The 132,868-nt window shown below is 46.8% G+C and overlaps 4 protein-coding genes across 16 annotated transcripts in view; 1 reads left to right on the top strand and 3 right to left on the bottom strand.

The window, feature by feature from the left end:
• The window catches only part of ARPP19 (cAMP regulated phosphoprotein 19), a 12,246-nt gene extending 5,140 nt beyond the window's left edge, over window positions 1-7,106 (bottom strand). Inside the window, exons 1-3 of one of the 4 annotated variants that reach the window (XM_041123638.1) lie at window positions 6,851-7,087; window positions 1,653-1,775; window positions 816-905 (exon numbers count right to left, since the gene is read on the bottom strand). In XM_041123638.1, the coding sequence (XP_040979572.1) occupies window positions 816-905; window positions 1,653-1,775; window positions 6,851-6,895 (258 nt within the window). In that variant the 5' untranslated portion in view covers window positions 6,896-7,087. Of the gene's footprint in view, window positions 1-815; window positions 906-1,652; window positions 1,776-6,161; window positions 6,321-6,850 lie in introns of those variants that run through there. The other 3 variants (XM_041123637.1, XM_030014397.2, XM_041123639.1) reach the window with 3 other exon arrangements.
• Window positions 7,107-11,527: 4,421 nt separating this feature from the next.
• On the bottom strand, window positions 11,528-61,086 carry FAM214A (family with sequence similarity 214 member A). 10 transcript variants are annotated; one of them, XM_030013024.2, is made up of 14 exons: window positions 60,669-61,086; window positions 53,294-53,453; window positions 52,249-52,488; window positions 28,454-28,638; window positions 27,400-27,602; window positions 26,818-26,943; window positions 24,692-26,543; window positions 24,094-24,210; window positions 23,067-23,146; window positions 22,172-22,280; window positions 21,158-21,316; window positions 19,199-19,267; window positions 18,140-18,339; window positions 11,528-12,773 (listed from the first exon to the last, which is right to left on the bottom strand). In XM_030013024.2, exons 3-14 carry the CDS (start codon window positions 52,307-52,309, stop codon window positions 12,620-12,622), a joined length of 3,315 nt encoding a protein of 1,104 aa, XP_029868884.1. In that variant the 5' UTR covers window positions 52,310-52,488; window positions 53,294-53,453; window positions 60,669-61,086; the 3' UTR covers window positions 11,528-12,619. The 10 variants fall into 10 exon arrangements, with proteins under 10 accessions (XP_029868884.1, XP_029868880.2, XP_029868885.1 ...); XM_030013020.2 differs by lacking the exons at window positions 52,249-52,488; window positions 53,294-53,453; window positions 60,669-61,086 and adding exons at window positions 36,778-36,865; window positions 39,937-40,037; window positions 41,409-41,532; XM_030013025.2 differs by lacking the exons at window positions 52,249-52,488; window positions 53,294-53,453 and adding an exon at window positions 36,778-36,865.
• Window positions 61,087-84,508: 23,422 nt separating this feature from the next.
• Window positions 84,509-109,053, bottom strand: ONECUT1 (one cut homeobox 1). The gene is made up of 2 exons (XM_030015490.1): window positions 107,563-109,053; window positions 84,509-92,451 (listed from the first exon to the last, which is right to left on the bottom strand). Exons 1-2 carry the CDS (start codon window positions 108,641-108,643, stop codon window positions 92,159-92,161), a joined length of 1,374 nt encoding a protein of 457 aa, XP_029871350.1. The 5' UTR covers window positions 108,644-109,053; the 3' UTR covers window positions 84,509-92,158.
• Window positions 109,054-114,121: 5,068 nt separating this feature from the next.
• On the top strand, window positions 114,122-117,042 carry LOC115341292 (collagen alpha-1(I) chain-like). The gene is made up of 2 exons (XM_030014011.1): window positions 114,122-114,719; window positions 116,849-117,042. The coding sequence occupies exons 1-2, from the start codon at window positions 114,122-114,124 to the stop codon at window positions 117,040-117,042; spliced, it is 792 nt and encodes a 263-aa protein (XP_029869871.1).
• Window positions 117,043-132,868: the final 15,826 nt, after the last annotated feature.

The following is a 132,868-nucleotide window of genomic DNA, read 5'->3' as shown; positions in this document are numbered from 1 at the left end:
CTGTATTTTCCTCTGATTTACTCTAGCTTCTCATAGATGGCCTGTATTTGATCATCCCTTTCAAACTGACTGTGTCTATCCAGGTGTCTTCATGTCACAAATACTATCTGAAAACATACTCACTATCCTCACTCTATTTTAAACTTCAGCAATCCAGGCAGCCCGAAGTACACCAGGCATCTTTATCAAGTAAAGATGCTTCCTCATTTAAGACACCGAGCACACTAAACAAAAATAATAAAAAAATGAAATTGAAGAAAGTTATTACCACCACATCAGGGGTGGAGAACTGAAGAAGGCAGATTAAGAATTGGAATCCACAACCTTACGTCATCTTCCATCAAAGGAGCAAAATCCCAAACACTTAGTCAATTAAGATGCCCACTGGTCTACCTCTGCCCGACTTTGAAAACATAGGCTGCAACAACTTTTGCATTAAGTAGTGCTATAATCAAGATGAAGATACTGTACAGATTCTTACTGTTGGTGGTGAGTTTTCCTCACATTTGCACTGAGTGCAAGCAGTCATAATTCCTTTATGGCCATCAATCCTTAGGGAGTGGATGCTGGTCTGTTTTCCTGAATTATCACAACAACACATACTTACCTTCTCCCTTCTCTGTCTACACATACGCTGAACCCACTGAAGTCTCATTTAGGCTGCCTTTGACCACATAACAGCCTAACTCACAGGAGTCACCTAATCTACCACCTGCCCATTCCCAGCAGCCTTTAACTATGCTGCATATACTCCAACTTAAGAGAAAGCTTATCCAAAAAACCTGCGAACAGTAACAATTCCCAGGGGATGTTACCAGATAGCACAGAATTAGATCAGCACTGAACTCCAACAGCTGGTTTGCGAAGGATTTATACCTGGAATCATTGCGTGCACTCAAAAGGGCCTAGACAATAGTAAAAAAACAACAAACAGACAGACAGTGTGACAGCAATGAAAGCACCATCAGAAGTAGTGATATGCTAGGATTATTCCAAGAAGAGAGATCTCGCATGCCTGAAAGGCATTACATAATCACTTTATGAATAATTAAACTAAAAAAATAAACAGCTGAGTAACTAAGAAAATAACAGACGCTGGTTAAATGTGGAACAATACTGAAATACTAACTCACTCTTCGTTCTTCTATCATTATTTTCTGGTTAGTGTGTATATTCAGAATTACACTGCCATTCTCAAGCCACTGATGTCAGATGGTGCCTGGCATAACACAGCAGACACTAAGCTTTCATGTGCTAAAAACATGGATAGTTAAGAGTGGAAATACATTAGGAGGACATAAGAATGGGCAAGATAAGATCAGTACAAAACAGGGATGAGGTTCTGACCCTTCATGTTTACTATAATGTTTTTTATGAAGTCTATCACAGCAGCACTCAGCCAGCTTCTAAGTTTAATTTTTTCTAAAAAGTGCAGTTGAGCCATTGATGCTGTAAACAGCTATCCTGCCAATTTGGCATTTGTTTTGTAGAAACAAATTTCTCTTCCTTGTGCTTTCACAGACAAAGTTTAAATTTCTTAACACTCTTTTATTCACACAAAGGCCTGTGGAGTGGGAAGAAAAAAAAAAAAAATCCAGATACAGGAATTTTGGAATTTCTTGTCCATACCCTGTGGACAATAAAGAACTCACTCCTTTTTGAAGCCTCTTCCTCAAGAAGTCTGAGCCTCCTGGCTTCTGGCCCAGATGAGGATATCTTGCTTTCAATTTTGCTTCTTCAACTTTTTCTGGGCTGATCACCTTATCCTCCATTTCCTGAAAGACAATTAGCAATACTATAAATGAAATCTACAATAATGAACTATTTATGCAGAATACGTTTGCAGGTAATTCACCAACATGCTGACTGCTGCTACCAAGTGAATGTACCAATTATTTTAATAGACATTTTCATACATTCTCTCTTGAATACCAACAGCAACTATAGGAGTTCAGCCTCCCATCTTAGATACCTTTCCTGGAGATGTGTTTGAATCTAATCAATGCATTTCTCTTTCACATAAAAGCAGTCTATACTAAAATTAAATTATTCAGTTTTGAAAAAAAAAAAAATCCCCCAAACAAAAAACATTTTTTGGTCAAAACAAGGGTTCCACTACAAACAAACTAATGTTCAAAGCTGGGCAAGAGCCACAGGACTTTTTTTTCCAACTGCCCCTGTTTGATCATGAAGTTGCACAGCCAGACTAGCACTTGCATTGCCACAATCTAGTTTGTATGACTGCTCTAACTGTAATGTGTTGATATTCACTCCGAAACAGTGTTAAAGTAGCTCAGTCTCAAAAACATGCCTGCTATCATATTAATAGCAACAATACTGTAATTCTCTATACATGTTTATAATTATCATAAAATTATGAGGATGAAGACAGTTGGATAGTGCATTTGTGTAAAATAAAATGCCTGGTCTATGAGTGTACTGTAAAATACGGATGCTCAAAGTAATCATTTGAATATACTCATTTGGCAAAAACTGCGATTTGTACATCCAGTCTTTCAACGCTGACCTCTACTTTACACTCATCTATTCCGGTCCATGTAGCAATTTGATGTACGAAGTACAATTTCTTCCATTAGATAATTTCTAAAGTATCTTCCATTCAAAATTCTTGGTTTGCTACTTTCTAGCATTTGGCCAAGGCTTTTTTTTTTTTTTGCATGCAAACCATTGCTAGTTCAGGGAGAATACACTGATTTGCACTGACTGCTGTAGTTCTTGAATTACTATGATTTGAAGTCACACAAAGACTTTTAGGCAGGAAAGAATTGCCATTGAAATCAGGAGGGCCTCACATTAATCTGTGACTAAGGTTTCCTATCAACTTAGAGCTGCTTAGGCAGCCCCTTCACACTCTTTTCTATCTGCGTCATCACCCTTTGCATTGCATCAGTCAGCATGACTACATATACTGCACACGAATGGGTTACAGAAATTAATTCAACAGAAAAATAACTTTTTTTTTTTTTAAGTTTCCCCCCCTTCTTGGGATCAGTTTCCACATTCTGGATAACCAAGCAGCTGCACAAACAGGTATGTTAGCACAGCAGCAGGGAGGAGAGAGAAACACAAGCAGCTGGGAGCTACTTAAGCCAGAACTGCCAACGAACTACAGCCACCACACTAGCCTACCCCAGTGCTTTGCTATCTCTCTTATAAAAGCTCAAAGTTCTATAATATTCAACACCTTTCTGGTAAAAAAAACCTCAGAAGCAAAGGTTGTAACAACAGATTTAGAATATAACATTGTCTAGTTGCTCCATTAGGCCAAGACACCTCAAGACAGCTGTGTACAATACAGTGGGAATCTGAATTAACAGTTCTACCAAGAAAAGATAGAAATTCTCATAACAGTTTAAGAGAAACTTCTATGAGGACAGGAACCAATGCTTTTTATTAGATGAAAACACAGCTATGCAATACAATGCAAAATACAAATAAAGGGCAAAGTCTCCCTGACACTACTGAACATAGAACTATACTATTGCTCACTATTTAATACCATACTAGCCAAGACCACAGTTTTCACGTGTTACAAAGATCATTCTTCAGCTGCTGTTCTTCCTATTGTGCTTTTATTATCATGCCGACACTGACTGGATTTTCTCAAAAGCAATCCTTTGAGCTGAACACTTTCAACAGCTAATGCTGAATCACTGGGTACTCACTGTTGAGCCAACAGACAAAGCATTTGAGGGGGCATGTTTTGCCAATACTAACCAAAAGGAGGTATTTTTTAAGAACGGAGGGCCAACAATAAATAGCTTACATAAATATGTATTCATGATGCATCAAAGGAGACATTTATGCAAACTCACAGGGCTAACAAATCGTCGCACAGCAGGCAATCAAAACACAAAATACTGTGGTATGCATCAATGCAGCTGAAAAGGATACAGACTATGGTCACTTACCCTTGATGACCAAGAACAATTAAGACTCAAAAAACTACGTAAGAGAAATTAATAGAATTTAATACAAAGACTTGGGGTGTCAAACAAAACCAGCTGATGGCAGGCTCAAAAAATACTTAAGACAACAGTTCTTCCTATAAAATACAGTTAAGCTGCAGAACTCCTTGCCAAAGGATACAGCGGGTGCCAAGAATTTAGATGGATTCAGAAAGCAACTCGATGTGTTCATTTGCAGCTCAGAAGGCTTTTAAACCACAGATTGTTGACACCTGGGATAGTTTTCTGGGGAAGATTACTGCATGCATGCCCTGACCTCCCATTCTTCTGTGGACTAGATGGTATTGAGCACTCTTGGAGATGTGTTGTTGAGCCACAAAGGCTTTAACCCAAGCCAGCAAGGCCATTCAGACATTTACAACATTCTCCCTTGAGTTACAGAAGCAACAATCAAGTGACTAACAAATGATTGGGGGGGTAGGCGGAAATCAAGACATACCACGCTCTTCTTCCTTGTGACAACCACACAAAAGAAATTATTTTAGTTCTCTATAGGAATTTGACGCAGCTAGTGAAGTCTGCTTACTTCATTAAAAGGATCTATCAGGAAGGCAGTAGTTACCTAACTCATTTAAAGATAGCATTAGCTTTTAATCTTTACGGAGGTACTAGCAGTGTAAAGTTGCGTATCTGCTGGGACAAGTGAACTGCATGGCTAAAAAAAGAGCCATCAGCCTTTCCAAACTCTGGTATGAAGAGCTCATCCTCTTTAGCAAAAGACATCGGACAAAACGTAAAGGAGAAAAATGGGAAAAACATGACAACAGCAGAACTGTACACCAAACTAATGCAGCAAAAGCCAGTCCAGGAACAAAATGCACCACCTCTAACAGCTTCCCGAAAAATACAGACTTTTAAGGCAAAAAGAGAGTCAGTCAACCAAGCTTATGTTCTCCAATGTCTAAAGCTGCTTTGTTGCTGAACTTCCCCCTGCCACTATCCTGAGTTTTCACACCACGAACAGGAAATGCTGGTCTTTGGCAAGTTTTCAATTTATATCACTCTCTTGTTTAACACCTTTCTCGCCTAACACATGCACAAGCTTCTTACAGCATGTTAGAAATGTTTAAAAAAGAGGTCTGATCATGAAAACACTGCCTCGAAGTTCATTTAGGGGCTTCCTCTTTTTTAAGCACACATAAGTACTGCAAAATGGGTTGTTTACGTAAGTATTTCAGAGCTAAGCATTAACTGAGTCAATGTTCAATTTTGCCTACCCAGACAGAGTTTTAGTGAAGGTTAATATTGCAATGCCATAACAACACCGATACCACAGTATCCTAACAGGATATAAACTCACAGAAAACAAAGCTTTATTTTATTGACATTATTAATTTGTCTTGAACACCTAGATTAAAACTAAATTAGCAGATCAGTAAGGGATTCCTGTCTTTCAAATAAAGGGTAATTTTTCAAAACAGTGCATAAGCACTGCATTTCAAGACTTCAGTCTGAAACTCAGCAAAATCAGCCCCAGTCACCTGACTTTATCAGAACACACTAGAAGGCATCACAATAAACTTGCTACCGCGTGTTTTACTATGCTCTTATTACAGAGCTATTCTAGGAGTGCTGCATAGGCCAGGGATTTATTTTTATAGGCTCTGAACGGGAACGGTATCCCTTCAGTAGTCTACCTAACATGAACATTAAGTTGAGCTGCACAACATACGCATTTAAGAATAGATTACAGACCTGCCATAGAAGCTGGTTCTGATTACTACATCTATTGAGAAGGTATCATTCCATATTAACCCCCAAAGTTTGCCTACTTGTATGACTAACTCATATTACAAATTGTAAATTATTAAACAAAAACTTGACAGCTAAGGTAGATTAAGCTTTTTCTTTTAGAGTCTTTCCAAGAGTACTTGCGTTTCATAACTGCTCCCTATCAGAAATAGCTGTGGAGATTGCAACTGATTCCACATAGCAATGACAAGACTGAAAAACAAACGGCTTCTTAAAGTCACAGCCAACAGAAGGAAACTGCTAACAGCATACAGTCATCTGTGAAGCCAAATCCCACTTAAGAAACTGTAAAATTATTAGTTACAGAGATGACATCATAACGCCATCACAAGATAACCCAGCCAGTTATTCTCTAAAAGTCTTAACTAGAACAGGCCGCAGCCGTCGTGTTTTGGATATTTCGCCTCCTAAATGGCTTACATTAATAGCTGAAAATTTTCTAACAGCGAAATGAAAGTTTAGCCACCGGATCATCGCCGGTCTCCAGCCGCTGCGACTGCGAGCTGAAATTCTCTGCCCCGGGACGCCCTGGCAGGCAGAGCAGCCGGCCGAGAGCGGGGCCGAGGCCGAGGCCGGTCTAGGGAGCGAGGAAGCGCCATCAGCCCCGCCAGGCCAGAGCACGCCAACGATTTACCAGCGAACAAAAATCTCCCAAGTGCAAAAGCCAACATGGTGGTGCCGCTCCCCCGCCTCCCGCCTCCGCCAGCCGCGGGCGGCGAGGCCCGCGCCCTCCCCGCCGCTCCGGCCCACGGCAGGCCCCGGGCCCCGTCCCGCCCGAGCCGGCGGCAGAGGGCGGCTGGGAGAGCCGAGCCGAGCCGAGCCGCCCGGCTCCTCCTGCCCTGCCGCGCGGCGGCGGAAGGGCCGGGGCTCCTCCCCCGCCAGGGCCGCTGCTCTCAGGGGGCTCCGGGCGCGGCGAGGAGGGCGGCCAGGCCCGGGAGACGCTGCCTTAAGGGCCGCGGTGGCCCGCGAGGCTCCCCCGGGCTGAGGGAGGGAGGGAGAGGCCGGGCCGCGGCGCCCCCGCTCCGCCTCAGCGCGCAGACGGAGGCGGGAGAAGCCCCGCGGGCCTCCTCCCGCTCCTCGGCGGGGCTGCCGGCCGGCCACCCACCCACCTTCTGCTCCTCGGCCGAGGCGGGCTCGGGGCTCTCGGCAGACATGGCGCCGCGGCAGCAGGACGGCGGGGAGAGGGCAGGCGAGGGAGGCGCGACCGCCACTCCTCCGCGCAGCGCAGCGCAGGGCTGCTGCCACCACCTCCCGCACAAGATGGCGGCCGCTCGCACGACGGCGCGCCGGCGGGCCCAGACTTCCTCCGCGCTCTGCCTCCCCCGGCGGCGCAGGCCTCGCTCCGCGCGGGAGCCGCTTCCGTCTCCGCCTCCCCCGCCGGCGTCACGTCCGCTGCCGGGCACGCTGGGAGGCGCAGTCCGGCGGGCGGTGGGCCTGGCCCCACGGAGCCGGTAACCGGAGCCGGAGCCGGAGCCGGAGCCGGCCCCGGCCCGAGGGACCCTGCGGACACGGGCCCAGCCGGCCCCTCCGAAGGGCACAAGGCCTTCGCTCAAAGCACGAAGTCCCAGCCGCTTGTAGAGACCTGCCCGCAGCGGCGGGGCGTGGCCGAGCTCCAGCGGGCAGCCTGGGTGCCGCTCTCAGAGGCCGAGGCTTGGCCCCCCCCACGGCCCCGGCGCCTCGCTGGCACCCCCCGGCACCCCGGGACCCAGCTCGGTACCCACCACCCACGCGCTGCTCCCGAGGGCTGGCCTGCGCGGCCTCCCTGGCCCGCCGTCGGGGTAAAGGGCAAAGAAAGACCTTTGCTGCTTGGCTAAAACTAGTTCTTTTGGCTACTTTCACCGATCAAAACACGAGGAGCTGAGTCCTCAGCAGCTTTAGTTGAGCATCTTTTTTGAATCCCAGACACCAGCTGACAGGAGAGGAGGTCTCGGATAGTCCACTGAACCTTCTTAACAGCGTGGTGTCAAGTTATATAACGTATTTTCTTCCCTCCCCATCTACTTTTCACTGCCTGGTTCTTGGCAGAACAATAACCACCTCCCGTGGACTCTCTTAGACTTCAAATGTAAATGAGAGGTTTAAATAGCTCACCGTTAATAAATCTTTAGGGGTCCCTAAATATCAGCATTATGTGAACAATAAGGTATAGATTTTACTTAATACTCTGTTAAATGAATGTACACTCCCACTTTTCCCATACAAACCCTCTTTTCCTAGCATCTTACACCGCTTTCCTGTGATTTTGACCTCCAGCCCTCCCACCAACAGTGTAGCGCCTGCATTCTGCGGGCCTTCTGGCTGAGAACCAGCACACCCTCTCCACCCTGCATGCAGGTGTGGTGAACCAGCTTGAGCACAGCTCAGGAAGGATGGGCAAGGACAGGCTTTGTGTGGTTAAGGTCCAGAACACAGACTGAGACAGGTCAGAAAAGTCTCTCAATCAAAACAGAAGCTGTAAAGTCCATGATTTTGCCACAGTTGAATTTTACTAAAAGCCCCCCAAACCAGCAGTTAGAAGCGGTTTTTTTGAGCAACTGAGAGATTCATCCAGAGACCAGGATTGCGTAGTAGTAGCAAGGAACTCAGGGAATGTGCATATCCCTTGTTCAGAAAGGGATACAGCAGGGCAGATTGCACAGGAAAATCATAGAAGGCACTACTGAGTATTTCTTTCCTAATGATAGCAAAAGCAATGATAATGGTGGGTGTGCCGCATTTGCTTCTAGCAAAACCAAGGAGAAAAGGTCTGAAGGTGTAAAAAACAGAGCAACACACAGAAGAATGATCATAAAAAGGATGACGTTCATAGATTTTGAAAGTAAGCAAAACAACAAAGCAGCGACAGCAGACAAGAATGCAAACTTCAGGAATTTCTTTCAAATCTCTTAGGAAATTAGTGTGAGGCAAAACACAGTTTTGAAGATTCAGCGGTTCCTTGATGAAATTATTTCTTTAAGGGAACAAGTGTAAACTATACAATGTAGAGGAAGGATGGGAAGTAAATTAAGAACCTCAGGAAAAGCACAAGTTCCTCAATGGCCTCAAATACAAGAAAGCAGCATACAGAAACTAGGTCACTTTTTTACGGATGTGCATCTAAAGCAGATCACGAAGACAAAGGGGCACAGAATCATCACTGATTACTGAACAAACCTTGTGTAGACCAAAGGATTTAATGTTTCTTTTTTTTCAATCTGACATGATCAAGATAGCTAGCGTATCAAATGGAGTATAACCTCAAGCTGGAATAAGGAAAGATCGGTTTATAGGATACTTGAATCAGTTATTTTTTTCCTTATCTGGTACGTATTTTCAACTTGGATGACAAATTATCCTTGAGGGTTTAGAGAACTGACTTGAAGCAATCTCCAATTAATTAGTGGTCACCTATATAGGAACCTGTAGAAAATGAATGGGCTACCAGGAGAACGATAGCTTCGCCATTTTTCTGACTTTAAATAGGAGTAAGGGAGGACAGAATACAAGCTATATAATTAAGCTGTCGAATCAATAATGACCTGAGAAATCATCTAAAATAAGCACTTAAAAGAAACTGAGTAGCTAGACATGAATTCACAATTAAGAACAAGGGTTTCACACAATCGCATTTCCTTGAACAAAAAGGAAAGAGGCAGTGTGAAGAAGTGGGTGAAGGTGGCTCAAGTTCCAGACGCCTTCTGGCATTAATAAGGCTTCTGACACTTCCTCATGCAAATTAGGGAAACTTAACTAGATGAAACTTTAAGTGGTGGATGCAAGTTTTGTTGGAAATGGCTATCAATTGTTCAAACAGCAATACTGTATTTAGTAGGGTTTCACAAAGGGCTTCCCAGGGCCAATATTGCCCAGTTTCATTGGTGACCCAGATAATGCACTATAAACTTTACTAACAGTAGCAGATTACACTGAGTAAGAGAAGCTACAAGAACCCTAGAAAATAATTGCAATTCAGATTCAAACAGAAGATGAGATACAAAATCTTGGTTCAACAAGTTCAACAATGACACATGCAGGAAAGCTACCATATTGGGAACAAGCAGGTAGGACACCTCTGTAACAAGATGAATGCAAGTTGACATCTCCTGATACTGAAAAATCAAGTATTATAACGGGATGTATAAAGAGGACTTTAATCCGTAAGACTTATCAATCAAACATTCCAGTCTAATTGGTACAGAGAGGCCCTGTCTGGGATGCTGTGTCCAGCTTGAGGCACTTCAAGACAGAAAGCGACGAGCCAGAATGATGAGAGGCACAGAAAATAAAATTTATGAGGCACAGCTGACTGAACAGTCTGGGGTTGTCTTAGATATAGAAAACAAGACCGAGAAGGGAGATACAATAACTAAATTGTCTTCTTTGCTTATAGTGAAAAGGCCAAGTAGTATTTGACTTCAACTGCAGCAAGATTTAGTTGGACATTATAAATCGCTTTCTTGTGGTAAGTATCGTTTAACACTGGAAGAGATTACTTGGAGCATCCGTCACTGGAGGCCCTCATAAACCGCTCAGAAAAATTTCTCAAAAATAAGTCTATATGGTTGAGCCTATTGAGGAGTAAAGAGAAGCAGCAAATGACTTCTCAAAAATCAGTCTAATCTCATTTCTTAACCGATGCATAGAAGGTCATGTAAAATTCAGTTTGTATTTTATGAACATTCAGCATTTCTCCAGGTGTGCCCCTAATGGAAAGTGTTAACTCAGATCAAGGTGTAAATGGAGAATGACTTAGTTAAATCAAAGTTGTGCATGGATAATCTAAGGTCACTTTCATTCTGAATCCACACAGGGACTAAGTGTAGTTTGACTATTTAAGTCAATACAAATTTATTTCCTAAACATGACTTGTAGTGACCACATACTCAAAATCCACACTTCTTTGCTGTTCAGAACAAATTAATGTATTACTCTGAAGGGAGAAAAGGATGGCTTGAAGAAGTCTTTTAAAGTTATCAAGATACAAACATACAAACATTGCATATTGTCAGTGCAAAATAAAGGGTTAATCTACTACAGGTGAATTGTGACTTTTCATTAAAAGTGTGGCCTTTTCTCACACTTTTTTAATCAAGTACGCAAGCAGATGTGCACCATGACATAAATAAGTATTTTGAGGATACATGCTGTTTGCTTATGACTCAATAGTAGCTACAAAGAAACTAGGACACATTCTCATTATACTAGTCTAGATCCTAGTTCTGTACACAGTACAACTGCAGTTGTATTTGACTCTTCTGCTATGAAAAGAAACCTTTTCTCAGTTTTACAAGGCACACAAATGACTAGAAACTGCAAACAATCTCTCCCTGTACAGGTTTTCCCAAGTCTCTACAAAACAAATGCTTGCTAACCTTTGAAAACCTAGTGTAACAGAGGGGAAAATACTGCTGAAGTGGGAAACGGACTCAGTAATATCTGAGCTTTGCCCTTTTGTAGCAACAGCCATTTGAATATACAAGAGAGTTGATAAGTATCATCTGGAACGTCTGGTCTCCCTTACTTTCCCTGGCAGACTTCCTGGAGATTTCACGATACACTGACTTCTCCTCTCACCTAAGGGCAGTGCTGAATATACAAGATGTACATTCACTCTTTCTCCAGAGTCTTCATCAGCTAAGCATGTTATACTCCCAAATATGAACGTCACCTTTCATATTACTGACACTCTGAAAACCTACAGCGATGTAAAAAACCCCATATAAACCAAGGTAAGACAGTTGAGAAACACTGAGATCCTCGGCAAACATTGTAAAGCTTCATTTTCATTATTAAATATATACCTCAAATATAATCAAATGCTTCTAACTTTATTTCTCTCAGTTACACAGTTTAACACTTAGCATAAACTGTTTATCTGACTGTGTTTTGTTTTAGGAATACACATACATAGTGGAAAATATTTATATGCCCAATGTAGCATTTCTAGTAAAATTTCCTGTGGCCACCTAGTGGCCTAAATGGAATTGACCTATTAAAAATATTTAGGATTACATGAAGATCCTCCTTATCTAAAAACAAAACAAAAAGTACAAGTTTCATAGCTTTTGCATATATTTAAGATATAAATACTAATTTGTTTGCAGAGTACATCCTTTAACACAATCTGAGAAATCAAATGGGGGAGGGCGCGAATTTTATGTGAGAAAAACTAGTAACAGAAAGCAAAATTAAAGTGGCCTTTAAGGAAAGCAAGAAATTGAGGGAGCAAAATATGAATCAAACCAATGATCTGAATGCGTAAGTAAATGAACAATCTGCACTATGGTTGCAAGTGTTACTAAATCTGTATGTGAGAAAAAAAGGAAAAGGGTACCATTAAAGAGAAAAAAGAAGAAAGCTAAATGCTTGCATAGTATGAAATGTTACGGAAGTTCACCTGTTGTCCCCATTTTCAATAACTTAAATGAATATCACTTAAAACATCACACAGATTAAAGACATCTGTATATATTTCAGATTTCAATATTAATGCCAAAAATACATAGTATGATTTTACATAGGATTTATGCTACATTAGAACACTAAAGACAAACATCACTTGAGTATTAAATGAAACATTAAATATTAAATAACTGAAAAATAAAATAAAAAGTGTAAACACTAAACTAACTTGGGAATTCGCTATTGCAACACATCCAATGAAGTGGTTTTAAACAGTACAAAAAGATTAGATTTAAGTATGTTTCCAGTCTACTTGGAATACACAAAGCTCATTCCAGAAACCTTTTAAAAACTGGTCCAGGATCACATAAGAACCTTCTCTCTCGAGCGCTATTTTCATTCCTTTACAGACTTAACTTCATACTGTCATCTCTACCAATCTTCGTTTGTAAGGAGTAATCAACAGTAAAACGAATACTTTAGTTTGCCATTGTTTGCTAGCATCTTGGTGAAAACTGAGGATTTGTTGGAGATTCAGTGTAAGATTTCAGTTCATATGCAGCGCCGCTATCAACTTCCATGGATTTCCGAGAGAATAGGAGCCTTACATCTCTGTGGAGGTAGATCTTTCCAGATTTAGAACTCTGGAACCTGAAAAGATACAAGTATCTGTATTATCTAAATCAAAAGATTGATCTTTAAATATTACTGAATTAAATGTGCTCCTTTAAGAGATTAAGGCCAAAAAACATTTGAACATACAAAATTAGTCAGTTAAAATGAAAGGAGAAAGAATAACCTAACAATTTCAATCTACTTTGTTTCCTTCAGCATTTAAAGCTTCTGTTCCTAATCGCCAAGGTAGTGCACAGCTTTGAAAGTGGCATGAAATATTTGAAGTTCGCACTGCAATTATGCACATCGAAGATTAAAGTTCTCAGCAATCTAGAAAGGCAGAAAGTGCTCTTCAGTGAGCACTCCTGAAAATGCCCAAAGGGTGGCCTAAGCACACACAAAAGGGAAGGTTCAAATATCAACAAAGGCATATACAGGTATCAAATACATATTTCAGTGCTAGCTATCATACAGACAGATTTCACTGCTCTCTTTATGAACATACCAGCAAGAAGTTTATTACTGCTTTATACCACACACCAAATTTAAGTCCAACTCGAGAAGCAGTAGGCATGGGGATCTCTGCAGGCAGACAGAAGTTTTTTGCACAGAATACAGAGCTACTTCAAAGAGACTGTAGTTCACTGGCCCAATCACCAAAGTAAACAGCAGCCAATTCCTGTGCCCATTTATCTTTTATGCTGCAGCTGAACAGCCTAATTCAGGTCCTCCAAACCTGCCAGGAATGTGCCAGTTCCACTTCCTCTGAGATTTAACAACTATATATTGAGAGACGAGATCTGCATTTCAGAGAACTGTATTCTATAGTCTTCATCTGGCAGTGCTTCTTAATTTCCTTCCCTCGAGCAGGAAAGGCAGGAGAGCCTAAGGAGCATTTCTTTATGGCAACTGAACTTAACGTCACTATCGCTATGCCATGGTAAGGGAGAAAAGCTATTGCTACTGTAACAGAAATAGAAACAGAAAGCTATTGCTATTGTAATGACAGAATGATACCATTACAAATGCTGAGAGCAGTGCACACTGTTATTATCACATGTATTACAATTTGCACAGATTTTTAATAAGCATTCTCACTGAACCCCCTGAAGTGAAAGTAGTATCTCTAGACTAAACCTAGCCATAATCAGACTGAAATTCTGAGAGGTGAGAGAAAGACAGACAACAGAAGATCCATCAAAGTTTCATCATCTGGGGCAGGCAGGTTGTAGAAAGGGATTCTGTGCCACCATTTCGTTCAGACAGGTGATGCAGAATAGCTTGTAGTCATCCCCACAGCCAGACAAAGGAAAATTCAGCTCTCCTAGATACAGCTGTCAAGGGCATTAAATGTGGCAGGGTCCAGCAGAATGCTCCTACTGGCTCCCACAGAGCCTCCATCCATCACTATTTATTTGCTCAGTGCTGTCAGTGTGAAAGCCCTTTACTGGGTAGGCAAAGGGGAGAAGATTCTATCTTAAGAGAAGACTCTGGAGGAGAGCACAAGAAGGAAGAGCGAAAGAGGCGACAGACAAACTGAACACCACAAACAGTTAATTCAGCAGGTAGCTCATAAGACATTTTAAAATGAAAAATTTTATTGAAAGATCTTTTGCAGCAAAAGTATGATTTAAGTTAATTCATATAGAATAGATAGATCTAGTTATCAAAGCACCATCATAAAGTAGAGCTCAATTCCCATTTTACACAGGGATCTATCAGAAAATAATTAGCAAGGTCTATTTTTAAACTTCTCAAGCTTACTATTTTCTATTAGTGAGAAACCTGCAAGACTCCCTTTGCTCAGTAAATAATGCTTCCCTGTAACATGGCTTTTCTGAGCATATTTCACAAAGATTGAAGGAGGATGAGTGGGATACAGCAACAGCATTCAGGAGATTCTTCTCATCTCAGCTTCCATCACCTAATTTTTTTCTTTGAGAAATGTTTATCGTAGTAATTGGAATTTATAAATGTTGCTTTTCATACATGCAAATGCATTGGAATAATCAAGAGACAACCATTACATACACCTTTGTGGGGTGGTGATGGAAGCAGCCAGCATGGGACTGGCTCCAGAGCTGTGGCAGCTCCAGTAGTTTTGTGTAAAGGAATCAAGAAAAACACAACAGAGGTCTCTGACAGATGGTGTCCTAAGAACAGTAACAATAGACAAATACAGGAAGGCTTAAACACACAAATATCAGATAAGCTAGAAAGTCTGGCAGAGGAAAGAAAGTGATAAACATTACTGAAGAAATTAAAAATACAAGCACAAAACCCCTATATCATGTTTTGCAAGTAGAAAAGACTATACAACACAAGCTATAAAATCTGTAAGTAAAATCATTAGGACAAGGATACAAATTTCTGGATCAGGAAAAATGCTGAGAGATCAGAAAGATCAAAAAGCAACTAGTAAATCAGTAATAGCAGGTATCTTCAGCTTCCACCAATAAACGTATCACATGCCACATTAGGAAAATTAAAAAAAAAAAAAAAAAAAAAAAGTGTCTCAACACCTTGAGGAATCACTACTTTTAACAACCAGTTTCAAACTTACCCTCCACCTAGCCTTCAGTAACAACCCCTGTTTAGCTGTTAAGCAACAACAGTTGTGCTCCATGCAATTAAAAGAGGCAATATGTCAGTAACTAAAGCTGTTGACCAAGCTTTAAAAACTTGAAAAATGCTGAGCTGTGGGCAGGTTAACTCTTTAATTGCCTTTTATAGGGGTGCCAGAATGTGACCTAAAAACCATGGATGGTCGTCACCCTCACAACACTAGGCAGAAACGAGGCGTGAACAGAGCTGGACTCACAGCTCTTTTGCTCATGTAGATTAATTACAATGCAAAAATCATTGCTTCACATGTAACAAAAAATTTATCCCCAAAGCATCTTCAAGAAATTACTTAAACTGCATATGCAACTCTTGATTTTCTTGTAGTGAATAAAGCTCTGCTGTCCGTGCAAGCTACGTTTTCTATCTCAATACTGTAGCTGTGGGTACAAATACAGTCTAATGGCATATTGAACAGTTATCTCAAACATAAAAACTGCATGCAGAAGCTGCATACACAACAAATCTGACACTTTAAAAGAGTGTTGTAGAAAATCTAGCCGCCAATGTTAAGTTCCAGACCTATGCAAGCATTTTTGCTGAATTACCACTTGAAAAGAAGCTGTCATGATGTGAGTGCTGACAACTGTGACTAAGGCCTCGCAAGCAGATGTGACCACAATACATCTTACTGGTGGTGACTTCATTTGGGTTTTTTGAGCAAAATTTCAACACGTAAGTTTAAGATGCTTGTTTTCAACAACTACTGCAATTAAAACTGAAAGGCTGTTCTAAGCCAACTTGAGTAACAACAACCAAAAAATCTTAATAGTTTAAATATTTTAGGTTTGTATATAAGTTTTCAGTAAAACGGGTTTGAGGAAACATTGCTGCATTTAAAAATGAAGTTTTAAAACCAACTTACATATGAATTAACATATTACTAAGACTTTTAAGCTCTCCTAATTAAAAACCATCTTTAGTAAAGGAGGCTACGAGATTGACAAGTCTTTTGTAAAATCTGAAGTACTCTGTATAATAAACCACAAAACAGATCAACATAAACTACTGTAATATTTCAAGGACTTTTGCGGTTCTTCCATTATGAGAAAGGACCCGCTGTTTGGGTTAATGTCTGAAGCAAAAAACTTCTGGCAGCTCTGCAGCTATTCACTTTCCAAAGTAAGCAGATAAGTATCGTAATTATCAGTTTGTTTTTCCAGCCAGAAATGGATGCATTTCCAATCGCACATTATAAATCTGTGAGTTGATCCCTACCAGAGGTCTGAAAGCTGAGCTAAATTGTACAGGTATTTCAAACGAGTAGCATCAGAACTGCTATGTTTCTGTCTCTCAGCAGGTATCAGAAATAGGAAGCTCATGGAAGAAGACTTCTAGCTATAAAAGACGACAGAGAAGAAAGCAGGCTTGCCTTCACATGTAAGTAATTATTGGGTCTGTCTACAACAAATTTACAAACTACATTAAAGCAGAAACTGAAAGGGGACACAAGTCTACTACTCTTCATGCCTGTACACCAGACCCAGCTGGCCACAGATTTTTGCCCACCTCTGCAGCTGACACCTGTCCCCAGCTCCTCTGCATCAGATCAACATTACAAGTGAATAGAGCTTTTTATTTGCGCTACACACTGTTGTTCAGAATTTACCCCGGAAGAAAATTTTTAGAAGGCAGTTAAGTTAGACATGGCAAGTTAGTATGGCGTGAAAGGACGAATTTCAATCTAGGCTAAAATTCAGAATGAAAACACAATTCAACAGCCTCATCGTGATGCTGTTTTCACACTCCAGTAAACGAACACACATTTTTTTTATGACTGTCAACTTTCATTTAACAGGAAAGCTTAACCTGGAATCACTGCCCTAGACAAAGTTGTGTTTCAAAAGTCTGCTGGGTAGAAATCAATGCCGCTAAATAGGGAAAATATGTACCAGAAGGAATTCTACAAGAAGTTAAACAGAAAACTGTTAAGAGATTTCATTTTGTTCTCCTTGCTCACTTCAGAATGTCAGCCGCTGTTGGGTTTCCAAGCGCTGCAATGAAAGCACTGGATCTCGATCTGGTATGTGGTTTATTTACTACAATAATGCAGGCAAAAGTCCGCAAACTGCAGAAGGACAGAGTATATCTATCATTCCTCCTTTGTTTCGAACTGCAGTCTCCAGAACATCCTGAGAGCAGCAGCACAATATCTGGTTTCAGGCAGTGCTTTGTAAATCATTTAAGGAAGATTGTGTGAATATTTCATAAAGTGAAAGGCATTATCAGTGGTATTGCACCATGAAACAGGTATTTACATTTTTAGCACTAAAGACTGTATTTTTAGGAGTAACTCAGAATGCTTTTCACATTATAAGCTATTCTGGTGAAGAGGCACATGTGTAGGACACATGGATCCTTAGTTTTGGCTTTTGCTCATGTAACATCCACACTCACTATTTCCCGTAACCTCAAAAAAAGTACATTGACCCAGCCAGAACTAAATCTCTCTTGCTAAGAAAAGAATTAAGCTTTACAAGGCTATACAAAATACTTGAATGCCAAGAAAGAGCTTTATATTTTAACTTTATTTTTCCCAAGCAGAATCCAAATTATGTATTAGCTCTTCTTCCTCTACTGTCTAGCTTAAAGACCAAGTTAAAAGCATTCTTTTTTTAAAATAAGTCTGCATAGTGCAATGCTGGCTGGGAAAGAAATCAGGAGATAAATTTTGGCAGTTACTTGGTTTTTGTGGTTTTGTTTGTTTGGTTTTGGGTTGGGGTTTTTTTTGTTTGTTTTGCTGTGTTTTGGTTGTTTTTTTTTAACTTTGAGGAGCTTACCTCAGATGTATGAGGTAGCGTAGTAGCCTTTCTTCAGTCTGTTGACTATTTTCTTTATTGAGAGTTCTCTTGATTTCTCGTCTCACAGGAACAGAAAAAGTTCTTTGCCGTAGGAATGTTTGATGATTAGCTGGCATTTCTCTCAAGTCATAGATCACCACAAACATCTTCACCACAGTTTTGTTAGGGTTAAATAAGGTCTGAAAAGACAAACAGTTCAATACAATATTCTTTAGAGATGACAAATTTAAAAAAAAACAACCAAACAAACAAAACCAAAAAACCTCCACCTGTCAAAATAGCCACCATCCTCTATGCACTTGTTTCTGTATGGCACCGGAACATTTTATGTAAAAACATTGTGCAGTTTTTCTGTTTTTCAACACTTCAGCTACCAGCAATTCCCATTTTTAAATATAATACTAAACACAACCTAGTCTGAATGAAACACTACTATATGACTACTGTTACTTTGCTTATCTGCATCCCCATTTTTGCTTATTTTTCCTGTCAGCTTTTTGTCTACACTGTTTTCTAGATACAATATGCTCACAGGAAGCACAGTGGTGGGCTTCGCTTTTAAACCTGAAATTGCCAATGTGTTACCCTGGCCTGGGTTCTTAAAAGAAAGAGGCAGATCATTGGTTCTAAGCAATGACTGTGATTTACTTTCTGATACATTAAAAAAAATAGGTGGTGTTAAAATTTTACAAAATTTAGAAACAACTGAGTATTTAATCTTAGTGCCTTTAGAAGGATTTCAGAATTTGGACTGTAGCCTAATTACCTCTCTGTTACTTCTTCAAAGCCACCATGTCCTCAACTATTCTGAATCTTCAGTAACTGATTTTAAGTCTCTTCACAGCACAGATGTGTTCAAAGGTTGGGAGTCTTTGTTGTCCAACGAATTACACACAAATTTCTACTTTGAACTAGACTACCTACAGAGATGCACATTTCCACCACTAGCTTCATGCTCATCTCCAATAACCTCATCTCCTCTGCATGACTTTCTTGGTATTAGCGGTTTCAAGGCACCCGTATCTGCTGAGTACGTACCACTTGTATTGTTCCTGAAGGCGGTACCCGATAACCCCTTTTACCAAGGGACTCTAAAGTAATTACACCCTAGAAAAAGACAACACACATTTAGTTCACAGGGAGAGATATAAACAAATCAAAATGTTCTATCCATGTAATTGTATTTATTTGAAAAACAATCAGTAACGTATAAAAACTAAAAACAGCGTAGGCAACGCATTTAAGATGCAGTTAAAAATCAACAGTAGGGGCCTTACAGATACTTTGGCAGATCATTAAAAGCTGTGCAATAAGGGGTACGCTCTCCTCTTGAAACAAGATCCAAGTAGTTTCTACATCTTCAAACCAGCAGTCAGGGAGCTATGGCGAAAGAGAGCTTTCTTTTCAAAACAGCTTGTAAGTTAATATGGAAGATTTGTCTCCTCCTTTCCATTTTCGTATCACCTACAGTCACACCAATAATACTCCAAATCTCACAGAACCAATTTCTGCTTTTCAGAGGCAGCAGATGCACTTAATCTTCCATTCTAATCCAAACTTTAGCAACAATGACATCTGCTTTTGTACCAGCTGTGATCTACAGAGCACCAAGTGTCCCACACGGCACTGTAACGCTACTGCGGCCACCCTTAGGGTACTGCCCTAGGGCACGCGTTTGATTAACCTGCAGTGCACAACTGTTGTACCCCACTGCACTGGACTTCACACAAAAAAAAAAAAAAAAAAAAAAACCAAACAGCCAAACAAACAACCAAACAACAACAACAAAAAAGAAGACCTCAGAGCAGAGAAACTAGCTATACAAACAGAAACAATGCTTCTGATGACGGAGGCACTACAGAAATGTTGCATTAATCCTGGGAGACTCAGCCATAATAGCATGTTTAGAGCACGTGGAAAAGCCTGAAACAATGAAACCCAGCTAGGAAAATAAGCAATGCTACTTTAACCATTTGAGGAACATCAGAATCCCTTCACCTCCTGGAAAATCATGTGAAATAATCTACAAAGATGAACGCAAAACAATAGATACTTCTTTGCAGTGGTTAAGAGAAGACATACACAAGTTTAAACTCTATTATTCAAACTTAACTTGCAAAACCATTTCGTTTTCTGAATACTTTTAAAAACAGAAGGTCAGAAATACAGTAAGTGCTATGAATTTAAAATCTAAATATTGGGATAATCAGATGTTCAATGCTTTACTCACATGTTTAAACAGGCTATTTACCATATTTTAGACAGACAGACACAAATGAAAACCTTTAAACATTAGATCTGTCACCCAGGCATTCAGAACATATCTACCTGTCTGATTCAATGCTAGTATACAAGACATCTTTTGCTTTTTACAAGGAAGCACTTTAGAATCCAAACCCCATGCTGTTATTGTAGAAACGTGCAACAGAATTAGCAGACAGATACCGAGAACACAAATACTGTGTCAGTGCGAACATCAGCAAACCATGCAGCTTGAGAGAGTGTCGCGTGTCACGCTAGCTCAGACAATATTTGCTTTAAAAGAAAGGGCTGAATAACTTCTGAGTCTAAGGTTGCCATCAGCAATTGTACGTTGGCCTGCACCTAAGCCACTTGCTGGCAGAGGGGTTAGTTGCCCAGGGCAGCTACTTGTTGGGACAACAAAATGTATCCCATTAAGTCCAGCTATTGCGTCACTGCCTATTTTAAGTTAGATGGATAAAAAGAGATGGGGAGGGGGTTGATCACTCCAGTGTGGAGGGAGACAAATATGTTCAATATCCTAAGATGAGAGCAGTTGGATGGTGGGGCAGAGCAATGGGAGGAAAAGCACTAGTTAGGGAAAGGAGGAAGGGACAGGAGAACTCCATCGTAAGCAGTTGAAAATAACCCAGGTCCCTGCAGATCCCCATTTCCTGAACCCTCTACTCACCAACCTTTTGTTCTTCACCTCCACCTATCAGAATTTATTTAAAATAAATCCAGCCACACACTTACCATGTAAGGAGAGGGTGCATTATCATCTGAAACGCTGTAGAATGACACTTCAACTGGCAGAGTCATGTGCGTGGGACAAAAGACTCCACTTGCTCCCACTTCTGCCGTGAAACCCTCCACGACGCCAAGCGGGTCTAAGCGAAAATTCAGGACAGATTCCTGAAAAACAAAACACATACAGTTTAGGTTGGGAACGCCTCAAATAAAATATAGCAAAACTAAGCAGCAAACAAGGAAACAAGTGTATATAAGAACTTGGGTCTTTCATAAGGTGACCTGCCAAAAATCAACACTGAGGCAAAAATTACAAAGAACAGCGGAATGTTCAGCAAGATGATAGTGGTTTAAGAGAAAACATCATCCAAATCCAGTCTTCATCCTACTGAAACTGGTGCAAAAGCCCACAGAGAATTTTATTGCAGCAGGATCTATGCGTGATTTTCCTTGACATATACTATCTGAAAAAAAATAATAATCTAAAATCTGTAACTTTCCTCAACATATTCATTCTATATTTCACAAATATGGAGTATGATACAACCCATTAACGCACTAGCTGTTAGTTGTTGATAACTGATATGCTACATGAAGTGAAAAGCTGGAGGCTACACTTCAAATACGTTCTGTTTTAACACTGATTTAACACAGCTTTTGTGACATATTAAGTAGACTTTAAGAGTGAAAATGTACATCCCTTTTTCTAGGTATATGCATTATAAACATGAGCAATTACAGATTGTTAAATCTCATTTAAGTCAACAGAGCACCTCCCAACTTGACCATAGTGGGAAATAAAGGTTATAAGCAACTCATTGTATCTGAATCTCTGAGACAGAAGATGTCTGGGGCATAAAATATGTGCCTTTACAGCTGGAAATGAAAACAAAGTTTATTCAATTTCATTATGAACTTTTACATTGTAATCAGGCTGGAATTATTCACAGTAATGCGCTTTTAAAAGCAGTACAGAAGAATACTAAAAATACCACAAGAATTCTAGAGAATATGCAATACCTCAAAGTTTCCCAGAAGGCTAAGACTTGTTACAGGTGGGGCACTAGAACTTAGAAATGGTTTCCCATGGCTCTCTGGATCACTGTCTCTGTTTATACATTGTTGTGGGCTATTGAAAAAAAAGAATAAATATAAAGGATAAACACATTTGCTTTTGTCTTCTGGGTATAAACAGCTCTAGAAAGAATAATTTACTTACTGTATTACAAAATGTTGTCCTAAAGAACTAACAGTTGAACATTGCCTGTTAATACTTTAGCAAAACATTTTCTAGTTAACTGAAAAAATACCTTCACAAGGTTTACATTACAAGGGATAAAGACAATAAAAATTTAGGTTGTTCATTAACTCCGTTAGCAGGAACCAAATTATCAGATTATTTTCTCCTGTATGCAGATATTTTTGCCTCATATCCTGAAGTTTCCAACATCAAACTACCATACTAAAAGCTGTTTATGTTACGCATATTAATGTGTAAAAGGTCATGGTCGATCCCTTTTAAAAGATAAGTTCTCTGAACAAGTTAAGGCAAAATGTTTAACCCATTCAACACTAAAACCAAAACATAACACAAAAATAACACTGATTTGAAGAAGACTTAACAATTACTATCTTTTCTGTCTGAAAATTCAAGTGTATCTTACAGCATACCTACCCCTACACAGGACAGAGCTCGTCGGGGCAGCAGCTCTCGTACCATGGTTATGTCCTACAGCCGTGCTAACCCGGAGATCCCTGGGCTAACTCGGCTGCCAAGCCGTATTTCAAAGTAAGGATTCTTTTGAAAGGCACCCATTTTTTATCTTTGCTAACATGCTTTGTTGTTGCATACAGGTACGTATATACGTTATGTCTCCCCCAAAATTCTTAATTTTGGGGGGTAAATAAAACATACCTTCTTGCAGACAGACATTTCAACTGCAACAGTGATGAATCCAGATCAAAGCACCCAGACTGTGTTTTTCTTTGAGGAACCTCAAGAGGGAAAGAAGATGTGAATTTGAAAACTGCACCTCTAGTAAGGACAATTTTGCCAGGTAAGCACGTTTGCCAAGAATTTTCATGACATTACAAAATTATAAAAACAGAGCAGAAGAGAGTAATTCCTATACATTCTAAACTTAGTGAAGAAAATTCTAAAATTATTAATGACAAGACTGTAAATTCTGATTAACAGGAAGTACTTAAAGACTCATTCAAGAGGCTGATGTCTCTTTGGAATGGTACAGAACATTACTAATAAACAGGCTGTAACAATTCCCATCCAAGTTTTGTGAAAATATGACAGCCTTTACAAGCACTGAAGAATAAAACGTATCATGTGTTGATTACAGAACATCACTACTTCAGTAGTTTTAATTGGGACTGCCTTTTTGTTTATAACTCCCAACAACCTACCAAGAACTGTAACACTTCCCCAATGTCTTTCTGTCTTATCACAGCAGCTCTTTATCACTTAGTCATTCAATGACATCTCTGATTGCTGAAGAATATACGGTACAAACTGTTCACAGAAACAAAAGCTTTGGAATAATAGGCAATCAGGCATTAATAACTCACACAAAAACTCTTAAATGACAAAATATGTGAGCTTACACTTAAAACACTAATCTTCAAAATGCTTTCTTTTGTGCTCTAAAATAGCACCAAAGCATTTTTTTGCTATAGAATTTTCTAATGTCACCTTCTGTTAATCTTGATAGGATCTCAACAACTACCTCTTTAATATTTTCTTTTCCAGAATTATTGTTCAACTTCATTTGAGTGTTAACTCTCAAATTTCCACTTGCAAGAGCATTCACTCTGACACTGAAAGTTCATCTAGGTAATTTGTCAAATTTTCTACCATACACCGATATCAAAAGAACAAAATACTTCCTTTCTCATTTAAAAGATAAGTTATCATTTCAACAATAACTTACGGGACTTGAAAGCAGAGGCAATCCAGTTCTGGGATGAAAAGCTTTGGTTGAAGTTCCATCCAAGGATCGAAAATTATGTTTCCGCCATATATTTGTGTGTTTTAGAGACGGTGCTCTCTGTCAGCAAAACAAATTTACTCAAGGTATGAATGGGATATTTCAATGGCCTATCATGGTAATACTTTGCTAACGGAGAAGACTTCTGAACCAGGTGGATCTGCACCACACTAGGATATTATGAAATATTCAGTATAAATTCCCCTTGACTCCATCTACAATCACACAGACTGCTCACTAAAGATGGTATATTTATAAAAAGACAGGAAGCCTACCTGCCTATGGAAACTGTCATACACAATGCTATCACCATGAGCAGAATAAGAAAATGTTCTTCTCAATGTTAAACTTATAATTAAGAAGGTATAGAGGAGGCACTACCAGCCAAACATTACTTCAGACCAAGACAACAATAGCAACATGCTGCTTCCTACAAAGTCAGACTTAAATCCCTCTGCATGTTGGTCCTTAGCAGATATAGGGTACAAGTTATCTGAGTAAGAGCAGCTATAGGAATTGGTCTTTTTCTCTATGTATTTACCTGTACATCTGGGTTCTTCAGCCGCTCACACTTAACTACACCGTCTTCTGTAGGTTTCTTCTGAGAAGTGCTTTGGAAATCGAGGCCTATTGGGTCTTCATTCTCATCATGCGCAGTTTTCATTTTATCTTGTTTGGTTTTGTTTTTGAAACTGTCATGGTCTTTATTTAAATAATTTTCAATACTAACAAGCTGAGTATTTTGCTCATAAATATTTGGGTTTTTTGAGTCTTTATCTAAACACTTGAGTTCATTTTTGTGCAAAGAGTCAGATACCTGCATCACAGTTGCTTTTTTTGTACCTTCAAGTATTCTGCATTTATCTATCTGTACATTGTTAAAACTGTCCGTGCCATTGTTCTCACTAACAACTGTTCTTTCTTTAAGTTTATTTGTGCAAATCTGTTCATCAATGCTGCTGAAATTTGAACACTGTTTAATTCTATTGGTTATCTGGTCTTTCTGTGCATAACCAGAATGTATTGTTTCCAATTTATCTGGCAATTCACACTTATTTTCTTTAATACCTGATGATGATGTGTGAATGTTAGTAAATGCATGAGAAGTTTTATTTGAAGTCTGATGAAATGCATTTCGGACAGCTTCACTGGGTTTTGCTAAAACCAATTTTCTTCTTGCTTGGAGTTTCAGAGAAGCCTTCAATTCTCCATCAAACCTGCAAGGACTGATAGGAGTATCAGGTGTCTTTGTCCTTGATTTACTGCTGTCTTCTAACAAAGAAAAATCGGATTTAGCAAAAGAAACAGAAGACGGTTCCTTGCCCTTCTTCAGCAAATTTTCATCTTCGTATGTACTTCGGAAAATTTTTGAAGTAACTGGACTAGTCTCATGCACTTTGAATGGACGTCCAGTAACATGAGAAGTAGCTGGATCACAATGAATCAAGTGTTGGGCAATCCTTGCAATCACCTCCTGCCGCTCCTGGAGCAGAGAATCGATCAGGGGATTACTCTCTCCTGCCGACTGACGGCCACAGTGGTTCACTGGAACACGGGCGTCGAGCAGTGTGATCTCTGGTATTGCTCTAGTTTTACCTTCACCACCATCTTCTTGTATTGCATTGTCTAAGTTGGCAATAGAAACAGGGGAGGTTTCCTTGCCTTTCCTTGGCAAGTTTTCATCTTCGTAAGTACTCCGAAAAGCTTTCGGCGTAGCTGAGCTGTTTTCATGTATGTTGAATGGACGTCCAGCAACAACTGGTGAAGTAGCTGGATCACAGTGAATCAAGTGCTGAGCAATCCTTGCGATCACTTCTTGTCGCTCTTGAAGTAAAGAGCCTATCAAAGGATTGGTTTCTCCTGTGGGCTGATGAGAGCAATGACTATTCAAAACACGGGAATCAGCTAGAGAAAAGGATTTAAAAGTTCTGACAGGTGTTTCATGAGATTGTGTCTTATTGTCTGCTGTAGCATGATAGCACGGAACTTTAGACTGCGATGCCCCAAAGTCAGATCCAAGTCCAGTAGATGGATGAAGTTTTAAATTTCTGATAGATGTAGTAAATTCAGGCATCTTTTTTCCATTAAGTAGGCCTTCAGGTGTCATCGTCCACGTCTGTTTCCCACAGAAGCGCTGTGGACTGGAGGTACTGCATTGCTGTGCTGCACTGGAATCACTGTGCTGATGTAACTTACGCTCTTGCATTCGCTTTTCATAAAAGCTAAGGTTGGTGTGAATACTACAGGTCAAAACTGGGTAGTTCGATTGTCTCGGCAAAGACTGGACACTGACTCTCAAGGCCACATTGTGAGAAACATTAGGAACAGGAAAGACATGCTCAGTTGGTGTCTGGGAGAATGTCCATTGCAAGTCCACATCTGCAGCGCTCACCCTGAAACAATACAGAAGGGCATTTACAGAAATATCTAAATGAAGAGTCTTTAATTATCTACTTCACAACACAAATGTCTAAGAAAAAGCACTAGAGACACCAGCAACTGCTGTACTTTGCAAAGTATACAAATCCTATACAACCACCAAAGTACTGGGCCAACAACGTGGCACTTTCTGAAATCAAACAGGGAAACAGGAGGGAAGAATGGTTTTAAGACAAGTTGCAACAACCTGCGAACAGCAAGTGAGTTTTTTTTCCATCCCAGACATACCTGTACAGAATGTTTCGGGGAACAGCACCATGTGAAACACTCAGCCACGCACTTAGCTGAGAGAAGAAAACAAAAGAGCGAACAGCCAATAAAAGGGTCTTCTCTTCAATAAATCGATCTCCACTCCTAAAATGTATTAAGAGAAACACATGGATGTTGGTAAGAATATGCAGAGAACTATCAGAACTAGAACTAGGACATTTTCAGTTCTTCATTCTGAAAATAAAACACAGCTGAATCAAGCAAAACAATGAAATTCCTCAAACATTTTGAAGATTACAGAGCCTGATTTGTTTTTATCTGCATAATAATTTATAGAATTTAACATAACAAATAATGCATAAAAATGACCATTTTCAGCTAGAAGCATTTAATACTCTGCATTGCACAATGTGCACTGCAGAACGTATGAGTACAGGAAGACTAAGATTACAAGATGCTTAGATTTCACTGGTAAATAGTGGTTTTCTTAGATCAGTCCTCATGGCAAAGGGCCAGTTCAAAACCACTAACTGATTACTTCAAGGATTTCAGTATGACAAGATTCTTGCAACTATCATCTAATCCTAATATCCAACTTACTGTCGAGGAACTGGCTCCAAAATCCACCTTTCTAACAGCAACGCATCTTGTTTGATTGCAGGATCATTTAAATCATTCCCCTCGGTGGTGGGCCCTTCATCACTATAGCAACAGTCTGGAAGTAGCATCACTTCTACCATGATTGGAATATTGTTCTTCCACAGTAGCATAACCTCAGATCTGGTTCGCCTGGCCTGACGACACTGAGGGAGAGAAAAAATGTCAACATATGCAAGCCATAAAAATACTAGCCAGATTTAAATCTACTTTAAAAACATGTTCCAAAGTACTGGAAAAGGGTAAGGGTCAAATTCTGTAAACTAGGTTTCGCCAAATCAGAGATAAGATTCCAGAGCTATTAAATGAAAAATAATTAACAAATCCTTTACGGTTGCCGTTTGAGCAACTTCTGTAGAAAATTAAAAGAGCTCATAAAAATACATCTCCCCAACCACTATACTTTGCTACCTTGTACTTCTCTCTCCACAACTCATCCTCTTGGATAGACACACTCAAGCAGTATCTTTATAAGTTCTGTGTCTTCGAGCAGGCTAACTTCTGCATGAATAATAACTTAAATTCACACAGTACTCAGGAACTTTTACTTGAGAGATGGGATGCTCCAACCTCACTCCCAAATAGACTGGCTAGATTTGATGTGCTCATGTTTTTTGTATCACTAACTTTTCAAGAATACCTGGAAAAGCAAAAAGTTAAGGCAAGTCAGCCTACATTTTCTCCAAAAAAACCCCAGACCAAGAATATTAAGTATAGCGCTTGCCATTTGCATAATAAAGACTCAAATAGCTACTGCATTCAGGTAGTTGTGCGGAATTTCATGTTCAAGGATAAAAGGCTTAATGATCTCTCATTTTAAGGACAGATCTATTATTAGTATGATACTGAATTACATACTCATTTAAATGCGGGACTGACAGAAAGCAACTCTTATTCATGCTTAACTGTGAATCTACTGTAAGGTTCTTGGCTGACTTTAATCATGGTAGCAAGGATGCACACAACGACACTTAAAATTAAATAGGTACCATCATACCTGAGCCAGTTTTTCGCTGCATTCATGCTTAGTTGTTGTTGGCTGACTTGATTGTGCCGGTGGGCAATGAAAGCCCTCTGTTCTGCCCTTGATCGAATACTCGGGCGTTCGACCTTCAGTGATCAACAAGGCCAAGGAGACCAGGAACTCCTCAGCTTCATACTCAAAGTACTCATCCAAAGTATCTGCCATTTAAAAAAGACAAAAAATAATGACATCTGCTGTAGAACAAGCTTTCAACTGTTGGCTGACCCCACAGTTTGTTTCAATTTACACTTAAAATGAGAGCTATGGGAAATGGATCTTTGTATCAGACTGGCTGCACTCCCCATAAGGCCCAAGTTACTGTACCACCACAAAACAACTCTCCTCATCTCATAACATCATCACTACAAGCAGACAAAATTAGAAATACCCTAAAGAAAGCTTCACATAGTAACTAGTCAATGTACCAGATTTCAGCAGTGCTGAGAAACAACTGTTTGTGTTGTGAACCACATCTGGATCACAGCTTCTCCAGAAGAAAAAAAGTTTCCTGGGCTCTAGTGGGAGAAGTCTGACGGCAGCATGACTTGGCATTGTTAGTATCATGTGACAGAAAGAGAAGCCACAATACATCATAAAATACATTAAAAATTGAATAAGAAAAAAATAGATTTACTTCTATTAGAAAAAGTGGGACACAATGTTCTTTAAGATTTTTATTGTGAGTCCCTCCTGCTGAGAGCAAGGCTTACTTGAGAGGTCCATTTTTAGTTACGATTAACACATAGGAAAGGTTCCCAAGGAACATACAGAGTATTCATTGGTTTGTACCATGGTCAGTCTAAACTTGTGCAAAGAATTAAAACCCAACAAGTCTCCATAGACAAAGCAGCAGCTGGCATTACTCTTCATGAATTACCTTGGCACACTTGATTCCCACAGAGGCAGGATGCACCAGTCCCCTGATTTAATGGTGTTTTGTAGAGCACCCTTCTCCTCCTCCTCCTCCTCCTCCCTCATAACGAGGATGTCACACATCATTCAAACAGATTCAAGTACAAGCAGATCGTGTCATTCCCCTCTCTGCTTGGAAACACTTAAGCTTCAAAATGATTTAGTTACTGAAGAGGCTGCAGAAAAATCTCTTTTCCAAGACAGCTAAAATACATTCACTTCAAAGTCTATTTTAAGAGCAGCAAAGAAAAGCAGGTGGAGGCAAGGCTGCCAGCAGTTCTTTACCTTTATTTTTATGCTTTAGGGAAACAAAAGCACACGACACCTTCACAATTTTAACTTAAATGTCCCATGTCATCCACCAAAACAAAATTGCCACAGGGACAGAGTTAATTTCTCTTCATGTTTTGATTACCATGCATAAAATACCTTTCCACTTCGGAAAAAAAAAGAATTCAGACGTCTCTTTTGTCTTCATTCCCTAATAGCAGAGCATTTGGCAAACGCGGCAAGACAGACTCGAGAGATCCATACAAGAAGGGACGCATGAAACAAAAGTTCCAATTAAATGTGCAATTACCTGCATACGCAAATTGTAAAGTGTGTAAAACTAGCTTTTGCATGTACATATTTACCTAGCCCAGGCTTGCACTCCACAGACCCCAGGGCTTACAGCCTATTTTGAGGGATATCCGTAAGGTAAATAAGAGAAGTCAGCCCACTGCCAGAGAACTCAGTTCACTGCACAGGAGTCCTCCTCTTCACCAACTTTCCCCCGCCCTTTTTAAAGGAATGCACTTATAGACAGCTGCTTTGGGTGGCAGGGTCGGGCGATAACCAGGACGCTCTTCCCGCCACGCACCCACGTCTGCCCACGGCACACGCAGCCAGCGGTGCGGCGCTCCCGACCCCTGCCGTACATGCCACCCCTGCGGAAAGGTGCCAGGCGCTGGACCGCCACAACCAGCACAAGTCCCGCGGCTCCATCCTCCGGGGGGGAGCGGGGAAGGGGCTCTTCCGAAACAACGGCCCGCGCCGGCTGCCTGCCCCCCGCCCTGGCCGGCACCCCGACCAGGAAGGGACCGAGGGCCCTGGAAGAACAGGGTGCTGCCAGGACAATTCATCCGGCCGCTGCCTGCCCTCAGGCAGAAGAAAAGCCGGAGGACGGATGAATTACCCTGGAGGACCCCATATGGCACGTGAACGATACATTAAGTCATCTGGCATGAGTTAAAATGGTCATTCATCTGACGGATGGCAGAAAATGACTAATAAAGGGCGCACGAAAGATTAAAGGAATGGTAAATAACAGAGAGGACAAGACACTTAGGTAGCGATATGAGTCACCTACAAAATTAGGCACCTGCAATTTTATTATTTTTTTTTCAGCTGACAGTCTGGTGAACAATAGGCAAGTCATACTTAGGGATAGGGAAATGGGATTTGGAAAGACTCTGAAAAGGATTTGGATATTACAGCTGACAAAAAAAGTAATTGCAGCATTATCTTGCTGCCAGCACAAGCATCATGCTCATCTTTTTATGTCCAAAGGTCATGGTAATGTTAAGAAAGCCACAGCAGGAAGGATCACTACTGGAATATTTTTCCTACTCTGACGAGAAGTTCCAAAAATCTAGCAAGCGTTCAGCAGGAGTGATATTAATTTAAACAAGAATTGCCTCATGCTTGGCAGACTAAACAGAAGCGGAATTCATCCTTAAGAAAATGTGTAAGAGGAATTCTGTTTAGTTAAAATATGTAAAAACATCTATGGTTTTAAAGAAAAAAAATAAAGAGCTTGACCAAGACCTGCACGTGCTTATGCAGACAGATCCTATTCTCGAACACCTTCTTACGTAACAGAAACGTGCACAGTAAGATGTGATACCTGAAAATTTACAATAGAGAATTTTAAATGGCAAGTAACAGTAAAATAGATACGCCCTTTAATTAACATTAGTAGCTTACCATGTGAAGCAGTAGACCTTCTATTATTTGGCTCTTTTTAGAAAGAATCCATATTTGATCAAAAGCTTCTGGACTCGACACAAATTAATAGATAAAACCTATGGCCCGAGTGCTTCTGCTGACCTGGTTAGATTCAGGTAAAAACCCCACCCCCTTTTTGCATTAAAAAAAAAATCCAATACCAAAGCTTATATTGTATACTTAACAACGCTCACTGTCTTCACAGAAATATACCACAAATTGACATACAAGCCGTAGACAGTTTAAGCATGTCCAAACGCAAGATCCAGGGAATTTAGTAAATAAGCAAGATCTATTGAATAAAGCAAGGTAATTAAATCTGAAATAATCATTACTCAAGATTCAGAATACATACACAATATTACTTCACGTAAACAGATGAAACTTACTTTTAAGTTCAATTTGCAAACACTGCCTCTGTTCCTGTATCAGACCTATTATTTCAGAAACAACCAGTATCTCGCCTTAAGGATGGAAGAGGAGACCCAACTAGCTAGCGAGACATACTTGTATTGGCTGCAGTTACAAAAACACAATGTTGTTTCAAAATAAAAACTGCATCTCGTTAAAGGATGATAAACAGCAAGTATTGAATTAGGAAATGCTACTGTTCTCATAACAACATTATAAAGACAGGGCCAACACTTTAAAATTATGTCAGCAATGTAACAAACCACGTATTTGGTCTGGACTTTTAAAAAAAATTTTGTAAAGCATGAATAGCAGTGGACATTGAGAAATATGTTTTCCTACAAAGTTCATGTGGCATATCTACTTTTTTTTAGCTCCACTAGATTTCTATATCATCTAGCAACTTTAAGAGTTTTCATAAAGGAAAAAAACCCTTTAAATATTGAGAAGCCTGGTAATTGTTCCTATACAACAGACACAGATGATACAAGTTGATGTAATTGAGGACGAGGGTGGAAAGACATTTATAGAAACAGCAAACTCAGTGTTTAGTTAAAAAAAGTGTTACTGTGTGTGCTGTAACTGTTTGCTTTTGTGTATGAATCAGCCCTGTTTAAGACACACATCGTATATTGTGCATAGAATAACCTCAGTACTATAATCTGACTATACAAATATGACTATTATTCTTCTTCATCTCTAGCAATGGAACGTGCAAGTATATAGCATAAAATACGCATCCCAGCAGTGTCTGGGTTTTATTCCCCTTAAAACAGCAAAAAATCCAGTTAGTTGACACAAGTGCACAGGAATTAAAGTAACAAGGCACTACAGCCCTTTAATCAATACATTGAAACTAAAGTTCATTGAGCAGGTGGTCACAAGAGATAGCAGCAGATGTCAGACTACTCTAGGGGGGGAAAAAAGAAAAATATGAGTTTGGACTGAAGCTACTACACATAAACCAAAACATACGATACTGGAGAACTAAAACCTAGAGGCACACCATTTTGTTTTCCTTTGTCTCCTGCACATACCAACCTCAACAAAAACTGATTTTCTACATCTTCTGGACAAACAGAAAAGCCCATTTAACCAGAGATGTCATAAAGAGAGTCTTCAAATGCTTGTCCTCCCTCGTCCACTACGCACAAGCGCACAATCACTGGAGCACTGGAATAAAAAATAAGAACTCAACCCCCCCCAAAAATTTAAACTGGCTCACATCCTAAACATCTATCAAAGTTAGGTATGTGGTACTAGTGAGTCACAAATCCACTTAACCGTAACCCAAGGACTCTCCCAAAACTTCAGTTAATCCAGTTGTACCTAGCTGATTCCTTTCCCAACTAGGTCACACTTGTGCGGACCAACTCCCTTCCCTGTCCTATCGCAGCATCTTCTGTAGTTAATTACAGAAAATGTTTTCCTGAAACGTGTGTATGAGAACAGCATTTAAACTATTTTCTAGGCTTAGACAGGAAATGAAGACATTCGGTATCATGTAACCTGTTGTGCTCCAGGGGCCACCAGAAGATATATCTGCAAGCCACTGCCCTGTCCTGCCCAGGGACAGCGAGGCAGCGAACGGCTCCACGACCTCCGGCTAACATCACCAGGCGGTGCTGCAACTGTAATCTTGGTCCATGCTTGTTTTACTGTCCTAGAGCACCTTTCATACTGCCCTGGACACCAAAAATATCTACCAAGCTTGTCCTCGTCTTCTCAGGAGGGGAGCTCATTTTTGTAAAAGCCTTTCTTCAAAGAAAGACGAATTTGTTCAGCATGAAGTATCTGTTAGTCCTGACCTCCACTGATCTGGAGGGCTACTTTCTTAGAGCTCATGAAACAACTAATAATTGCTTTCAAATACGCTCTATAACAGTCCAGACTTGCCCTGGAAAATCTTTAGGCCTCCATAATGGATTTTGAAGGCCACTGATTTAAAGTAATCAGATTTCTATTTCACTTCTTAGAAAGCTGAAACCCAGTAAGCAAAACGCTAAACAAAATACAGAGTGCATGGTGGAGGCTATCCGGACTCCCAGCTGACGCAAGCCCTGCTCCTACCCTACCCCAGCCGTCCAGAGGGCACCGTGGCATGATTGCCCACCTCCTCTCTCTGCTTCCTTCGTGTGCTACAATTTTTTTGAAAGACTAAAAATATCGCTTAAGTACTTGGATCTTATTTTTTGTACTTTTAGCACAGGCAGCCCGTAAGGAGACGCTTCAGTCTAAGAGTCCCATGGCAGGAGAGTCAGATACACTGGAGAAAAAGCAGCTGCACTGTCAGCGTTCAGAAGCCATCACCTTCTACCAAAGGCATCGCTGTGCATTTAAAAAATTACACCAAAAGCTCTCTGGCCCTTCCCCCGAACCAGTTAACTCTCAATAAGTTTTATTATCTCGCTACTCTAAGAAGTGGGTTAAAGGTAGTTCCATATTTTAAGAGTAAGGCAGGGATTCAAGAAACTACTGTAAAGGAAATGAAACACAATGTAAACATTTGACTAACAGCTTCTCTTCTGGAATTAGAAACACCTACGGATGCTTTGGTTAACTAATTCCACGTTGTGCTTCACTTCAAAAGAAAGTTGCCCTTGAACCCCCCAAATTCATGATTTTCTGAATGAGCAGTCATGTTGTGTTTGCATATTACAAACCCATAATTATATCTGAAGTCACACACTTCAAAAGCCTTGCAATATTAAGAGTTTAAGTATAATTTAAGCTATCAAGAGTTAAAGTCATGAGATGGTCTACTTGCTTCAAGAAACACGCTATTAGTTAAGTTTACTTAAATTCAAGCAAATGCAATGAACTGGTTACTTACCTTATCTTAGGAATACTCCTATACACGTATTTTTTTCCCCACATTGACTCCTGTCTTAGATTCTTAGGGCTCAAGATCTTTGAGCTCCAGGACAGCCATTATGAAAACAAGAGGAGAGCAGCACAGTACCTCATCTTACTCTTGCTGTCTCCTTACTTCTTCCTGGGTACCAAACTGAACCACTACTTGCTTATCAAAGCAGTTCAGCTGTAGGCAGGAAATAGCAGCATAGGAACTTTACATTAGGACTAATGCATACCTGCTATTCAAAGAAAATAGAGTATGAGCTATAAAAAATTGCTGGATCTACTTAGTTTTGTGTAGGAGAATAGGAAGAAATTCACCTGCTTTTGTGTTGTTATGCCAGTTTATAATTAGAAAAACAAAACAAAACACACCACACCATCTTATACATAAGGGGGGGACTTTTAAAAATCAAGACACAGCTACATGGCAGCAGATGAAGTTACTCTGGAGCTCCAGAGCAATAAAATTCAATCAGCACCAATCAGTGCCATCAGCTCCACTCCAGACTGCAGCGCTGCAGTAAGTCCACTGGTATGTGTGTATCACTGCCTATCTACCGTACACTTCTGCTGGACGCCTCTCACAGCATCCAGAGCTAATCTCGAGGCAGCTTTACCATAAATAAAGTTACCAAAAAGAGACTGGTCTTAAAGTCAGGCTGAAAAAAAATACAAAAAACGTACAATTCACATTTTACTAAAACGTCTTTAGGTTCCAACAGCTTAATAAGTACAGAAATAAAATTCACTTAAATTCATTTGAAGCATAAATTTCCTCCAGTAATCTCAGAAACTACAACTCTCAGAGAGTGTAAAATGCAGACTGCTAAACTGATCTGGGTGTTCCCATCTAGCTTCCTGCGTTTTGGCTGACATCCTATTTTCCCATCACCATACTGCTTACTGAGTCACTTCTCTTCTTCCAACTGTAGCTTTCTATTTTTATCTAAGCAACAACAGTTTAACCTGCTTCTTTTGATTTTTTGGCACTAAACCAAATTCTAGATCCAATATTTGCATTTTGATCAGGGAAACTGGTTTTATTTTCTCTTAACTGGACAAAGAAAAGGCATACTTCAGAACATATGATGTAAGCTGAATTGTTTTTTGCTCCACAAGAAAATCACGAACTGTGAAGTACGTCAATCATTATGATTTCATCGTCTGTATTTAGTAGAAGGAAAGTAATACCTGAAAATGTGAAGTTTGAGGCTCGTTTCAAACCTCAGTTCACCAAAAATTGCAAGAGAACTCGTATATTCTAAAATACAGTTCTCCCACTGTATCCTGACATGGGTAAATTAAGTGCTGAAATGTCAGTGTAAAGCTGTAAGATTTTCAGTGCTGCAATGTTTAGCATTTTAAATATAAGCCAGTTAGAGGAACAGAACATATGCTTTTTGCTGATACCTAAACTTATTAGTCTACAGAACGGGTTACAAAAGATGCTACTTGTACCGACATGCTATAACCGGACAGGTGCTGAAAGCAAAGAGGACTTGTCTCAGCTAATGCCCTCACTTATGCACACATCGGTTTGTGTTGTCCTTTATATTATGGTTTCCTAGATTGTGATTTCATTTAATGTGACTACACAAAAATCTCTGAAGTTATATTATAATGAAACAAACATGCCTATCAGGAGTAGACTAAGTAATTTCTGAGTTTTCCATTCATTCTTCTCTAGCTTTTTACATTTTTCCCTTGATTAGCTGATGCTCTGCCTAAATTAGATTATTTTAGAACAAACTGTGTGACTCGATAAAACTACCTAAACAAAAAAAAACTTTAAAAAACCTGACAAAGCAATAGGATTTCTAATTCTTCAACTCAAAACTATTTTTCAGGTATGTCTGTTAGTTCATAAAAGAAAACAATTAGGAAAAAACATCTCTTTTAGAATAAGTATGCAGCACTAAGTATAGAATAGACACTCAGCTGTACTTGGGAGGGAATAAAGGGTTTATATGTAACCTTGACTCTCACCATCAATACAGTGATTTACTACCCTTTTAAATATGCTGATATAAATTTTGCAGAATTATATTGAAAACAAATTACTGAAATGCTGTTTTAAATCCCACCCTAGTTCACAGGAGGAAGCAAGGGCAATGTGGAGATCTGACCTAGGCTAGCTTCACAGTCACTGCCACCATAATGTGAAACCGCATCCAACATGCTTGGTTTGGGGAGCTGAAGGAGCCGTGTGTCACCCTAGAACAGAAAACAGAGCGCACTTAAGCTTACAGAATATGTGAAAATTTCTTCCTAAGGTGTTTTCTGGAAAAACAATTAAGCACTTTTACATTGAAATACAGATTTTCCAACACGAGATTTCTAGATATATATTCAATCATTTGTTTTTTCACGCTTCCTTCGCTGATGTTGATGATGATGACTGTTTCATCTTTCATCAAGGCTTCCCCAGCCAAGGGAACTTAGTTTGGAGATGAGGATGATGACGGCTGATGACCATCTTCACTATTGTTACTCGCTAATTCAAGAACCAGCTTAGCAGCAACTACATGGCTGAACATACACAGACTGAAGGCTTTCATCAACTTACTCAACCTTATGTTAACTGTAAATATCATACTGCAGTGGCTCCATAGCTGTTGCTTTCTTTTCAAAGGAAGCCCAACATGAATTAACAATGAAAAAGCACATGTATTTGGCTAAACCTCATCTCTTTCTGAAGGCCTATCATCCATACGACAGTTGCAGCAATTGAGTACTGGGAAGTCTAACTGCATTTGGAAGCCAAGACATCCTTCCCATTAAACAGGTTGACGGCAGCTCTGCGTTAAATTCCAGCTGTGATAGAATTTTTATAGTACATAAATAAAAATGCATGCCAGAAATTTTATTTGAGGCCTTAAACACAATACAATTCGAGACGACAGACGTAAGTTTCCTCTTTAATTTGTTTAACAATGTAGCTTGACAAAGATTCAACTATTTGCAGACTTCTGCAGTATTTTATACAGAGACTGGTCTAAAGATGGCAAGCAGTAATTTGTGATAATAAATCACTCAGATATTACTGGAAAACAACACGAGACTATTTAAAAATCCTAGAGTAGGTATTTCAATGCTTATGAGAGCTGCCAGAGAGAGCAGTCCTCTACTTAAAACATGACATGTTTGCATCTTCTGCTGACCGGTTTTTTGCTAAAGTGTTAACTCGGTTTATTCCTCTCTAGCTTATCATCTTCACAATATACATAAGTATCTTTGGGAACAGCATTCACAGTGATGTAGGGTTACACTTGCCAAAAAATGCTGGGTTTTAAAGTTTCCCCACTAACACTAAAAATTAATCTCTTTGGGGTATTCCATGCTTTATCTCATCACCTCAAATATTTATTGTGCATAGAAACTTTGACAATATACTTTCAAGTGTTCTTGTGCTTATTTTCCTGTTAATGATGATAAAACAACACATTTTTTCTGAGGAGGAATGTAAAGTAGCCTTCAGCCCTCAAAGAGATTTTGAGTGAATGATTTGAAAGCATCATTAAGGGCCTGAACAAAACTGTAATGGGAGCACACACAACTCCTGCTGGGGAAGGCCAGCTACGCTCTGTGGGAGCACAGGTTCCACTTTGGTTTATAATCACCAGGCACAAACTGGTATTCTTCCTCCCTGAGATCACTGCAAGAAAAAGAATGGTTACATCATGTGCAATTTGCTTCAGACCATAGTCAGACTTCTTGAAGATAAACCAGAGTGAATTTGAAAAGTGCAATGTGAAAGCACTGACTCATTTTGGGGTGGAATCAGTAGGAATGCCACAGCTGCTGGAGTCAGGGACAGCCGCTGGAGTCAGGGCAAGCCCCTGGAAAAAAGTACCATGTTGACTTATGGGACCACACATTATGGAAACCCTTCACTAAGCACTGAGCCTTCAACACAATATTGTTGTCAAAGCAAGTGAAGTTTTTTAAGTACTAAAGCACTCAGCCTTCCACACAGTCCGAAAACTTTCAAACACCAGTAGCCACTCATCTTCACGCTGCCATCAGGTGCCAACAAGCCCAAACGATGGTTTTTGATAGCCATGATCTTCAGACTCTGAAGTCAGGAACTACTGACTTTAATAAGCTAATTTAAACTTGCACAAATTGGACATCCCTGGTAATTCCTCTCTGCTTTTAATCTCTTGAAAAGTATCTTTTTTCAATGTACAGAAAGATACAAGACAACTGTTTGTAGAGACTGCTGAGGCACCTCTTGTATGTTGAAAATCTCAAAGTTACCTATTAGTATCTATTTTTAATACATACTTTCTCAGTTTTACTGTGATAACAAAAAACCCCAAACCAACAGTAAGCCAGAGAAGGCTGTGGGATGGGGATGGGCAGAAGTCTAGGTGTTTTGGAAAGAAAACCATCTATGACCTAGTCCACTTTTTGGTGAAAGTAGTCTACTCTATTTAAAAGACTACTAAAAAAAAAACCCCCAAACTAACTGAGGCCTCCCACATGCATGATTAGCATGTCACTTCTTCAAGGTCAAGAATTTTGATCATAATCTACGTGTCATATCTTCAAAAAGTTTTGGTTTCATTACTAGCACTACAAATTTGGTAAGAGTGCAAAAGAGCTGCTATCAGCAACTCACCAGTGCAGCGATAAGCCCCGCACCCACCCAAAAAGCAACCCCTCTCCCTCAAGGGCGCACAACACTCAAGTTCAAATATTCTGTTGTCTTAGAGGAACCTATAAAAACTGCAATGTTATGAATGAAAAGAAAGGCCTAAGAATGCCAGCACCGTTACCCAGGTCAGCCGATATCCCAGTATCAGTTAACCCAAGATCCAGATAGATGAAAGTTATTTTGCTTTATTTTTAAATTCTAGAGAAGATGACAGTCTGCAGTTTTCCATGAGGCTGAAAAGACCTCATGGGCCAGGAACTGAAAATCTGCAACTGCCTGGGGAGTAATGAACTTTTAGTTCAATCCAAACCATCAGAATAGTCATTTTGCATGTCTAGACCTATTTCATCTGTGCAAGTACTGAATAGCTTGATGGATGCAGGTTTTGTTCCTCTTTGTTTTCACACAATTTGAAGAATCACCAGGATCTAGCTGAGTGACATTTATCTTGTTACAGTTCAGATTTACTTTAAGATTTAAAAAAATCCAATCAGACTAGTGAAACTCCAGAGCGTTCAGACCTTGTTAGGTTTCCCTCCAGACACACATGCATCTTGCAAAGCACCTTTTTAAAACTGGACCCACTTGAACACTGAAATTTCAAATAACATACTTGTTTACTTATAAAATTTAAGTGTCTGCTTTCCCTCTCCCGTTCATTCAACCACCCTGCCAGGCTTGCATTGCCGCTTTGAAGGCCCCCAGAAACATCCAGCCACTGGGCACCTCGTGGAACAAAACAAGTTTATGACAATCCTAGGCGCAAGACGCTTGCACAAAGTGCCAAAATTAACACTACTAGAGCAAGAATAATAGCGGTGTATTCATAATGTATCTCTTCAAAACAATTCTCCCTTCAAGGGAAAAAGTGAGTTCATGGATGACTGCGCCGCTGCTGGCACAGAGCGAAGACAGGCACGGTGAGGGCCAGCAGGCAAAAGCCTCCCTGCACAGCGCTGACCTCGAGTCACCCATCATCCCTGGCCTCCGCTCCAACTTTATTGGTTGCACGTGTGTTTTGTAACACCCTGTACTGCGTATTCTTAGAACGTGCCTTCCAGAGAACCGAAGGGACAGGGCTCACCCCTCCAAGACCACTTCCAACCCCATCTCACCAGCAGCAGCACCATCCTGCTCCTCAGGATACACTAGCAGTTTATAGACTAGTAAAGGATCCAACCTCTATGTTTGCCTGCTCTAAAATCAGGTGACCCAAGAGTCAAGAGACAGAGCAATAAATTATTAGGAAAAATAAAACACTACACTAAAAATAGTGTACACGAGCAGCGTATGAGGAACAACGGTTTTTATCCAGTCAAAGCTCAAGGCCCTCCACAGCCTCTTTTGTATTCTGTGCAAAAAACAACTGACATGAGCAAAGACAGATAAACAGATAAAACCCAACTTTAGTTTCTCCTTGATAACTTGCAAATACATATTTAATCAAAAGCACAGAGCAGGGGAAAAAAAAAAAAGTTGAAATTGGGGCCAGCAGAAAAGGTATTAATGTCCAAAGTAAATATTCAATGAAACTTACATCAGAAGATGTCAAAATTACTTTCTTTTAGGGAAAATTGCTCCAAGCTGCCTTCAGCTCAGAAATGCCTAAAGTCACGATCTGCTACACATCAGCTACTAGCATAGTTCAGGCAACATTAAGGATTCACCCACTTATCAGGTTTAATAGATTTAATAAATTATTGCGAATGCTCCAAGTTAAGCATCAGAAAAAAAAAAAAAAAGCCCCCACAAACATTACAGAATCCAAATGCCTGACGACCATACTTGTTTTGTCAACCCTCTAAGTTACCAAAAAGATTATACAGAGATTTGCTGTTAGAAATCAGTAAAGAGAACAAATTTCATTACTATCAAGTGAAAACAATGCATAATTTTGTTGGAGGAAGAGGATCTTTTTTTAAGAGATAACAAAGAAGTGTAGAAGAGTATAGTCAAAAAGATTTTAGGTTTACATTTAGGAACATATGACTACATTGGCTGTGACTGTAAACAGCCCATTTTTGCAATCACTTATCTTCAAGAACTAGTAAGAAAACATATCTGAGAGATTTTTAGCACAGAACATTTTATTCTTACCATCTGAATTAGTGGCTGATCTTGAAAGGACCAGAATCTGGCACGGGACTCCAGACAACAAGCAACATGCCCTCTTTATCCCCAGAAAAACATGCAAATTGGGTTCACTACGTCCTTGTTGGTGGGCCGGATCCCTAGGAAATAGCATTTAAAGAATTGCTTTCAGTGTGAGCTGGTTTTACTCTTGACTATGGAAAAACACTGTCTGAAATCCTAAGGTTTTCCTCAGATAAATTCTTCACAGTCCAAGCTTTGATGAAGTTGGAAACATGCCTTGCCAGTGGGGACCTCTGGGCTGGGCACAGCCCACATGAATGCCACCCGCGCTTTGGCTAGCAGATGGCAGTGCCTTATCTGCCTGCTCCGGGAAGTGCCAGCAGTGCCCGCAGGACTTCTCATGGAATTCATCACCGAAAATGAGTGTCAAAAAAGACATAGAAAAGATTATGCCTCACCAGCATCCAGACTTGTGAGGAAGATATGTCTGGTCGGTGTCTAACAGGAAACCATATTTTCCTGTTGTCTTTTTTGCCTCTCAAAACATCGTCTTTCATAACAAGCAAGTGACTTTTTTCCCTTTTTTTTTTTTTTTTTTTTAACTTTCAAGATCTTCCACGGCTTACCGTCATTCCTGTTGTCTCCCACTCACTATTGCAGTAAACTTCCAATTAGCCTCTGATTACTTTAATCACTTGTACTTCCTCTCCCCTGTGTTGTCCTATAGTGGGGAAGAACACACTTGATGCAAAATGAGTCTGCTTTCCAGCTTCTCTGTTACAGTGATAAAGGCTTGTTAGCCTGTAGGCTGGGAGCAGAGTTTATCTGTCTCATCAGTATTATCCCTTTGTTTCCTTACAGCCCTCTGTTGGAAGTCATTGATTTCATGTTTGATACTTGCATAGGGTCTGAGGTGAGGATGGTCTTTTGTTCCATGCTTGTGTAATACCCAGCAAAACATGATACCTGAATGTCCCTCTTAATTTATATCACAGATTAGAAAAAATAATCTTCAGGTAAGAACTCCAGGAATTTGCTTCCCTTCTCTTTAAAAGTAATATTATGACTGAGTTATACACTTGGAGGCTGAAGAATTCCTCAATCCATCTAGACAATCAAACACAGAAATACAGTCTGAGAATATAGTGGCTCGGTACACACCTACGTGAAGGGCTTCATTCTGTAAAGAAGCCACTGTTGTAGTGTAAGACCCACAGGCATAGGTGTACCTCACAAAAACAGCAAGCACTGAAGAAACTATGTGTTCTTAACAGCATTGATAAAACAGACTTACAACAGGTTGTTTATGCTTTGTGAGAAGTGACCTGCATTCAGTAATATACACAGGTCTTGTTCACGGCTTTCCCGGGGGACGAGATCAAAACCTGCCTCAGAAGCACTTCCCTCCAGTAGTTTCAGTGCCATGAAGTTTAGTCTACACCAACACTCCTTCAGGTGTCCTACCTGAGAAAGAGATATTGAACCTTCTATTTTGCATTTCACTATAGTAGGTACAGGAACTGCAAAGTAACTTTGCTATAAAAATAAAAAGATAGCATGCAGGGTCCTTCTAGCATCCTGCTCAGAGCAGCCAAGGGCAAGCACCTTAGCAAAAAGAGCATGGACAAAGGAGGGCTGTAGCGATATTTGTCCAGAACACTCTTCCAGTCTTTAACAATTGAACCAAAGGGGCAGAGAAGGTCCTACAATGTCCAGTGGGCAACAGCTTCAACCCCCTCCGTGGCCCCCGCTACAGACCTCCACTGTCCTACAGTGACATTCCCCTACTCTCACCGAGGAGGACAAACGCCCGGCCGCAAGTCAGATGAAAGGCCACATCCACCCCACGAGCTACAGGTTCTTCCTTGCTCCTCCGTACCAGGCCCAGGCCAAATACATAGAGCTTCCTACCTCCTTCTCCCTTTCCCCTTTGCAATACTACTTGAGTTGCAGTAGGTAATTTTCACATTAAATTAAATGAAAAGGATTCAGATAGATCAGCTTAGATTATAACCTTTTGTATTTAAACTAATGCTTTAACTGCTAGGCATTTTAAAGTGTACCGTACTTCAGACTTCTTTTAGAAAGATCCTATAGGAACTAAAATACACAAGGCCTCTAGGAATTCACATCCACATTCTCTCCTCCTCCTGCTGGTCTGCTTTGCCTCTTAAAATTTTTTTTAAAGTCGTAAAACCAACAAGTTATCTTCAGTTTCATAAACTCAGCTAAAACTGGAGAGGAAAAAAAAGTGTTAGTTGCCATGGCAGCAGTGAGGAGTCGCTGGGTCAGGATGCAGAGAACTTCTCTTGTTCTATCTGATCATTTGCATCAGAAGTTCAGCCATCTGTTATTAACTATTTAACAACAGTCTTGCTTATTAGCACTGGTGCTTGCTACTTAAGTTTGCAGAATCTATCTCCCCACCTTCAGCCCTTCTGTAAATCTTCTAATTAATGTGGAAATTCATCCGAGAGCTCAGTTATCTTTCAGGTAGGATGGCCACCATTACTTAAACTTGGTCAATATTCTCCTTTCTCACCAAGGAAAAAGCATAGACTTATGCAGACACCAACCTCTGGAAGCAGCAGCTTTATTGTCAGAGACATCAGTTTGAAAACAATTTCATCAGACAGTAGATGATGTGACTGAACTGCAAGACAGGCTGTATTCCTCCCATTTAAGCACACTCCACTATATGTTATGTTCCCAAGTTCCACAGCATCCCTCAATCTTCTACATCCCATCTTCTCAGCATTGCAGAAGAAAACAGGTTTGTAATTTTATTTAAGAGTATGAATAGCATAGACTCAACTACGTGTTACTAGCAAGGAAATACTGCCTTTTATCCTCTAAGAGAATCTGAAATCTATTTGTCTACTAGCTGTACACATTAAGAAAACAAAAACATAGTTCTCACATTTCCAAGTTTAAAACTGGAGTTAAAAATCTTTCACCTTATCTTGACTTCACTATCTTCATTCAGATCTGTATGACAGAATAGAGTAAAATACTGACTGTTTCCGAGTCTAGTCCTAGGAAAGCAGGCTAGTCTTGCTGCTCCTCACTCATCATGCTCTCAGAAGAAAGTCGGAGGCTACACAACAACAAAAGGGGAACAACATGACTGCTTCTTTTACTGTTCCTTAAAACTATTTCACAGGAAAAAAAAAACCCAAACCAGTACTATTAGGAGCAAGTAAGGGGCCTTCAGCAGGAAGTTCTTATTTCAGTCATTTAACACCTTAAATGCTGTATCATGTATAAGAGCACTCTGTTCACAGGTACAGCCAATAAAGCTCAGATCCTCCAAACTTATCAGTGGAAGAAAAATTTGAAAAGTATTTATGTGGGAATATGGAAGGAGAGTTGCAGAGCATCAGAACACTAATTCACACATACAGATAACAAGACAGTATTTTCCAGGCCAGTCTTTCATTCAGATGACAAGCAGACCAGCAGCCTGTTATATGCACTAGCAATCTCAGCATGGCAAGACCTGGTGCAGAGACAGCACTGGCTAAGATGCCTTCTCAGATTCTACAAAGATGAGAGATTTGGTAGGTACAACCGCACGCGCATAGGATAGATCTGATATAATGCAATGGTTTAGAGACCCATGTGATACTGTATCAAAACAAGAACCCAGACAGTTTCATTACTTCTGGTTCCAATGAGAATGATGGAACTAAACAGTCTAGAAGTGTCTGAAAAGGTTTTTCTTTCAGCATGTTCAGGAAAAGTCTCCATTACAGATATTCACTTCATATGTGAAGGCTTGGTGAATTACATCCAGGGCAGCTTTCTGACTATCAAGCTGTATCAACTCCAGAGACTTGCTTCAACTCCAAGAAGCTATGTGAACACTGATGGCATACCTAAGCCCAGGATAAATACAGTCACACGGGGGAAGAACTGTTAAGCACATTTTCTACCTACATGTGAGGCACCTACTAATGCCACTGAGCTGCCTTTCCCCCCCCCCCCCCCCCGAATAACTGAAAAAGAAGAAAATGAGAAACAAATCAAACAGTGCAAATGCACTGTTAATAATAAAGCTTTTAAAGAATATTCACAAGGAGAAGAGATAGAAACACTCAAGAATTCAAGAATTTTATTGTAATGGACAACACATTAAACATTAGATATATAATATGCAGGTTCAATAGGAACTGATACTCTTATAACTTTATTACAACATCATATCAGTTAGAAATCACACCTACAACCTGGAAACTTTGCAGCACTGCTGCTAGAACAGAACTAGCTGTCAGGGTACTTAAAAAAGCACACAGGAAAAAAAAGCATAGGACTTGTTAGGAAGTGTCCTCAGGTGAGGAATGTAGATTAAGAATCCCATTACTTTACCTGAAATAAAGAAAAAGACAAAACAAAAAGCCCAGAGCAAACTATTTTCATGACATCTGACCTCTTCTACTGCAGTTTCTTTCTGTATTCATCTTCTCTTTGTGCTTTCCTACTCCATCTCTCAAAACTTTGATGTTACAACCTGTTCACTGTCATCTAAGTGGTGGGTAATTTATCTTGTGGAACTTTGTCAGAACACGTTTGGCCACCCAGAATCCTCCTCCTAGCTAGTGAGGCTACCTCCAGCTTCGGTAGGTCTGTTTCAGTATTTGCAGTCCAGATTATTTAGAGGCTGAGGTGGAGCGAAAGGAATAAGGCTAGCAGACCCAAGGCAGAGACTGTACTTCTTCATCAGAAATGCAAGGAGCTCTGAAAGAACTGAGATGAAATTGATGATGGTGGAGCAGCATGAAGCTCCTCTGGTAATTTTTCCAATGCTATTAACCTTCACCTACAAGGCCTGCCCTTAAGCAGTTAAACAGTAACCTGCAAAAGTAAAAAAGTTACAAAAGAGACAATATATGCTTCTCATTTGAAAAATTTCTGGGAGAATGGCCAGGCCCATAAAACTGTTTTTAAACTTTATTTGGGAGGATAAATGAGGACATTACAACTCTCAAGCTGTGTAAAAGACTGCTCATTTTAAAATGGACACCAGAGCCCACTACGGAATTTTGAATGCATAAAACAAAAGAACATTTTTGATAGTTTTAGAATTGAACTGTGTCACACAGCACAATTCAGCTATTTACAAGTTTCCACACTGTAAGTCATGTTATTAAGCTTTAATAGTCTTCTGGTACTCAAAAGAATAAAATGTTACATAGGGTCAAAATTTAAAGGCTTAACAGAATTTCAGCCAAGAATCTAGTTTGCCTTCCTCTCTCCTAATATGTGGTAATTTTCTACATAGCAAAATGGCAGACATTAAATTAACACATTTAAAATTTAATATATGCAATTATGAAATTTCACTTTGTCCTCTCAAAAATTCCTTACTACTTTATAAAGCAATGCTTCAGTGATTCAAAACTGATATTCCCACACAAACCATGAGAGTACACTAATGGAATTGTTCCTCCTCCTGCATCAGGAGGTGAACATCTAATGTCAGCAGGCTCGCTTAAGCTAGAGCACCGGTACCTTTCAGAGGAATACCAACAAGCTCTAGACCCAGGATGAAAATATATGCAAGCACTTGGTTGGAACAACATTTGCATTTTTAGAGAACAGGTTTGCATAAAAAGGAATGGATAATCCTCAATTCAGCATTGAGTTCAGTATGCTATTTAATTAGCTTTAAACATAGCATATAGTTGAGCAACCAGTAAGCTAATTAAAAATACATATTTTTAGTTACCTCCAAAGCTGACATATTTGCATCAGCTTCATTTGCCCCAAGACAAACAAGTAGTGGCAAAGGGCTGATAATGCTTTCATGCATTGTTTCCAGCAGAAATCAAAATACTGTAATAGTTTCCTCCTGCTGGAGGAAAGGGGGAAAAAAAAAAAAAAAAAAAAGAGAGAGAAACTTGACCTACATAACAAGGCACAGAAGAAACTCAGTTAAGCTGCAGGGTGTTTTTGGGAGGGGGTGAGGTTTTTTTTTTCCCCTCTCCATAACAATGAAGAGTCAAGCAGTTACATATGGCTACACTAACTACAACTGTTAGCAGATTTGGCATTTAACTAGATGTCTCACTTTTAAGGCTTAAAAATATTCCCCTCCTGTTCCAGGCCATTTAATACCCTTGCCCTAACAATGTAATGAATTAACAGAGTTAATTTTTAGGCTGTCCATTACTTTCCTTTAAAGGGAGATTGGGGAAAAAAAAAAACCCCAAACCTCACAAAAATCCAACCTTTCATAGGCTCGATATACAGAACGAAAGGAAGAACATACGGTGAAGCTGTTTGGTTTTTTTAAAGGAACTATTTACCGACTAAAGTACAGCACGCTTCTTCAGCTCAACCGGAGAGGCACGCTTTAGCACGGACGGATTTAAAACCACCTCTCGCAGAAAAACACCAACAAAAATTGCAGATTACTCCTACAGCTACGCTGCTCGAACTTGCTCCGAGCCCGGGAAGACTGTCCGGCCCGGTGCTACCGGCCTCCCAGCCTCCCCGCTGCCGCTCCTCCCCGCACGCCCCTCCCGGAGCCCCCCGACCCGCCCGCCTCAACTGCATCCTCAGCCACAGAATCCAAGGACACCCCGAGTCGGGGAGAGCGGGCGCCGCAGCCAGGGCCCGCACCGGGCCGCCCGCGCAGCCAGCCCCGCCCGGGGGAAGCGGGAGCGGCGGAGGGGGGGCCCGGTTCCCTGCCGGTACACACCTTCTCTGCGCGGCCCTGTGCTCCCGCAGCGAGCCCCGCCGGCGCGGGTGGGTGCCCACGGCACCTTCCACAAAGGAGGCAGAGTAGGGGCGCGCATAGCAACAGGGCCGGGCGCCGATTGGCCCCGCCGGGCGAGCGCCGGCCTCCTCGGCGGCCCGGCCTCCCCCCGCCCCCGGCCGGCTCCGCCGCCCTGCCGGGGCAGGTGAACGGGGAGGGGGGGGGAGGAAAAAAACCACCAAAATTGGCACTGGAGCGCTACCGTTAACAAAAAGGAGCGCTGCTCCCGCGCGTGCCCCCGCCCGGGGAACGGGCTGTCGCGGAACTGCCGACGCGCGTGGGCGGGCGGGCGGTGCCGGGGAGCGCGACCTGCCGGCGGGCCGGGGCACCCACCCGCGGGGCCTCGGGGGCGAACGTCCGCCGAGGCGGCGGAGGACGGGGCCGCCGACACCCCAAGGCGGCCGCTTTGAACCCGTTCCCTCTGGGAGGGGGATTGTGACGCCGCCGAAAGCGCCGAGCCGGCCCCAGCCGCCGCCAGCAGCAGCGGGGCACGGCCGGCGGGGCCTGCCGTGGGGTCAGGCTGCCCGGGGGGCACGCTGGCATTTCGCTACCCGCGCCAGCCAGGAGCTCGGAGTCGGGAACGGCGCCCGGGCATCTCTACGTCGGCGCGACGCATTCGGTGTTCGCGCACGGCACCCGTTCTGAAGAGCCAGCCCCGAGTGGCAGAGCGTGTGAGGTGATGAATATTTACATCTGGAGTGGAAAAAGACGTCAGCCCGTCCTCCCGCCAGCCAGCACGCGCTAACTTCCCACAGCACTTTTTCCACTGCTCGCTTCAGACCCCTCGGAAGCGGCTCAGCTGCCTCGTCCCTCTCACCCTTCCAGCGTACGCAGCGGGGAGGAAAACCCCGTCACTAGCTCTTCCTTGCGTTACTGTAGCTCTTAAACCCACCCCATGAGCAGCCTACTTCAGTATTTTTTACGACCCCCTCCTCAATTTTTTAGCGGGCGCTTTTGGGGACTAATTTATGAAGTTGTTTCAAGCGAGTACTCTCAAAACTGCGCGTATTATTCTAGGTGCAGTCTAAACAACATGTTGTCTGCATTAAACAGTTTCATCCAGTTCTCACCTATTTACAGGAACTAAAGTCAGATGACATTCACCATATTAACATAATCGGCACCAAAAAAAAATTAAAAAAATCTTACTCTCAGCCTAACCACGTCACAAAACAAGACTAAAACTGTTGTTCTGTAATTAGATGCCACGAAACCATGAGAAGTCCAGATCAAACTAGACTTCACAACCACATCCAAAATCCAGTAGCACCCACTCACGCATTCAAGAGCATGGAAAACATGCTACTTACTTCACAGAACAATGGCTTTTCCCCATTCACATTTTACATAGCAGTATCATTTAGCTGTGGTTGCGAGAAAACATAGCCTACACGAGATTTTAAAGCAGACATTTTATCCGAGGAAGGTTGGATACCTTTTAGTAGTTGGTCCATTTAAAGACTGTAGATACAGATAGTGCCTTACAGAAAGTTATATGCAAAACATACCATTTCATTAGTCACTGACATTCAAGCTTCCTGTATATTTTACGTCAGTTTGCTTTCCAAGTATTTTCCTTTCATGGAACATTTACTTCTATAAAAACACCGTAGTTTACACAGTTGTCTGAAAAAGCAATTTCAAGTTTTCTTAATCAAGCAACCACCTAGTCTTTGAAAAAAGTACTCAGATGATTTTCTGTGGAACAGTTGTTCAGTATCTATGGGAGGAACGGGAGGGGTAAGAGGAATATTTATCACATTGGTAAACACAGCATGTTGAAAAGTTTTGCTAACAAGAGGCAGAAGCAACAACCCTGAGTCACTTCCCACGGGGGCCAGCAGAGACAGTATTCAGGAGCCACCAGTTGTTTTTACAGGCCAACTGACGATGTTTTAGTGAGGAGCAGCTGCCCCTAGATGACAGGCATACCTACCCACCATAATGCTCCTGAACAGTCTCTCCATATTGGGCCACTGGAGTGCAATCACAAAGATCCTTTTCACACCTGATATTCTTCAAATACAGTAAAAGTAGGACAGCATGTTGACACTCCAGCTTTTAAGCTTACAGTCCTAAGCCAGCCGCAGGTATGTGGAGCTGAGCTCTGTGTCTGTGGAAGAACACCCCAGCAATGAATGCATCAGGCCTAATAAAATGCTAAGTTTAGAAAGTGCAATATTAGAAATTCCACCAAAAAAACCACAGCTCAAAGCACGCTACTCATTTATCAGTTTGATCTCAAACTCTTCCACAAATTCCAGCAGAGGCACAAGATACATACAATAACAGGACATTGCTAGCGCGACTGAACATAAGAGAATACAGTAGCACAGAGATATACATAGGACTTTATCCTAAGCTGCATATTCCATCATCATCATAAAGTAGCTGCACTTAAAATACTAATACCCTTGCAGTTTTAATACTGTGCAAAATGACGAGTAATAAGCAAGATAAACAGACTGTATTTTAACCCACCTTCTGCCACAAACAGGATAACACTTATTAAAATAAAAAAGATGAGGTCTTGATAAGAATGGATTTTATCCTAACACAAACTTTAGGAATAAGCACTCCTACACATTTCACAAAGCAGGAAATCGCAGCCAAGCGTGATTCATCTCAGTATCAAGTCAACTACGCATCAATTCAGAGGCACTTGCCAGTAGACCTAATTGGCACCATCCCTACATTACAAAAAACGCCCAACTTCAGCCTTTGGAGGGCTGTGCCAAAGCACAGGATGTCTAGTAAGAAGCTAGTTCAGAAAAACACTCTAGTTCAGATTCCAGCCCTGCCTCGTGCGGGAAAAGCAAGGTGTGCACACGACTCCCAAGGAGCAAAGCATAAGTGACTTCATGGCACCTCATGTTTACACAGCCTAGTTGTAGAGACAAGCTAAAAACAAAAGCACACTTCTACCAATGCATCCCTTGCTTGAAACAATCATTTTGCATTGAGTTATTAATTTGCAGAATATAAAAACCACTAAGCACTCTCATGTAGACAACCCTATTCCTCTTCTCCCCGCTCAGATGCTCAATTCCTCAGAACAAAGCTGAGATCAGTTCTTGATGCTTGCAACGCACATTAAAGAGCTGATAAGATATACCATTCACAGTCTCAATAATTTATGTATAGTTTTCCTTCTCTGATGTTTAAACTCAAATTTCTTGAGTGAGAAAGACAACATACGGTCTACGGCACACCTAGAAAAGTCGTAAGCATCAGATGGTAACAGTTCCACTATGATTTTAAACCAAACCAAAACAAAAAATCAGTGCATACCATAAAACTGCTCAAAATTTCATACTAGAAGCTTAACTGAGGATGAATACAGCCAGCTTACAAAAAGTGTCTTAAAACATTTATGAAAGTCCATTATATATTCTCAACATGAAGACGGGATGAAAGAACATACAATGCATATCAAGCATCATCACTTAACCTTTTCTCTCTAGTGGATCCAAAAATACTTTCTCAGAGAAACTCATTAATTCAGCAAGGCTATCAGTAGGAAACATCCAAAGGCAGTACAATAATAGCCGGTTATGCCAATTTTAGTGAACTAAATCACTCCATGTAAGATGAGGTAGATGTGTATTCTAGCAGTTTTGCACTGATGTCCTGTTCTTTACCTTCAAATTTTTCTAGTATTATCAACTATTCCTCCTGTTTCAGTTTCATAAACTGGCTACTTGGTTTTATTCATTCACTGTTTAATGGCATGCACACTGTTAAAGAGGTCCTCCACACCTTGCTTGTGTTAGCGTGGTGTAACCACTTACACTGTGAATACTGCTACTAGTGTAGTTATGGTAGCAATCATTACCCAGCCCTCTCCTCCAATTCTGGTCCTCCAGATACTTTGCTTCTCGTGGCTTCTCCACGGTAAACAAAATTTCTTTGGCCATTCAAATAGCATGTGCTTCAAAAGGAAGAAGCTGATTCCCCCTCAAAATAAAGCAGAACAAAGCCATACTTTTCATTAAAAGGTATCTGAAGTGGGAAACCTTGCACATTAAATATGGCTGAAGACTCGCTTTTAAGGAATTATACAGCAGAGAAAAAAGGATTTACCTTTGAGCAGCATGAGTGTTGAGACCGATCCCTTTGACCTAACCATGCATTCCCGGTCCATATGGATCTTGACAATTTTATCCCCCCTGTTCAGTTCCTACAGGTAGGAAACTCCTCCTCTTTTACTCCACATCACTGGAATAATTACTAAAGCTCCTCTTCTCTTCTTGATGTATTTGTTCTCTTCACCCCTCCCCACAAGTCCAACAACTTTATCAGAATTAAAGGCCCGAGTAAAAGCTGTAACAAAAAAGAGCAAGTAAATAGGATGTCTTACTGGCGCTGTGTTGTAAATATTCACATCTAACATGCAAACAAAACGCACTGATGCTTGTGACTTGAAAGAGAACTGCACAGAAAAAAAGCATCACCCCAACATATCAAAAATTCACTCTCTGCTAAACACAGAAGTTATGCCTTCAGCAAGTAGTCGTCACACACATTTACTCAGATATTACTCTTAACCACCCTCTCTGCCCCTCCAAGCCTACCGACAAAGCCTTGTACCAAACTTGCTGACCTCCCTGAAAGTGTGAGTTTGAGCTGTGGCTTGTTTCACTTACGTTGTTGGGCTAGTGCCCTGGCAGGGAACCAAGGAGAACAATACCTGGCAGGGGAGAATGGCTTCCCATCACTCTGAAAAGAGAGCATGCTGACCACAGCAGCTCCTTCCTGCACTTCTCCTTCTCCTTCCCCTGACCCTCCGTAGAAACCACCACCACCCTACCACCTCCCACCATGGTACGGACTGTACTGAGGATACGGGCTAATACTCGCCATCCTCAACTCCCCTGAAGTTCTCTCTCTGCCCTTCCCTCCTCCATTATACCCAACAACAAGATGATACTTGCACAGCACCCTGAGAAAGAAGCTTAATTTATTGCAGCACAGAGAAGTGTGAAACATGCCCTAGAATCCTGAAGGCTTATCAGTGGGCAAAAGAATCCCTGCGTGCACAGCACCATTAAGAGGTTAAACTAGCATAAGCGGTCACCTGCATGTAGTCTCACTAAAGAAGATCACAGTCCAAAATGGACTTACTTACCAACCCGTTTCCCAGGGATCTTAATGGAAAAAAAAGTCACTAACTTCACAGGATACACAATGTAAAACAGATGACATGGCTCGTGCAACCAGAGATTCTTTATTTCAGATACGTTCTCTTTTTTATTATACCTCAGAAGAAAATCCAACTTGTTTTTTCCCTAGGAACAAAAAAGTCATACTTGGCAATAGGTTTGAGAAATGCATTGATCACTGCTAAGAGAAAAGTGTAAGTGTCCTGTGGTTACTGGCTACTACATGCCTGGACAGAAAGAGATTGGATGCCTTCCCACAAAAATGAAAAGCAGTCAAATCAAAATAAATGTGTATGGGGGGGAGCTGAAGAACTCCCTTTATTGCTCTTTATTGTTATTTATCTATTATTATTACCTTTATTGTTTCTTTAGAAACAACGTTGTCCAGAAGACTTCTCAGTAAGACTATTTTGTTTACCTTTATTCATAATAAGGATTCTTACATTCAGAACAGACATGAAAGTGTCATTAGTATTTCACATTTGTGGCGTGCTTCCTTGCCCATGTGTTCATCTGCCTCCGTTGATACATGGACAGGTCTCCTCTCCAAATTATGCCTGAGAACATCCTCATACTATATCCTATTACATCTTTGCATTTTGCGTCAACACAATGTAGTAATACCATCGCAGATAGCAACTTTAAATAGTTCTGGTCCCAAAGCTAACATTAAAGGGTAATGCAACAATCACTAGCCAAAAGAACTAGTCAGGCCGATTTAACAAGGAAGAAAATGTATTAATACAAGCAAGTTTGATTTGATTCGGTCAGAATAACACTGAATTGTTAAGAACAGCTGAAGAACTTTCATGACTGTCTTACAACTCAATTGTACTGTTTACAAGTAGCCTTTATAAAAAAATATCTCTTCCAATCTTGGTACAGTTATGCATGCAGATCAAGAATAACTGCACATGGCTTTGGCTGTGTGCTTATAGCTATAGTCATCCCACCCTGCACAGGACCAGCAGAAAAAAAAAGATTATGTAATGAATGTGAAGTCTTCCAAAGTCCAACCCAAGTCCAAGAGGTACTCTTCTGTATTTGCATTCACCCAGGTTTACAGACGACCTTAACTGCCTACTTATACATGTAGTTTTTGTACTCAGCAGTACAAAGGTAACCATGCAATTGTACATGCACTTCTAAAACAATTTAAACTTAAAAACTGGCTTCTGTCTAAACATTAAATACAAATGACCTGCAAAGACTGAACAATTTACTACCACCTTGAAAGACAATGATGTGAGACACCTTCAAAAATCTAAAAACCATAGTTTACCAAGTATCACTAAGAATGGAGGAAGTAGTTATTATAGCTATAATAACAGTTGAACTACAAGACCTTATTGACTAAAAGAACAGCTAGTAACTGCCGGACTGTTATCCTAAACTTGTTGCCGATAGGATAAAAGTCTATGGCTATTTCACCACCATTTAACAGTTGCTATTAGTAGACGTTTGCCAAAATAGCAAAGAAACATTTTGTAATCAGTGAAGCAGACAAAGCAAGTTCTTTTAACAAATGTCATATAGCTGGTTTGTTCCCGTCAGTTACTCTGTTTTCACAGAAGATTTCTAATTTTAATAAGCAGAATTTCATTTGGCAAAAAGCTCACATCTCTCATGAGAATCTGTATTTATAAATGTTAGCTTATTTTTAAAAACATTTACAAGCTGGCAGACCTCAGATCCAATAATAGTTTCAACACTGCCCTTAACAACAAAGTCCAACCTAATATGCTTCAGCCCAGGGATCTGATCTGGCATGCCAAAGTTTCTCACTTCAACAAGTAAAGAATACGGTCAGAAGGGTCAGTAATATAGCCCAAGCCTATGGGTTTGGCACATCCACAAGCCCCAAAATATCCACCTAATTGCCACTCCAGCATCATCTGTTTTAGCAACAAGAGCCCCTCTGAAAGCGGCTAGTATGGACAACACCAACTAAACAAAGAGAAAACGGCAAAGTTGTTACTAGTATGGTTTGTTCTCTCTGAGGAACAGGCATGCATGAAGAACTCTCACTGTTGAACACGAATAAAAGCACTCTTCCAACCCAAGAGCTAGTTCTACAACAGGAGGACTTGTCTCACTGTTGACATCTAGGTACGAGTTGCAGAACAGGTAGGAAAACTTTAACATAAGCAGGCATTTCAAACCAAAATTTAAGATTTTCAAATTCTATAAATTAATATCCTTAGATTTATTGGGGGGGGCGGACACACGTTAAGCACCTAAAAGCTAAAAATTCTTCGAAGTTACATTTTTGTAGTAGAAATTTAATAAGACATATATTCTTATATATATATTCTCATATATCAATAAAACATATATTCCCATTTCATGGGTGCAAGGACAGAGCTGTATTGGAAAGCATCTCCACCCTCAATTAAAACAAACCAACCAAAAAAAAGGCTTATATTCCTGTTCACTCATCCTCATCCACTGCATCTATATATTATGTGTGTTCAGGACAAATCTGTTCTCCCCAAAGATTAGAGTTAGATGGCTTCATGCCTTATAAATGGAATGAGTGTAATATCCTGACCACCTGTCAGTTTGGTTGGTTTGGTTGGGGTTTTTCACCCTGAACAGTTTTACGTTTTCTTTCTTTTAAAGAATAAGCCGGTTTTATTTGAAAGGAAAAGCAGACACCCCACCCCCCCCACACCCTTTCCTGCCCGTCAGAGCTAGCGTCCCTCGTCACACGCACCTTCTCGCACGTGTCCCCGCGCAGCAGAGCGTGTTTGCCAGCACGGCTTCCTCTCGGGCTAAGAAGCAGCGTCACCTCCAGCTCATTATCACCCAACCTGCACTTACCTGTGGCAACCAAGCCCGAAGCATTGCCCAAACGCTTTTGGAGTGACAGCTCCACTAAGCAGGAAGCACCTCATTTCCAGTTTATTACTTTGTTTACTGGCTACATCATTCCACCACAGAAAAGTTTAAGTGCTTGGTGACATTTCGCTGAGAAAATACTATAAAATTAAAGCGCCTGTATCACAGTGCAATATAGGACACTAAAATACCACTCATCCTTTTTCAAAAGATATTTTCACTTCCTGATCTGCATATTCTGTAGCACATTGTCTTTGCTAAAAACTTTTCCACAAAATCTTTCACGGAGTTAATACAGGGCATAAAAGCAAGTCTTGTTTTTAAAAATGAGGACCTTATCCAGATCTCCTAACTTAACAACTAACTCCACAACTCCTGAACACATTGGTTCGGCTCACTTCCCCCCCAAACACATGCCTCCTCATCCTTCCTCCTAAGGATCTGAAGAAAAGCATTCAATCAACTGTTCATCTTCATTAATCTCTCCTCCAGCTTTCCTCACAGACACATCCAGAAATCCTTTAGCTACGTTTCCAACAGGAGGTAGCAAACAGACTTTTGTTGAGCCCAAAGAGTTAGCTCTTCCCATACCAAACCACCAAATAAGGTGGAACAAAGTATCTTAACCCAGTTAACTACAAACACACCCAGAGGCACATATCTGAGTTTGACTTGCAAAGAAGGAAGGAGAAGAGAAAAAGCAGTCTTCAGACTGATTGTTTCTCTCTTGTTGACAGAAAGCCATTTCTTTAAATTAGGATAATCTCAAGGAGGGAATTAACGCTTCAGAAAGTAAGAGACAACTGCTTTTTGCTTAATTTGTAAGTGAAAACAGAATAGTCTCTACACAGAGAACACACAGCAGAGGAATAAACAAAGAAAGGTAATAAAAAAGTAAGAAAAGACTAGAATAAGGTGGTAAAAAACAGCCAGCATGCATTTAGAGACAAACAAGCCTGTCTTCCTCCTTTAACTGATCATTCATGCAGTGAGGGGGAGGGGGGAGGAAGGAGCAGTAACGCTGAGCTATTTAGACTATAGTAAGACTTTTGATGTCTTGTAACATTCCCACAGTAAAATATGACTATACTGTAGATTCATCTAAACCACAAGATTTTTTCCAGTTGTGCACCAAGTGTACTCTAAGAGTACATAACAAGCCTTCTGAGTTTGGCAGTAAGCTATCACCCTGACATTATGCAATGTTTTCATTAACTCCGATGGTGAAACAGCGTGTTTATACAGTTTATGAACAAAGCTGAACTGGAAGAGTTTGCAAGCAGTCTGCTACGAAGTCTAGTTCTGTCTTCCAAACTCAATAAACTGGCGAAGCGATCAGAAGTCATTAGAACGAAGTTCAATAGAAGCAAGAGCAAAGCTCTGTACTTGAGGAAGGAAACAGCAGTCCAAACATGCAACACGAAGCAGCTGACTAGGCAGCTGTACTGCAGAAACAAAATCGTGATGATATCGTCCATCAAAGCTAGGTAAGCTGATATGTTGTTACTGCAGAAAGACAAAAAAAAAAAAACCAAACCAAAACTCAAACATCACTCCAAAAACACTGTATGTAAGAAAGGGAGATAAATCATTCTTCTCACTGGCACTGGTGAAGCCTCAGCTGAAGCAACGTGACCACGGTATTTTAAGATGCTTCAACACTTCACTTTAAGAATGGCAGCATAAGAAAGGTAAAGCCAAGCAGCAGCCATCAGTATTTTAGTTACTGCATTCTCTAGACCCAATATAGAGGCAGTTATGTGAATGTGCTTAGAGCAAGCACTGCCCTTCCACACTGACACACCACCTGATGGGTAAGTCCTGAGCGATGCTCATGAGACACGTTCTGTGAATGCGCTGTGCCTTTGCATGGCAAAGGGGTAAGTCCCCATTTTCACCTGCACTTTCAAACCTCTCTTCCTCACTTAAACTGCTCCATGGGTCTGCTACACAACACTCCACATTCCATCTCCTCCATACCGCTCTCATATATTGCATGTTTCTATCTGTAATTTTCAAACTTTCCTTATTATAAAGGAAGGTAAGTACCTTAGGGCTAAATTTCCCTTTTTTCTTCATTTCTGCTCATCCTTCTCACCTCCTCAAATTAAAATATTCTATAATATTTCCCACTGTTAAAAAAAGCGCTTGCGCATTTAGATCTCCCCTTTCTTCTCCTGAACCACCCACTTTTGCTGGTGATAACAAGAATCTTACTGGTAGTATGACAAAGGCTAAACCATACCTTCTCCCAACATGCCTGGGCATTACATCCTTAAGTATAGTTTTAAGCTTAATTCTAACTACAAGAACTACATCTCCCTGTTCCAAATGGACTCTGATACAATTATTTGTAAGAATGAAAAAAAACCCAAAACATTTCAAGTCTTTTTAAGAGTCTGTTTCTTTATGTTTCACTTCATGTGCAGATTTGCAGTCTTCTCAGGATTTTGAGGGTCTGTAGAAAAGTGAAGACTGTGGCAAGCTGAGTGGTCTGCTTCTCTCCTCTCCTTTGCTATTAATTTGCGACAATTGGAAGCAGGTGACTGCACACTTGACTGCCTGTATCTTGTGGTGCAGCTGCTATGCAGAAAGCAGCACATTTAAACATTTGCATGATTCGTGCCTCCTAAGAGTCTCTGTGGGCCGCATGTGGCATTTAGGCAGCACTTTCACAACACCCTTTGTGCATGGTATTGCTCTATTACATTAGCTCAGTTAAGCCAGAGGTATCTACTAAAATGGCTGAAGATACTCTCCAACGTTTGGCAAGATACATGATTTATTTCAAGAGTTTTGTTAACTGTCTTAAAAGAATTTCAAGATATTACTTCTGAAGGGTTTCACCCAGTTTGTGATAGACATTTTACAACAGACAGGAATCTCGATTTATTAACGTCAGCTTAGGAAAAAACAACCCAACACCACAACAACCCAAAAACCTAGTAACTTGCTTTCTTTATAAATTTGGTTTCCTCTGCACCAGATTGGTTAAAAAAAGGCATCTGATCACTTATCATACAGCAACTAAAAATGTTTCTAACATTCTTTTTCTGCCTAAAAATTAAAGAAAAGAATAGACAAAGGTCACATAAAGGTTTTTAACCGCTGCAGCAGAACATTTTAAAGCTGCAAATATTGACTTGGGTTTTACCTGGCTATTTTGAAATTTTATTTCACTTTGACAGTAAATAGTTTTCAAACTTCAGGGTCTGGTATGAAAATCTAAAGCTATTCTAAAAACAACCTGCCTTGCTGCAATCGACCAGGTGAAGGTTTAAGCAATTAAGAAACAAGGAGGAAAGCAAAGAGAAAAGCCCATTTAAAATCCCTAGTACTTAAACCCCATTAATTTATGCATATGTTTATGATCGGTTCCGTACTATCTGTGCTATCATCACACCATATAATCCTTACAGCATACACATACAAGAAATCCACCTAAGAGTGGTCATTTATGCAGTGTCGCTACTAGCAAACATATCATTAACAAACTTAATTAAGACGTGTATGTCATGTAAGTGTTAGCGTTTAATACACAGATATCCAAGCTATCTTAAAAGTGTTTCTCAAAACACCAAAGTGATTATGACACAAAAAGAATGTGTTTTTAAAACTGAAAGCAACCAGGTAAACAATAGAATCATCAAAACTTTAAGAAATCCAAATATCCAAGCAAGATTTTTTTTTTAATTAACACTCAAAATTCTACGATGAGCACTCATGAGATTTGTTTAAAAAAATAATCTTGCTTTAACTAACAGGAATCAATAGTCACTGGTCCTGTGGATCAAAACAGAAGTCATGCCGTATTTTCAACTCTAGGGGCATCAGCAGCTGTTGCTATATTGCAAAAGAGCTGAAGTGTTATAAACATATACGTAGACAGTCGACTTTATTTTTCTGTAAAACCAGATGTTAGTAATCCAGAAAAGATGTAACCGAAGGATTGTGAAAAATTAGTATTTCGGCATGCTTGTTATGATACATCTCCTTTATAACCGCAACAAAACCCACCGTCGGGTTATAAAACAACACAGATGGAAGTTACGGTTATCTTCAGGGTGTTTTTCAGCTACGTTTTGACATCTGTGTACATGTGCCGACATTGTCAGTCGATGCCCGATTTGCCTCGGACCGCCTCTCGCCTCGGCGCTGCAGTTCTGTGCTGACAAGCTGATTGTGTTTGACACACGAACTGCAGCATTCCCAGAGCAAAAGCAGCTCGCTACGGCGTTCGTCTCCCTTCCACCCAACCAAGACAATGGAAAGCCGAAGGGCAGGCAGGACATCGGGCTGTTAACCCCCTTCGCAGGGCACCGTCCAGTATCCCGCTCTCCTCAGCATTTCCCCAGTTGAACCCGAGTACCTGGATTCTCTCCCATCCCCCCAAAATGACCGGGGAGGGGATACGGAAACAGAGCGATAACACCGAATACCGGGCTACCTCTCATCCCGGGAACAAAACCCAGAAGAGAAATACCTTGATAAACGCTTTACCTCGTTCCGGCTTCATTCTCCTCCGTTTCCTCCGCGAGGTCTGAAAGGAGCCGAAGCGCTCTGCCGCTCTCCCCGCGAAGCCCGGCCGTCGCTGCCTCCCGCCAGCGATACGAATTATTTTTCGCGTGTCAAAACAATAAGCCGGAGGCCGGCCGCGCCGCCGGGGGCTCGCCCGACCCCGCCGCTAGGAGCTGGGCCCGCCGGCAGGCAGGCTGGCGGCGGCCGGCCGGGGGAGGCTGAGGGCCGGCGGCCTCTCCCCGCGCCCAGCCAGGGTGTCCTTCCGTGACACGGCGCCGAGCGGGGCTATTTATAACCTGCCGGGGAAAAAATCCCACAACAACAGACCTCGGCTCACCCCCGGCCGCGCCGGCTCTGAGTCACCGCGGCCCCGGGCGATGGCAGCCCCCGCCGGAGTCCCCTCCCTCCCTCCCTCCCGCCTGCCCGAGGAGGGCAGCGAGCTCCCCCCCTTCCCTTCCCTCCCCTCCCCGGCCCGCGGCCCGCGGCCCCCGCCCCGTCACCGGCCGGCGGCTGGCGGCGGGGGGCTGCCCGGCACCTTCATCCCCGGCCCCGCCGCTGCCGCCCGGGCTGCCGGGCCGTGCCCCCCGCGCTTCGCCCCGGTCAGACAGCCCGCCCCTCCCGCCGCCGCGGAGCGCTGCTCTCCATGGCTCTGCCTCCCGCCCTTCCTCCTCCTCGCCGCTGACTAACTCCCCTCCTCTCCGCCGGGCACTCCCCGCCTCCCGCCGAGCGGGGCACACATATCACAGCCCGGCGGGCAGGGCAGCTCGGCCGCGGGGGGCCCGCCACGCTCGGCCGCCGACAGGGGGGGTAGGGCGGCGGCCGCCCACCGGCACCGCGGGACCGGGACCCGGGACCCGGCTCCGCTCCGCGCCCGCCCCGCGCTCATCCCGCCCCCGGGCCGGGCCCAGTCGCCCCGCCCCTCGCCCGCCTCACGTGACCCGCGGCGGCCAATCCCCTGCCCTCACTTCCAGCCTGGCTGCCCGCCCGCCGAGCAACTCGGTTGTCATGGCAACACAGCGCCGGCCCGGCCGGGGCCTGCCGCCCCTGGCGGGCCCGGCCCGGCCCGGCGGCGGGGAGCGCGGCCGCCGCTGCCCTGTCGGCACCGCAAACGGTGCCGCTGCGGTTTATCGGTTTACCCAAACGGCATCCTCCCCTCCTACCTTCCCTCCCGCCCCTCGCCAAGTATTTTGGCAGGCAGCTTCCCGCCCCGTGGAGGAGAGCGGCCCCTCACTCACCCGGCTCCGGCGGAGGCTGGCGCGGCCCTTCAACCCGCTCCCGCGAAGGGCCTTTCCCGCACGGCCGTCCCCCGCTTGCCGGCCGTCAGCCGCTTGCCGGCATTCCCTCTTCACCCTGTACAGCTACGCAGGTGCTCCCACGGTGGCCCCCCGCATTTCCCCACGAGCGCGTGCCCGTCGCTGTAGGGGTTTATCTATCTATCTATCTATCTAGAAACACAGGCGCCTGCTGAGCGGCCACTCGAAGCGTGAACTGCCCGATCCGCGGGAGGTTGTGCCCCCCGCCCGCTCGCAGCGCCCGGCCGGAGGAGCTGCGAAGGCGGGGAGGGGGCCGCGTTTGTGTGCCGGGCCCCGGGGGAGCCCGCAGCCCTGATGCCTTCCCCTCACGCGCCCACCCACTGCCCAGCCTGGCAGCGCCGCGCTTGACGCTCCGCTTGACACCGATAACTATTTTGTGCAGAGAAACAATGGAGTCGGCCGGGCTGTGGTTACACAACCGCCTTAATCCAGCAGAAATTCAAGATTCCCCGAAGGGATGGGCCTGCACCATCCCTCGTTTCGAGGCCTGCGCGGCTGCCTGGCAAAGCAGGTCAGGAACGGGGGCTGCCGAACACGAACCTCCCCGCAACTGCGGCCCTTTCTGTGCCCTGAGCCTGAGTCCGTCGGGTGCGGGCACACTGCTAGTGCCACCACAGACGAGGGGGGAACGAGCTGCTGCGGTGGTAGGGCTCCCTCTTTCACCAGGGGCCCAGATCTATGCAGGCTAAAGTGGCCGTGGTATCATGGCCTCGTGACAGGAGAGGGAACGGGTCCTTCCCCTTTCAGAAGACCCTAGCTCACCTGGAGACTGTAGCAGGACCAGGGAAAGCCCCACAGACAGCTCTGTTACTCTGAGTTGGACTCAGTCAGAAAAGACAGATGAGATGATATGGGCCTCTCTCACTTTAATGTGGTCCTGTATTTCACATACACACAGACACCGCCGCGCCTCCAGTCATTACACTGGCAATTCCCTGCCACCGTGATTATTGTTTACAAACACTTCCATCTTATAGACTGAGCGCTACGGGGAGCACTCGCTCCCTACAACGAGATGATTTATAAATATGCACATCTTCTGCCCTTTCTTTAGAGAAACAATGTGCACGGGTCAGTCAACTAACTCCCCATCCTTTCTGGTGCGCCAGGATCCCTGCAGATGCATATACACCTAGGATCTGCGTAGCCCCCCTCTTCTCACAGCCAGCCGAGCAGCCACTGAAGATATTGCAGAGAACGTAAAAATCCAGAACAACTCAATTCGACACTGTTTGGCTCATATGAACTACACCTATTTCCCTCTTTCATTTATCAGTTGTACATCCTTACACTGGGAGGGTGCTTCACAGAATAAACTGTCCAGTAAACATCTCTCATTTCAGTCATACCCCAAAATACGTAGGCAAGTAGGAGGGTGTCATGCAGTGCTTTGATATTACACTCATAAGTACATGACTGTCACTTCTGTTGCTGTGTGACTGCTGTAGATACGTTTGGTAATTACAGATCTCGCAGCTCTCTGCCGGATGCAATATAATTGCAAATGTGGCAATCCAGAATTATAAAAGGAGGAATTTGACTGAGCAATAAATACTGTAGATGTGTGTATATGTGAAGTTCAACATGACTACGCTGGGCATGATTCAGCCACCTGTCAGATCCTCCTACCAGTGATAGTCATCCTAATGAAAAGTCACATCCTTTAGGCCACTAATTGTTGCTGTAAGACATTGCAAATTAGTTTGTAGCTTGTTCTAATATTGGTTTTACAATCAAAATCAAATCTGCCTTTCTACTGTTTAACTACGACTGTAGCTATTTAACTGTTATGCTTCACATCGTACTTTTTAATAGTTTTAAAAGTCTTAATCTCACTTCGGCACCTTTTTTTTATTAAACAGCTCACCAGACACAATTAGGCCCAACTTCCAAGAAAATGCCCTCTCAAAGCACTTTTTCCATAGTATTTTCTTAATTAATGAGCCAAACAGTAAGTGCACAGTTTCCTGTTACTTCATAGTTCTTAGGAGTTCAACCCAATGGGAAATGTAGGTGCCAGCCTGAAAAACATTTACCATAAAAAAAAAAAAGACGTTCTAAGGGACACGACAAGAGTAAGCCAGGCCGGGTGTGCACTGCTACTCCATGTGACTGCATAGGAAATTTCAGGATCAGCTTCCCCTCTTGAGTCAGACCATTTCTGAACCCAGAGAACAACGGGTATGTCTGAGATACATGCTTCAGGTCCTGCTTCACTTCAGACAAGGAAGGATGGTTTCCCTTTTGACCGCATAGACATACAACAGATCTGAAAAAAGCAGAAGAGAAAATTGAGAATGATTAGACAGATTTAATTTTACAATATTTCATGTATAATATTAAAAGCAAAACAAGGACAAATATCCCAAACAAGTTTGTGGACTTAGTTTGGCTAAAATGATTAAAAATGGCCTTGAACTCATAACTTCCCTCCCAGTCACCAACCAAACGATAAGCGCTGCATGAATACGCAGAGAAAATATGGCATAAGGGGCTTCAACCACGGGAATTCGCTTACACATACTTGGAAATTTTGGGGGAACAATGACAGTATTGAAATACATTTCTGACCTCAGAAGCTGAACATCAAGTTAAAACATCTGAAAAGCATATGGCTGCATTACACATCACACAAAAGCAGGATTAACTTAGAAACACTAACAGAATTTTAACTGCCCTCCCACTGCTAAGTCTAGACCAACACATACTTCTGGGAGCACAAGCAGGGACAAAACCAGGTTTCTTATCAGTTTGTGTCTCATGGTTGATTAACTTTGGTGTCTAGACAGGTGAGAGCTTAGGCTGCAGCATCCGTGCAGTCAAAGCAGCTCTTGCACATACAGTCTCCAGTGCTGAAAAGTGGGAGTTTCAGTGGCAGCCTCTTTCTCAGTGGAAACCTTAACAGGGCCACCCTACCTCCCTTTCCTGAAATGCATCAGACCTTTCTTCTCTTATGAACACTACCCACATGTGAAGCGTGGCTGAAACTGGCCATTGGATTTAAAAAAAAAAAAATCCCTACTTGGGGCAGCATGACAGAGTGTTGTCACATAAGCTTTGTTCATATAGAAATGAAGTTTTTGTTTTTTTAAAAAATAAATCAAGATAAATGTATGGCTATGTTTTCTTTCAGACCTTCAGCACTTTACACTTTTGGCATGGTCCCTGCAACCTGGAACAGAGTGTATTTTAGGTTATATCCCCAAGTGTCTTTTAAGCTTTAGCTGTCAAAGAAGTGGCATCTGATGCAGCAGATCAAGATTCCTGTGATTCCTGGAGACAATTACTGCCTGTTAAGTGATGTGGCACAACTACTTTTGACATGGCTGCCACCTCTGTGGTATAAAGCCACCACACTTGGGAGAATATTATAGCCAAAGGATGAAGACAGTCAGAAATAGACTAGAAGATACAGTATGCAATCAAACAAATTTGAAGTGTGCTAAAAAAACCCTATGAGGAATCACTCTAATTTAATTGTCACCAGTAGTAACCACTTTGGAAGGAGCATTAAAATAGAAATGAGTTATGTGCTTGTAGGAATTTATTAGTCCGCAAGAACTAATAGATTCCTACAAGCTGTTACTGAAACTGAAAGAATTATAAACCAATATATTTAAAATATCAATATGTTCTAAAAGTTTAGTTTTAGGGGTTATAACCATTTGGCGTTTGGTTTTTAGTTCATCAATATATACAGATAAGTGTGTCTAGTTGAATGGAAAAGAATTCATCATAATTCTTTCTCAAGATACATATAACCACAATAGCAAGGATAGCTTGAGAAAACTGTCTTCTGTATGTATGCCTACCTTTGTGTTACCACCATTGGCTTCAGCCTCCAATACTTCCGAGCATATGTTTTAGCCCCATTCATCTTTATTTAACAGCTAGATTTAAGTATTTGAGTAGCATCAAGCCAATCAGATTCAAAAATACATTAAAAATGCCCAAACTGCATTTCCCATCCTTACAATTTCCAGGTAACATGGTTTATTATGTCATGCAGAGATATCTGAGTGGCATTAAGGCAGTGCTTCCAGACGTCCTCCACTTGCTTCGTTTCACCCTGATCTGAGAGGCAGGAAGACCTTGATGCTGGGAGCCACAGAGGTGGTTTTGTTCTGTATTCCTCTCCAGCCCATGCAGAAGTTCCTCCACAAAGCTTCTCACCAGCGTGATTTTGAACAGCCCTTAGGCCTCTCTGTTACATTTGGGGCTTGCCTCAGGATCAAAGAGAAGAAAGTAAATTCATCTCATCTTTTAATTTTGAGTCCCCAAACACAGACTGTCATATCAGAAAGTCTGCAAGGTAGGCCATACTCATGTTCTACAGAGTACTACATGGTGAGAACTCTGTGCACTGGGTATGTGCTGATACAGTTATACACAGGGATAGGAAATGAAAACCTTCAACCCTGGACGTCCAACATTAGCCCATAACAACATTTGGACATTTAAATAAAAGAGCTTGATTTTCAAAGGAAAAAAAAAAAAAATCATCTCCAGCTCCCACTGATTGCCGCAGAATTTGTCAATCCGCAGCATTTTTAAAAACCAGTCCACCTCTACTCAGGATCCTAATTATGGAATCAGGCACCTAATTTTAGATACTTATTTTTCAAAATTTTGGCCTATTGGCTTGATTCTCATCTTGTTATCTCAGCTCTCCCTGGTATAAATGCATCAATTAAGTCAATGGAGTTACTTCTGCAGGAAACCTGGCCCATGACTAGAAAATCAGGATCTGCAACAGAGTGGGAACAGCAATATTTTAGTTTTCTTTCTTAGAAATACACAAATCACGGTCCTGGTGCTAAATATTTTCAAGAGAGTAAACAAATGTAACAAGTGTAAATCAACAGGTGGTCTACTGTTAGACCCTGGTGTTTGCTAACTTACAGGGATTTATCTTTTCATACAGTTCCTACCAAAAACCTCCATTGCTTAATTTCACGACTAATTGGCCCTTTCAAAGTAAAAATATATAGCTATTTTCATGTTCTTACCTCCTAAATTCACTTTTTGAAATTAGTAAAATGCTATCTGTTGGGTTTTTTTTTCCCCTGCGTGCTCTCAAATTCCTTTATTTTCTAAGTAGTACTGTCTCACTGGAGACACAGCCAAGACTTAGTTGAGAGGGAACTATCAGAACAACAGAGCAGTAATGGCACTCCTCAAAAGGAAAGCTTATCCTCCCTGCCAGAAATTATTTCCTGGACTCAACACTTTGCTACAAAACCTTGTTTACATACAGGAGATTCCTTTAGTTGGAAGCAACCGAGTCCCTGTCCTGCGCTGCTCCTCAAGTTCCCCTGATCACATGGGATGCCCTGTGCCTTCTTCGCTCTCCTGGCAGCAGCAACAGGAGCTTAGCACCTCTCAGGATGGAATCTCTGCTTCTGCTGCTCTTCCAGAGACTGAGGTCAAGCCTTCTTGCCAACAGAAATTAAGCCCTTCCTGCGTTTCCATAATTCACTTTGGAAACAGTAACTTGTATAACCGCTTCTCTGTTCAAAGCAACTCCTAAAATGATACTTCATAAACCTTGTATGCTTCTTTAGTAACTGATGTGTGATGCGTAATTAAGATACCAGCTCCGAAAGAGAATCGAGCTGTCTCATCTGAAGTGGTGACTGGTGGTAACAGAAATATAGAAGTATGAAGATAAAGACATGTAAAGGTTCTGCTTTACAAAAAGATTAACCACCAGTTTTGCATAAATGTCAATCTAAGCGGATACCTACTCAGTAAGATCGCAACAGTTCAGTTTCATTGCATCAGCACTTATCAGGCAGTAATGCACTGAAAAGTAAACAATTGACTTGCGAATAGATCATTAATTTCTGAAAGAGAGGGAAATTATTCTCTTTTACATAGAAGATATTTTCTGTGGCTGTAATAGTCATTCTAGACTGGAAACAGTTTTGTTGGGTATTTTTTCAAGGGGCTTGTGCAAGTTCACTGATGAATGCTAACATTACACAATGTTTACCCAGGACTAAGCTTGATGGAAACATTAATCAGAAAATATATAGGTTTCCATATAAAAATTGAAGTTTTTGTAGCAACAACAAGTCATGACATTCCCTGAACAGAAGCTAGAGATTTATGTTTGCCAAGAGAAACAGCAAGATGTCACCAACAGTAGAAGGTTTTGGGAAAACAGAAGCACAAGAGCTGTTTCAGTCTAGGTCACCTCTCGCCACTCAGCACTCTGTTTACTTTTGAAGAGGTATATGGAGAAGCTATGCCCCAGTTACTCATTGCAGTGATCCAGCAGGAATCCAAGCACCCCATTTATATTATTTCTATTAATTTCAGTGGAAAGTGAGCGCATAACACTTGGAAGGAGGTGTTTGGAGTTTTGCAGTGCTGTTTTCCTATTGATAATGGCTTGATCTATCTTGCAATAATTTCCAGCGCAGTGCTGCACAAGTAATGGCACCAAATTAATTGCTGGTGCCACTCCATCTGGTAGGCGTTCATGAAGTTCAACTTCTGATGCATCTGCCAGCCCTGTTTACTTTCCCTCTCCTACCACAGCAGCCGGGTCATGGTTTAGCACTATACCGACAAGTTGGCGGCACATCCCAGCCACCTTCTCCCAGCTTGGCCAGCTCTCTCATCTATGGCAGGACTCGCGTTCACAGCCTTTGCCCTCACGTGCCTCCGCTGCTACTGGCTGCTCATCTGGAGCTTGAACCACAACCACCTTTTGCCAAGTTTTTCTACACAGCCGTCTGCAGACTTGCTATCCCGTTCGGCCTCTGTCAGGCAGGCCTTTGGACTTGCCAGTTTCAGGCAGTGCTCATCCTCCATCACATCAGTACCCATTTCATAGAAGAGTCCAGCAGTCACAGGTGAAGCAGAGCCACCATCCCTCCAAAGGGCCCTCTTGTCATACGTCTCACCCTGCAAGCGTAGCTGTTGCACCTGGGAGCAAACTGACACAGTGAGCACGTTTGCAACACATTAAAGAATTACTACAGCTACACTGCTGAGTGTATTGAAATTACACACAACTTCCCACAGGCACTATAAATGAAAAGGGTAATTCGTTTATGTAGAGAAGCGATTACCTTGCTGGAACAACAAGTCCAGCCTATAGTTCTACCCAGGCTAAATTAATACCACAACTCCTACTAGACTTACGAGAGAGCAGGGCAGGAAAGTAGCACGTTGTTAAATACAGGGCAATATTTAACATAACCACACGCATGGTTTACGAGAGAAGTTGCATATCATTTACTAAAGTAGTCAGTGAGTTGGGGCTTATTAGGTAAATGCCAGAGCTATTGCAAAACTGCCATGGCCTCGTTCTAAAAAATTTTAGTTTCATACTTACTAGCCATAGCCCTTCTAATACATTCATGGCCATTTAGTGGCCCATACTACATGTTAAAAAGTAAAGACTGAATGGAAATGTCACTGAGCAGAATGGGTGGCATGTAGTCATCAGGACTGATTTTTCAATACAGAAGTGTGAAAATTACCCAGATTCAGGTTTCAATGGTGCCCAATTTTTGTTCCTTTTTTTTTTTCCTTTTTTAGATAAAAAGTATTCCCTAAAATTCCACTGATTAGCTGCTGTCCTGTAATTGTATAGTCCATAGTGAAGAATGCTGTGGCTCACGTCACTCATTGGCAGGGTCAGTTGTATCAATCCTGAGCCCAGTTCCGCTCTTGTCATACACCAAAATTCCCCTGATAAAGACCAAGCCTACATCTCTCACCCCAAGCGTAGTGTTTGTAAGCTTTACTGTACCTAAACCAAAACAATTTCTCTTTTCAGGAGTCTGACATCCTCTGAAAGTGAAAGCATAATAGCAACTATAGCAAAAAAATGAGCATTAAAAGCTGAGCTCTGAAAGGCCTGATTGTGCTTCAGTGTGTAAAAAAAATAAATAATTAAAAAAAAATATATATATATATCCTTGCCTGGCGAATGTCATCAATGGTGAAATCCTTGGCCCATATACAAAGGTCAGCTCTCCTTCACACAGAGGGAGCTAGGATTTCAACTCAGGCTATATTGGGTAGTGCTTTCTTTGCTACTTACACACTAGATCAATTATAATTTTAATCCTTACAGTTGATTTGTTTCATATTGTATAACATTATTTGAAAGGGAAAGGAAGTTGACATTCATTCAGGGATCTCGAACAAAGGCAATAAAGTGCAGTATGTATACTAAAAAAATAAATAAAATTGCAGTAAGTTATTAAATTGCTCACCTTTGGGTGTCAATTAAAACTTGAAAATTAGAGACTTCACTGTACATATTTATAGCAATGTCAATCTTTACTTAATTAGGCTAGGTATTTTTTTTTTTTAAACTAATGATACAGTTGGAACATTGTAGCTGTATCTGTGCTTATATCGCTTTTGGCTCCTCCTGCATTTCTTGGTTAATTTATTTTCCCTTTAAGTTGTTTAACTGAGTTTCTTTCTTTGCACAAGACATAAGCAGCTTCACTGCCTGGAAAACACAGGGCCCGATTGTTCTCCTGCTTACACCAGTGCAAATCAGCTATGATCCCACCAGTCTATAGAATTACATCAATGTAAAGCTGACGTCAGAGAGATAGCAATCAAAGCCCTAGTTTCCAAGTTAATTGTTTTTGCTTAAAAACAGCGAAGATGAGTACAGAACACATTTGTTCTCCTTCTCAACTGAAATGTCAAAGCAGCACTGCAGTTTTGGCATCTGATCTGTGTGGGATTTGCACACATGGATCACGTTTCAAAAACAGGGCCCTAGTCACAACCCATCATGCTAAGAGTCTATTTCCTTGATCGGATTTTAAGGAAGGGGAGGGGTTTGCCCCTGTTTGTTTTCTGTCATTGAGACGACTTTTTCCACTGGCCAGAGCCAGTAGCAAACTGTCATCAGCTATCAGCAATAAAGCTCCAGCAACAGACACGTGGCCCATTTAAAGCCATTCCTCCGCTTTGCTTCACCAAGTCAATCGCTCTGCACATTTAACGCTTTCAGATTTTTCCTTGGCAAATGAAAGAAGCATCATACCAAGACTTGCAATCTTTCCCCCCCACCCCCCTTTAAATAAATAGATCTATTGCTTGTGAAAGGGACTGAGTGGGGGAGCTGGGAAGAGGATACATCACGGAGCTCCTGGGCTCTGGGCTGCCTTAGGAGGCTGCCGTAGACGGCAGCATCTTCAGGGCTGCTCTGACTTATGGCAGGTACTTTCCTGCCATAAACTGTGTGATGTCGCTTTTCTCCACTTCCTCCATGGCTCTGGTCACTGCAGCACTGAACCTTCATCACTGCTTTGTAAGCAGCCTTCTGGATTCACCTCCCTTACCTTTAAAAACCTGAAAGCCAGGTCCTCATTGCAATGGAAACTTGTCTCGGTGACAGCCATCCATCGCCGAAGCACGTTCAGTCGTGCACGGCGGAGGTGAGCTGGGCTCACGTGGACACGGTGGCAGCTCAGGCACTGAGGGTGCTACCAAGGCACCGGCGAACCCCCCCCCCCACCGCTCTCACGTAATGCCACGCGCCCACCAACTGCTACCCGGCTGCTCCCGTTTCCGTTTCCCTCTGCAGATTTCGAGTGCTGACGAGGAGCACTGGTTTTTGTTTGCACTGCGGGACTTCCCCTTCTGATTATAGTCTCCTCCAGCTGCGCAATAGGCACCCTAAAGCTTTACCTGGCAGCAGTTCCAGGTGGTTGTAGAACACCGGCTCGACAATGCTTGTACAGCATTAGCTGGGATTAAGCCTGCACTCCTTACACAAGCTGGAGCCACACGATGTAACTGACATACCCTGCCCCTCAAACAACTTTCCTCAGAAGTTTCAAGTGGTGTGATTTAGAAATGACACCCAAAGGTGTTGGGCTTTTTTTTCCACCATTACTCAAACACCAAAAGTACCACGGGTGCCGATCAGTTCTTTACATGCATACTACCTAGCAAAGCACTAACCTGAAATTTATTTATAAAATAAAGAACTTGAGCTGCCACACCACATGCAGAAGCTACAGTTTGCATTGAAGAGAAAATTCAGAGATTCCCTTGCACTTCTCCAGGGTGAGGAAATACATATTTTCCCGTAATGTAGCTACAAGGAGAAAAATGGGCAAACCAGAGGTAAAGAAAACAAGAGGGGAAAACACTGAGTTATAGATGCAAATAAACTGCTGAATCTAGACAGGGGAGTGAGACTGATTATCTCTGATCAGACAGTGGTGGTCCTCACTGACCCCCCAAATTCTGTTCTTACACACAGTTGCTAGGAATTGCCAGGGCAGCACTGCCAGCACTGACCTCAGAACTGTGGAGCCAGAGAATCCTGGGTAGGCAGGTCTGCAGTTCTTCTCCCTTTCAATGGAAGCTAAACAGCACTTCATCATTCTAGAGTATTCGTGTGAAACTCCCAGGCCATGTACCATGTCAGCTATCATAAAACCAAGCTTAGTTGAACTAGGGAACAAACATGGGGGGGAGCAGAAAATGAACGCCTGCGTAGCACATATAGAAGCTATAGCTCTAGAAGGGTCCGTGAGGATGGTGGACACAGTTTGGTTATAAACTTCCTCCACCCTTGACTCCGACCCAGCAGCCCAAGCGGGTGGTGGGGACTCGTATCCCAGCTGACCCCTTCCCCTTTGCCCCAGGACAGTCCCAGGAGGTGACAGTGTTATCAGCACATTAAGGTGTCATGCCAGAGATCTTCAAGGAGGCTGAACCCCCAGAGGAGATTGCTGCCAGACACGGAACACTGTCTGCTTTATGCACGGGAGTGAGGAAGGCAGTATTTACCTACTGAAATAGTTGGAGTTTAATTATTTATTTTTCATGGCACGTAGAGTCTCTGTTGAGTAATGAGGCTCCATTGTGTGCCTCTTGCAGCAGGCATAGAAGAGGAAATATTATTTCCATAAAGAGGTTGTATCCTGGAAAGGCAGGGCAGAAACACATGCACAAACAGAGAAGGGAGTTGCCAATGTTCATACTTTAAAAAAGAAAATCAGTCTTTCATGATTTGCTATTATTACTTTGTCAGGTATTCGAGAAATTTGTTAAAATACTTTCATCTTAATAATATTGCAAATGAAATGCACAGTAAACATTAAAAATGTAAAAGGAGTAGCTATGATTCTTGATGTTTACTATGTGGTAGTTTAAGTATCGTTTGTCATTGACAGAAGACAAAAATAGGGAAAAAAAGATTAAGTTCAGTCAGAACATAGTGTTCAGAAATATAGGTAGGAGATGAGGATTCACAATAACTACCAGCAAAGAGCTTCATATTTTCAGTCATTTGCGTTTTTTTTCCCTGGGAAGACAGTTTGAAGCAACACCTTTTCACTCACTTTTGGCAAAGAAGCAGGCATTACAGTATACTTGTATTCCAATGCATGAAAAGACAGAGTGTTAAAAATGTCTAAAATACCCGTGTTAGCTGTACTGATGCCAGTGAACCTTAAGAAAAATGTGTGTTGCTTGGGATACTCTGTCCTGAACAGTATTTTCAACATGTATAAATGCAGAATCACAATTAGAGGTTTGTTCTAAATTATAATCTGGATTTTCTAAAAATAAATCCTGCCCTAACCTCTCCCATGCTGGCTTCACTTGCAGGCCTCTCCTTGGCAGCAGTTCCCTTGACTTCACTGAACTCCAGCTGCCTCTGAGGTCGGTTCCAGATTCTTTTCAATCCAATCAAGAAAATTTGAAATAAGAGAACAGTGTCAGAGTACAGTTTGCTAACTTATAAAAGACCAGAAAAACTGAAAAATTAATAGCAAAGGCTATAAAAAAGAATGAGGAATAAAATATACATTACTGGAGAAACAGCCCTTTTCCCATTGCTGCTCTGAAGTCACACGCATGCAGGTTTTTGCTCTAAGACCCCTTAAAACCACTGACTTTTCCATCTTTTCAGATTTGGATTTGTCATCAGGTGTTTGCAGATTACATGGAGCACAAGTCTTCTAAACAGCCTCTTTCGGTTTATACGCAGTAATTGCTCCTGCTGTCAGCCAGAGGGAGATGTATCACCAGTAGGGTAATACATGAAGCTAAGCGCGATCTTGCCAGGGAGCATAGAATAATATTCTGATTTTTATAGCACCTTTTCCCTAAGGCCCACAAGGCACTTTACAAGTAAGATTGAATTAAGCTTGTCAGCACTCTGTATGGGAAGTAAATATTTCTTTCTCTATGTTGGAGAAGGGAAACTGAGGCATTAATATTAAGTCCCCAGCAAAGCATTTAGCTGCATGCTTTCAAGCCCTTTAAACTTCTCACGTGATTTAATTAAGCACATACTCACGTGTTTTGCTGGATTAGTGCCTAAGACAGACACTACAGCCATGCTGCCAATTTAGTCTGCAGCTGGGAAAACACCACAGGCTCCCCATCACTCACTCTTTACCAAGAACTTTTTTTTAATCTGCTCTTTTCCCTAAAAATAAGATCACATCTTTCAAGTCTCACCTGCGCGGTGCGTTGCCAACTGAGCCTGGATGAGTCCTGGGAGGTGACGTCCCAGCAGGAAACCTGGTCTGCAGGGCTACACGGGGCACCGACCTCTGCCACTCTGCTGCCTGTCAGCATGCTGCAACGGAGAAACGCAGTTTACTGTTGGACAGTTTGGTGTTCAAAGTGCCAGGCTGCGCTGTTTTGATTAAGCACATTGATAAGAAATTCTTCAACACTTCAGTATACAGTGGTATTTCTAGTCTGTGAACATTTTTGATGATTCAGGCTCCTGTCTCTGGTTAAAACCCATGCAGCAGGACACTAAAGACAGCTCAGCTCTGTTTAGATCTAATCACAGACCTGCCCCGACTTCCTACAGCAGCTCGGAGGCAGCCATCGTGTCTCAAACCTACTCTTTGGTGTCTCTCTTCAATCCTGTTTTTCCCAGGTCTGCCTAGCTTAACTCGGATCACACGGATGTGCCTTTCCAGCTCCAGTTTGGCTGCTGAAGGTTCAAACACGATCTTAGGTTTTAGTTAGGGCTGGTACTCAGCTGGAGGGCTTGTGACAGCCGGCAGCTCTCCGAGGAGCAACACACCCACTCCGTACCTAACCACACAGCGCTTCTGGGCTGAAATCCTCACAAAACTGGCAGTAAACCCACATGCAAGCACCACGTATGTTCTATTTGCTCTCTCTTTCCTAAGGGGTCTAATGGCTATTTGCAGGCAGCCTGGTAGGATTGTGGAGATGCTGAAGTTTACAGCTGTGTATTAATGGAGACTAGAATCAGCTCTGATTTTTTGTTACTACACCAAGCTGTGAACAGCAGATACTCAGGAGCGGCTACACTTGCGTGGGAAGGAGGTAGCTGCTGATCTGTTTAGGTCAGTTTGAACATGAGTGGGAGTCCTAAGGCCCTCGGGTTGGGGGACACAGCAACCACCAGTGTCACCACCCCTGCAACTCAGTTCACCAGTCAGTGTCCAGGAGGTTCTCATCAGACACTGGATGTCAGACCTTCCTCCAGATGTGCCCCTGAACTAGCCATGTTATTGCAATTCTGAGCACAAGTGCCCAGGCCTCCTCTCAGAGCATGGGGGGGGCTGCAAACCTCTCTGGGGGCCCAGCTGTGTCGGCGCAGGCACTGAGGGCAGGGCCACCCCCTTCCTGCACCCCCGGACTGTGCACGCTGCCACAGGCACCCAACACCCTGCACCAAGGGCTGGCGGACTCTTTCTGGAGAACCCAGAAGGGACGGCTTTTCAGACAGGCCTTCTGGGGGTAGCCAGCATCAGCTTCCAGCATAACATCGCTCTTGTCCTAGAAATACCTAAAAACCTCTGCCCAAGCTGGGGCTTTATTCTGCTGGCACACGCGGGGCTGTCCCAGCCCCGAAGTACCTCTTGTCTGGGATGCAGCTCCCGAGGGACCTGCACTCCCTCAGCGTTGCCTGCCTGGACCAGAGACGGCATATTTCATGCAAGATGTGGTGAGGCTACAGCAAGCAATGTGTGAGCAACCCACGGGCTCCCAAATGAATACGGAGCTCGAGAAAAAGGGACCAAATGCTAAAGTGATCCCAGCAGAGGAATATATGAGCACATGTTCCTGAGCTGAGGGTCCCCTCTAGCATTTCAGCTGCTCTCGTCTTCTTCCGTATCACACCAATGACTGTACTAACAGCCAAATAAAGTGAACTTGTTTCTGTCCCTTATTGCACATGACTTCCTGCAATTTAGTGTTTGCCAAGTGGGGCGCAATGTAAAAAAAAAAAAAAAAAAAAGTGAAGCATAAGAAAGAAGCAATCTAAACACTTCTAAGGTCAAGTGCTTTGAAAAAGCAGGGCTGTATAACTCTTCAGGGATTTTAAATCTGGTTTTAATGCATATTCTCATACTGATGACCCTACATAAGCAAGTCAGACATCAAAACAACCCTTTTAAATTAACATATAGATAATACATCATTACTGACATTATATATACTCTAATTAAAAAGATAAGGAACATATAATTTCTGTTAGTTATGAATTACACTTCTTGGGAGCCAATTGCTCTAGGTAGGCCTCCTTTAGAAGTGAGTGGAGCTGAAAAAGCCACCAACACCCAGCTGATGCAAAGCCCACTAAAATTAGTTGAAAGTCGTGATGCTCACGGTCAGCCTTGCACTAACCACTAATTTCCCCCCTCCAGAGGTGCATGCAAACCTCCACTGACTTGAGAAAACTATTACTAATCCCAAACATTAATATCGTGAAGTGAACCCTCAAAAGTCATGGCATTGATTTTCAATGAAAAAGAATTACAGTTGTGAGAATTTGGCATGTCTTATGTGCCTTCTGGTTCTGAAGTTTTTAGAGATTACCATTGTGACACTTTTTCTGATTTTCATAATAAACATAACAGCTTGAAGCATCCTCCCCAGTGAAAGTTACAGTTCTCACTTGTGTGCTTCTAGCTGGTGAGGCTTTAGGGAAAGGCTATTTTTCGTGGGACTTCTGATAAAACTGGGAGCAGGCACTCAGATAAATCTGAAGGCAAGCTGTTCCTTTGAGCATCTGAAAAGGACTTCCATGGAGCAGGACAGGTCTGGGAACAGACCAGGGGCTGGGGTCAGCCCAGCACCTCATAGGGTTGCTCTTCAGCCAAGCTTGTACTTTATAGTCTTTAAAAACCCTATAAATAAAATACATGCTCATTATTAGGGAGGTAAACTCATTGCAGAAGGTTCTATATCTGAATCAGAGGAGTTTGGATTACACCAGCTGTACCAAGAGAAGCCTGCTAAAATGTCTGATCCACATCCAACCCCTTTCCGAGCTTGCTGGCAGAGCTGGGGCTGTGGTTACAGCCCGTCCTTTGCATCTTCCACTCGTGAATCCCCACCTATTTGAGCCGCTCACAGAGGGATGCTGCCCCAGCTGCACTCCTGGCCCGGCAGAGCCATCTCCTCCACGCAGCCCTTTGCCTTCCCAGGAGGAGCTGGCGGTGGGCTGGGAAGCAGGGCTGGTAGATGGACCTGCTCCTGGGACGGGGGGCCAGCTTCAGCCTCCAGGACAGCTGCCGGGCTGTCATCGCCCATTGCGTCCCCAAGCACAGAAGCCTTTCCTTTTTGGAGATGCTGTTTGCAGCCATGTAGCTGCCTTCCATGCGGGGGGCCTGGCTCCCACCCACTCCCAGCACCCCCAGTGTGCTTCTTTCCTTTACTGAGAAATGGCTTTAAGCTTAGTCATCTCCAGCCTGGCTGCAAGGGGCTGTCGGGGGCAGACAGGAGCCCAGCGCTTGCGTGTCCGTTCCCATGTGTCAAGGGCCTGTTCCGCAGCCCAGCAAAGCTGTAGGAGCTCCTCCTTGGGCACAGAGACCCAGGCTCCTCCTGCAGTACTTCTTCCTCACTCCAGCATGAATCAGGCCCCAAAGCATCTCACTTCTCCTCAGTACTCTGAATATTCGTGCTTTCCCCCTGCTGCCTTTGCTGTTTCTACCTCCATCGTTACCTGCACCTCCTCATCTGCGTGTTCCTATTAAAAACAAATGTGCAAAGTCTCCCCGCGCCTTTGCAAAGCACAGGGGCGAGGTCCGCACAAAAATGAAAGACGATAGCTTTTCCTTCTTGTGTAAAGGAACACTTTCAGCCACATTTTTCCTTTGGGCTTTCATCCAGAGTATTTCCTAAGCAGATTTCTTATCTTGTTTACTCACTTTGGGACTCCAGTGATCCAGACAAGTTGGGTAACTGGAGAAATCAATCCTGCTGGTAACTCCACAGTGCCTCACCACAGCATGTAATCCTCCAAGGACAAGGGGACAGATCACCAGAAACCACCTGTACGTCAGGCAACCCAAGCCTGGCTCTCAGGGGAGGTCCTGAGGAACCCCCCAGGCTGTGATGCCCTGAGGATGAACCATGGGCTCGGGGCGGTGACTCCACATACTTTTCAGCACAACAGTAACCCCCCATAATGCATTATTTGGGGGGCTCACAGTCTTCCGCAAACACGCAGATACTTCTACTTTATAGACCCACTCCTTAAGAGGAGCGCCTGGGCCCTGCGGCTCAGGTGTGTGCTGGGCAGAGCGGCACAGACAGGTCTGTGGAGGGTTGCCCCCAAGCACCTCGAGCCCTCGCTGGCAGGGCAGCCACGTGCACCCTGGGGTGCATGCCCGCTGCCGGCACGGCCGGGGATTTGCCCTTTTCCAGGCTGCTGAGGTCAGCAGCAGAAATGGCTAGTGTTTTCCAATGTGAATCACGACAGCTCATTTTCTATTTTCAGTGACTGCTAAGAACATGACAAATTTTCTCTTATTCCCGCGAATCCAGCAACCGCAGTCTTTCACTACCATAAACAGTAAAGAAATGTCCAATCGAGGATTTAAATTAGATCCAGGAAACCTCTGCTGTCTTTTCCTCTATAAAAGAGGTTTTTAAAATAAAAGGCCGTTTGAATGTGGCTTTACAGTCCCAAACTGCAGCCCTAGGTCTGTCATTAGGAGAAGTGTCAAATATCACAGAGGTTTGTTTAAAAGGGAATTACTGAAGCTACTTGTATTTTAGTAATATACTTACATATTTCATAAGGAGTCAGAGGTCAAAGTGCAGACAAACAAAGACCTACATGGAGCCAGGATTTGTCCCAGTGGGTTGAAGTGAAAGGGTTGCAGCAAGGCAGGAGAGGGGTACGCCCGGGCTGCAGGCAGAGCTCTGCCCCTGCCTGCCTCGGCTGCTGCCCAAGGGAGCAGCAGAGGATTAAGAAGAGGAGAGCTTGGGGGTTTGGTAATACAGGTGGAAGGTTTTGCCACTACTTAAGGCTCATCCTCACTTATCTGGTTTGAGCTCTTCACTTTACATAATTTGGAGAGCCTTCCCTCAGCAGATTTTGATCTGTACACTTTGCAATAAGATTGGGAGATGCGATGCATATTGGGGCAGTCCAGCAACACCATCCCCCTGCCTCAAGGCTTGAGGTTCTGGGTTTTTTCATCCCTTTCCCCTGGCACCCTGGGATGTTTCCCAGCGTGTGGCACACTGGGATGGCATTGCTGTTCATCCTGTGTGGCACACTTGAGAGTGCACCGAGCTGCCAAGGCGGCTGTACTCTGTGAATTCAGCACAGAAAAGCCCCTCACATCCACATGGATGATGTCTCCAGAAAGCTGAAGGAGAGGAGGACTGAGCAGGCAACCTTTGACAAGCCAAAGGTCCTGGATAACCATCAGAGACACCTCCCTCCTACCTGTTAGAGGCAGGACTACACCCAGGGGCCGAGCCCACATCCTCCTCTGTTGCTGCAGGGCGGGCAGACGAGGCGGCCGAAAGAAGCACACAAGATAGCATCGAGGGCATCCTGGCTGCAGAGGACGTGGAAGAGCATGAAGACACCACACAGCAGAAACAGCCCTGGACACATCAGAGTTGGAGGGAATAAAAGGTGCTTGGAGCGAGCCCCGTGGATTTGCCTAGAGAATGCAGCGGCAAAGCTGCAGCTGCTGCCAGTCAGTGTTAAAACCCCAGAGCTAGGAGCAGTGCGGTCGTGGTAATGGAAGATCTTGCACACAGTAGAATGCTTACGTGTAGGTAGGCCGTAGTGAAGGTCTTCATATCTGTACTTCCCATGCATAATCAGAGATTAAGGCCATCCAGGGGGTAAAGGTTAAGAAACTGCAACTAGTGATACATAAGAGGTCAGAGCTTGCTTGACGATATTTGGAAAGATGATTGGCATTGGTACCTAGCAGTGGTGAGCAGGAGTGGATGCACATCAAACATATAGCGAGTGCTCCCTCCGCAACGCTGTCACACTGGCACTCAGTAAAAAGGCAGACTTGGTTTTCTCCCAACCTTAGTAAGGGAAAAATTGTGAAAGTAGTCCATGGAGTGCCAGCAATGAGTGCGGCTGCAGCCAGCCTGGAAAAGGAAGCATAGGTGACAAGAGCCCAACTTTACTTCTTCACCAAGAGCTGTTCAGAAGTGTACTAGGGACTAACGCAGGACCCAGATACAGCACGGTCCAGGCAGGGAGAACTAACCTTGGTGGCTGCATGAGGTGAAAACCACTTTCAGGCACAGCCCCATTTGGTGTCTGGTCTCGTCCATCTGGGTAGGAGACAGCCGTGGGACAACAAGCCAGTTCTGCTGGCTGGCTGCTACTACTTCATCTTCCTTTTAATATTTAATTTCTTTCTGTTGGTGATGTGTGAACATTCTTCTTGGAGGAAAAATAAAAGGTGGTCAAGCAAGCTGGGGACCCTTCAAGACTTCTCCTTCCCACTACACTGGCAAGCTCCTTCACAGTTCACTTGGTAAAAAATCTGCTTTGCTTAAATAGAGGCTGCCTTGGAAAACTGGGGACTTCTGCAGACTTACGCTTGCTTAACCTGAGCCTGAAATAATACTGCAGCTTGTTCTGGCTGCTTTTGTGTTCCTGCAAATGATTTAATATTTTTGCCAATGCAGTAAATCAGAAAACCTTGCTGTTGTGCATGTTCATCTGAACTAGTGCTCACCTGACAGCAGCACTTGATCTCATTCTTAGACCTTTGCAAACCAATGATTGGCTTGTAACATTTTTCCAGCACATTCTTGGATATTTTAATTACTTTATTTGGAACTAAAACTGTTTGACAAGTGACTGGGAAAGAAGAATTAAGCAACGGTATCCAAAATCTATATTAAAATAGCAAACTCCATTGTAGTCTCTAAAGCACTTGGAGACGATCTAAGGTTTTTGGAGCCTGCACAGCAGCGTGTGCTCATTCCTACATGGAATTTCCATAATTCCTCAATCAATTACCTGGAAAAAGTGGCTATTTTAATCAAAACCCTAAGGGTAGATGAAATCATGAGAAAACACAAGCTTTATTGCAATGGATATTGACTGTAACTCATTAAGATGTTAAGGTATTGACATCCCATTTGACGAGAAAAATGTCTGATAGCAAGTGTACATAACTGTGTTACAGAGAATGCCGGTATCAACACATCATAATGAGTAACTAATGATGTCTGTGGCCTAACGAGGTGATTAAAGCAGTATCCCTTGATCTGTGTCACCGATTTGATTTAATGCCGTGCCGAGATTGAATCTCTGTGCACCACTGCGGAGATTCAAGTAATTTGAGTAATTCGCTAGCCTTGTCCCCACATCACCGGGGATATTTGCAATGAACATGGTTGCTTCTGTAGCCAAGTCACCCTGAGTGGCACAGGCTGCCGGGGAAGAGGCCACTGCTCCCTGCCTGCTGGCAGCCCCTTGCAGGGGTCTCACGCAGCCTCCTGCCACGGCCACAAGTCTTGCTTTTGCCTCACAGTCCCTTATAGACCAACACCACTGGCAAATTTTGGAAGCATCCTCTGCCAACAGAAGCTCATAGCAAGGTGCTTCCCTACCTTTCACCCAACCGCTTCATGCTGAGCGCAGCAGGGGAGAGTCACACTACACCAAACCACAGGGCTTTGTGCCCGGCACACGCTGATCATCTTGTTCAAACCACTGTGCTTGTCCAGCAGGAGAGAAGCTTAAGCAGCAGTTCTCTGGGACAGCAACAAGAGTGCCAGGAGCCCAAGCCTGCGGGTGACACCAGACATGTGAAAGCTTTGACCACGGTCACATAAAGCGAGGTAACCCGGCCACCGGCTACCAGCTTACATCCTGCTTCCACTTACAAACATCCAAAAACATTTGCACCCTTAGCAGGGGAACGACGGGGGGTCCCCCTGCCCCTGCCCTAGAGGTGGGCCCCCCTGCAGGTCCCAGCCCTGCAGGCAGCGCGTCCCTCCACCTCTGTCCCCTGCTGCATTAGCCTCACCCACGCTTTAGGCTTTTAGCACTTACTGTTAATGTCTAACTTTGACAGCAGCACCGCCCCATCCCACACATACAAACACAAAGCCCTAAAGAGCTTAAATCTGAGCACAAAGCAGCCCATGTTTCCCCCCCCCCCAAACATACCAGACCCCCTCACCTGGTACAGCTCCTCTGACTAAGAGAGCAGTGGCCAGCTCGGGCAGCCTTTATTGGCCTGGGTTAATCGCATGCAAACAGGCTGCAGCTGCTGCATCACCCGTGCTGTCACCAAGAGTGGCCCCATGCCCTATAGGGTGGGTGAAGGCAGCACCCAGCTGCTGCCGCCTTTGTCCCTGGGAGGGTCTAGGTGGAACAGAGGCAAGCGCAACTTCTGTCCCTGTGCCGGGGAGCTGTTTTGGACTGCTCTGCTTGCTGTCCCTGTTCCTCAGGTTCTGCTAGTGCTCAGCAAACGAAGTTTGTGAAGCTCAGTTTGATGTTTGGGTTTTGGGCACCTGTGGTACGCCCGGCTGGCTTCCCCGGGCACGCTGAGATAAAGGGTGCGCACAGCAGAGTTAAATATAACGCCAATATAAATATAAAGCTCTAATACAATGAGGTAACCGGGAAGCTATGCGGGCTCCTGGGCACCCTGGCCGTCCCTGCCCGCTGCTGGTGGCTGGGCTGTCCCTGCAGCGTGGCCCGGGCAGCCGGCGGGTGCCCAAGGACATGGGGCAGCCAGCCGCTGCGTGGGACGGGGACGTCCCAGGGGCCACCCTCCAGTGCCTGGGGTCGGGGAGATTAATGACCAAAATGACTCGCATGAGAGGGAAGTATGGGACGGGAGGCGCAGAGAGGTCACGGCGAGGGGACCTGCTGCGACTGCGGCAGGCCTTGCCCGCACGCAGCCCGTCATCCTCCTCTGGCCTGCGGAGCGAGAACCTGGGAGCCGGTCCCCACAGCTGCCTGCTGGGCTTCAACCTCTGCGGCATCTCCGGATTATTTTTTCTAGAAAAAGCATTTTGCTGTGTCCCTGGAGGTGTTTTTCTCTTCTGAGCGAGGGTGCTGCGCACAGCGGGGTATGCTGGAGCCCTCCCTTTGCACCACAGCCCTGGCCAGCGCTGCCCGATGGAGCTACTGACCTGAGTCGGGGCCACGTTATCCCAGGCCTAGCCGGTACCATGCTGCGGAGAGCAAATCCCACGGGCTCTCCTTCTGGGGCCGGGGGACGTTTCTGGCTTCCCATCTCCCCTTTGCGCTTGCCCTGGACGTGGGTTGCTGGTGATGCTTTGGTTTCTGGCGTGGTCTTGGGATACCAAGCCCGAGGGGAGCCCTCTCAACGGATGCAGTCAGTCCCTCTCTCGGCTTAGCAGTAAAAAGAAATTGGGCGTGAGGGCACAGGCTGCAGGCGCTTCCAGAGATAAAATATTGTCAGTAGAGTCCAGACCATCCATCAGAATAAATGTAGCTGATGCCGTGATTTATGGGACGAAGATGAAGGTTTAATCCTCCTCTCAGCAGCGCAACCCGATTTGCCACAAAACCCTGTTAAATTTTGTGGCACATGCTTCATCACTTCATTAGGAGATACAGAGAAAATGGTTCAATGCGTTGCTGAATCTTTTACGGCCAGGGACTCTCCTCCCACCACTCCCGAGTGATGGGTAATCTCTCTGATCAGATCCCCGGGAAAAGACCCCGTGGGATTACAGAGCGCGGAGGCATTAACAACAGTGACAGGAAAGGAATACAATATCCCTTTAAACAATTAAATATTGATCCTGCGGGCCTGAGGTGGACTCCATCACACAAAAGGAAACACCTCTGCGAATTAGTTTGGTGACATCCCTACCCTTAGACGATACAAAGGAAACCAAGATTATTTGCTTCACTTATTTTCTTAATGTTTCTTCCCTCAATTAGAGAAGCGCAGCTGGTATGAGCCGTGCTCGCCTTTCAGCCACTCGGCGCTTGCTTCCCCCGGAGCCCACCGCGCCGAGCACCGCGGCGGGAGCTGGGACGGGGACGGGGAGCCCAGGGGGGCTGCGGGTGGCTGCGGGGGTGTTTGCTGGGGGCGGGGGGCTGCAGACCTCGCCATGAATGGAGGGAAGAAGACACGGCGCCGCGAAGCCCGAGGTGCCATTTCGTGCCCCCCCCCCCCCCCCGTGGGTGTCCCTCCCGTGACACAGCCCCACGCCGCTCACCCGCTCCCCTCGGCGCAGCCCGGCGCCTTGTGGCTGCACGTGGAGAAACAAAAGAAGGCAAGAAATGTCTAAATTTAAAGTGCTGGAAAATCCAACCTTTTATTTACTACATTTTCGTGACTACATAAACGCTGAAACATTGTAACGCTGAAACATTGTAACACTGAAAAGCATGATGACATCATCACTTGCTTTTTTTTCTTTTTTTTCTTTTTCTTTTTTTTTTTTTTTGCTTAGCAAACACAGCAGATGATATTGCACGGCATAAAGTGAGAACAGTAGCAAAGCTTAAAAAAAGGAACTTAAGGAAATCTTAACGCAGTACAGGAGATACTCATAACCAAACCAGAATAATGCCTAGCGCATTACACTTGTCGTCGCTACACACAAAAATACAGAAGAAGAAGCGCTTGACTAAGAGAGAGATTGAGGAAATATTAGCAATCGACCGTAATTAGGTACAATAATCACTTAGTCTGAAATGCAGATGCAACGCATAAACTACTACTGCTTCCTAACGGGCAAACTAAAAATGACAGCAAAGTTGTCTTTTATCAAAATCTTCGCTTTGTTTTCTTTTTCATTTTCTTTTCTTTTTTTTTGGGGGGGGGTGTTGTGTTTGTTTCATTGCTCTGGAAGAACTCCCTCTTGCTCTTGGAAGGTTTCCTACCTCTACGGATCTGGGACCTGTGATTGTCTCTGCCGCCCTCTTTGCGCGGCGGCGGATGGAGCTGACGTGAAGGGGGGACCGGGGGGGCCGGGGGCCCCGGGGGGGGCCGGGGGCCCAGGGTCCCGCTCAGCTGGGACTGGACTGTGGGCCGGGCGTTACGAAGACAACTACCAAAGCAAGTAAAAGACAATGCTTTAACGTTCGTTTTCATTTAATACTGGTGTTCGGTTCAGACTGCAAAACTAACGCGGTTCCACAGTGAGGGTGCAATAAACGCAGAACAGACCGTGAAGAATCAAACTACCGGAACAGGAAAAGAACCCGTGTCTTCCTAAGTACGGTTCCGTCCAGTGCTCGATGGCTCCTGCTGGATTCGTAGCCTACTACTTCGTCTCCCCCCTCCACGTGAAGCCTAACCCATTGCACGGCATTAGTTTACGTATTAAAAGCAGACATTTAGCCAATGCTTGCCAGCAGACCATTTAATGATCCTGCATTTCAGAGCGTCTTTATTGCCCCGTTTCAATACTCGAAGTATAAAAATGTACCTAGAAAGTGTAACTTCTGACCAAAAGCTCAAACCCTGCCCTCGTCCTTCCCTCCCTCAACCCCTCCGCGATCCCCCCAAAGGAAAACAAGGTACACCTGGAGCTCGGCTACCGTGCGGGGAAAGGAAATATTTACAGCCATCACAAACCATGTCAGTACACGACATTCAGTTGAAACAGAAGCTATTCTTTACGCAAAATAAAATACAGGTGAGTGGCATCCTATTTTCTGTGCCGTGATGCCATCATCAGCTTTGCAGAATTATCATTGTCATTACTCTTTCTTTTTGCTTTTCAACTCAAAACCGCTTTTTCCTCCCTCGAGCCGCGGGGGAGGCCGGGGGCGGGCGCAGCACCCCGTCCCCCGGGAGGGATGCCGCACGGGTCCCTCCCCGCTCGCCCGCAGCCGGAGCCCGGAGCGGGCCGCAGCTCCCGGGGGACCCCGACCCGTCCTCGCCTGCGGACCCCGGCCGGAGAGCAGGTGACAGGCCGGCGGCCCGCGGCCGGCGGCCCGCGGGCGGCCCAAGCCCTCCAGCGCTCTCCGAGCCCGGCTGGCCCGCGCCGTCCCGCCGCCCGCCGCCCCTCGGCCGTCCCCCGCGCGTCCCGGCGAGGGGAGCCCCCGCGGGTACTCGGGGGGCTGGCGAAGGCCTTTCCGTGAGCAAGGTTTCCAAATTCAAGTTAGCTTTTCTCCCGAGGCTCGCGCCCGCTACTTGCGCTACCCGTGCGAACGGCGAAGGAAAACAAAAACTCAGCAAAGTCTCTCACAAATGCCAGTGCTTTTAAACATCAGACGACTTTTAAATTCTTTGGATGTGCGGGTCTCACCCACAAAGCAACCTTTCTAGAAAAAGACAAATAAATTAAAGGAAAAACACACTCATAATGCCTTTCTGCTTTCTAAGTGACAAAAGTACTACCTTGAAACACTCATTTTGGCATGTACAAGTTGGGGGGAAGGGAGGCCCGGGGGGATAACCTGGCAGTGTTTGTAACACGGGTGGAAGTGCATGCCAAGACAAGGCTGAAGATACACCCTGCAGTCAAGAGAAGCACTCTCCTTCAGTTCATCTCGGCATCAAGAATGAAAAGATTGTAACATAAAGCTTTGGCCATTTTTGAATCTACTATATACAATTATTTTTTTTTTTAAACTACATAGTCATAAATTAAAGCAGTGATTAAATAAGCGTATACAAAATGTAATTAAATTAAAAATCACAGCACATTATAGAGAAAAAATAGGAACCATTTATCACAGCAGAGAATATTTTTTTTTTTTACCCTGTGAAAAGAACATCGACTAGCAAACACAAAGCGTCCTAGTTGAAACAAAAGAAATCATAAACCATGTTTCCCTTTCTTGCATTCATTGCAAACAGCGATCTTTACCCACTTTAAAACATTCCCAGGAATAAGATCTTCCTTGAGTATAACAGAGAAGTTCTGCCAAAAAAAAAGGAAAAAAGAAGAAACCCAAACCCAAACCGTACGATATAAAAGGAATATACAAACAAAAGAACCCCTACAAAATAAATAAGAATTATAAAGCTTTTTTTAAGTAACCTTAACAATTATCAAACTAGTAAGTTCTGCCTTATCACATAGACTCTCTATACAACATAACCCTAAAGATTTATTACTATGAGGTATTTGGAGGAATTGGTAAAAGCGATGCACGGCCTGTCTGGGCTGAGGGACTCAAGCTGCTCTGGGGGAAAGAAGAGGGAACCTTTGGTTTGTCAGCAAGAAAGTGGAAAAAAAAACATTTTCCTTTGGTATCAAAGAAAGTTTCATTGCATGGTTGCACGGCAAAAAGCACCACGGTGAAGAATTATTCCTTTTTTCATTAGTGGCCTTTCTAACAGGCTGAGGTATTCAAAGAGTATAAGGTGAGAGATAAAGAGGTCAACAGCGGTTTAACACTTTGGTTCAAGCAAGGCACTCGTCCTATGAGTTTACAAAGTTTGCAACATGTTTGCCTAGAGCTTTATTATTATTATTATTATCCTTACCATCGTCAGTAGTAGCAGTTGTAGCAAGAGAAGTATTCGTAAGGTTATTAGCATTACCATTAAGAATGAAGACAAGGTTACACGCTGAGTGAAGGTGAGGAAGGGGGATCGAGGGGACGGGGGGAAGAAGGAGGATGAGTTCCCTTTCCAGACCGAGGCCGTGCATGAAAAATCTTTGGTATTCTTTGGTATCATCAATGTGATTAAAATCACCAATGGAAATCGAGTGAGGTAGCGTCTTTGGTTCACACTATAAATAGTAGATCTTTACACACTTTTTTTTTCTTTTTTTTTCTTTTTTTTTTTAACACGTGGAAGTAGCTATTCCTTACCTTTTGCTTCTTTGTCTTTAGCAAATAGTTACCAAATGTATTGTAAAGCTAACCACACCACAATAATAAACCAGGAGGCTAAGCAAAGTCTCAAAATTAGCCCCTGGGCCTTTGAATGCACCCAAACGCAGCGAGATAGAAAAGGGTAAGTGCTTTCTCTTTGTTTGCTAAATGCATAGTTTTCATCCTTATGTACAAAGGAGGAGGAAGAGGAGGAGGATAGGAGGAAGAGTAGTAGAAAGAAGGACCGTTTTGGGGGGTAAAAATGTCTCGTTTACAACTCAGGTGAGGAGAGGTGTCCTAAGACTCTTTGGTATAAGCTCAGCTGCGTTTCCGAGCCCTCCAGGCAGCGGCAGCCCCCCCGGGCAGCGCCCGCCGCCACCGCGGCCTTATCCTGAAATCCCTCTCAGGAGAAGAGCGGTGCCGGCGGGCAGCCCTGGCGCAGGTCCCGTGCCGGGGCACCGGGGCAGCCCCGGCCACTTTGGCCGCTTGGGAATTTGCTTCTGGCGTCGGTTGGAGCAGGAGCAAATGCTCAAGCCCAAGCCCCGTTGCTGGCTGGCTCGCTCGCTCTTGTTGGGTTTGCTTTACCTGAGTAAGGAGAGGAGGCTGAGGCCCCGGGAAAGCGATGCGGGGGCTAACGTGGCGCTACGGGTCGGTCTGAATTTTTTTTTTTAATTTTTTTTTTTTTTTTTTTTTTCCTGGAAAGCTAATAATGCCATTTACAATGGGGATGGATGCGGACAGTTCACCTCTTGGCCAGCCTCCCCTCGTGGGTCACTGCGGTCAGGTTTGGATGCAGCCTGTGAGCCGAACGCGCGTCCCTAATGCCCTCTCGCCCGTGGCGTCACCCTTGACTGAAGCCCCATCTCCCGATGCTCCCAAATTGTTTCAGGTTCTGCTCCCTCTCCTAACCCTTCCTGGCAGATTTTTAGGTCCTTTTGTTGAATTTGAAACTAATTTCCCTTTTGTCAGGAACGAAGCGAACTGCAAGACTGACGCTACTCATAGGACAGAGACAGGCTTTCCTCTGTAACGTTAAGCGCAGCATTAGAAAGCAGCCCCCCTTGAAGGACGCCCTGCTAAGGACTGGCAACGATCCGAGCCGGGGAGCACCGGGTAACCTGTCCGTGCTTCAGTCGGTGCGGCCGGGCAGTCTGCTCAGAGGTAAAACAGCTTTACAGGTAGAATGAGCAGTTCCGTAGTTATTTGCTTCATGTTTTGAAAGGAATTAAAGAAAAGTGTGTTCTTTGCCTATTCAGAGTATGAGGCGCATATTGCTTATGGGAAGAGTGGTTTTGTTCCTAATGGCTTATAAAAAACCAAAAAGTTTATATATACTTAAACAGACATGTAAAAAAACCAAAACACTTAAAATCTGTAACTTGTGCATCAGTTTTAGTGTGTGTGGATATACGTGTGCGCATGTATACATACATACACCCCATAAAAATGTGTGTGCGTGTACATATACACAGACCTATTCAGGGGCTTGCATGTGTGTGTGTCAGAGATCCTGAAATTGCATATTGGGTGCAAATTTAATGCTGGTATGAAAGTTCTCTTTGGTTTCAGCAAGTAGTCTCTAAAGACAATACAATGGAAATACTAAAAAATGCGGCAATGTACTTTGAATTTCCCTGCATTTTTAAACTCTCAAGTTTTAAATAAATAAGGCTTTCTTTTCTAAACTATAGGTACGTTACAAAGCAGTGTTTTGCTGGAAAAAACTAAAACGTTAATTATCACTGTCCTTTATTAACCTTACACTAATGAGACTGCATTCATAAGACTTTATAGGTGAGCTTATTAATGCTTCCATGTCAATTGTCTCCGTGGGGATGCAACACTTTAAAAGAAAGCTCGCTAAAATTTAAGGTAAGCTAGAGACTCAAAAAACTCACAGATTAGATTACGTTTTCATAGACAACTGCTTTGTCAGTCTTAAAGTAGGTTTAACATACGGAAATGTGGAGAAATATTCAGTGCCAAAAATCTTGGGTTTATTTCACTTTATTTTAAGGAAGCGATATTTCAGCTATATTCTAAACACTTACTGGAAATTAACTGTATACCCTGAACCTTGACTAGACCCTGTCCTCTTGGGAAATAACTGGTGCTACAAAGTTGCTTAACTTTGATGTCGCTAGTATTTTGAGTGGGCTTCATCCCAAAAACCAGTATCTGCTATTGTTGACGGTGGTTGGATTCTAGTTTACCTTGAATTTTCCTTTCTCTCTCTTTTTTTTTTTTTTTTTTTAAAGGGTGTAAGTAAGATTACCTATTTCTAATCCTTGCATTGGGCCTATACCTGCGTATTGGGTTACTTTGGAATTTAATATACCTAGCAGAATTACTACAGTAATTTGAAGCACCGGTTAGAAATCTAACAGGCACATGTATGGTTTTTTAAGTCTATTTTGCCCTTACACTAAAATTTAATATGCAGATGTTGCACGCTTTTCTCTTTAATTTTATCTGAGTAGGAATGGGATGATTTGTCTTCTACGGGTCTTTTAGCAACAGAGCATTTAAAGCTTTTCAGCTACAAACTTTAAACTATTTCATGCATTATCCTGATTAATAGATGAGCAAGAAAGAATGCACAGGACAAAAGCTCAGCCTGCTACACACAGATACGATGCCACAAAACATCAGGCTGTATCGGTGTCATGGGAATTTTGCTACTGACTTCAGAGGCAGCACGATTCAGCCCTCCAAAAGCGCTACCAGAGCTCCTGTTGGAGCTCTTCCCACCAACATGAACTGATGTTGTACCACTGTTTTCAATAGGAAAAGACCGCGAGCCTTCAAAGCTCTTGCTATTCCTTTGCCTAGTAAAGTCAATAGGTAAAAAAAAGCTCACCAATGTCAATGAGTATTGATCAGATGCTGAGCCCTGTGGTTTTACATTTCGCAATTCTTTTCATTTTTGCATGCAAAATGCCTCAGGTCTCCTGTTTGCAGGCTAGATGGCAGAGCTGAGCTGTATTTATATACAGCGCACAGTTTGCTACGGGCTTCCAGCAATATCAGCCTGGGAGAGTGTAACAAGGGGATGCACGCACGATAGCTACCACACTATCTTATACATGGCTGTAACGGCCCCTTTTTTTTGCTCCCGTTGAAGTCAGCGACAGAAAGGCTCACTGACTTCAGTGGAAGCAGCATCCCGTTATCAGTACCTGTGCTCTGACAGGGGCTGCGACCTCCTCGGATGACATTCTTTCTTGCCAATCATGGAAAGAAACAATAATGTGGTTTTACTAATCGCAAATAACAGTCTTGATTACAAGTTTTATGTGTTATACAGTTAGATTAGTTTATACCTATAACTCTACATAGTATTTTGTGTAAAAATAGCTTTGGAATATTAAAATCATTGCAATAAAATACCTGCAATATAACTATTAAATGTGTTCTTTGGTAGCTAGTCGATTTTTTTTTTATGGATGGAATAGTTTTCCTTTTTTAAATCTGAACATTCCTTAACAAACAAAGAGAATGCACTGGTTTAGGTACCATTCAAAATTTCTTTGCCTAGTTTGAACTTGTTTCCAGGCATTGTACCGGTTAAGTTCAAACCATGAAACAGCAAAAATCACACTACCGTTCAAATGAATTCAGACGACTCCACGCTTTGTCGGTCGTGCCGTGGCACAACCCTCTCTGAAGACCAGCCCTGACTAAGTCCCTAACCACCGGCGTGTACGCAGTACGGATACACTATACACCTTCATGGCAATTGCTGTGGAAATGAAGAGCCATATCTGAGGAGATGTCCGTTCAATGACAAGAAATCACTATGCTCCAAACCACTAAACAGCCAAGTACGGTGAAGATGATCATGGGCGAAGGTGTAAGACCAGTGGTCTGTTTCTCTTCTCTTTGCGTTCCGTTTCATTCCCTCCGTTCCGCTTTCTTCTTCCTCTCCATTTTTTTGCAAGTCGTCGTCCTACTAAAGTGTGTGTCTTAGAACAAAGTCATAATGCAGGTGAAGTAAGTCTTTGGTTTCTTTGGACTTATAAATAACATTTTTTTTCAAATAGTTCTAAGTATAAACCTGCTATCTTGAGGTCCTGGTCTGTCTTTATTTATTTATTTATTTATTTATTTATTTTTAAAGCTTTTCCACCGAGGTTTAGTTTGTGGTTATTCCTTCATGCTTTGGTACAAGTGCTTGATGAAGAAGATGAGTTGCCTGAATTGGAGCTGCCCTCGTCTTGCCACTTATCCAGACTCCTCCTCCGTGCATTCATGAAAAAGTTGCTGACGGTGCTCAGCTCCAACCCGAGCTGCTGGGAAATGGTGATTTGTAATTCTTTGGACGGACGCTTATTTTCCTTGAATATTGCATGTAGAGTTCGACGCTGGACATCTGTGAAGACCAACCGAGGCTTCTTGGGTGTATTCCCTCTATCCTTCCCGTGCTCTTGCTCTTTCCTCTTGCATGCTGCAAGAAAGGGGAGGACAGTTAGAGAGGGCTGGCAGAGGAGTGCACGGGCACACAGTACAGGACAAACTAGGGAAAAAGGCCCGTTCATGTCAGCTTCCAAATTTGGAGAAGATGTGTGACACTTAATTGTCTAACTTAGAAACTATCAAAACCAGAAGGAATAGAAGTTAGAAAATACCTTTGTCGTTGCCTGTTAAAACTCAGCAAATGCTATTATTGAGAGCGTACATTTTGATAATGCCCATTAGTGCTGGGAATTTAACTATGTAATATATCCCTATGAGGTAGAGTGGAAATTCACTGAGCTCTACAGTCAACCTTGCCCACCTTTTTTACCTTCGTTATTTGTTGTCAATCCATTTCTGTGGCTTTTTATTGGCTGAGAAATAAGGAACTAGGAGAGACCAGGATGGTACTACAGTCTTGGAGGCCAGATGATTATGTATTCCGAACAGAATAAACCATGTTTTGACATGAAGAACAATGGTATAGTAAATCTTCCTTATAGAATTTCGCCTTATTTCATCTATCATCCCTTCTTTCCCTTTCAGAACGTTAATTTGCTCTACGTTACTAAAGGGTGCTTGCAATTTGAAATCTGCCTTGCAGGTCACCTGCCAGGCAGGATCCGATGGGATGGGAGGGTGACTCCCGGATTCCCCCGCCAGCCTTTGACTCTCTGCCAGCTCATTTTCTTCGCATTTCGCTAGGATAAAGGTTTCCTTGGGAGGACAGATTGCTCTGTCTCACATCCAAGAGAGTCTGAAGTTGTCTGTTTCCCCTTTTTTCTCTAACAATGTCCTTTAATGCTGATTTAGAGATGTATTTCTGAAGGTAATATGGATGTTCTGTCTCTCTGCCTGTCTAGTCCTGATTTCTGTGGAGAACAGTGCTCATTATATGAAGAATTTTGGGAGTGTCCACCTATTCCACGGTTATTGGAATGAAACCAGCAAATTACTTTACAAAGATCCTTCCTACATCTTTTATTGCTACCGAGAGGCAGCCTTGGCATGAGGGAGGTATAAAAATAGTCATCCACCTTTTGTACTTCAAGAAATAGCAACTGCACAGATCAGCCAGCAAGATTCAGGAGATGCAAAGGCACCTTCTGCTGGCCCAGGCAGGCTGGGACCAAGACACTGGCGTCTCAGCCCCCTCTGAGGAGAAGCTTTTGAAGAGTTCCCTAGCAATATATATTCCAGCTACACATTCTTTCATAAGCAACGACACATCCATCAAACGGACTGGGATGCCAAACTCGTATCTTCTACAGTTATTTTTATCTGAAAACCTTTGAAGAGTGCTTTGAAGTTACATCCTGACCTCTAAAACACTGTGGAGCTTCTGGGCTGAAAAACAGGTTTCCTCATGCAAGCAAGCCCCCACTGAAGTCAAGCTGCTGAATTCACTGTGGCGATGAGTGCCTGATGATACACTTCTGCATCCCCATTGAAAGTTAACATTGATAACTCAAGGGTTAAAAATACTTTTGCAAGAATAGTCTGTTATTTACTGATATACATTAGGAATGAGGAGCAAAGAAGATACGAACAGCATCTCCATCTTTTATGCACGTCTAACTGTTCGACGATCAGAAGTTCCTGGGAAAGCAGCCGCAGCAGCTCGGCTCTGTAACAACCTCAGCCTCCAGCTCTGACTCTGCCCCTGTTAACGGGCTTATGCAGAAAAGGAGACAAACCAAACTCAGGTAATTTTTGCCATGCCTAACGCTGCATTTCTGCTCCTTCTGCTTTACACCTTCCTTTTTCAAAGGCTACACAAATTCTAGCTTTCACCTAGATACTCAGTCCAGATCATCGTTTGTCACAAAATCCTAACTACACAAATGGTGTGATCCGAGTCAGCACTGTACGATGCTTCAGTGGGAATCGTCACATCACAAATGACAGTCCCAGCAGTAGATACAAAGCTAGTTCAATTAGTGGTGTAAACCTCTGGGTTTTCAGTCACAAACTAGTACATGAGTTCTCTGAAATCATAGAGAATAACAAAAAACCAACCATCTATTGCGAAACTAACTTGCTTAACACCTTGTCTTCCTGAGCTTGTGCTCATCTCCTGAAATGTAGTGTTCCTGAATAATTATTTCCCTAGAAAATGTCCCAAAAGTTACAAGACACCTTGTTCCTCAACTTCAGTTGTATCAGAGACCACATAATTACTGCTAGTAACATCAGAGAGGAAAGAAAAAAGTGCTCATTGCTGGGGAGAAAAAATAAATGCTATACAGTCTATGATACAAATAAGCCAATTTTACTATTTTGCAAATAAAACTTCATTTCAAGTCCATCAGAAAGCTAGAGTTGAGGCTCCCAAGCTGGGAGCCATCCCTTCCTCCTGCAGACCAGGGTGGTCTTTATTTTTTGACAAGCTATCATGCGGATTGTTGGTTTCCTAAGGCTTGGTCCACACCCGGTTGGAACAGGTGAAGATATGCTCCAGTTTAGGCTACGAAATAAGACAGTTCTTGTCCTCACATCCAAGTTGGAGTTCTTTTACTTTGAATTAAGGACGAACGATGCATGGGTCCAGAGAGAGTGAGAGAGAGGCTCAGTTGCAATTTGGGACCTCATCTGAGACACAAAGACCCACACGCAACAGGTTCAATCCTCCCTGGTCACAGCAGAGCCCCAGCTAGTGAAACCGGGGCAGCCACTGCCCCTAGCAGAGCAGCCCAGCCGAGCCCAGTTTGGATCCTCCCGTACCCCTGGTGCCTGCTGAGCAGCGCACTGGCCCTGCCTCTGCCCAGCATTGCTGGCAGAGCCTTTTTCCACCTGGGGAAGAGACTGGGAACAAAATTGGGATCGTTTTCAGGCAATGCAAAAGTTGTTCCTTTCTCAGCTCTAGTCCCATTAGCATTCACCAGAGGTAGATTGACGGCAAAAACTTTCCAATATGCTTAATTGTTCAAAGAGCCCTTGCAGACAGTACTGCCAGGCCTCGGGTTGTGAGCAGCAAGGGTGGATACCACCTCCCATCTTCTGCCTTGTCCAGGCAGGAATATTAATAGCACTTAAAAATAAATAATGGTGATAATGAAAAACCGTAATAGGGTTTCCTTACGATCGTTTTCCCTGCACTGGAGCCAATCAATTTTCATAATAAATAGTAGCTTCCAGCTTGCCAGAGAACAAATGTACACCACGGGATAAAATCTGCTCCAACGTGAGAGTCTATCCAGAGCAGGCACAGAGACCGGCCAGCTCACGCTGCGAGGGCTGACAAATGGGGGCCGTCCAGCCGGGTGACAGCAGCCCGCGCTCAGCCCAGGTCACGCTCAGACAAAGCGGCTACGCCTGCTTGGGCCAGGTCCTCCTCTGGTGCCGGCCAGGGTGTCCGCTGAAGTCAGAGCCTCCAGAGACACCGACTGAAACCCTTTTTTGGAAAACCACCAGAGCCCGCCTTCAGAACTGTTTTATCGCACACCTTCATCTGGATTTTATTTTATGTAGCAGAAGACAATAAAAGTAATCTGCACCGGTGTCCTTCACGTGCCCCCGCCCGTGAGCACTGTAAGCGGACTCTCTCCCACGGCACAGAAGCTGAACTCGGGCGCTTCGTTGGGTGCTGGGCGGCCCAGAGGTGTGCACCTCTCCCGTGGCACACCCGCTCACCCGCTGCCCTCGCACGCTGCCTGCTGCCCTCGCACGCTGCCCTCTCTCCCCGCTGCAGGCAGCCGTGCTCTTTGTCTCTGGGCTGCCCCGGCTGAGTGATGCTCCTTGTGATGCCTTTTGAAAAAGCCTTAAGAAAGTCTAGTTAAGAAAAAAGCAAAGCAGAGGATAAAGAAAGAGTCGCTCTGACTCTGGCAACACACGTGCCGATATGACAATGTAATATTATCAGTGCCAGAAGGAGCCTTATAAATCCACTGCTGAACTCTGGCCTCTTCCAGTCACTTCCATCTTCCTCTGCCCTGAGCAACAGATATTTTTGACACTTGCAATTCTCCTGATACAGTCCATCAATCTGTTTTTGTCTCCCTTTGTTCCTTCTGAGTCGCACGAGGGATTTGGCTGAGTTAACTTGCCAAACCTTGTAAGGTCTGTACATCTCAGTGAGGCCCGGTTGCCTGCGCGTGGTACAGAAGCGAGGGCTCGCCGCTGCAGCTCCACTGTCTATCGCCGCTCTTCTGCGGCACCCGGCTGGCCTGGCTGCGTGCAGCACGGCAGGATCAGTCTGCTTCTGCCGGAGGTGAAGCAGGATCGTGTCCCCTATGAAAACGCACTAATTGCATCTTTAGGTTGAGATAGCGAAGAGGATATTTTGCCCACCTGTGATGTGAACTACACCGTTCTGTCAGTCTAGAAGTCAAGATTACAGTAAGCTCAGGTGTTAACCCTGACACTTGATCTAGTCTTTCATCCCTAGAGGGTGGATTTCTTTTTAAAATCTAAGGAAAAAAAACCCTGATTACCATAAATCAATTTTCAGGAACACTTGGTGTGTACACGTGTGCCTAGCTGTATCTGGCAAACACAAATTTTCCTTTCTAAAAACCAGAAGCAAAGAATGAAACCAATAATACTCTCAATAAACCTGCTTTCTGCTGGTTTGTTCTGGGCACATAATAAAATACCACCCCAAGTTCTGCTGGCTGCTTTTCTCGAAAATTGGCACCGGAGCAGGGGGAATGACTACAGCAAATCCTACTTGGGCAAACCTTGCCCCAAGCCCTGTGGCTAGTTGTGAAGGCAGAGGACCACTCTCACGGCGAGAGGCATTGCTCAGCTGGTGGCCCACCACGTTGCCATCACTGAGAGCGTGCTCTCAGACACAGGATGGAAAAGTGGCAGATGCTGAGGAAGAAGAAGGTGGATTTAGGGGGTTTCAGACCTGTCACCGAGAGCGCCGTGCCCTTACATGCACACCGACAGGCTGAGGCAGCGGCCACACGTTCCGAAGGGTCACACCGCTCACCAGCTCCCAGCAGCAGTTCCCATAGCTCCGGGACAGGCACATGCAATGGCCACGACTGGGTTTTTGACCGTACAACGTGGCTGGAAAGGGAGGAGGGACACAGGGCAGCAGGAGGGGAGCACGCCTGCCCGAGCGCACTGCAACAGCACGGCATTACAGCTCCTCTTGGAAGGGAAGTGTGCAGTGGAGGAGGAAGCCAAGGTACACAGTGGGTCTCTGCTTACAAGGAGCCCTTTTTCCCTCTGTTTGCACCCAGAGTGGGTCCAGACCAGCAATGGGCAGACACACACACAATAACGTCTCCAGCCGTGCTGAATTCAGAGCCTGGTTGACATGGAGAGGAGACCACATGCTGGCCACCAGTGATGGGACGCAGGGCCTTTCACCCTGAGGTGACAGGTCACACTTCCAGCTCCGGCCCAGGTCACTGCTGACCACAAGCCATTATTACTTGATGGCCATCGAGTGCCCTGTACAAGATGAGGCCGTGGTCTTGGTTCAGCTCCCCATGAGCAGGTTCACACCACGCTAATTTCCATCACATTTGACACATTATTTGACAACAATTAGCGCCATGGCTGGAAAGTTGAGCCGGATGCTGCAGACAGAAGGAGTCTGTAGGAACCCATTTTGTAGCTGAAATGTTGATTTTGGGGAACAAAGAGGATTGGGGATCTCTCACAACTGCAGACCCGGCTCTGTCTTGCCTGAGGAGGCACTTTCTGGTTGCTTCACATCAGAAGGTAAACGCAGCACTGAGCTCTGGGGTCTTCACCAGCACCCTCACTGGACTGGTTTAGTTTTGAGGACTGTCTCACCCTTGCTATTCATGAGTGTTATATTTGCTTCAGACAGGTAGGAGAAAAAACCCAACTGCTTTATGCTTCTCTCAAAGACTCCAGTGCAAGATTCCCAGAAAGCAATGGTGAGTTTAAAAGCCACCAGCTTTGTTGCTGTGGGTTCAGAGCAGTCACCCTTCCCACAAGTGGCAAAACCACAAGAAACGAGCTTTGAGCCCGGCTCAAAGAAGTGATGACAAAAGCCCTGCATTTCTGCATATGTCATAGGAGAGACAAGGAGACATATTTAAGACTGCCTTGAGAGAGTTCTCGAAAGTTTTGTGATGATCATCTTTTCCCCTTCCTCTTGCAAAGCCTAGTCTTTTAGCTATCCCAACCTCACGTGTACAGGACATGTCTTAGAGGCATAAAACCCCCTTTTAGAATTCTCTCCTTACAGGTATTTTCTAATCTCTATTGTGTCAGGTCTATAAAGTCTAGAACCTGCCTCAGCTACGGTCTGAACTGCACCCACTAAGACCCTGGGAATCTCTTTCTAAAGCACCTGCTTCTAGTTTTGAAACATCACAAAATATCCAACAACTTTTTTAAAAAGTGAAAACTCTTCACTGGTACAAGCTAGAGAATATCCTAGAGGATATTCTTCTGAAGGAGGCTCTACCTTTGGGTGGAAAAGGCAGCAGGATTTCCATAGGAGGTTGAAACTGTTTAAGGACTTTGGCCGTCAGAGATAGTCCTAATCACGCTGGCTGCAACAGCTCAGTGGAACCAAGTAGCCAAAAGTTTATGGTAAATTCATGGTGATGATAATACATAATAAAGTGTGATAAGCTCCATCCTTATCATGGGAATAACACCTCTGGAGCATGCAGAGAGACACACGGATGACAGATCTTTCCTAATTATCAAAAACTTCCTATTTAGGGGAATACGAGAACAAGATAAGGGGCCTATAAGACATATGCTACCTGAGGGCAGACTTCACCACATCAACTAAAAGCAAGCAAATCCATTTGGCCTGGACGAATAACCGCAGCTGCTGTGTGCCATTCACCGATACATCGCCATTTGGTGGCCCCCTGCACTGCCCCATCCTGCTCGTCACTGCCCTGGGGCCTTTGAAAGCACCCGGGAGATGGGATCCCTCTGGAAAGGTGCTGCGTGAGACAGAGCCTCTGCACGTCAGGGCAGCTCGTGGCCACGTGCTCCCGCTGTAGCAGGTAAGCGGACAGCACTGATGCTGCCAAGAGCATTCCCAAAAGCTTCAACACACCATAGGATAAGGCCGTTCACACGTCAGTGATGAAAGCCTACACGGGTGACACAGTTCATTGGTTGCTCCCCAAAACTCTCTCCTTTCAACTGAAGAGAGTATGGGCTATTCTGAAATGTCTAAACCCACATCAATTATTTCTTATTATTACTCCTGGCGCCGCTCAGCATTTTGCACTTGACTTTCTAGCGATTTGTATTTACGCTTATTTAGAGTGCAGGTGTATCCATCTACTTGGAGGTCATTTGATCTGTACCTTATTTCTCTGCCATCAAGCCTAGGCAATACTCCTCTTGTTGTTTCATAACATGAAAAGAGACAAAAATACGTTCCTGTACGGGAAGCTCACAGAATGACATCAACCTGCCAACATATAGATCCCAGCTGAGACAGAATGGTAAACATCTCACTCCTGTGCACTGTATTAAAACGAGTGACCTTAATTTGCTGCCCCCGGAATAATAAAGTGAACCCGACTAAGGAGCGCTGACTCAACAGTTTGGGATTCTGGGGTTTACACAAAGCGCTGATGGATCTGTAACCACTCGCGTGAGCCAACATCACCATTACAGAATATGTTGCTAAGTGGATCAATCAGGGGAAAGCACCCGATTTTCCTGCGATATCATTTAAAGTAAAAGTTAGATTTCTTTAGCTGGGTCTTTAGTTAACCATATTACTGTGACAAATATTTCTTTGTCTAGCATAAGTAATTAGAATTTAATCACTTTAACTGCATCTTAATTACCCCAAATGAATTGAAAGGACATTTAATAGCAAAGATTAAATTGCCTTAATGAACGATTTTTGCGACTACATCAATATTTTAATCGGGTTAGCCCTTCCCGGCGCGCCCCCCCCCCCCCCCCCCCGCCGCAGCGGCGCAGGCAGCCCCCGGCCCCTGGGTGGCGCCCGCTCCTCGCCGCTGCCGCGGCCGCTGCCCGGCGCCGGGGGCTGGGGGGGGGGGGGGGGGGGTCCGCTCCGCTCCTCTCCGCTCCTCACCGCACCGCACCGCGCCGCACCGCGCCGCGCCGCTCTCTACCGCACCGCTCTGTACCGCGCCGCTCCGCCTGGACACGCCGCCCGCTCCGCAGCCCCCGCCGCCCGGCCGCTCCTGGCTCCGCGCCGCAGCGTCACACCGCGCCGCCAGGGAGCGGCTGCTCCGCCCCGCCCCGCCCCGCCCCGCCCCGCCCCTGGGGAGCCCCGGCAGCCCCGCCCCGCCCCGCCCCGCCCACTCCCGCGCGGGTTCGCGGGACCCCCCGCCACTGCAGAACCGCGTGGGAGCTGCCGGGCCGGGGCCGCGGCAGAGCTCGGCAGCTGCCCGCTGCCGCCGGCCTTGAACGGCGCAGCGGGAGCGAACCCTCCCGCGGGGGGGTGCCGAGGCGCAGCCGCCGAAAATAGAGTTTCTCGGCGGTGGAAGTGACGGAATCCGTTGCAAAACCTTCACCGGGACCTTAAGGGTGGTCAGATTTACTTCAAAACCCGGCCGGCTTCCCGGGCTCCTTTCCTAAGCACCTATCTGCCCGTTCCCGCTTCCCCTGCTCCAATTTTTAAGCCCTCGGTCAATTCCGACAACATATTCAGAGTAGCGAGGTATGCCTCGAATGAACGAGAAATACGGCAGTGATGACATAAAGAAGTTCCTCCGTTTGGGGGGGCATTACGGCAGCAGTGTGGCAGCCTGCCTCCGCGGGGGAGGGCTGCGCGCCTGCGGGAAATCCGCCTGCGCTAATCGCACCGCCTGTGGGTAACTTCTCACCGACGGATCTAGGATGCACGTATGCGGTACTGCCGTCCCTTAAAAACATCCGTAACCTTAAAGCGGGTTCACTGCAGCAGCTTCTGCACCGAAGTCGCTAAGGAAGAGGCCGATTTAACACTTTTAGCTATTTGAAGTAGCCGCATTCCTAATGGTGCGAGGAAGTGCTCGCACACCCCGACGCCGAGGTTACTCGGTCCGCAGCAGCTTGCGATGCTGCTTACACACCTGCGCAACAGCAATCCATCGCGTTTTAATTGCCATTTGGGCTGTACATAAAACGTTACCACTGAGATTTCCTATCGCCCTAAAATGGGAAAAAATCAAAACTACTGTTGAGCTAATAAATTGTTCCTATAAATTCAGCATCATAAAACTGACTTCCTCTTAAGCAAAATGGCTTAAGTAAGCTGCATTTCCGTAGAAAGTCAGTAAGCGTCGGTCGCTTCTCTGTCAGTTTAGGATTTATCCAGATAGATGTATGTTTGAAATGCGAATCAACTTTAATCGATTTGATCGTGGAAGCACCCGACATGACGCCGTGCTAGGTCCCCGCTCGGTCCTCAGGAAAAACTCCCCTCGATGCCTGCAGTCTTCAGGTTAAAGTCACCAGCACTTCGGCAAAAGCTTCTGCGCTCAAAAGTCACCTTAGGTCTCCCTCGAAACGAACTTGTCCCGTGTATGGAGGTTATGGGGATCCTTCTGCTACGCAGAGGACAGGGAAAGGCTGCCTGAGGCAAAGCGTGAGCTTTGGTTTAGTGCCGGTACACGCACGCACGCAGGCACCGATGCATTCCTGGGCCGTGCCTTTCCGGATAATTTTGTGTCCGTCTCACCGCCGCGTTCCTTGCCGGCTCTGTAAAGGGCAGGTGGCACACGCCAGCACCCGGCTGCAGCCCCGGCAGAGCCCGGGCTCCCCGCCGGTGGCACCTGCGGCGGCGGGCACGGTCCCGGCTCCCCGCACCTCTCCTCTCCTCCCGGGGCAGCCCAACCCCTCCGGCTCGCGGGGCCCGGCGCTGTGGGCAGCTCGCTTCCCCTCTGGCCGCGCACCCGTACGAAGACACCCATCCCCAAACCAGGTCCCCTACGGAGCGCCGGGAGCCGAGCCGGCCCCGCGGGCGGACCGAGCAGACAGCGGCGGGGCGGGGGGGGGGGGGGGGCAGAGCCCGGCCCGCCCCCCGGCAGCGCAGCCCTAATTGCGACTAACCGGTGCGGCGCCGCTCCCCACCGGAGCCGGCAGCCGCGGGGCGGCTCGGCAAACCCCTGCGGCCGGGCTCCGGGCGGCCTCGTCCCCGAAAGGCGAGGGCTGCCTTCGCCCCGGCCCGCCGCGGGGCTCGCCCGGGGAGCGGGGCCGGGCCGTCGGTAGCTGTCCGCGGTGCTGAAGCCGGTCTGGGCCGCGCCGCGCCGCCCGCGCTCGCCCCGGGGAAGCGCCGTACCAGCGGACGGAGGCAGCCCGGGCACCGGCGCGGGGCACCCCGCCAAGACGCGCCCCGGCCCGCAGCGCTCCCCGGAGCCGCTGCCTCCCGGCCCGGGGGAGCCGCCGCTGCCGCTGCCCGGTGCGGGCGGGCGAGGTGCCCGGGCCGGCGGGGCCGGCTCCCGCCCGCCGGCGGTCAGTAGATGGCGCAGAGCCCCCGGGAACCGAGGGGCGACGTGCCAGGGCTGCGGGCGGCTCGGTGGCCCTGGCCGGTCGGGGCGGGCAGACGCGGCGGGCCAGGCCGGCAGCGCGCCCACGGCCCGGCCGTGCGGCCGCCCCCAGGGCGGCCCCGGCGGGTGCCCACCGTCGGGAGCGGCCCCGTTTTGGGGCTATTTCATCCAAACGGCGGCGAGGATGGGAGCGGGGCACGGCCCCCCCCCGCGCCTCCCCGCCACGCGGCGGGTAATTAAAACAAACAAACAAACGAACGAACAAACAAGCACGGGCCGAGCCGTGCTACGGGGCGGGGACGGGCCCGGCCCGGTGCGGTGCGGAGGAACGCAGCTCGCCGCCGCCCGGCCCCGCTCCTCCTCCTCCTCCCGCTGGGCAAACATTAACCAAGGGCGAACGCGGCTGCGTGCGACCGGCTGTAAATCAATCCCGCCGCAAGGACACGGCCGGCAAACAAGCGCGGCTCCCAGCGCCCGCCCGGCTGCGCACCGGCCGCTGCGGCGGGGCACGACCGCGCCGGGGGCCGCTCCCCGCCCTCCGATCCCACCGGGCCGGGACACCTTGCCTCGGCCCCAGCACCGCGCCGGCAGCCGCGGAACGGCCGCTGTCGCCGCCCACGGTGCGCGGAGCCGGGCCCGCGGCCGTCCCCGCGGCGTCCGGGCGGCCCGCAGGGCGGGGAGGGGCAGAGCCTCTCCCCCGGGGCCCGCGCCGCGCTCGGGGGGTCGGCGGTGAAGCCCCCGGTCGATGCCCTCCGCCTCCCTGATGCAAATGCGTTTATGCAAAGTCCCCGCCGGGTAAATATTAAACAGGCCCTAATGAGGCAATGGGGGCCGGGGCGCTGCTGGGGCCGGGGCGGCATCGACCTTCCCCGGCGCACGCCGCGGCGGCCGGCGGGGCGAGAGGTGCAAACGGCGTTCATTAGATTTCATATTTAATGTGGAAAACGCTCTGATTACTGTATCGATTTCTTTACAGTTAATTTGGCGAGAATTTCTCGCCGGCTTCCCAAGGCTTCAGCTTAGCCGGGGTTCACATTGGGAGGAAGAAAGAAAAAGAGATGCAACTATGAAAGATAACAGTCAGGTCGCAGGCAAATATCGAGCAGCTCTGGAGGGATGGGCTGCCACACACACCATCCCTCCCGCCCCGAGCCCCGCGGGCGAGCGCGGGTCCCCCACGGCCCCCGCTCCACTCGCCCGGCTCCCGCCGCCCCGGGACGGGCCCGGGAAACCCGATCGGGAAGCCGCCGCGGAGGGGCCCCTTCGGGACCAGCTCCCTAAAGGGTGCACCTCGGCGAAGAGTACTCCCTTCTGCAGTAGATCCAAAGGGGGCCCTGGGGTCCCCTACACTCCTCTCGCCCGTTCCCCAAACGTGTCGTTGCCGCGTTTCTCCCTCGGGTGCTTCCCTCCCGTTCCGGCGGGCAGCCGGCGTGTGCGGGGCCGGCAACCGGCCTTCAGGCAGGTGCGTTTCTAATAACAAATGCCTCGAAGCAGATTATTTTTTTCCTGAACAAGACGACTCGGTTTTTGCCTTCTTTATCCCCTCCTCCTATTGCCCTCCCCCCCCCCAAAAAAAACTGAATTAAATTCACCCTTAAATCCCAGCAGGCTGCAGAAGGGCTGTGCATTTTCTTTGAATTGTATTTATTTTTTCGGTATCCCTTCACTGCCCTTCCAAATGTCGGTGAAGGCAGAGGGGAGGGGGAGGGAAGACTAACTAACGGAGAAACAGCCAAATAGATAAATATTCAGTGATAGAGGGGGAGAGAGAGGGGGACAGACAAAGGAAAAGAGAACAGAGAGGAGAAGGAAGATGGGATGAATAAGATGGAGGCTGGAAGAGGTCAGCTTTGCAATTAGCAGTTCTGCTTACATTTCAAGAGACAGCCCAGGAAGTGTCAAGACCTCAATCCTGCTTCCATGTAACTACCAATTTTTCCTCTATTTGTCGGAGCTTCTGTAATCTGGGAGGTAGGAATCCCCTAGGGATGGCTGGAAGGGGCAAATACTCAAGACAAAGTGCTGGGCAAGACCGCGAGGCCTAAAATAAGCAGGCTCCATCCCCCTCCCAGCCGCTGCCTGCAGGAAATCAGAAAGGGAAGAAACGAAGGCGGCGAGGGCTCCGCTCTGGGTATTTATCCGCCTGATAATTCTCTAAACGCCCGGGAGTGAGTTATAATTTGGACGTGAAATTTAATTTGCGTCGGCTGGAGTAATTTATGATATTTTGAATTGATGTTCATACATCAATATCAATCGGGGCAGATTTTTACCACTTAGTAAGACCATCGCACATTTTAAACCTGCACAAAATAAAATCGATACTTTATGCATTTACAGCGGATTGCCTGCAGCGCAGGACGGGCAGCGCGGAGGGGCGCGCAGCGCGACGCGGGCTGCGCGGGGCGGGGCGGGGGGCTGCGGGGGCCGCCCCCATTGGCTGGGACGCAGCGCTATGCAAATGACCACGTGCTGCGGGGCTGCCGGCGCCCAGGTGGGGCAGCGCCGGACGAAGCCGCGGAGCCCCCGGCAGCGCGGGGAGAGCCCCGCGCCGCCCGGGCCGGCTGCAGGGGACGCGGGGACGCTCGGGCGCGGGCGGCCCTCCCCGGCTTCGCGCCCCCCGCCTCCCCGGGCTGCGAGCCCAGTTTCGCCCCGGGGAGGCCTTTTCTGTAAGGTGCCAGCTTTCGGGTTTCATCGGAAAGGGAAGGCGGAATAATGAGGCTTTGTGTCTCTAACGGGATTACCGGGATCCGTTTATGCGAGGGCAGCGCGGGGGGGTGGCTGAAGGAAGGGGCGGTTTGGGGGCAGAAGCGAACAATGGGTCTCTCCGGACCCGGCAGCTGGGCAGAGCGCGGCCGTCCGCCGGCAGAAAGCGGCCGCGCCGCGGGGAGCTGCCGCCTCCCTCCCGCCCGGGCCTGCAGCCGGGGCTGGCAGAGCTTCCCGGCCGGCAGCGCCAGGGAGGGGATGCCAGCAGACTCCGAAGCGAGGGGTTGTTTCCAGTATCGATCTATGCAAATGAGCGGAGATTCAGGTCGACCGAATTGTCGTAAAAATACGCTCCAAATCGAAGAAAGTTCGCCTTAGCAATCGTTACAGGGATATGGGAAACACAAACTCCAGCCTCCTCTCCTGGGCAGCACCAGCAAGACGAGGGTTTTCTCCTGGCGGGGTGGTTGTTGAGGAAGGGAAGGCGGAAAGGGCATTTTCTGAGAGCTCAGACCTTTGAAACTGACTCCGCAGGAGTGGAAGCCAAAGAGAGCAACGTCCTCCCACCGGCGTGCACCGCAGGGCCAGCTACAGCAGAGGAGGGGGATCCCGCTACGGGCCCTTCCTAGCACCGCTTTAGGCTTCAGAACCGAGGAGCTTGGCTGAAACCAGGCAAAGAGCACGGGGGTGGCCCAGCCGGGTCCCCGCACCGCCGGGAAGCGCCTCCCGGTTCCCACCGTCGTGGTAGTCGAAAGCGCAGGGACCGTTTGTGCATTTGAAAGCAGAAAGAGTTGGCCCTTCCCTTATTTTTGGACGTGAAACGGATCAGCGAGCCCGGCTCCAACTCGGATTGACTGTCTCTCGTTCTCCGGGGACAAATTAATGGAGACCTATCACTTAATTAACAAACCCTCACTCACGGCGTATTAAAGCCGGGCTCTGCACTGGGAGCGCAGGCTGGCGGGTTTGGGGAGGCGGCGGCGGCGAGCAGGTACCGAACGGGACGGCAATCTCCGAGCAGACAATACGGGAGCCGCGCTCGGGAGCACACCGAGCCAGCAAACGCCGAGGGGTTTTCGGGCTCTGGAGCAGCGCTGAGACACGGCACGGACTGCGTGTCTCACGCAGAGGCATCCACGCGAAAATTCAAACTCCACGGCCTAACGATAATTACAACCAGTTACAAAAAAAAAAAAAAAAAAAAAAAAAAGTAAATTAAAAAAATCTAACGATTTTAGCCCACGGCCTTTCTCGACCACCACTCACACGCCACGCTCGTCTCGTTTGGCGGAAAACCCTACCCCCAGCACACCTAACCCAACCCGAGCGGGACGCGGAGCGAGCGCCGGCGCCGAGCCTCGCCGGGCGCTGCCACTGGAGCCCGCCGCCCCCAGCACAAAGCAAACGCACGGACTCCTCTCGGCGGTGCATTACCGGGGCTCCCCCGCACCCCGTCAACGGGCCCGTAGCGGGCCAGTACCGGGCCAGGCCGTGCGGTGCGCGGGGCCCCGCGCACCGCACGGCCTGGCCCGGTACTGGCCCGCTACGGGCCCGGACGCCGAGACAGCCGCCGGTTAAAGCACCTCCGCCTCGCCCTGCCCGCTCAGGGCAGCGCGGCCGCCGGACGGTGCGGGGGTCGGCGGCGCCCCGTTACCGGGCACGCTGGGCGCCGTCCCGCCGGCGACAGGCGAGCCTGGCGGGTACGCCCCGCCCGGGATAACGGGGAAAGCCGGGGCGCCGCAGTGCGGAGCCCGAGCCCCGGCTCGGCTTTGTCTGGCGGCCGGAGGCGCGGCGCGGAGGAGCCGGCCGGTGCCGGTGCGCGGAGCCGGGAGAGGGAGCGGGGAGAGGAGAGAAACGGAGCGGCGGAGCGGGGGGGAAGGCGGGGGCTGCTCTTCAGGGGCAGGGAGGGACCGGGGCGGCCTGGGCCAGGCCCGGGGCCCCAGCCCCGCCGCCGCCGTGCCCCGACCGCCCCGCAGCGGGCTCACCTGCCAGCCGCAGAGCAGACATCCGCTGAAACTCCGGCTCCTGGAGCCACTTCCACATCCTGCGGAATGTCTCCCGGCCGGATTTGAGCTTGCTCCAGGGCTTGGGGTTCCTCAGCAGGTCTGAGAGGGTCCCTTGCGAGCGGCACAGCACCCTCTGGGCGAAGATAGCCTGGGGGATGCTGTACCGCTTGAGCTCGGTGGTGATCCTCTGAGCTACTTCTTTGGTATTGATTTCTTCCATTTGCCCTGAATTACTTCCACTGTTGACCTGCGAACCAGTTACGGAAGGGTTTTGCTCCCTGGCAGAGCCCAGGATCTGCCCGTGGCTCTGGGCGTTCAAGTGGGCATGGGGGTGGTGTGGGATCCCGTTGATAGGCACCATGCCAGCGGAGGTGGGGGTGAGGTGTTGGTCGCCATGCCTGGCTAACATGGCAGGGTGGTGGGCTTCAAATCCGTTCGGGGTGAGCATTTTCTCGGCGGGCATGGTGGCACTGGGGTGAGCGTAGTGGGGCAGCCCTTGCTGGGAGTTGTGGATGCTCCCCAGGCCCGATCCGGACAACGGAGAGAGGCTTTGCCCCATGCCGGTAACATCCTTATGGTAGGGGGTGTAGAGATTGTTCATAGACGCCAGACCCCTCTCGTCCCGCATGAGCGTGAAGCTGCCGCTCACGTTGCCCGGTATCCGCTGGTGGGGGTGGTGGTGGTGGTGGTGGTGGTGGTGGTGGTGAGGGAACTTGTCCGAGACCGTCGAGATGGGAGGTAGAGGCTGCAGAGGTGTTAACGTGGTGTAGGTACTGCTCATGCTCATGCCGGGGGGTGTCTCGCAGGCCATGGTCATGGTGGGGTGCAGGGGGCCCGTCAGCGCGTGGTCGGGCGGCCGGTGGTGGTGGTGGTAGTCGCCGCCGTCGAGGATGGACGCCATGCCCATGGAGCGCGGGTGGGCCGGCAGGTGGCTGCCGCGGTGGGCCACCGCGCTCCGGTGGTGCGGGCTGCCGCTCATCAGGTCGGCGGCGGCGGGCACCGGCTCATGGCTCACCCCGTGCAGATCGCCGATGTTCTCCATCGCCAGCTGCGCGTTCATCGTCGGCCGTGCGGGCGGCCGGACCGCACATCTATCTGGTGGGCGGCGGGGCGTCCCGGAGCTCTTCGCGGCGGCCGCGGGCCGGTTCCTCCCGCGGGCCGGCGGCGGCGGGCGGGCGGGCGCTGTGGGCTGGTGGCGGTGCTGCCGCTGCCGCCGGGCTGGTGGCTTTTCCTTTTTTTTTTTTTTTTTTTTTTTTTTTGGCGATTTATTTATTCGGGTTTTTTTTCTGTTGTTGGATGACGCCGTCGGGTCGGTTCTAGGGCCCCCGCTCCCTCAGGCCAGGCTCCGCAGCCGCGGCGGGTGTCTGGCCGCGTCCCTCGCCATCTCTAGCCATGGCTCTCACTGCGCTCCGCCGTTTGGACACCGCTCCGCTGCTGCAGCGGCGCGGCCGGCGGCCCGGCGCATGCGCGCGGCGCCCCCGCACCGCCCCCGCCAGGCCGCCCCCGCCTCCCGTGACGTCACCGCCCCTATTAAGGAGGCGAGCCCCGCGCGGCGGCGTTCAGAGTCGCTGGTGCTGCGCTGCCCCGCGCCGCCGCCCCAGGCCCCTAGTGCCCCCCCCCCCCCCCCCCCCCGCACCGGGCACAAAGGGCCGCCCCCCCAGCGCACCCCGCCTCCGCCGGGCGGCCGGCTCCCGGGTATTAGGGCCGCCCGCCCCGCCCCTTCGGTGACTCCGCGTTTTCTGTGAGCGCGGAGCCTCCTCACCTCACCGTGAGCTTCCGGGGGTGAGACCCGGGGCGCCCACGGGCTGTGCCCGCCGTGTTCCCCGCACCCCCCGCCGTCTCCATCCGCGGTGCCCCGCGGCCGCCGGCCCCCACGCGCCCGCCGGCCCGGGGATCGCTCCTCTGCGCCGCCCCACCGAGAAACTTCCCGTTACCCGGCCTGGGAATGGGCGCCGGGAGCCCCACGGCGCTGCGTCCCGGCTCTGGCTGGGGTCCCCCCTGCGCCTAAGCTCTTGTCCCGTGAGCCCCCTCCCGCCCCCCGAGGTCCCGCTGGGTCCAGCCAGGCAATGCGATGGGGAGGGAGAGGGACCCCCCCTCCAGCCCCCGCCGGGGACCCCGAGTGGCCCGGGGGCCGTGCCCGGCGGTGCAAGGCGAGCATATGCCCCGAGGCGCCCAGCAGCCGGACATGCCGCTGGTTTTCTTTTATTTTTTTCCCCCAAAAGAAAGAAAAGGAGGAGGAGGAGAAAGAAAAAGCGAGCCCACCCGCCAGCCCCCCTCGTTAGCTAAGGTGTCTTTATGCTGGAAGAAAGGGCAGATGTGCCTATTGTTCGCCCATTAACAATAACGAACCACGCCGGGCAGAGTGCAGCGTGTGCGCGGCGCCGAGCGGCGGGAGGGACGGGGCGAGCCGAGGCGCGCCGCGGGAGAGCCGCGGGGCCGCGGCCGGGAGGCACCGGGCCGGCAGCGCACAAAGGCCGCCCCGCCTCACGCCCGGGCCGCCGCCGCTTCCCCCCCCCCCCCCCCCCCCCCCCCCGCTCAGCCGTCGGGGCCCGCGGGAGCTCTCGCCCCCCCCCCCGCGGAGCCGCCTGCCCCCTTCGGCCCGGCGAGGCCCGCGGAGAGCAAGCAGGTCCCCGCCGCCGTGGGGCTCGCCCCTGGAACCGGGCGTCCTTTCCACGGAGAGGGGGACGGGGGCTGGAGCACCCGCCCCGGCAAAGGCCCCGCCGGCGGGAGGCGAGGCGAGGGCACACCGCCTCGCTCCGCGGCTGCCCGGCGTGATCCGTGCGGAGGTCTGTGGCGGGGAGCCGTCACCCTCCCTTCGCCCCGCCAAAAGCCCCGAGGCCCCCTTCCTTGGGGAGAGCCAGGAGCCCGCTGCCGGCGGGTGGGAACGGAGACTGGAGCCGGTCCTAGGGCAAGCGTCAGCCCGGGAGCCAGCCGAAATGAAACCCTGGGCTTATTTCTCTCAGAGCCGTTGCCGTGACTTCGTGGCCAAGGCCTGCGGAGGCTTCCCTCGGTGCGAGGAGGAGCGCACCCCTCGGCAGCCCGTGGGGGCTCGCTGCCGCACCGGCTCCGGGAGGCAGCGAGACCCCTCGCCCCGCGCTTTGAGCCCGAAGTACGGCAGCAGCGGCCGAAACGGGGGGTGCCCGGAGGGGCCTGGGCGAGGAGCCCCGCCGCCGAAGCCAGGCCCGGCCCCGCTCCTGCCCTGGCCGCCCCCGACACGACGCCTGCGGGGACGAGGCGTGTGTCCCCCGCCGCGGGGTGCGGGCGTGGGGACCGTGCCCGCCGCCCCGCACCCCCGCCCCGCAGCCGCCCGCGGCGAGCCCCGGAGGGGAGCGGGCGGCATCCGCCGCCTCCCCGCCGCCTGCCTCTCGCCTAGGCGCCGCGGTGTGTCGCGGTCCCCCGTGGGGTGCTGGCGGGGGACCGTGCCGTGGGGGCCTCTGGCCGGGACCGGCCGCGGGCCTGCACGCGTGTGTGCGCGCGTGCCGTCGGTGAGCTAAAACCAGCCCCGGACGTCGGGCAGGCTCGTAGGAAACTTGTAAAATCACGACAACTCTCTGCTAAGCACGTTGCGTGTCCGGCCCTGGAAGCGAGCATCACGAGCTTTTTTTCCTTACAAGTTCAGAATTTCCACGGCGGGTTGGTTTATTTCCTGCAATTAACGCACACACACACACGTATTTGTAAGAATTCAGCGCCATTGAACCACACGTCTCCGAAAGACATCTGTTACTCACCTCCGTTCATTTTCCCTGGGTGCACGAAGCTCCTCCGTATTTTATTCTGCGCTAAAAAATACAGACAGGTCCCGCACAGTTCCTACCCCTCCAGTCACTGCCCCATCCCTAAAGACTTCCACATCTCTCTGAATTTTTGTAATGTTGACGTTAACAGTGTCTCCATTTCCTAAAGCGAGGGATAGATAAGGAAAGGTGTATATCTGCGAAAGAAGAAAAAAGAGGCTCGAAACCTAAATAATGATCTCAGGAAATGTTTAGCATAAAATAAAACAAAATTATCGAGAGCATTTCGAGGCCGAAGTGAAAGGCTGTGATTGTTTCCCAGGCCCAACGCGAGGTGATGTCACGGACCTAATCGAAACATTGTCAGCTTCTTCATTATCAATATCTGTGTACAATTTACAGTTTAATTAAAAATAGTTCATCTCCACGCGTTTAGTGATTAGTTACCAAAGCAAACACCATAGCGGATACAAGTTACTCCCTCGAGTTTGTAGGAAATTACAGCATCAAATTTTTCTTCGACAGAGGAGCGTAAACCCAACCCCAAACAATTTGGAGAGTCCTGCGACACGCCGGCCTCTGTCGGGGTTCAGTTTCTAACCGTAGAAAAGAGTGGCCGCAGATTTGCACCCACCGTCCCCCAGTCCTACACGCGTCTTTTCTTTTTAAATTGTTTTTTTGTTTGTTTTTTTTTTCCTCGTTACTCTTTGGGGGGGGATCCCCACGACGAAGCGGCCCCTAGTGCGCAAAAGCCGCCGCTGCGGAAGAGGGCGCGGGCCCCGGCGGTGCCGCGGCTCCCCGACGGCGCCCGGGCCCGGCTCGGCCGCAGGGTGCCCCGGGCCCCCCCGATGGGCTCGCAGGGGCCGGGGGCTGGGAAGACGAGGCCGGCACGCCGCCCCGCCGCCCCGCCGCCCCGGCTCCCGGCCGTCGGGGGTGCCCGGCCGTGGGCTCCCCTCGGCGCGGACCCCGGCGCGGTTCCCCCGCGGAGCCGCCAGCCCCGCCGGCGGAGGGGGGAGCGCCGGAGAGAGATCATTTCGGTGCGCTAATCAATTACTGCTTGTGCAGTCAAGTACCATATATTTAACAGAATAATCGTTACCGCCCTTAAGTCTTTATTTGATCAGCAGATACTCGGAGCGGACTTAAAACGCAACTTTGCTTGTTTGAATTGCGTTGCGTGTGTGTGCTTTTTAAATCCGAGATAATGACACCATGAAACGGCCGTAATCTCCCGCCTGACGCTGGCAAACACCGCGCGGGCACCGGGGCCCGCCCGGACGGGGCGGCCCGGCCCGGAGCAGCGATCGCTATACGCTGGAGCGGAGCGGACAGAGGGGGTCTGAATGTTTGTTATTATTTTCCTTTTGAAATTATTTTATCTGTTTGGTTTTGTTTGTTTTTTTTTTTAATTGCGCGCGTGTGCGCTGCCGCCGCCCGCGCCCTCCCGTCCCTGCGCGGCTCTCCCACGCCTCCTGCGCGGTGACAGCTTGCGGCACCCGGCTCCCCTCGCACGGGGGAGCGTGTCAAAGGTGACGCTCGAAGGCTCCCAAAGCCAACAGCTGCCGGGGGGGATTAACTTTTCCAGACTTTCCCCCGTCGAGCTTCTTGGAAACTTGCTTGGTGACAAAAACATATACATCTGTCGGGGGCAGGCGGAGAAAAGAGGGCTGCGCCGGCCGGGGCAGGCGGGGGAGGGCCCGGCTTTCAGGGGAAGCTGCGGCGGGGCGGGGGCGGCGGGGGCTCGCTGCGGGTGCCCGCCCGGGGTTTGGGGGGGGTGGTCCCGGCTCCCCCCCCCGCAGCCCTCGCCCCCGGAGCCGGGCTTGCCCCCGAGGGCAGCCGCCGGCAGCCGGGGCGGCGGCAGCGAAGGGCGCGGGGCTCCCCTCTTCTCCCCTCCGGCCGTCCCCCGGGCCGGGTGTCTGCCCGGGCTGGCGGGCGCTGGGAGCGGGGCACCGAGATTGCCCCGCGGGCTGCCGGGCGCTGCCCCGGCCGAGCCGCCGCGATCCCTCTTTGCAGCCGCGCTCTCCCGCACCCCCCGGAGCAAACCGCAGCGCTTGTTAATGAAGGAACTTATGGAAGATTGCAAAACACCGTGAATAATTTAGCATTGTATTTCAGGAAAAAAAAATAGCTTTCTTAAATCATCTCCTCAATATAACTTGCAGACTTACAGTACGGCCCTGGTAAGTCTAAATTTTTAAAGTAGCAATATTCAAAGAGACAGAGATGTCTGTATTAATTATTTATCCGCTGGTGCCTTCCTTCGTTTCTAACTTATTATTAATTAGGCGCCTCTAGTCTTTCGCAGAGAGCTCCACAGAGCCAGTTGCAGCTTTAAATATGAATTAAAAGCAAATCCAAGCTACTGTAATGCGAAAATTATTCCGTGTCTTCTATGGCAGAGATGAATAGCTGCGCAGATCAATACTGTGAAGCTATGCTCCAAACGACAGGGTTATTGATAGCTTATATTAATGATGTTAATGATGGAAAAAGGAAAACAAGAACCCGACCAACTTATAAACTTTTTATCTGCTGAAACCCCGCAATCAAGCGGCCAGGAGCATGAATTAAGGGGGCTGGAGATAATAAGGACATTATTTATGAAACCGGATAAATGACTTCTGATAGTTTGATGCGCTTGAGCTCCACACTGCCGCCTCCTCGCAGGCAGGCTGGGACCGGCCCGGCGCTGCCCCCCGCCGGGGCGGCCCCCCGGGCTCAGGGGGGGTGTGTGATCCACGCGTGACCCACGCGGTGACTGCCGCAGCGGTCTGCACCCCTGTGCTTCAGATCCGGCGAGGATGCCCTGGGAAACCCGCAGACCCCCCCCGCCGCTGAGGGCTGCGAAGGACCCGCTCCTCGGGAGCCCCACCGTCAGCCCGGCCCGGCCGGGGACCCGCGGCAACCTCCCCCCCGCGGCACGGGCGGCCCCGCTGCTCCGCCGGGGCAGAGTTACGGGTAACCGGGGGCAGCGAGGAAGCGCAGCCCCGACCCGCGCTGCTCCTCCCCGGGGAGCGCGCAGGGCCTGCGGCCGCCGCCCACGACGCGCCCCGGACACGCGGGGCCGGGCCGAGCCTTCCCGCCCGCGGAGCGTGTGTGTGCGTGGCGGGGCGGGGGAGCGGGGGCAGCCCCTGCCGTCGGGCCGGCGCTGCCCCGGCTCTCCCGCCCGCAGCGGGCCGGCCCCGGGAGAGGCGCGGGGGGCCCCGCTGCCCCTGGCCCCCACGGGCACGCCTTTGCACCCCCCGAAACAAACCCAGTCCTTGTGCCCAGCCGCGGCCGCTGCGGCGGGGAGAGCCGAGTACGCGTTTTCGCGCAGACCTAGGTGCGCGGACGGCAACACAATAGGGATCAAGAGCGCTTTGGCGAACGCTGTTAAGCCGGTGGGTTATTTAGGGAAAGGTACTGTTAAAATCCCCCGCCGGTTGCTCGGAGGTGATGCTCTGCCAGCGCCCCAGGAAGGGCACCTGCCCGCGCAGGCAGCACGTGGCCCTGAGTTATCAATTAGGGCAGGGACACATTTTAATCAGGCAGGGCTGCTCGCAGCGCCCTGGGTTGCTGCGCTGAGGTCTTTATTAGTTACGTGTACGAGCGATATAGTCGCTCACCTTTTTTTTCTTTTTTTTTCCCCGTTTTCTCCCCCCTTCCCCGGACGCCAGCCCGAGGGCTCCCTAAGCTGTTCCCCTCTGTAATTAATTCGTATTAGACGTTTTTCCGTACGATGCTCTCCCGTGCCTGTCTCAACGCATTTTATAAACCTCTTTGTCTAGATGCCCTCTCAGATACGCACGGTCAAGCTCATAGATAAAATTTTTTCATGCTTTAAAAAGCTGCTGTCTTTAAGCAGTATTTTTTTGAAAAGATTTTTGTAATTCTTGTTTTTAGAAACAGCTTCCGCCAGGAGAAAGTCGCACTTGTTTCCAAAAACAATTCGCAGCAGATAGTGTAGATATCACTTAATTCCTACAGAAATCAATGTGAAAATTAGATTTATTGGCTACTTACATTGTTAAAAATGACAAAGTGCTGCCTTTTATTTTCATAAAACCACGGAAGACCGAAAATCATTTAATAAAGAATCCCACCTAGTTTAATTTCACTGTAGGTCTCTTGCATCGAAACCAATTCTTCGAGCCTCTCCCTCATAAACTTGCCTTCCATTCTAGTATTAAGGACAAAAATAGTATTCTCAAAGAGAGTTGAAACAGTAGCATTTGTTTGATGGCTGAAAAACCTTTCACGCCGTTAGCTGAAGCGGATCGTGTAAATGAAACAGGATCCGCTGTTTCAAATCGTTCGGTATCCCCTATTAGCCCCAAAGGTTTGTTGCTTTCTATTTGTTTTTTTTTTTTTTTTTTTTTTTTTTTAAGCAAAATGCCCCCTTTTAAAACATTTTATTTATTTAGCGTATTTTAAAAAAGGTTGGGGGGGGGGAGAGAAAAAGAGAGAGAGAGGACAGCCTGCCTTTCCAGCGCTTCCGAAGCGGGCGGGCAGCCGGCGTGCGGCGGCCGAGGCGGTGCCGGGGCCGGCGGCGCGGCCGCTTCTCCTCCCGCTACTTGTTGGGTTTGGCTGCGAGGGAACGAAACCGGCGGGCAGGGGCGGCGGGGCGGCCGCGCAATGCCCACCCCCCCCCCCCCCCCCCGCCGGCGGGCAGCCCCTGCACGCCGCGGCCTCGGCCCCGTGCGCCCCGTCGGGCCCGGGGCAGGCCGGGGGTGCGCTGCCTTCCCCCCCCCGCCCGGAGTTACTCCCTGGTTCTGGGCAGGGGAAACGCGGAGGGAGGCGCTCCTGGCCCCGCCGACGGGCACCCCGGCAGGAGCAGGGCCGGAGGGCAGGGAGCTGCGGCAGGGCAGGGAGCTGCGGCAGGGCAGGGGCCCGCGGGGCTCGGGCAGCGCCCGCCCTCCCCGCTCCGCAGCCGCGCAGCACCGCGCCTCTCCGCTCCTAACGCCGCCGGGATTTAGGATTCGCGCCCCGACCGGAGAGAGCGTCGATAAAATTCTCCGTATCAAATGAGCGATCATTTGTTGTGGTTACGTGTTGGGTAATGAAAGATGTTAGCAGGATCAATAAAAATGAAAACACTTTTACTTACATCTTGAATTACTGTTTTAAGGGGTGAGCTGTGGTGGTGCAACAAACCAGAGAAACATTGACAACCATCAAATGTCTTCAAATGAAATCAAAATGAACGCGTGTCACCCTGGGCTCGACCCCGGTCCCCGCCCGAAAGCTCCCCCTGCCCTCGCAGCCAGGGGAGGGCTGAGCCCCCCCCCCCCGGCCGGCCAGGGCCCGGGCCCGGGCCCGGCTCCGCTCGGCGGGGTCATCCCACCACTTCGGCTTATTACTGTTTTGAGAGGAAAACTCTGCCACCTTCGGGGCGTCTAAAGGTCAAATAACAGGTCGTAGCCCGAGGCAAATGGGAATTTTAGAGAGACGAGGAGCCAGCCAGCTCCACGGCATCCTAAAAGCTTTCCCTTAGCTGTCGCTAAATAATAAAACATCTACGTATCCCCATCATTTATTCCTGCGCACAGCGACACGGCAGACACACGCTCAGGCACCCGTGCGACCGGTCTCTACAGCGCACGAACCTGCGGAGGAACCAGCCCGCAATCGATTCCCCCGATCCGCGATAGCCGTAGTGCGGCTGTTGATCCCAACTGAAATAAAAGCGGGGCCCTCGTTAGCAGAACGTTATCGGGATCGATTTCGGGGACATTCACGGTGAATTTAGCGAGGAACAGCCCCAAACATGGAGGCTGGCAGAGCTCCGGGACCGCTCTCGCCTCGGACGCGCCTGCGGGCTGAGCCTGCGCCGGGCTGCGCGGCGGCGGAGCGGGCGCGGACGGTGACGCGGGGCTGGAGGGGCAGACGGCGAGCGAGCCGGCTCCGCGCCTGGCCCCGCGCGGGGGACCGACCGACCGACCGACCGACCGCGGCTCCGCGGGCGCGGAGGCGCCGGGGGAGGCTCCCTCCCCGCCGGCGCGCACCGCGTTGCGCGGGCGCGGGGAGGCTGCGGGAGCCGCACGGCATCCGCGGGGCCCCCGCTCCGCCGGCGGGGCTGCCGCCCGCCCGCCCGCCGCCGCCGCTGCGCGCCCGCGCCGCTGCGCGCCCCGCCCCGCCCTGCCCGCGCGGCCCTCCGCCCGCTCCGTGCCCCGCTGGGCACGCTTACCCCGCCGTCCGCCGCACGCCGCCGGGACGGGCATCCGATGCGGGCTCGCCTCCTAGATTTGCCCCCTAGGAGGAGAAAAACAAAAATAAAAAAAAAAAAAATCTACCTGCATAATTTCAAATGAGAACGAGAAGAAGAAAAAGAAGAAGAAAAAAATGCAACCGCCGCGGCTGCCACGCCAGTCCCGTTAAAAAATAAAGCACCAAACCCTCACAAGGTGTAGGAGAGATCTTTTATTGGACCAACTTAAACGCAAGAATTTACAGCCAGAATTACACGTTCTTCATCAGCCCAACATGCACCAGAGGCAGAGGCACAGGCAGCAATTTGTGTATTCCCTGGGTCTGCAGGAGCTGAGATGGTTTTGGTGGAGGAAGGGGGTGGGAGAGAGGACAGACCCTCTTTCCCCCCAAAGAGCCTCAGTTTGTGGCTTAGGTAAAAACAAAAATAGGAAAAAGAAAAAAAAAAACCACAACCAAAAATCTCTCCAGCGCCCCATTTTGCTCCATCTTTAAGTCCAGTCCAGGATCAATTCTCTCCCTTACATCCCCAGTCATAAACAAACAGCTTCCAGCTAAATCTTTTAAAGGTTAAAAAGAACAAAAATAGAAATAATAATCAAGGGGGTTTTTTCTTCGCCTTCTGCTTGTTGGACAGCGCATTTTGGTCAGTCTAGCCTTGCATTTAGGGATGCTACTTGCATTTGAATAGCTGCCTGGCTGGTTATGGATCGGGAGGCTATGAGAGGAATCAGTATGCAAATTGTTTCAGTTACAATCGAAGGGTTCGATCTGGAGAAGGTGCCTGAGCGGAAGTCGCTGTCAGCCAGCGGTGCATTAGGCTGCCATTGCCTCCGCCGTCTGGGCCTGCTCTCCCTTTCCCTCACCCTTTTTTATGCTTGTGTACAGGTTTCTCCGGCGGTAATTAAAACATACACACAAATCAGGGGCTGCTGCATATCACGTTGGTGCCTTTTGCAGGCTGTGGGCACGGGGAAAGGGGGAGTGGAGAGAATATATCGCCATGCTGCTGGGGTTATTATTATGCAGCAAGGGTGAGGCGATCAGTGAAATAAAACATTTATAAATGGTTTCGTGCTTACAGTAGGAGAGGTGGGCCGGGGGGGCCACCCGGGCGCTGATCACACAGTGCAGGCTGCAAATCGATAACCCTTTCCTTGTAATCCCAGTAATTGTGGGAATCACGGCTCTCTGTTAAAGGGACAGCGGGCTGCAGCGGGGGGCGCAGGGGCTGCGCTTGGCAGCCGGGCGGCACAGCCCCTGCCCCTGAAGGGGCCAGCTTGGCCTCCCCAGCTTTCGCTGGAAGTGAGCCGGCAGGGCTGAGGGCAGGAGGCAGGGACGGGCTCTGGCCCCACCAAGAGCCATTTCGACAGTCCCCTTTGCGGCTGCAGTAAGGTCCCACCTGTCACCTGTGGCATCCTCCACCCAGGGCAGGACACGTCCAACACCCCTGGCTTAAGGCACGGGCGCGAGAGAGAGCAGCCTCCGGGGGCACAGGCAGGGGAAGGGGCTGGCCGCAGCGCTGCGTCCCCTGCCCAGGCTCCCTGTGGCTGCCCCGTGTCCCCGCGGAGGCCCAGCAGCTCAGCCCAACTCCTTGCCTTCCCTGACTCTGGCAGCGCCAGGAGCAACGGGAGACCTCGGCCACGCCGTACCGGTCAGGTCTCCGTGAATTTAGTGATGTTTTGTTGCGTGGCAGAGGGATGGGAAGGACTGGTGAGGTGCTGGGGTCGGGCCGGTGAGGTCTGCCCCTGGCCCCAGGGTGCCCCTAATGCAGCACCCTATGCCCATCCCCGCCCGCTGCCCCGTCTCCCCCAGGTGTGTGGCGGTGGGGCCGTGGTGCCAGGCAGCCTCGGGGGCGGCCGGTGCGGGGGTTTCGTGGGCAGGAGCGCTGGGGGCATGGGGCCCTGCTCCTGCCCTCTCCCTGCCGCTGACCATCTGTCATTCAATTAGGGCTGGGAGGCAGCTGGGGGGAGCGGGGCTGGGGGTCAGCGACCCCGCGCACAACGGCCTGCTGCCTCGCAGACGAGAAGAAGTTCAAATGTTAAATGCTCTCCGGCCCCGGCTCATCCAGGGCACTCGCCTTTGGAGGCAGCGGAGGGGTGAAGGGCATCAGTCATTAGCACTTAGATTTCAGCTCCGAGGCTGACCCTGCCTTCTGTTGGGAGATTTCGGCCTGAAAAGCCTTAACCCTTCCAGGGCAGCCCTCACCCTCCCCGGTCCCCGCGCGGGCAGCCCCAGGCTGGCGCTGCCTGGCCGGGCTGCTCCCCGCAGCTTCCCTGGTGGCCTGGGGCTGCCCCCCAGGCAGGTGGGTTTGGGGGAGAGGAGGGATCCCCGCAGCCCTGCCCCGCAGCTGGCCTCTTCCCTGACCCCACCAAAGGGCTAAGCCAGGGCAACAAGTCTCAGTGCCGGCAGGGACCCGTGCCGCGGACCCACGATGGAGGCAGCAGGCACGGCCTGCCCACCCACGGCTGCATCTCCTGCGGGGTGCCCGATACCCCCTCCCCTTCTTACAAACAGACCAGAACAAATTGATGAATTGAGCTTTCACTATGCTAATTTGGACATTATAAATATTTAACTATCAGCCCTAGCAGCCAGCCAGAGAGGGCTCCTCTCTCCTTTACACACCACTTAATCTAAAGTAAATGTTTGCCCCAGAAGTGGCTGGGGCAATCTAAGCATCCCATTCCCTGCCCCTTCCTCCCTCAGGGGAGCCGGGTGGGTCCAAAAGGGGGGTTTGTAATGTTTGACTCATTTCCAAGAGCCTCCCTGATGGCCTCCTCGATTCGGGTGTGCTAAGAAGCTAAGCTGAGGCGGAGACACAGCACTGCTCTGCCTGGGAGGATGCTAACGTCATGCCCCAACTCAGAGACGGTCTCTGGCCACATCACCCAACACCAGGGCTGCTCTGCCTGGAGCAGATTTCACATATATTCAAGAAAGGGAGAGATTCCTGACTTGAGATCAAGGCAATGAAGAATGAGTTTCCACCCTCTTTCAATGGGAACTGGCTCCTCTGCCTCACACAAGCCCACAATGTTTATCATTTCAGTGGGATGGTACCTAGCAAGGGAACCCCATGGCTTTCATTTTGAGGACAGAACATACACCCCTCATGCCATCAGCGTCTGATACATTTGATAGATTTTCTTGTTTGATACACTTACTGTTTGCTGCTGAAGGGGAGTAGTTTTCTCTTTCAACGTGGTGGCACATCACAAGTATTTGTTAATGATTGCAGAGCTTTGCTTTTTCTGAAGGGCTTGAGCAGCTGTTTGATACCCTTAGCTGTAACAGTTTTACAAGATATTCACCTTAGAGGCTGTAGAAGCAAAAGAAAACGTCACTCAGAGTGGTGCTGGTGTCTGTGGGTCTTCAAACAGCACAGCTGGGGCTTGGTCTGGCAGTTTTAAAGCATTTGTGTGGCAGCTGTGCCACTCACCCGAAGCAGCAGGCCTTGGGAAGATGCCTTTCTGTTTTTGAGCTCTGTTAATTTGTTAATGAGAAGCTTATGGTATCTGTTAGTTATTCTGACTCTGTTTCTCACCTACTAGCAAAAAGTGAAGTTCTTCTCTAAGGACGAGTGCCCTAGCACTTTGGTACCTGGCTCAGGCAGGCACTGTGTGCCACCGCACACCCAGGGCTCACAGCCCCACGCGACAACCGCCTGCCCAAGTGCAGCGTGTGCCATGATAAAATGAAGGCTCATATTGTGCTAGGTGAGTCAAGAAAGTACGGGAATAACTGTGCATTATCATTACCTGAGCATGCATAGGGACTTGACATCAATCCCTACATTAAAATACACACAAGAACAGGAAATGATATCCTGGAATGATCCTGCAAATCTGGGTGGAAATTCCCTCACACCCTCACACCCTCATCCCCCAGTTATTTGGAAATGCAGGGGATGTTGGAGTATTTTTGTGCTCACTCGCTCTCCCTTGCCCGGGACAAGCTGGCAGCAGCCTGGAAAGGTCCTGGGAGAAGGGAGGATCTGGCCCACGGGACTGCAAAAGAGGGGTGGGTGCTGCACTGGAGATGTGAAGCATTAGTTACGTTGCTATAGGGTCAGATATTGGATTATCAGCAGAAGTTAATCCCAGTCACGTGACAGATCTTACATTTGCTGTCATAAAATCTATCATTATTTAATAGGCATGGAAATCAAATTCTTCTGTGGACTATGAAGCAGGAATCTTTTAAAAATGTCTGTTTACCACAACAGACAACATATCGATCATTAGTTTTGAGACCTCACAGACAATTCGGAGATGTGTGTGAACACAAGCTGGCAGCTAGCTTTGCCATATTCACTGTCCAAAATCGAACCCCACCATATGGCTGCACACCCAGCTTTCCAGGCAGGTAGATTTCAATTTCTTTACTTCAAAGACTACTGTTTTGTTAAAGACAAATAACAAGGAAATTATATGGCATCGACCTGCCTTTAGTGATGTTGCTGTTTGCAGTGACACTCACAGGTATGCACAGTGAGGAGATGCACTCCTGCCTTTTGCCACAGAAGAAAAGTTGCCTTCTTTGGATGCAGCTGACTGGGTATTTACCACTGCGAACAGCCTCATTTATTCTGGCAGCATGAGGGGGCTGATCTCATCCCCACTTGACTCAATGTAAATTGTTTCCCTGGTATGAGGGGCACTGGGCTGGGTGGAAGGTGGATCAGGTTGCTTTTTTGCTTTGCAAAGGCTACAAATACTGTTTCTGTCCCTTAGTCTCCCCATTTCTGCCGCGGGATCCCTGGGTGGGAGTTGTGGCATGAAAATGAAAGGAGAAGTTGCAATGCTGATGCGGGGCACGTAGGAGCTCCAGCAGGTTACAGCACCGTCCCAGCACCCGGGCTCCTCCGGCGGGTGACAAAGGGGTGCCCGTCTTTCCTCTGTGCCACGGTGAGGTAGTTCAAGTCATGAGAAAGAGCTCTCTTGGGTAAGGACTATTAACTGCAGGTGACTTGTGATTTGCACCAGATTTCCTGATAGAGACGCTGAGCCATTTCACATGGGTTGCAATAGAGCATTTATAAACGTGTTTTTCCCGGTCCCTGTTTGTGGACACCTCGGGGCACTCCACAAGCTGCCACAGCTCTGCGGTCCCTGGGCTGAGCCCACCCTGCCCCTGCCAGCCAGCGGCACTGCGGTGGCACCCTGGCACTGAGGAGAGTGGAGGGGACGCGAGCGCTCTCTCCCTCTAGCTGTAGAACTAGCACAGTCTTTAATCTGTGCATATTTTAAAGTGTGGGGATCCCATAAATCCTTCCACATCTGGGATCGCTTGTAATGGCCAGTGTCAGGAGTTTACGGAGGAGCTTTCCTAAGATCTAGCGCCCAGAATCAATAGCAGCTGCAATTCCAGGCAGGGGGATAGGCTGAATCCCGATTTGATTCTCAGGTGTTTTCAATTGTATTGCCAGCAAAAAATTATTGTTGTTAAGCGATTCTGCTGGCCTGCTTGTGCCTTTTGAAGTTGCCTTTATTTCTTTGAGCTCAGATTCCTTGAGATCCTCTTGCTGCTCCGTCCCCAAACCCGCATGTATCCAATAAACCTGACAGCTTCCCAGCAGATGTCTCCATCTTCTCCATTTTCTCCTTTATTGAGGAGACAGACTTCACTGGAGAGTGCATCTTAGCATGTGGAGCCAACGCAGGCTCTTCAGAGAGCTCCCAGAGGCCCAACTCATCTGCTCCAGCCGTGGAGGAGCAAGCAGACGTTGCCTGGCAAGGCAGGGTTCGGAACGCCCAGCAGTTCACACTCCCTTCATTTTCCATTTTCCCTCTTGCCTTTGCACAGTCCATCTGACAATGTCAGCTCCCACCTGCCCGGAAGCGTGCTTGCTGCTGCGGGCTGAATTTTTGGAGGTGTCAGCCACCCCACCTCCCTATGGGGCCTGCCCCTCATTGTTAACATCGCTCCCCTTTCTGTCTGTGCAGAGTGCTGCCAGGGAGCACCCGGAAAATGGAGCCTGGAGAAAAGGGCTCTGTTGTACAGCGTGCCTTTGGCCTGGGTCACAGAGTGGTGGATGGGATCGGTGGCCGGTCTCTGTCCGCTCCGTGAGGCCCTTCCTCTGGGTCTGTGCTAAACCACAGGCAAGCTCGGGCCAGACTCCCTTGGCCATCCCAGTTTGCTCTGAAGCGCCTACATCTGAATTCCTTGTGAGTGGAAGAAAGCAACATGGAGGTGATGGGCAGCATCTGTAATAGGAAATTGCTGTCTGCAGATGTGTGTGTGAAGGAAAGCCTGTGTCAGACAATGGTATCAAGGGATAAATTCCACAAGTGAGCGAATCCATCTGAGTGTAAGACACACGTTGTGCATTTTCCTCAAGAAGGAGCTGAACAGCTTCAAGGACATCAATCCACTTTATGAATGACATGGTTTCCCTAGCTTTGCCCACGCTTACTCAGTAGGAGAGAAGACAACAGGCAAATAAACAGAGGTTTGGCTCATCTTGGACCGGATTTTGAATCCTTACTCCCTTTGCACTTAGATGGAGCTACGCTGGAAGTTTTGCTTGAATAAGGAGCTTGATTATGGTCCTCTTTTGAAGGAGCAATGTGATAGTGTCCAAACTGAAACACCTGGAAAACGTGGTCTTCTCTCCTGGCTTGCTCTGCAGATGGGTAGTGTGCAGTGGGAGACGCTCCAGCTCTTTCAGGGCAAGGCTTTGCCCGTTGAATACGATGGAAAGCAGCTTGTTACCACCTCTAAGTATAGAAATTTCTTGCCTTTGCTCTGAACAAATGGAAATCTGATTGCTCCTTCTAATCTTCCCCTGTACACCTGGTGTTGCAGGGACCAGCGACAACCTGGCCCTGATAAAGACTTCAAGAGTGGACCTATTATCTACATCCCAGAAACACTCCGATCATGTGGGAATAGTTAAAGGTAAGAAAATATATAACAGGTCATCTGTCTTTCAAGCTACAGTCAGCTCAGAGGTGGAAACAGATTGACACAGCTGGGTGCAGCCATCACGCTGGAGCCTGCAAATGCCGGTCAGCAGAGCTGCAGCAGGCACAGAGCACAGCCTGTGTTTCCCTTTAAAGCTGTTTGTCTGCGGGGGGTTTGGCCGCCAGCTTCGGAGAGCTCGGCCAAAGCACTGAAGTTGCTTTCTGCTGAGCCCGCTCCTACAAATTAGCGAGATTTAAGAGCGGTTTGGTTCTCTGTCCTGTAGGCACGTGGGGTGACGTGACCTTTCCTTGATCCAGCAGCCTCTGCAGCGCTTGGCACTGTGCTGAGGCCAGCGCTTGCTGGCAGAGGCAGGGAGCCGGCTGGTGCCTGCAGGCAAGGGCTCTGTGGCATGTCAGGCAACGCAGACCCTCCCTGCCACCCGGCCCTGATGCTGTGGAAAGCATCGCGCTGGGGAAGCAGCTGGATGCCTGAGAGGCACGAGCCTTCGTCTGTACACTGCTCTCTGCGTATTTGCTCGTACATGGTACTGTTGTGAGCAGGGTGTAACCCCTGGCCATGAAAACAATCTTTTGAAGAGCAGCGAATGGAAACATTAGTGCCTCGACCCCTAACACAGGTGAGCGTCGCTGCCCGATGCGAAGGCGCGTGTGCGCAGGGAGCTTTTGCTGACTGCTAGCTTTTGGAGGCTTGTGGGTCTGTAAGGAAAGGCAGAAAAGGCTGGAGAAATGGATATAGGGAAGCAGAGAAGCATCGCATTCGTCCTAGGCAGGCACTGGGGCTGGAGCCCCAAGGAAAGCCAGGGAGCCCCGCTGAGTGCAGGCTGGCCGAGGGGCTGGGAGAGGCGGGCAGCGAATACCGCTCGCTCCGATCCCTGCTGTGGAAAAGGCAGCACAACATGGCTGTTTACTCCTGGCAGATAACCTGGAAGCCAGCTAACAAATACCCCAGCTTCACCTATTTCTTATCCCAGGGGGAATCAACCATCTGCAGTTTTGCTAGCTGTGCTGGACAGGAAGGGATAGTTCATTAGCAATTTATACGTTTGGTTTGCCTCCTAAAATGGATCCTTCTAGCAGCAGGGATGTGTCATTTCCCCATTGAGCTGCTCCAGCTTTCACAGTAGTGACTCCCAAGCAATCACGCTCAGTTTGAGCAGGAGTTACCAGCGTATGTAAATGACGTAAATAAGCTGCAGGAGAGGGGTCACATAACCGTTTTGTTAGGTTCTGCCCTGTCAGTCCTATTTCATGGATTCCGACAGAATATTAACATGTTTGCATATGTAAATGTGTTAAAGAGAGCATCAGCTGAGGGAATACATTAAACTCAGTTGTCCTTCCAAGTTGATTTAATCTGACAGCACCTCCATTAAAAAAATAAAAAGCATCAGTTTTCCCTTTGTGACTTGATGTACAGTAATTAGCTTGTTAGAGCAGGAAACACCTCCTTTCATAATTGATTTTGCACCCCTTTTACTTGGATATCTCTGACAAGCTGTTTCTAGTTCCCCAAGGACACCATCAGTACTTCCCATGTGTTTGGAATTTCATGAATGTGAATAATGAATATGATTTATCCCTCCCACACTCCCGTGCACGGCTAATATATGTAGCCAATTTGTGAACTGGACCTTGCATCAGAAAGATTGGTGTCAAAGTATTAATAGCATAGTGACCAACCGTGCACAGGAATTAGGGCACAGCTAAGCAGTGATCTTCTGGGCATTAGCGAGATGGGAACAGGTTGCACCATGTGTTTGTCCACCAGGGAGGAAAAAAATGGAGGAAGATTTTCTGAATGGTCCTGTGTATCTAAGTTAGCATGCCAAATTGGTTGCTTATTACAGCTGGCACAGTGCCTTAGTGGGCTAATGTGTTAATAATGTGTAATGTTTCTCTTAGGCAATGGCACCACTCTTCATTAGCGCTTCTCAAGCCCTGTCGCTGTTGCTTAGCTCGACATTTTGTTTCTGATGTTTGAGTGAGGGTATTTGAAATCAGGATTTCAGATCTGCTAATACATGTCACACACTCTTTAAAAATGGATTTTAAAAGGGCCTTGATAATTTTATGGCTACTAATAACATTTGTAACTATGTGAGCTAAGCTAATGATAAGAGTAATCAAATTTCATGTTTCACGGCATAAAATGAGCGACTGCAGGGGTCAGGAAGGTATTCACTCTCTGCCCTCCTCCCCTGGGAACCACCGTCTTTTCCAGTTGGTTCAGTGGATGAGCAGTGTTTGGGATGTGAAATAGCACAGCGCTGCAGGAAAGTTCAGGGTCTCGCACTTGTACAGAGCAAGGATCTTATTTATAAGCATAGGAATTCTGGTTTCGGTGGGCAAATGGAGAGAAACATCTGAACGATGCATTTGTTTCACACCGATTACCTCCCACGTAGGCATCAAATACACGGGGCTGATTCTCCTCATTTTTGTGGCTGTTTGCTCAAGCCCCCGTATAAGCCTCATATTTCTGAGCAGCCCTGGCGTGGCCACGTAACTCACATCCTAATTTTTCTATCAGCGAAGGTGCTCGCTTAGACTTTCCTCACATTTCTGTGTTTTCACTCCCTGTATTAGCAAGTCTGTTTTGAGCATTTCTTTAACTTGCATAACTGCAAGAGGCAGCTGAGGGAGCCCGGAGCCACCAGCAAACACCTTCCTCGGCAGCCGCCGCTGCAGGACCGCAGCGGGGAGAAGCGTCGGCGGCGCTGCCGGTTTGGGAGCGAGGCCGTGGGGTTGCCCACAGACGGTCGCAGGTGGGTCGCCCTTCCCACGCCCGGAGCACGGCTGCAGTTTGCTCCAGGTGTGCTCTGGCGAGGGCGTGCTCTGCCCGCGGCGGCCGTGCCCGCTCCCGGTGTGCCGTGTTACGTGGCCACGCGCCCCTTGGCAGCGTTCACCTGACGCTGAACAGCGGGGCCAGAGCCACGAGGCTGGGATTTGGCAAGGCAACAACCTGTTTAACTGATGTCTGGTTTTCAGAAAGACTTTCAGTCCCATGTTTTGCGATATAGTGCCTAGAGCATTTTCTAGCACCCATACTTTTAGTGTGATGTGTTTTCTAAAGCCTTTTAGTGCGTTGTACCAGTGATGTACTGATGAGTCTAAAAGGACTCACTTAACACAATGTGTAATAAACTAGAAAGGAGACGTGCCGAGTAAAAAAATCCAGCAGAGAGAGTCAAAAAGCTCTCTGTATTTTTTAAAGAGGGAAATAGCTTTTATTTGTTAAAAAAGATCTTCTCCAGAAAATATCTTCCTTTTCTTCTAAATGTAGATATTCATTTAAGTGTGTAAATAATGTAGGAAGTTTTTTTGTGCAACTACATTTAAAGTGAGATCTTTTGATTCCTGAAGTGTAGTTTCCCGGAGTTTGGTATTATCTTACAAAAATGCAAAAAAAGTTAAAGAGCATGTAAAATAGTTTCAGTTTAAAAAATATTTTTTGTAGAAAAAGTCCTCTCAGAGAGCTCTGTCTAACTAGCCGTAACTTGCCTTTGGGCGGTGTTTCCAGGCAGAGGTCCCGCAGCCGAGGGTGGCGGGGGAGCCCGTACACGGCAGGGGAGCAGCTCAGGGCAGATGCTGCCCCACGAACTGCCAGTGTGGGCTCCGCAGGGCTGCCCAGGGCAGCTAGCTTGCCATAGCAAAGAGCGTGCAAACCCACAAACAAAAAAGAGAATGTTTATAGAGGCAGCCTTGGCGATAATCAAATTAAAGGCAGAGATCAGAAGAGTGCTCTAGAAAACGTTTTTGCTCAGCACAGTTAGAGCTGAGCGCAAGGTATCGCGAGACTGTAGTAAGGAATCAGATCTAGCCCAGCAAAGGAAGTCCTGGTGAAGTGAGGCTTCCCAAGTGCTGCTCCTGTGGCCGAGCTAGAGCAGTGCTGGAGATTTCTTCCCACGGCCTCTGACCGGGGCCGGGCTGTGTCCCTTCCTGGGGACAAAATCCCCACGTGCCAGCAAGCGTTGCCTGGTCCTGTCCCACAGGCGCGTGGGCCTTATGGGCAAGAAACACAGGGTTAAAATTCTGTGATTCTGGGTAGAAACGACACCATAAGTCTCCCCCGGTTTTGCTTTTCTTCTCCTTGTCGCTCTCGCATTGGGTTTTCTTGGAGGCTGAAGAGAAGCTGCCCTAGCCCGCCCGTGCCCCCGCACAGCGCGCAACCGGCGTGTCCGCAGGCAGCCAGCGTGCGTTGTCACAGCCCTGCTGCCCCTGCCTGCATCGTGCCCCTTCCCACGCGCCTCCCGGCTTTTCTGCCACTGGTGCCCGGGGCTGCCCACGGAGCTGCTGGGCTCCGGGGGCCTGCAGGACATGTGGGGCGGTGGGTGATGCCGAGGTGCCTGCTCGTCCCCGTGCCGGCTGGGGTGGCTAATTCAGCCCCGGGGAAAGGAAGGGGACTGCCGAGGGAGGGCTAAAGCTCGGCCGAGCAGCATCGGGCACTGCCAAGAGCATTTTTCTGAGGCCCAGAGTGGGCTGCCGCAAGGAGGGGGCTTCCTGGTACGTCGGGGAACATAATGGGAAAGGCTGGAGTTAAAGACCCTTTAATTGAGGCCTTCAGAATGGTAAGTATAACACTGCATCGCTCTGTTTAGGGGATTTTGTGTATCTCTACCATCAAGGCTACATTTGTCTGTAGGATTAATCACTTTTTGATCCAGAGGGTTTAAGACAGACAGCTTACTAGGAATGTGCCGCATGGCTCTCCCAGGCTGGCAATTAGCTTGGTTTCTTCATATTGTCTTGTTTATTATGCCCTTCTCCATCTCTTTTTTTTTTTTCTGACCAGCATGTTAATACACTAATTCATTTTTAATCCATTTTTAACTGTGCTTTTAGGAGACTTTTTAACAGAGGATTTTTAGTAAAAGCTCTATGTCAAATACAGAAAATGAAAAACTCCTGCTGCTGAGCAGAGAACAGGTTTGTATATAGATGACACTGTAAAGAAATCCTTGGAGAAACTATAAGACATAATTTTGCTCTGTTTTAGGGCTTTATCTCTAGACTGGCTGAGGTTTTCCTGCTTGCCAGAAGGTCATCAAGAACCTGAATTATACCCATTGCCATTTAACTTGAATGCAAACAGGTTTCTTTGGGACATTATTTGTACCTCACATGACTGGAAAAAAATATGTCCCGGGAAGTGTATGTGTGCACGTCCACTCAGTTCCCTTCAGATGATAAGAAGGTATCTCCTGCTCTTGACAGGCTGCTTTCTCCTGCATACTACTGGCTCCGAATGACAGAGAAAGCTCATGCCCCTATGCCCCGTCATGCAGCCTTTCCTCCCACGCTCCTAGTCCTTTACTGGCTAGCACAGAAGATGGACAATGTCTTTATCTTCTTCTCATGTGTGCTGTTTGAATGGAGGGGACAAGCAGGAAACTATCCTTGAGCTCTAGACCAAAAATGTCCATCGAGGCTGTGGTTGGGAAGTACCCATGTGCTGCTCTCACATGGGATTGCACACGTATGGGACCTCTGAGCTGCCAGCAAATAACACGGCACTTGGCAAAGCCCCTCCAGACCCGGCAGCTTGCTTTGTGGCTGCAACCAACCCAAATACCCTTGAACGCTACCTAAGGGCTCAGAGTTTTTCTGTTTCCAGACCTGGCTTTGCCCTGAATCTTCTGGGTGACCTCGGTCAAGCAAGTTCACTGCTCTGCATCCATTTCCCGCTCGGTAACCTGCAGGAATGATGCTGACCAGCTTTATACAGCATTTTGTTATGCCCCAAGGACAAGCGCGATCTCAGGACTGAATATTGCTGTGTAGAACAGCACATGGTTGGTGTAATGACGGCATACCAAGCCAAAGCTTGTTGAAATACAAGCGAGCTTTGCACTGACTTCGGTCGGTTTTGGATCAGATGCTAAAAGCTGTAAAATTTTTTTTAGCCGCCTGACATTCCCAGTGTGAAGTTACTAGCACGGTCGGAGCTGGATGCAGCACAAGCCACGCTTTTCTGTCACAGGCAGTTTGTCTTCCTTTTTCTTGACTCTTCTTTTAATAAATGTAACCTTTTCTCCTATGGCTCAGGCATTGTGTTGAACCGCCCCGACAAATGTTCTCAGGTTTTTAAAATATTCGGTATTAAAGAGATCAGGCCAGATGTGTTCTGCTGCCTTCATCACTCTAGGTTGTGTACTCTGTGTTGAAATGATTATTGTCATCACCCGGTGAAAGGCAACTGATGAAAGACTCTCTCCCCCTCTGATGAGCTATCCATCGGCCCATGCCCGTGCAGAGCGCACAGGTTTTGTTTTTGAATGATATATTGCTGTGTCAAAGTGGCTTATGTGCTGCTTAAACTTATGCTGGTGAATGACAGAGAGTATGTATTAAACAATCTCATTGCAACAGGAGCTGTATTTTCTCATCTCCAGCTTTGGGAGCACGAGAGCAACCCCCCCCCCTACCGTGAGCCTGGCGGGGACTCCTGGAGCAGGGTGTCTGGGTATGTCTGTGTTCACGCTTGGGTGTTCACGCTGGACGTTTTTAAAGAAATGCAATCGGATACCAACCGTTTTAAGTCTTTCTAGGAGACACAACTGTTCTTTCTGCCCACCCTATTCTGTTGACGAAGGAAACTGTTTTACATAACGTACTTTGAAATGTTTTGGGTTTGGATGTATTTTCCCTAAAACCTTTTCTGTTCTCAAGTAGTGTAGCTTTCATTTTCCCACTTGTCGCCCTTTTACTCCATTTTTTCGCTCTTTTTTTTCAATCCTTTGCAAGGCTCAGTAACAATAGCTAAGAAGGGATAGGAGAAGGGGAAGCTGTAATGTTTCCATTTTGGGTCTATTGCCAGTCTCCCAAACCATCTCCAAAGGAAGCGTTTGATGAGCAAAACATATTAAAAACACCACTTTGCCTTGAAAAATATTTTGAATAGAAAAAACAGTTCTCAAAGCCTTCCACACTTCCACAGTCCTCCAGTGCATCTGGTAAATTCCGGCATCACTGAGCAGAGCCTGTAACACGAATAAGACCTTTCCAATCGACTGAGAATAATTAAAAAAACCAAGACACAGACATTTTCTCTGTGTAGTGACACAATCAAAGACTTAACCAAAAATAATGTAATGAAAAGTCTAGGTCACAAAATGGAGTACTGCAGCCTGGAAAAATAGTTTTCTGACCTTCTGGATTTCCTCTATCAGAGGACTACTGTGCAGTGAGCAAGCCCTATTTCTTACAACAAAGAAATTTAGCAATCTGTGAGGCTATGTCACCTTGCTGGCAGAAACACTGAGCGGCAATAGTGCTGAAAGTCAACACTAATAGCTGACACCAAATTAAACTGCCAGAGTTTGTGTGATGTAGTTCTGTCACCCTTTGACACATTTGATGTGAATTCAGAGGCTTCTGCTGTAAACTCATCAGCAGAGCTCATGACGCATCATCTTTACATATCTGTCCATCCACATTTGTCAGCAACCCGTGTGCCTCAAATGACTCCAGCGATTGGGATATAGATTGCTTTACCTTCACGTATAGTAAATAGAGTGTTTTAACACTTGTGATACCCTCAGCTCTAGCTTTTAACTGACAAAGTCTTGTTAGCTGCACTTCAGCCTTTCTGCGTCCATGCTGAACGCGGTGATTGATGAGGGCTGATTATGGCAGTGGGGTGGCCCATCCCTTCTTAACCTGTGGCTCAAATCATCTCCAGTTTGCCCATGCAGAAGAGCAGCAGGTACACTCCTAAGTGTCTTCATGAAGTGCCTGACTGAAAGGCCACAGCCAATTAGGCTGAGCTGAAACGGACACTTGCAGGATGTCTTTGCCTCTCAATTCCCCATGCGGTGCCTGCAGAGAGCAGGCACTGAACAAGCGCAGATAGCCCTCACGTCTGCTTGCACGCACCCAGCACCTCTCAAACCTGAGGGCCGGTGTTTCAGCGCAGGAAGCATGGCAGGGCGGCTGTGCCCTGGCTTCGCAGCCCTGGACTAGGAACCCAGCAAGCTCCGGGGGGTCAGATCCTGATGCAGCAAATGGTGCTCACAAATGGAAGTCACTCTGCTGAGGCAGTCATTCACCAGTGACAAATACATAATCTCCCCCCCAAATAACATGGCGTTTCAAAACACAAACGATTCCGCCCGCCTTTTCTCCCTGGGCCATCTGAAAGGGATTTCTAGTATTTATTTTTTCTCTAAACCTGTTAGTGTTATTGTAGTTTCAGACTGATACCTTTTGGTTATCAGCTCCTCATCTTCCTGTTAATTTTGGACTTAGGGAAGTAATGAAAGCAGGTCCCCTCAGATGACAGCAAATCCCTGCTGGGGTGCGTGTGAGCACTAGAGTTTATGCAATGCTCTGGGTGATGCTGAAGAGAGACTCCACAGATCTGCGCCATGCTTGTGTCTCCCCTATGGACCAGAAAGGAAAAGGGCCTGCAGTTTCTGTTTACGCCTCCATGGT

The sequence above is a fragment of the Aquila chrysaetos genome, chromosome 5 (genome assembly GCF_900496995.4).
Source record: "Aquila chrysaetos chrysaetos chromosome 5, bAquChr1.4, whole genome shotgun sequence".
NCBI lineage: Eukaryota > Metazoa > Chordata > Aves > Accipitriformes > Accipitridae > Aquila > Aquila chrysaetos.
This window is presented reverse-complemented; position numbering and strand designations above follow the sequence as displayed.

Excerpts from the sequence above, each read along its gene's own strand:
- FAM214A (XM_030013023.1), bottom strand. Across the intron at positions 26,944-27,399 it reads TTGGAGCCAGTTCCTCGACA|GAGTGGAGATCGATTTATTG; the intron begins GTAAGTTGGATA and ends AATACATTTTAG. Across the intron at positions 24,211-24,691 it reads TGAAGAACCCAGATGTACAG|AGAGCACCGTCTCTAAAACA; the intron begins GTAAATACATAG and ends TTTTGCTGACAG.
- LOC115341292 (XM_030014011.1), top strand. The coding sequence starts at position 114,122 with ATGCCCTGGGAAACCCGCAGACCCCCCCCGCCGCTGAGGGCTGCGAAG. Across the intron at positions 114,720-116,848 it reads GGTGGGTTATTTAGGGAAAG|CGACACGGCAGACACACGCT; the intron begins GTACTGTTAAAA and ends TCCTGCGCACAG.
- ONECUT1 (XM_030015490.1), bottom strand. The coding sequence starts at position 108,643 with ATGAACGCGCAGCTGGCGATGGAGAACATCGGCGATCTGCACGGGGTG. Across the intron at positions 92,452-107,562 it reads GTCTGCTCTGCGGCTGGCAG|CATGCAAGAGGAAAGAGCAA; the intron begins GTGAGCCCGCTG and ends CCTTTCTTGCAG.